This window comes from Carassius carassius, chromosome 13 (genome assembly GCF_963082965.1).
Source record: "Carassius carassius chromosome 13, fCarCar2.1, whole genome shotgun sequence".
Classification (NCBI taxonomy): domain Eukaryota; kingdom Metazoa; phylum Chordata; class Actinopteri; order Cypriniformes; family Cyprinidae; genus Carassius; species Carassius carassius.
In genome coordinates this window covers 19,097,057-19,219,049 of record NC_081767.1, presented here as the reverse complement: position 1 = coordinate 19,219,049, position 121,993 = coordinate 19,097,057, and the positions used below count along the sequence as shown (strand labels likewise).

Below are 121,993 nucleotides of genomic sequence, written 5' to 3'. Positions count from 1 at the left end.
ATAATGAAAACATAATTTACACATATTAAATGTACACTCATTGATACAACATCCCCAAAAGAAACTGAAAGATTGATCAGTTATCAATAGTTAATCGAGACATTAGAGCCACTGTTTCATGCATGAAGCTAATGGAAACAGAGACAAAAAGATGAATTACAATATCGTTTCTTTAAAAAGAAAAGGATAAAATCAGCTTTGTACAAAAGATCATGAATCAAACAAAATATAAAGTACAAACTAAAAAATACATCAACTCAGTACCCTCCAATAAATGTTACTAAATCTGTAGCCTTGTAATTTTCACTGTGAATTTGACTTTCTGTATAAAAAAAGAATAAGAAAAAGAAATCCAAATAAATAGTCAAAATATTACACATAAAAAATAAACCTTCAAATATTAAAGCTGGACTATATAATTTGCCGTGATTTAAGAATGTGCAACACAGATGCACATAGATGTTTTCACAAGTATATTACTCATATTTACCTTTTAAAAATAAAAAAACTAAAACACAATAAAAACCCCTCCACCCAACTTTCACACAAACATACAAACAGAAATCATAAGACAATCCATGGTGTAGATATGACACCCAGTAACCCAGAACTGAGTGAGACACCAAGAGTCAGCAAAACCTCCCACTTCATTAACAGAAAAACACACAGTGGGTGAACTTCTTGTAGTCACAGCAATGAGATGAGATTCTGATAAAACAGTACAAATTTAATCTGCAGAACTAAACTAAAAAGTAAATCTGAAACAGTGGGGCAAATGAGCTTATCATAATATGACCATTTGAATTTACAAGCCCAAAATAACCATGTATAAATAAAAGCTTCCATGTACTCAGTCTTTTAATCCCATTTACTCGTGCTCTTCCAAAGCTGGATGACTTGCTTTCTTCTGTGGAAATGAGAAGTATACAATAGAAGTCAATGGGAACCAAAATTGTTTAGTTGCCAACGTTCTTCAAAATAGTTTTTTTAATGTTCCATAGAAGAAATAAAGTCATACAGGATTGGAACAACATGAGGGGGAATAAATAATATTTTTAGGTGGACTATTCCTTTTTCCTCAATTTGCTGTGGGGAGAACATGTTATGCTATCTATCAGCAGTTCAAAGCTGTATAAAATCACCATATGTACAATAAATGATGTCAGGTCTTCTTTGTATCTCTCACCCCATAAATAAACAATGCTAGTTACTGTAATAGGCATGTATATAGTTGTTTTTGTGTATCTGAGCAGAGCAGAAACATTATATTTTCACTTATAGCTATGATGACAAATACAATTAAGTCAACCGACTGTTGCAGTGCTTCTGTTTTTTTTACGTGGATAGATCGGTCAGAGACGAGTAGATCAGGTCATTGAGAGGGCAGCTTACGGGTCCTGAGAGAGGAGGAGATTTTTTTTCCAGTCACATCAGGTTAAAGGGATGGAGAGAGCTGATATGAGTCACATCACTGGTCACAGCTGACCACTTTAAGGCAGACATGTAGAGTAACACAGGGTACATGATTGACCATGTTCGAGCCGGCCTGACTGTTATTCCACTTACTCTTGAAGATTTTCCAGAGCGCATAACCGAGTACTTTGCGGATCGTCTTAGTATGTAAACACGATGATCTTTCTAGAAGTTGAAAACAGCCGTCTATTGCCAACAGTCGTTTCACCTGATAAACCTGAACTAAATACAGATAGAAAAATAGAGTCTGTATGGAACACCGCTGACCAGGGTTTCTTTGCATATACATATACAGTGTCCAAATCTGACAGAACAGCCCAAGTTTACACACAGTGCTATGCCAAAACCATACATAAGAGAGCAAGTGGCATTTCCTGTCACATGGCACTGTCCATGCACAGAGGAAACGATCAAAGACTTGGATGTAACATCACAGTTTTAGTAGTGGTTGCTATCACGTCCGTGAAAGTGGTGGCGGTTCTCCATCTCTGGAGAAGTGAAGATCATTATTGCAGAATTTCAGTCGGTCGGATGATAAATCAGCTGAGATGAGGATGGTTTGAACAACTGCCACTATAAATATGAATACAATAGCGTTTAATGTACCTGCACATGATTATGCGATGTAGAATTATACTTTACAGTGACATGTGATCTGTAAACCATTCCCAGGGCACTGTACTTTTTCTCACAATTACAGTACCGTGATTTCTCGCAGCGTGTTGGGAAAGGTAGGATCTCTCGCGTGGCTCAAGTTTAGATTTTCGGTTGCTTTTTTTTGTTTTGGCTGTTGAGCTGACTGTGCAGTAAATAGGCCTCTCTGACGTCTAGCGTCTCTCAAGCTTAGTGTCGACTCGTCGAGTACAAAAATAAATCTACGAGAAAATAGTTCCGAAAGTAGTTCGATCAGATGAGGAGATAGCTTGTTTGTTTGTTTAAAAATAGACATTTGTACTTCTGTACCGGCTTTAAGTTAAAGCTTTGAAGTCTCAAGTCATCAGGCAGACCCACATCACCTCTTTCGGTTTCCCTCCGTCGCACTTTCATAAAGCTGACAGTATGGTGTGAGGTGAGGACGAGCTGGCAGACAGTGGATGTACTGGATGATAAGAGACTGGGAATTAAATTAGCTGTTGGCATTTAACATGCCATATTAGGCAAAGTGCAGGTACGTGAAGATCTCCTCTCATCTTCTCTCAAATGAAAGGGAACAGTCATTTCCTTTCGGGCATGGTGGAGGATAGGATTTTACTGAACTTGCGGAGCTGTTCACTGGCTGAGTGCGATTCCTCCTGCAGACGCTGGTTGTTCTGCCTTAGATTAGCCATCTCTGCTAACAACACTACCTTGTCCTGTTTCTCCTGAGAGCGTGGGACAGGAAGGAACAGATGAGGGAAGAGAGAAGCATAATTACAATAATGTCATCAGCTAGTCGAGTACTTGTTCTGCACCAACTAATCCACTATAAAACAATATTTAGACTTCACAAATGGACTCTATTTGGGATATAATGGATTATGATGTTGTAGGTATGTATTTCTACTGAATTCTTCACTTAAATCTCGCTTTCAAAAGTGAATTGGGTGCCACAGTGGATATGTGTGAAATCCAAATGTGCCATTATAAGTGCTGCAGGAGATATTTTCACATTTATTCCACAACCAAAGTACACCAATAATGCCCCACTTGCACCGGAGATCACTAAACTCAAGCTTTCCAATGTGTCGATTTTTAAATAAAGAGATGCTACGTTCACACGACAACGATTTAGTCAAAAACTGAAAGGTTTTTCCCTATTGTTTTTAAAAATTTTCACATATACACCACAACGTTTTCAAAATGATTCGCGTTTACACATATCCGCCAAAATGCTGTATTATGCATGTCAGGCCAGTAGTTGCCGCTGTCACCTTGTTAGTAAACAGTACCTGTAGGGAAGTGATGATTATATGATGTGTCTTCTCTGTTGGTTGTAATAGTGGTGAAGTAAATCAACACTTTGCTGAAGAAGCATTAGCAAACTCGTGAGCAGCAACAACAGTACAATGTACTCCGCCATTGTTGTGTATGTTTGTTCGCACTTGCCTTTAAAATCAACACGTACTGCACATGTCCACATACCCAACACGTACTACACACGCGCAATACATTTTGAAAGCTTCCCGTATTGGGTGTTTAACACGGTATTGACAACGGTGACAAAATATGCATTTTCAGTTCTCAAAATGCTGCTGTCATGTAAACGAACAGGCGAAACGCATTAAAAGTTTACCGTTTTTGGCTGAAAATGTTGTTGTGTAAACGACCCCTGAAACAGTCTAACTTTGGCTTTTTATTTAGGCTTCAAAATTAATAAAAGTTATGTTAATTTGTAAAAGAATCATAAACCTTATGTCACGTTGTTGTTGTTGTTTTTCTTCAACGTCGCAAAAGCCAATGGAAAAATGCTACTGGTTTTTTGTTGAAGGAACCAGTATGATGTCAACTACTGGGTTGGCCTAGAAAAACACATCATCCCTGCAGCGCTATATTGATAATTGATATGCTTGTTCACACACCCCACTGGACAAGGACTCGCTTTCATGGTGAAAAGAAAACACAAAGTGAAACCTGGTGGTACAAATGTATCACATTTCAACTTAATTTAAAATTAAATTAACATTTTCCTGTAACCAACTACATTATGTGTTTGTATACTCGGCAACAAAATGACTCAAAACCCCGTCCCTAGTGGACCTGTGCTGCACTGGTCAGGTTTATTCAGTGTAACTCACTTTTTCCAGATCACTGTTCAGCTGTTTCAGCATGACTTCCAGATGATACAGTCGCCCAGACAGGTCATTAGGAACCTCTTCACTGCAATAGGCACAAATGAAAACCAAATGAAAACCAGTATCCTAGAATATAAATGATATTCATAATTCTACTGGTTCCTGCAATTTCCGCGCTTGTAATACGGGAAATTCCAGCAAATATTTCAGCATGGAAGACGCTCAGGACAGATGACGAAATGTATCAGTTGCACTTTCTTTTGAGTCTTATGATTTAAAACATTCAGGTGCTCAAAAGTTAAATAGATTATTCAATTTCTGTGGTATTTCTGTACCTGAATATTACTGTTATGCCTACCTGAAAAACGTAAAGCAGTTAATTAAGTTGTACCTTGCTACAGTACAGGGGTATGTGTGTGCCTCTTACCTGCTGAAAGTAGGAGTGGTGCGAGGAGTCTGTGGCGTGTGGAAATGCACCGGGCTGATGACCGGTCTCAACTCACTGCCGCCCGCATGAGACTCAGACAATGAAAATAAAGAAACAGCTCTTTGCACTGAAAAAAACAGATTTAATCATTCAGATTATGATGATTTTATACTACATAGCCTTTATACTTACAGCCTTTTTATACTTATTAATGGGATTGTTCAAGAACAAAACAAAAAAAAACTTAAAGGTAAACCATACAGAGTCACAGTGTTTATACTCTTCAGTGGATTCTTCCTACAAATGTCTTACTTATAGTCAATGTATATTAAATTAGGTAAGGAGAAAGTATGAAATCCGCTTTATAAGGAAGCCCATTTCTGCTAAATGAGAAAAAGAAAATCATGCTTTGGTAAATTATAATCATGACCAAAAAGTAAAGAATTGGGAGACAAAAAGTTGCAATTATGCGATAAAAAGTCAAAATGATGACTTAAAAGGTAAAAATTATGAGACGTCGAAGTCGAAATGAAAAAATAAAAATAAAAATAAATTGTTGAAATCAGATGAAAACTTGACATTAAGATAAAGTCTGAATTATGATATAAAATGTCAAAATTGAAATTGTGAAATAAAAATACATAAGTCACGATGGAGAAAAAAAAAAGAGAATTATCGACTTCACAATTTTTATGGATGTACTTTATTATTTAATAATTATGATTAACCAAAACATTAAATGGGCTCCCATAACTTCAAGTATCTTAGTTTGACTTTAGAATCAGACGTGTCGGACAAACACTGCCTCATACCTTCATATGCTTTGGCTGCATTAACTAAGCTGGACCACTCTAGACCACAGGCAGTGTCAGGAAGCGGCATGAGTCCAGGGTCCAGTCTTCTGAGAGGTGGAACCTTATCCCTCACCTCAGTTAGAGATAATTCTGATGCAGACAACGGTACTGGAAAAACAAAAATTTGACCGTTTACCCCAAAGCTATTAGTAGATAAGAGTAAAAGCTTATCAACTGACTGTGACAAGCAAATGTCACCTACCTTTCTTACTAGGAATGAGGGCTCCATGATTGGTGTTGTGGCGGCGAGTAGGCAGCGTGCAGGTGAAGAGAAGGTCACTGGGCGGCACTTGTCCTTCAAAAAGAGGCGTGCTTGCATAACTAGAATCTCTCCGTCCACTGCACAGACTCTCATCTGAGAAAGTGCGTTGCAAGGTCCGATGAGGAGACTGTAGAGGAGCACAAACACAACGCACAAATGAGTTCGATAGATTGTCATGTGAATAAGCATTTTCTGACTAAGTTTAGGGTTGTTTGTGCATGCTGACCGCATCCCGTGATGGTGTCTCTGCCGGGTTGTCCATGATGATGAGCTTTTTCAAGTCGTCCTCAACAGTGCTCTTATGAGATCTGCGTGGTGAGCGCAGGTCCCTCAGAGAGGCACGTAACCGGGGCTGTCCGAACACATTCTTACTGTTCGTATCCACCTGCCTGAAAGCACACATAATACTCAGGACCAAGATTCAGATGTCATGCATCTATTTCATAATCCATCAGCCTTCTCATAAACGTGAAATACACAAACACACACTTGTTGCTGTTGCTGTCAGTGGAGGTGGTGCTGGTTGCTGTGATGTTCTCCTCCTGTTGCCATGTACTCTTGCTTTTACTAAATGACTTGGGGGCGGAGCTTGAGAGCTGGCCAAAGCCTGATGTGGGTGTGACCGTTGAAGATCTGAAAGGCCTGGGTTTATCGGCCACAGCAGGGGTCTTGTACCCTTGAGGGGTATAGCAGGTCCTAAATCCCAGAAACAAAAATACACACAATTAATATTCGTATGTCAGGATTATACTGAATCATCAGCACTGAAAAACACATTTATAACATGCTATAATTGCAGGCATAATAATGTCAATCAGACCTGAATTATCCCATATGTGTGTTGTGCTTCATTATGTTTATCAAGATGCACTAGTAGGGCTGTAGTACTCGAGTCCGGACTCGAGACATTTTTCTGTCGTCTCGGACTCGTTGCATTTGCACTCGGACTTGTCTCGGACTTGGCCATTGGACTCGCCAAGTCTTCTAGTTGGTCTCGACCAAGTCCAGCAAAAAAAAAAAAAAAAAAAAAAAAAAAAAAAAAAAAATCTCCTTCAAAACAAAACCACATTTGCATGATGTCACGACTGAAAACGTGTGGAAAACGCTAGGCGCGCCACTCTCCTTATTTCCAAAGCACTCTGTAATCTGCGCTTGCGCTCCAGTGGCGTCTGCTGTTGCTAGGCAACCATGACCCGCTCTCCATGAAGACGCAGAAGTTTCAGCAAAGAATACATGGATTTCCAGCACTAAAAATCCCTTGTAGTAGCTCTGCTAATAGATTCATTTAAAAAATGGCTATCCTTGTACAGCTACGATCATCTGTTTCTCCATCTTAGCTTTCAGTTTTGTTCCGGGAAAGGATGTTCATGAGCAGCGGTGCACTTACTGCGACCTGAAAAGTTCAGATGTTTCTAATTTAATTTTCTACCTGTTAGATTGTGTTATATTTACACCTACACCTAGATAGCCTTAAACGTACCCTTTACAATAATGAAATACTAATTATTGTTGTACAGTATAGGGGTTGCAAGAGATTTCTACTAGTCGATTTTTAAAATAAAAAATGCTTGAGTGCTATTGTAAATGAAAACACATTAAATAGTTTTTTTTTATCAATAAACGCTTATTAGTGTATAGCCTTATGCAACAATTACATATGTAAATTTTAAAAACTTTATAATTATGACATTACATATTTACATTTTCATGTAACAGCCAGTATTTGTATCTGTAACAATCACAACATTTTTCCTATCTGCATTCGGATACAACATCGTACAGATACTTGATAAGACCGTTATGACTTTTTATATTTTTTTTCGTAGTTATCACTGAACAAGTATGTCGTGTTAAACTAAAATAATAATTAATTTCTAAAATAATATTTATCATGCAAGCAGAGAGATGTCATGACAAACGTTTAGTGATCATTTGAACATGACTGAATCCATTCAATGCGCACATTTTCATTAAGCAGAACACTTAAAGCTAGTTTTATTGTTAATGAACTTCACTAAACAGATGTGTGTGTGCCGCGCAAACCAGCAAAAGGTAAAGATGCAAACATGTAGGACAAGTACAAGAGAGAGAACTGGTTTGGTTTTTGAGAGACTGAGACACGCAACGCTGCTGTTTGATTGGTGAGCGCGCTGTGCTTATTCCATTCATTCTTATTATATCGTAGCCTAAGCCCCTGTTAGCTTTAACAAAATAATTATACACACTTGAACCAGCTAATCAAGCTCTTACTAGACACACTAATCTTCCAGGTGTGTTAAGGCCAGTTGGAGCTAAACTTTTCAGGACATTGGCCATCCAGGATCTAGTTTTGAAACCCCTGTCCTACAGAGTTGTTACTTTGCACATGCTTTTTGATCATTACAAAAAATTATGTAAAACTATTTTCTTAGAATAGGAGATATGCTGTCTCTCGCATCACAAACATTATCAGTAGTTAAGTATATGGTCTTGAAGAGGACCCTTTTTTCTCTCATTTGGACTCGGTCTTGACTCGGTCTCGACTAGTCCTGGACTTGGACTTGACTTGGACTCGACAAAGCTGGACTTGACTACAGCTCTATGCACTAGCATTTAAAAGTTTTTATTGTAGTACTTCAACTTATTTTGTTTCATTTAGTTTCTATGGCAACATTTTTTTTTTTATGTTAAAGTTTTTTAATTATCCCATATGTTTATTGTGCTTTGCTATGTTTATAAAGTGACATTCAAAAGTTTGGGATCAGTACGATTTTTGTAATGTTTTTAAAAGTCTCTAATGTTTAAATCGAAACTGCATTTATTGGTCAAAGACACATTTTTTTTTTCCAGTTATTTTTTTCCTGTGAAGGTAAAGCCGAATTTTCAGCAGACATTACTCCAGTCTTCAGTGTCACATGATCCTTCAGAAAACATTCTGATATTCTCAATTGGTGTTCAAAAAATATTTCTTATCAATATCAGTGTTAAAACGGTTTTATGCGTAAACTGTAATATTTTTTAATTCTTTGATGAATAGAAAGTTCAAAAGAACAGCATTAATTTAAAATAGTAATCTTTTGTAACATTATAAATGTATTTACTGTCATTAATTAATGCATCCTTGCTAAATAAAACTATTTATTTCTTTAAAAAAATAATAATAATCTTACTGACCCCAAACTTTTAAACACTGATATAAATACAATACCTTGGTTTGAAGTTGTCGACATTAGCTGATCCAGGAGGGGGGAATGTGCGTGTGCGATAGTTCTTGCTTTGATTGGCTGATGCAATGACGGGTGACGACTCCCTGCGGTGACCCTCTCCTGCCGCCCACCCTCCCGCTCCGGACAGCTCCTGCAAGCCGCTGTATGTAGCAGAGCCATGCAGAGGTTTATGTGGGGTTCCTGCTAGGCTTCGGCTAGGTTTGGCTCCTTTAGTGTTAGGACTTGGTGTGTAAAGAGATGCATCGATGCCACTGTCATTGGACCCTCCCTTGCCCATGGGGTCAGGGTCGGGGTCTGAGGGGTCACTCAGGGCACCAGAAACCCCACCTCCCACGCTGTCAAACCAGCGCTCGTCGCTGTGACTGCTGGAAGCATTGCTGGAGAGCGTGTTACTGCTGGAGTGACTGGAATAGTGTGCCTCACCCTGAGAGAGAGCAGGAGGAAGAGTGATTAGTACACAAGGGCCAAATGACAATACTTCCTGGTTGCCCTAATGATGAGGATGACCTCTTACCTTAGAGTGGCGGTTTGGAGAGTCCTTCCCTGCAACGTCCTGTCGAGTCTGTCTTCTCGGAGCTGAGCCCACTGTCACACCTCGTGATGAAACAGGAAGATGCCACAGTTGCTCTGTACAACACACAAACGCATATGGGATAAAGTCCAATTCACACAGACACAAAACTGTTTTCATGCCCTTTAAAAGTTTCAAACTAAAGCAATAATTAATCTTTTAAAATGTCATATACACTTTTAAATAGGGCTGCACAATTAATCAAATTTCTAATCGAGATTAGGATTATGTATGCCACAATTATGCAATCGTTCAAAGCAGCCATTAATCGGTCAAAGTCCTTATGCGTTAAGATGCATTTTTCTTTCTACGTGTTATTTTAAGGGTTTTCCCATTATTTTAATTTTAGTATAACATTATAATACCATTCATATTTTTACTTTTTTATAATTTAAAGAAGAAACCAATCCGATTTATTGTTGAGATTTGAGACTTTATACTATAGAAAACCACTACAAGTTTTTCAGTTAGTTTTCACCTTACTTCTTTTCATATAAAAATACGGCATGCAGTTGCATCAAACAATGGTATAAACATCATTCAATGTAAATTGATGATTGTAATTAATAATCTAAATTACAAAATATTTAGGAAATATTTCTAAAAAATATTTTAAGTAAAAGTTTTTCCATGTAATATTAACATTTTTATTTATTTCAATTTAAAAGAAAAAAACAAAAACAACAACACTGATCAGACTCTATTTATGCCTGAACGATGACCAGTGATCACCAGTGAAACCCTGAGGTTTTTGTGAAGCAGTCAATGTTTTCAGTGTGTCCAGCAGAGGGCAGAGTTCACTCAGTAATGGGGCGGTACACAATACACATTTACAGTACAGTAGTTTTTGTTCTTCATAATAGTATCTGCATTATGTGTGTTTGCTTACCTGACTTGTTGCGCTCCATCGTGCTTTCTTGGCTTGTGAAGCCAGATGATGATTCTCCACTCGAGACATCGACAGTAACGTGTGGATCAAACGGCTGGAGAGGCCGCTGGACTGACCCAAACCTACACACACAACAAATATTAACATCTTATTAAATATATTCTTATTTAACTTACTATACCATGTTAACCAGCTCAATTCTGACCACTCGGTTTAGGCTGGCCGGCATTTCATTGGAGAGCAGTGTTTTAGAAGAGGGACATGTGGTTAGAGTTAGCAAAACAGTGGAAAATGCTTAGAGCAGTTCACAGATAACAAGGGATGTGATTTTAGTCATCAGAATTTACTGGATCGCGGAAAGGGTTCGTTCGTCGCTGTGATATTCTGATTAAACCTTCAAGGTCAAATAAAATGTAAAAAAAAAAAAAAAAAAAGAAACATGCATGGAGGAATTGTTGACAATAAGATACAACATCCATTTAGAAAGTAGGGTAAATTTTCATTTCCTGCTGACTTTAAAAGAAGATAATCCAAACATTTTATTTGGTATGACGCAACAAATTCTGCATCATACACAAAATGCCACATTGAATCCAGAGTCTGTTGCAACCCAGGTGTTCTGTCACTTGTCACCTTGTGGGTTTGAGCGATGATGTATGACTTCATCTGATGGGACTAATAATAGCACACATTAGCAGATCTCTCTGAATCACCATCATAAGCAGAGTCAGTGTGAAATACTAACAGACTCACACAGTACCCCAACATCTCTTTATATCGCTCTAATGCACTTTAAACTGTCGACACATTCAAGGGAAACTACTGTGTGAGCTGGAACTTGCAACTGACTTTAGTATTAAAATGTATTTCCAAGTGAAACGGAATATTGCATTATTAGAGGATGGGACTTGAATTCCTCATAATATCTAGCTGGCAGAAAGCTGAAGGTTGGGGAAGAAGGGTTAAGATTGTTCTGCCTCTTGCTGTAAAACTGATGTCAGCAGAAAATGAGCACCATTCCAGAAGGGAAGCAAATTTTCAAGTGTTGACTAAAGATTATGAAGACTAGTTATTTCTGTAGATTAACTTGATTGCACAGATTAAATGTTCGCTACAAGACTAGTAAAATATGTGCAAACAAACAGGTTCCCATATTGATTTATGGTTCAGAAGCACAATCATCTGAATTATCTTGCTAATAAAGCCCTTCGTGTGCTCTATAAATATTTGAGGTGTTTTTCATGAGGACGGTGTCGAGTCCTAATTAGATGCAGAACAACCAGGATATGCTAATCTATGACTATGACCCATTTTTTATTACATTAAATATGAATGTATGTGACTGGTAAACACTAAAAAAGGGAAAAATACAAAGATGACAACATGATTATTCTTGTTCCTTGATTTTATTGTGAAAAATTCAGTGTATGTTAACTTCAAAAACCCCCAAACATTCCCAGCAAGCTCCTCTGGTTGAACAGGGCAGCTAACCATCTATGAAGGTCTGTACATGCCATGAGCTCTGCTTTATACACACATACAATCATACACAAACACATAATAGGCTTGTGAATCAGCAGCAGTCTAGGTCTAGCTGATACATGCCTCAACCGCAGCCTCTCATTTCCCCATCAGACACACCCACTCATGACGGTAAACAGCGCCTGAAGATGTTCATTTCTAACCTCACCAGCATTTACAGCTTCTGCTGTATCAGTTCCCCGTAGTTTAACATTAAATGAAAGCAATACAGATTTGTCAATAATGTCTCTGACAGCAAACAGAGCTGGGAAGTTCATTGCATCTTGTCAGATAAGTTTTTTAAAATGCTGAAAAAAAAATAATTTAGCTCTAGTTGCCAATGATTGGCTCATCTATGATTTTTAGTACGTGAATCTCTCGCAGAATATATTCTGAACTAAAATGACAGACAAGTCAGTTAGGGGAAAGTGTTGCAATGTACTGAACCCAAACGCTTCGGAAAACAAAACAAAACAACTGACCCGTCTCGAGTGGTTTTATAGTGGACAAAGGGTCCGCTGAGTCCCGGGACCCCCAGTGCTGTGGAGCTGAACCCAGAGCCTGGACTGGAGAAACTAGCAGAGGGGTTTCTGTATGGCATCCCTCTGTCCCCGCCAAGAGGAGACACACTGTAATGGTTCTCTGGGTAACTGACAGGCCTGTGGGAAGGACAGGAGACCGAAAAAGCAAATGAGAAAAAAAACAAAGCCAAAAGACCTGCCCAATAGTGAAGTTTCCCTGAGATTTTAACTATATGTCTAAATGTCTCACCGTTTTGCAGAAATGTGTTGGGGCTCTCTGTATGGAATGGGGACCAGAGCTTTGTGTGTACGGCTGGGAACTGGTGGGGGTCCGCTGGGGGTCCAGCGCTGAGCAGAGCTGTGTGTACTAGGGGGGCTGTCCCAGCGCCACACTTGGGTTTGCTGCCCAGCACGATAGCCTGCAGCCACTGGCTCCGCTTCTCCCTTCTGCTCCATCATCTTCATCTTGTACTCCTCTGTACAGCCCCTACAAACACACAATCATTCCATACATTATTCATTTTTAAATATGTAAATAACTAAGTACTCACTACTCTCCAAATGTTTGGTTGGTCTTAAAAATATTTTCAAATAACTGTTCTATATTTTAAAATGACTCCAGTCTTCAGTGTCGCCCCGTCCTTCAGAAATCAATGTTGAAAACAGTTGTGCTGCTTAATATTTTTTAAACAGATTCTTTCAGGATTCTGATAAATAGAACGTGCAAAAAAACAGCATTTATTTGAAAATAGAAATCTTTTCTTGCATTATAGATGTCAATTCTGATCAATTTCATGCATCTTTGTTAAATGCATTATGTAATTAATGACATGTATCAATTACTTAAATATCTCACTGATTCCAAACTTTTGAACAGTAGATAATAAAAATATAAATAAATATATTAAAACCTCTGGGAACCCTTACACAACAGTGATCATAGTTGCAGCTTCCGAAACTGCCATGCCATTATTTTATTTGCAATACATCATTATTATTATTACTACACATATCCACGCTGGTTTATTAAGGTTTGCATTTTAGAAAGCAAAAGTAATTTTTGTGGCTGGTCATTTAGCAAGTCAGTCTTTTCCTGTCTAAACAGGCAAATCCCTCTGGGTCTCTCTGCTTTCTGATGATGATGAGAAAACGAAACCCACTCTGTGTCAGAGTGTCAGCACTTTCACACAAGGACTCAAGTCAAGGTAACTGTCTTTCTTCTAAACATCAACTTTATCAGACTCATCTACCCTTATTTAGTTTATCAGCAAAAGGGGTCAGCACATTTCCTGACTAAATCATTCAAAACTTCATCAGTACCGTTTCAAACGTTTAGGGTCAGTTCTTTTATTCAGCAAAGATGCATTCAACTGATCAAAAGTGACAATAAAAACATCTATAATGTAAAGAAAAACCCGACTTTTTCAAGTAAATACCATTCTTCTGAGCCATCTTTTCATCAAAGAATCTAGAGAAAAAAAATGCACCGGTTTCCAAAAAAAAAAAAAAAAAGGTCAGAAATCATGGTAGATAGCTGGAAATTCAGCTCTGGCATCACAGGAGTTAATTACATTTTAAAATACACTACAACAGAAACAGTCATATGATTTAACAATTTTAGTGTTTATTGATCAAATCAATGCATCCTTGGCTAGCATAAGAGGCTTTCTTTATAACATTAAAAAAATCTTACCAGTAGTGTATGGTTACAAGAACAGGAAGTCCATTAAAGCACTGCTATCCTAGACATCCAGCCACCAGCAAAAAATAACCAAAGCCCCACAATTCACCTGATATTCCAACCTTTACTCCAGTAGCACCTTCTGCCCATTGACATCTATATTTCATACATCATCATCTTCATTGTATGCTGCTATTATAATCTCTCCATCCACAGAGAGGGAAAAAAATACAGACAAACCGAGAGTCAGAAAGCCAAAAACAAGACAAAAGGAAGGAATGAGGAGAGTGAGAGGAGGAGGGGGAGAGTGGAAAACACAGCAGACTCCACAGCACTGCTGTCTAATACAGCAACAAACTCTCTTCTGAAGACCACGAGGACACGGAGGGTGTATAGATGTTAACTTAATACTACCTATCAACTGTACTGGTAAAACCCATGTTTATTTAAACCTGTCACCTACAAAGATGCCCTAAAGTCTGAGACCACTCTTTTTTTTTTTTGCATTTTAATTTAATGCAACATCTTTCACTACAAACTGTATTATGAGCATAGCATTTGAAATGAGAAATTAAATTCACTTTTTGTTTTTGCTTGGCTCCTTTTGTTGTGATAATAGCAGCCGTTTATGTAAAAGCCGATGATCGCGTTCTAATCATTAGATTGTGGAGTCGATTTAAGAATTGGTTCCCTTTATCTGATTAAATCATGGCCACAATTAAAAGTCACGATGAAAACAAAGTAGAGAAAGTAGTAGGGTTTTATCCATCTGTTGTTGATTGGATGGAGGAAGATCTGAATGCGAACATGTGATCGATTGTTAGAAAGGGGAGGGGTTTAAGAGGACCAAATGATTGGAGACTAAATGTCCACGATTCAGCTAAAATGAAGGAACAAATTAATAAACAAACCTATTTTTTCCTCATGTTGTGCAGGGCTGCAGAACACTGAAATAATACACCATTTACATTTTTTTTTTTAAGTACAAATCTTAAAATAAATCTTTGTAAAACTATTTTACAGTGTCCCTGTTACACATTACATGTACTTACTACAGTAATAATAGTAAAATATGCATAATTACATGCAACTAAGCCTAATCCTAACCCTATAGCAAGTACATGTTGCGAATTTATATGACTCAGTTCTTAAATGAAAAATTACACAAGGACACCCTTAAAATAAAGCGTAACCCAAATCTTACATATTTAGTTTTTCTAGGATTAAATGAATTTTTTCAATGTGGTCTTAGACTTTTGAATTCTACTGTACATTGTGATTCACTTGAGAAAATACTACATAATAAGTCCTCAGCACACATAAACGCTTCCTAAAGCCACGCTTGGACAAAGGCTAGAAAAACCCAGAGCGTGAAATACACGAGCACAGCCTCAGGTTGCTGTTCTGGAGATCTTCCTCTTCATCACTCTTCACCACTCCTCTTTTACTGCCATCCATCCATCTATCCGTCCAACACCTTCACCATGTCCAAGTATTTTCATTCCTGTGTCATTCATTGCTGTAATACACTGAGTTCCAGTGTTTCACATCCATCCTCTCTTTGTCTCCAAGCCCATCACTAACCTCCGAGTGTAGACTAGACTGTTGTATCGGATGTCCACGGCAGCGCCATGAGGCTCTGACAGACAGCTGAAGTACAAACGTGCCCTGACAACCGGACACACACAGAGATTTCTGCTCTCCACCCATCCAATCCTCTCTTTCACTATGATAACAAGAGGAATGATAAAGAGGGAGGGTGAGATGGAGAGAGAAAGAGGAGGAGGGGTGGTCCTCCCACTTTGTTTCCAAGCGAGGAGGCGCACAGACATGCCTCAGCATCTACGGTCTTTATATTCTTTCCCTGCATTCTAAACACGCCGCCCGTTCCCTGTCAGCCTCGTATTTCTTAATTAAAACCCCTTTATTTGTTTATTTTTAGCCCCTTTTTCACAGATTCCAGGCTTTAGTCTCATGCAATCTGCTCCCCTGGCACTCCTCGACAAACAGAGGCTGGACCACTGAGAAGAAAACAGATACAAACAGAGGAGGGAAAACAAAAGAGATCGAATGACGGAAAGACAAGCATGTCGAAGCATGCAATTAGCACGCTCTTTCGTTCCACGGCACGGTGTGGGTGGGAGGTGTTGGGATGCATGTGTGCGCGAGAGAGAACATCTCAAAAGGAGTTTAACCACAACGGCGAACATGTCCCGCTAACACGCTGCTGAGTAATTAGCCCCTAACAGCAGCCACTCAGAAGAAAGTTCTGAGTCATGCGACGCTAAACTGTCAAACATGCGATGTGGAACACAATGTGCATTAAGAATATAAAATATAAAAAATTGCATTTTGATTTTGAAGGCCAAAATAGGAAGTTTAGATGTGCCTGCATACATACCTTTTCGATGCAGCAAAATTGAGGCTTCACATAATCACTGTTTTCATTAGTAAACTCTTCCATCCCTCTCTCCTCTTCTCTTCTAACACTCTCTTTCTCTCTGTCCCCCTCTCTCTCTCTCTCTAACACTCCCACTCACTGTTCCCCCAAGAACTGAGGCGTCTGCCAACGTTCTCAAAATCTGGTGAGTGCCTGTGTGTGTGTGTTTGTGTGAGTGTTGCATCAGACAAAGAGGAGGTACGAGTGCGAGAAATAAAAGCTTTTTCCCTCTTGTATGAAGATACATGTAGTGTTTTTGTATCACATATAAAAACAGTGAAACTGAATCGTTGAATTATGTCAGAGGGGTTCCAGCCGACGGGCGTTTATAACAAGTAGCATTAATTCTGCAACGAGGCTCGTCATTAATCTTTCCAAAACAAGAATGGGTCTCCAGAGGGGTGCAAAGTGCAAAAAAACAACAACAACAACAGCCCTGTCAGATCTGAAATCTGCTGCTGCCCAGATTTTAAGCTTAAATCTGCGGTTTTCTGTACAGAATGACTATTGCTGAGTTGTGGTTCCTGCCTTCATCTGTCTTCAGAACGTCTAGTCTGTGAAAGTGGAAACACTGACGGGATTTATATTTGATGTTTTCTGTCTTATTCAAAGAAAAGGATTCCAGGATTTCACAAGAAATTTACCTGGGCTGCATTGTAATTGTAGATCTGTCATTTTTTAAAACAGGCCTAACAGATTTGATGCTCTCTGGAACATCTTAGGCAGCAGTACACCGAATGAAGGAAGCAGTCGACGCTCTTGTCTCTAGACTATGAGACAGGCTGGAGTCCGACAGTCTTTTATGGTGTTCTCCATTAATAATTTATCCAAGCGGAATGAATTTAATGGAGTCACAAGAGCTATCTAACATTCTGATCGAAATCTCCTCTGCAGTGGTATTCAATTAAAGTTCCAAGAGGTCCAATCTCTACATTTCCTTCCCAGCAAATGTCCAAACAATCACACCTTAAACTGATTCAGAAGTGAATTTGTAGTATATAAAATGAAAAAAAGAAAATAAATACTGCAAGAACAATAATATGGTGTTATGTATCGCTCAACAAATTTTTAAATAAACCAATTAAAACTGTTTGTCAAAGTATGTAAAGGAACAGGATATAAAAAAAGATTTACAAATGAAATACATGAGAAATGATTTGTGGTTCTGACCTGCAGGACCATGTTTTTTTTTAATGGGAAACCTCTTAACAATGCATCACCATTGTGTTTATAACGGTTTGCAACAATGCTATATGCTTGCATCAATGTTTTTATTATGATGTTGCTTCCATAATTATATTTGGTAACTCTTCACAAAGAGGTTATACAATAATGTATTAACTAACATGAATTAATGAACAATACATTTGTTACACTATTTATTCATCTTTGTTCATGTTAGTTAATGAAAATACAGTTATTCATTGTTTGTTACAGTGCATTAACTAATGTTAACAAATACAGTTTGGGATTTTTTATTTATTTTTATAATCCATTAGTAAATTTTGAATTTAACATGAACTAAAATCAATAAATGCTGTAGAAGTATTGTTCATGCCTAGTTCATGTTAACTAATAGAATACTGATAACTAATGAACCATATTGTAAAGTGTTACCTTATCTTGCTTTACATTTCATGTTATGGCTGATAACTGATAAACAGCAGATTTAAAAACTGATACTGTTTTGTGTAAATAATAAAAAAAAAAAAACAGAAATCTAAAGCCAATCGTTTTAAATGCTACCAGTAAATGTTGCCATCACAATATTAATGCGCAGTATGAAAAATGGATATTCATTTTGAGATTTGCTAAATATTAATTTATTAGCTTTAAAGATTACTTTCACGTAAATGTTAGATGAAGCCAAAGTAAAATGTAAAAATATGGGAAATAAGTATGCACAATTAAACATCCAATTTCAGCCAATACCAAAACATAAAAAAAATCTAGTATAATGATATGGTTCATATATATAGTGGATTTGTAGTTCTTAAGTTGAATTAAGACAGCTTAATTCAGTGTCAGACATGTCATTTTCTAAATCATCTTAAAGATGCTACACTAGGGTTCCTCAAATCTGACCTTGCAGAGTTTAGCTCCAACCCTTAATCAAAGATACTCGAGCAAACTAGTCAAGATCTTTATAGTTCATACACTTACCAAAAATCTGACATATGCATAAGAACCAACAGTGCAAGTTTGTAATGCTCTGCACACTGCTACTATCTTTCTATATATTCTATATAACATATGTGTCACTTCAGACGAGGCTTCTGTGATGTTCCTGTGGCTCAGTGGTAGAGCATTGCATAAGCAGAGCAAAGGATCGTGGGTTCAATTCCCAGGGAACACACATATTGGTAAAAAGAATGTAATGCACTGAATGCACTGTAAGTCGCTTTGGATAAAAGTGTCTGCTAAATGCATCAATGTAAATGTAATAAATCATGATGCAAGTTGACTAAATATGATTAAAACTAAAAATTACATTTGACACAGGACTAAAACTAAATTCAAAAAAGCTGACAGACAGCATCTGATTTCTCAAACAGCAGCCATCTAGATTTCAAAATGGTTGCAAACTCAAAGAAAATGCAATTTCCCAAAAGCCTCACCTGCGTGGCCCTCCCTCTTCAAAAGGTGGAATAATGACCACTTTTACGGTGACCGAAGTCCGCAGTAGGTCGATCATCTGCTCGTGGGAGAGCGTCACAGCGGCAACCTTGCAGATTTCTACCAACCGGCTACCCTGCCGGAGCCCTGCCTGCCAAGCGAAGCCGTATTCCTCCACTTCGGACACAGTTCCGTCCAAACGCACATGGAAACCAAGCTGGCCTAAACCATTACGTCGTAACGTCATATCAACTGTCTCACAACCTATAGTCAATGCCTTAATGGAAAAAAAAACACAGACAGGATTTTAGAGACTTTAAATGACATATCCCATAATGCAAACCAATGAACTGACTGTCCATGTATGTTGTATCAGTACCTTACCTTAAGTCTCTGCACAACCTCTCTGATATCTTGTGCACTGCCCTCGTGTACCCGTAAGGCAACGTGGTCTCCTCTACCATAGAAAATCTTCAGTGCAAGTCTCTCTGCTGTCCAACCAATCACATCAGCACAGAAACAGTTAAATATCACCTCTTTGGTGGAGCAGTCCGCCAGGACAATGTACTCGTTGGAGATGGCTAGAGCACAGGGAAGCTCGGCTCCTCCGCCACTGAAGTCCTGCGCAAGTACACGCCAAACAAGCGCCCCTAAGGCACCCATTTCCGCAGCTTCGCGTGCCCGGATGCGTTCCTTGCGTTTGGAGGCCAGAGAGATGAGATTGTTCAGCTTGCCAGCCGTGTCGAGTGGCGTAGTGGAAACGCAGTTCTCCGCCAGGTCCCGCAGGTATCCTTGGCGTGTGCGGGTTGCCATGGCATGGAACTTCTCTGATTTGTGCGCAGCATTCTCTGCATTTATGATCTTGGCCAGCAGGAAAGCGCGGAAGGCAGCTGGGTCACGGAACGTCAATCCGCTTGAAGGTAGCGGTGGACCAAATGGAGGCACGTCCTTCATGCGGGTCACTGCCACACTATAGGAAAAAAAGAGCCGATTACTTTTTTCAACCAATCCCAGCAGAGTTTTTGCTCACTGAACTACATGTTCACAACATATCTCAGTAATCAGGCCATCATGCAATGCTGTTCTCAGCAAAGGTTGCCATGGAAACAAGGCCAACCTGTAGCAGGTGTTGTCAGAGCAAGGGTTGTGCACACGGACAATGACGAACACGTGCTGGAAGTGAGAGCGAATATTCTGTGGAGTGAAGGGAAGGGCTCCCGGCTCCTGGAATATAATCGTGACTATATCATTTCCTATGTGCCTCTTCCTCAGGAGCTGTCAGAGAAATGAAAGGAAGAGCAAATCAGAATCTCGATGCAAAAAAACTAACAACAAAAAAACACTGTATATTTTTACTTTTAGAAAATGTTGAAACATTGTTGTAGATGTTTGCAGGGATGTTGCTAAGGTGTTCTGAGTTGTTGTCGATGGTTATGTGGTTGCTAGGTGTTCTAGACGGCTGCTAGGTGGATTCTTTCAGACTAGCCACATTCACTGTCTGATGCATGTTGGACAAAGAACTGAAAAGTGCTTTCTTGATCTGACAAGCTCTACTCTGATTGGCTGAATTTATGCTGGAAGTGAGGACATTTTTTTAATCTGTCCATCTGGACAGAAAGTCATATTTACAAGGTCCCGGGCTGATATAGTGAGTACTTTTGATGAAAACATGCTCACTGGATTTGCTGAAGTTGACTGTTAAAAATTATTGTACTTTTAAAGGTGAAAGACTAAAAATGCTACTATTAATTGGTAGAAAGTTCCCTTACTAAATGCGGTGATAAACAGTAATAGGTGTTTAAATATAAATTTCAGTTAACCTGATAAAACTTAAAAGGCTACTACAATATCATTTACATTAAAGGTCTGGCAACCCCTGCTGTTTTTAATAGCTTAGAACCACCTTTGAAAGAGACATGAGACTTTTATGTGATGCACTTTGTAGTGAGATAAGAATAGGTGGTCACTTACTAGTCCGAGTCCAAGAGCCCAACTAGATATGGCTCAGGTCTGTCCTTCAGTGTATGTTACTGTTTAATGCACACAATGTACCAGCAAAAGATATAAAAGCAAGACTGCAAGGGGCGAAAGAGTAGGAGAGGGAGAGAGAGTAAGTGAGTGACAGAGAGAGAAAGGATAGAGTGTTCTGCTGAAGGACACAGAAAAAAAGGAAACTGGCAGAAGTATCTTCATAGAAGCACAATGATTTCTGTGGTGAGAGACACAGAGGTGTGAAAAAGCCTGCTAACAGCACTGCAGCACCAATCTGTGAGAAAGCCACTAAAACACATGCAATAAAATGGACTAATGTTGTAAAAAGATCAAGTTGTGCTAGAATTACATTTCCTGAAGGAAATAGCAGTGTGCGCAAATGTATAGTATTTCGGTTTTAGATAATCTTAGGTTTTAGCTTCTCTGGCTTTATTAAATTAGTAAATGAAATGATGCATCTGAGCCACTTTGTCACTGTCACGACAATTAGATTCAACAAATGTGCTCTCTAAGAGTTCCAAATGGTTAGCAAGCTGTGGCGAGTGGGGCGGAGGGACGTGGGAACAAGGAGGGATATATCGAGTCCCACGTAGGAGATGGAAGGATATAAAACTGGAGCGACGACAGTGAAGGACGAGAGAGGACCAGGCCTGGGCTTTTAGTTGTGTGTTGATTTTTATTTTAGCGCACCAGTCGTCCGTGAGGGGCTGGTGCGCTGTTTTGTGTTTATTTTGTATTATTAAAATGTTGTTTGATTGTCCGCCGGTTCCCGCCTCCTTCTTCCAGATGAATACTAAGGTTAATTCATTACACAAGCATAAATATTCTGCATTCTAGATACCTCAATTTAACCAAATTCACGGCAGCTTTAAATATATCCTTAATATGGAAAGCAATCTCAGAATGTATTGCAGCAAGCTCAAAGAAAGCATATATCCAAGATCCAAAATGGCAGAAAAAGCAACAGAAATGTTGATTACGGTAACACTTTAGTTGCTTATTAGCATTCATATTACTAGAATATTAGCCATGTATTAGTGCTAATTAAAAACATATTAATGTCTTATTCTACTTGACCTTATTCTACATCCCTAATCTTACCCAATACCTAAACCTAACTATTAATAAGCAGCAAATTAAGAATTTATTGAGAAAATTGTTGTAGTTAATAGTTAACAAGTGTTACCTTGATTACAAATATACCAATTCATTCCATACCTAAAACTGCTACACAACAATCAAATTAAAAACAGTGTTACCCATTTTTTTTGTGTGTGTGCTCCTGTATTTTTATGCTTCTTAAGCTGTGCCCAGAAATGTGTCCCGCTTTGTGCCTGTTAGCTTAGCAACTAATGGTTCTTCTGGAACACTGTTGGAACCATTTGAGTGAGTTGAGTCCTTCACATACTTTATTTTAGGAGTTATATTACACTACCTTTTCGAAAGTTTGAGGTCAGATTGTTTTTTCTTTAAATAAATTAAGATTTTAGTTCAGCATGCATGCATTAAATTCAAGGAGAGTGACACTACAGACATTTACCGTATTTTTCGGACTATAAGTCGCACCTGAGTATAAGTCGCATCAGTCCAAAAATACGGCATGACGAGGGAAAAACCATATATAAGTCGCACTGGACTATAAGTCGCATTTATTTAGAACCAAGAACCAATAGAAAACATTACCGTCTCCAGTCGCGAGAGGGCGCTCTATGATTTCAGTGTAGACTACAGGAGCACTGAGCAGTACAGTATAGCGCCCTCTCGCGGCTGTAGACGGTAATGTTTTCTCTCAGTTAATTTCTCTCGGTTAATGTCAAATTAATTTGGATGAATAAGTCGCACCTGACTATAAGTCGCAGGACCAACCAAACCAAGAAAAAAAGTGTGACTTATAGTCCGGAAAATACAGTATAATGTTACAAAAGTTTTACCATTCAAAAAAAAAAATCTAATCAAACCGAGTCCAAACTTTTGAATAGTGGTGTATATTATATTTCAAATACAATGGTAATGGGAATTCTTGAATTCTTAAAGTTTTCAAATGATTAAAAAGAAAGCTAATACATGAATCACCTACACACCTACATCTGAAATGAAAGCTGAAACATAAAACATTTAAATAGAGTCTGTATGTTAATTAGTTCAGGACGAGTTAACTGCAGAAGGTTAATTCTAAGGATTAGTAGTTTAGTTCAAACCCTAACCAGATTGTCAGAGGAATATCAATGCAGTATAATGCAAAAAGACATCTGAAAACACTCCGGAGTGCCATTCTCTGCTGTTATGTATGGAGTTGAATTGTCTATTCTAAACTGTGATCAGGGCAAGATGTTCAGCGAGTTAAATTAACTCATTTGAACTGTAGGAGATCTACTAAGAGAGCTGACAGCAGAGATACTGAGAACCGATGTTTACAACTAAATTTAATCTATATTTAAAAACAGATAGTGAAATTAGGAGCATCTCTATGTCTCTATGTGAAAGACTGGCCTCCAATCTGAGTCAGAGCAATAGAGGCTGCCCACCCGTTCACAAACAGTGTGAGGGCATCAGTTATATAATCTATCTTACATTTCAACAACACTTTAAGGAAAAACCATGGAAACACTGGTCTTTCTTGAATGCTGGCATGGTCCTCCCATCCCCTATAATGAGTCCTGATGGGTACACTCTTGTAATCGATTCTGAAACGATTCTACAGCCTGAAATCCTATTCTACCTCACCTTAATCACTACATCACCCTCCCATGTGAGGGGCTGATTTTTTTGTCTGTGTGCTTTAAAAACAGAGAATTTTCTGACAGATAAAGACTGCCCTCTGCAGGTCATCTGAAAGGGGGAGAAGATCAGAATTTACTTAAAGTTGTGTAATTTCTGCATAACCAAATTGTGAAAGGAAGTTGTGGCCTAGTGGTAAGAGAGTTTGACTCTTAACCCCAGGGTTGTGGGTTTGAATTTCGGGCAGGCAATACCACCACTGAGGTGCCCTTGAGCAAGGCACTGAACCCCCAACTGCTCCACGGGTGCTGCAGCATAAATGGCTGCCTACTGCTCCGGGTGTGTCTGTGTGTGTGTGTGTGTGTTCAGGGTCTGTGTGTGTGCACTCTGGATGGGTTAAATGCAGAGCATGAATTCTGAGTATGGGTCACCATACTTGGCTGAATGTCACGTCACTTTCACAATTTCACTTTTCATTGTGCTTTAATGTGGACTGCAAGAACTGTAATGTGCCTTTATTATATTCAAAGTACTACAAAACTTTACAAAAAAAAGTAAAATAAAACATAATATGTGATAAATAAAAATAACAGCAATAATGATTAAAAATTAAAACGTTACTAAAAAGATGTTTAAAAAAAATTAATAAATAAGCCTTTCCCTACATTATTTCCATCTTAATACTCTATTTAACGAAGATGCACATCACACTATGCAAGTTAAAGGTGAAAATGCCAAGTCAAGTTGCCTTTAAGTGTGTTTTCAACAAACGTTTTCATTACAAAGTTGTTGACACATATGCATTCACATGAAACTTCCTGAGGGTAGAAGATGCCACAATACTGGAACGTAATCAACAGTATGGAAATCAGTAGAAAACCACACCCTGCTCTGATTCATACACCAGTGGATATAAAAACAGCGGGAGAACTTGACAATAACAAACTGAAAAAGAAAGAGCAAGAGCAATTCCTTCATACCCACATGTAACAAAAAAAACAAAACAAAAAATTTAACTGTAAGAGTGGACATCCAGAGGCTGTGGCCACTTGTGATGTGTGAAAAAAGAGCTGCTGAATTTCCACAGGATTTTCTTCTGCCACTCTATAAAATTTACTAGCATTCCAGATGTTTCTTTGCAGACTAAGTCTGCCACATGCAAGTGCCCACCACAAACACCCTGCTGAATATGAGCAAAGAACATGAATAGCATGTGAACAATGTGTAAGACATTCTGAGAGTCTGTCCAGGTGGGAGAGAGGGGGAGGGATGTGTCAGGATAAGTTGGGTCATGTCGGTTCTATACAGGCTCTTGGATGTACTGACGTGCATGTGTGTGTGTGTCTTACCTGTTGAGGATTATTGGGCATGTATGGAAGCATGGTGGACACGTGAAACATGATCTCGTAGTCCTGGTAGGTTGTATACAGGGAGTGTGTTCCAGTTGAGTCCGCTGTTAAACAAACACATGAATATTAATCATTATAACGCCAAAGCACAGTGACAATGTCAATGTACCGCACTGAAAATATGGTGTAAAAGTTTAAACCCAAATTTAAATTAATGTATGTGTGTGTGTGTATGTATATGTATGAAAGTATATATATATATATATATATATATATATATATATATATATATATATATATAAATAAACACACCAGAGAACATGACCATTAGGTTTAATGAAATATATTAATTTATTAATTGTATTGTGTTAATTCAACTTTTTACTTAAATAGTCATGGTTATAATTTGTCCTGTAGCTCAAGTGGTTGTGGGTTCGAATCCCCTGGAACACATGATAGGTAAAAATTGAAAGCCTGAATGCACAGTAAGTCACTTTGTATAAAAGCGTCTGCTAAATGCATAGATTTAATTTTACATTTAATTTACATTTAATATGATTTGTATGATTTGTAATATGAAGAGCTGTTATCTATTCTGATTTTAATTACACTCTCATATATATACATGTACATACATATATATATATACATATACATATATATATATATATATATATATATATATATATATATACACACACACACATTATATATATATATATATATATATATATATATATATATATATACACACATACATACATACATACACATTCATATATATATATATATATATACATATACATATATATATATATATATATATATATATATATATAGTTTGAGCCGTTCTGAGCAAGATTTTGAAATTTCACTGTGCATTCATTGAGCTACCCGATGTGATGCTTCAATTGTAATCAAGAAACCGTCAAAATGGATTTACACACTATGCTTTTGATGGTCGTGGTGGGTTAGGACTGGAACTCTGATTAACATGGAAGAGACGTGATTTATTGCTTGACACTTTATCATGCTGAGCCTTTTTAGGACATGTGTAAGAGAGACAGAAAGCCTTGCTCACTTTTGGTGTCTAGCTGGGCAGCATATTTGTTGAAACCCCTCAGACACACAGTTTCTCCCAGCAGCTTGAGGAAGGCGGTGAAGGCTGGCGTAGCCTCTTCATTGTTGTACATCTCCTCCTCAGTGCTCTGTCCTGCTCGACACAGCAGGATGCCCACTTTGTGTTTCTGACTGAGCTATAGGACACACACAGTGGCAGAGTCACACAAACAAATGAGGAACTCTGCTATTTTAATTTTTGGGGAACTATTAAAGAACTTAAAGCTAGACTTTTGACAGTTTCATCAGTCCGATGGGTCATCCTTTACTCACCCCCTGCTCGTCCAGTTTAAGAAGCTGCTCCGTGACCTTTGGTGTGCTGAGGGCCATTCGCAAACAGGACACGCTGAGTTCTGGCAGCACATACTCCAGAACCTCCTTTAAAGGCAAACCACGAAGCGTTCCGTGCTTTGCTGTGGACAGAATGGAGTCCTCCAGGATCGCTCCTCGTAGCGTGACCAGCTGCAGCAGCCACAGGAAACCATGTGGGGAGAAGCATGCACACACACACACACACCAAACATCAAATGCCATCATATGACTGCTGAAATATCCTCTGAGAGCATGTGACAAGAGCATGAGAATGATAATGAATGGTTGAAAAATGGTGTCTAGGAGTGCCCACTGTGTGGCATCCTTTCCCCACTGCTCCCTGATTCATTGCCTTGCAGCATCTCACAAACTGACACAAACTCACACAGCTGATGCTAAAGCCATTAGATATTGTAAAATGAGTACAAACAGGTGGAAATACTGGAATACTTAAAATATTTGTTTTTTTTAGGCTTGTGTTTCTGGTTTCTTGTGCTATTAGTCACACATCTTATGACGTCATATGACTGGTCACATGGACAGCCACCCATTCAATCATTCAGCTCGAACCTCTGACTAATATAACGCTCTTGAACCAGTTTACATGTTCAAGGCTATTTTGAAACGAGTTAGGAGCACATCTACAGTGAGAATAATGACGATGTGTGAATGTGAATAAACTGAGTGGGTGAGTTTGATGTGTCCAGGCAGCCATGTAATCTGACTAAACCCAGCAGAGCAGCAGTCATACCAACTCAGCACTTTGCAAACACACCATTATTAAGCAAAAATGACTGCATGGTCTTTATAGAAATGTCTTGCATGCAAGGCACAAAAATGCCCAATTTATTTGCAACTTCAGTGTAACTACTGCACATTGAAACCCCAGTGTAACATATATGAGATACTCAAAATTGTTTTGTTCATTTTTACAATGTCTCGAATTATGAGCAAACCAAGTAAAACTTGCCTCCCTACTGTGCTAATAAATAAAGCATTGGCCCAAAAGGGTCCATCAATTTAGCCCAAACCTCTCTCAAGCCACAAATTTAATCAGATTGCAAAATGCTTAAATATTATGCACAAAAAGATGGCTTAAAGTGGCCAGAGAAGCCCACGGAGACTATGTTTGTGGGTAAATGAATCGTCTTGTCATGGGTTTATGTGAGCTGAGCCCCTGTCTGATCCAGGTTTAATTCATTTCATTTTCACAAATATCTGTGTCATACACACCTCATTAGTGCGAAAGATGAAGCGGTACTGGTACTGGTCCTTTAAATCTTTGGTATCATCCAGTTTCTCTCTTCGAATGCTAAGAGCCACGGGCCCCAGCTTCTCATCGTTACCAAAGTAGTTCCAGTGCTCTGTTAGGGCAGAGAGAAAGAGAGATGGATGAATGAAAATAGAGAGGATAGATTAATGCCATTAATACAGAAAATGAGAATATAAAAGAGAAGAAAATAATTAATGAGGTGAAGACAATGGATAGGAGAAAAGTGGAAGTTGATATGAAGGATGAGAGATGGAGGGAAGGACACGGGACAAAGGAGGGATTTGTAAGGGAAGCTCTACAAATCTAGGTCATGGTGGCTATAGAACTTCCTGTGGGTACTGTGAGCATTCAAATCAAATAGAAAACCATAGACAAAGCCACTAATACAATATTGCACATGCTTTATAGAATGAAGGAAGTTATCATTCTCCTGTGTCTCCTACAGCTTTTGGCAGCGGAGGATATAGACCTCTAAGACCTGAATTTGTGAATCTTTGTAAACAATAACAACACTATTTTTTAGAACATGTTCTTAATAGAAAAATGTATTACAACAGAACTATAAAATGGGTTGTGAATTTACGGTTTATGTCAACACATTCATAAATGATATACAGAGTCAGTTAGATTTTTGAAGTTTAAATAACCTTTTTGGTTTGGGACTTTATCATTGCTTTCAAAAGATAACCATTACTATGGAATGATATCGCGGACTTTATTCAAAAGGCATTGCAAATTGTATTTGCAATTGCGTTTTCAATTTGTGGACGCATAAAATGTGACAATCCAAACGCAAATGCAAATCGCGCATTACCGTTTTCATTTTCGATCAAGTGAACGCACAGTGTCTGCCAAATTTAAAATGGAAATGCAAAGTCCTTTTGCAATTGTGTTTCCCATATCTTATGAGCTATGAGCCTGTCGTATTTTAATAGCAATATTAATTACCCCATTTGCCTTTTCACTCTCTCTGCACTGTGCATGAAAAGCTGCCAAAACTCAAATGGAATCGCAATACCTTTTGCATTTGAATTTCCAACGTCTACAAGGAAACCTGTCAATCAAGTGACAGGGGTGGGGCCATTTTATTGGGCGTGTTTGCATTGGGAAGTGACGATCGTACTAAAATGAACCATGTTTTTACTAGGGTAAATATGAGTTAACGATAGTGTTTATAATTAAGCCACAGTAGCCACAAATGTACAGTTGTCTGAGACGAAATGTTCTTTAACATCATGAACCATAAAATGTAGTCCGTGTTCTGCTATTGTTTATTTTCATAATAGGTAAACACAGGCCACAAGTTAACACTGTCACATTTCCTTGATTAAGCAGCTGCACGATGTAAAGCCGATAGTCCTGTCTTCAATCTAGAGATCTGGTGCTGATTGAGTGTAACTTGGTAGCTCAGTGGTTAGTGACTGTCATTTCTCACGCTATACCGTCTTTTAGCGCGTGTTCGAAACCCGGGCCAACACAGACTTTATTTTTTTGTTTATCCTACTAACTTCAACCGCTGATTTCGGACTTGCTTCCTCAGTAGTTCCGACTTTGTGCATTCGACTCGGGAGTGTGATGTCGCCCGTTTGGCGGCTGAAGTTAGTAGGATAAACAAAAAAATAAAGAACGTCTGTGTTGGCCCGGGTTTCGAACACGCGCTAAAAGACGGTATGCCGGGAGAGATGACAGTCACTAACCACTGAGCTACCAAGCTACACTGAATCAGCACCAGATCTCTAGATTGAAGACAGGACTATCGGCTTTACATCGTGCAGCTGCTGAATCAAGGAAATGTGACCGTGTTAACTTGTGGCCTGTGTTTACCTATTATGAAAATAAACAATAGCAGAACACTGACTACATTTTATGGTTCATGATGTTAAAGAACATTTCGTCTCAGACAACTGTACATTTGTGGCTACTGTGGCTTAATTATAAACACTATCGTTAACTAGGGATGGGACGATAACCGGTTTTATCGATAACCGTGATAAAATGTGCTGAAGGTTAGTAATATCGTTTAAAAATGAATTATCATTAAAACCGTGTTTGATTATCGCGGTTTTAATAACTCGCTATTAAATCATGTCCAGCCAGCAACAGTCTGATGCAAGCGCAGCGCACAATATTTTTTGTTTTTTTTCGAGAAGGAATGGCGAAAGTCAGTGACTTTTCTATGCTTCTACACTTTTCATTGTAAGGAAGGAAATGCCACAGAATTTAATCTTTCTTTAAATTAAGTGCATAGAGTTGCTTGTTTTATTAGTTGTTTGTTGATTATTAAATATAAAACTTGCTGAAATGTTTTCAGTGTGAGCATCAACTATTTTTGAACACTTTCATCTCGTTTCAACAAAACCGTGATAATATTGATAATCGTGATAATTTTAGTCACTATAATCGTGATATTAAATTTTCATACCATCCCATCCCTATCGTTAACTCATATTTACCCTAGTAAAAACATGGTACATTTTAGTACGATCGTCACTTCCCAATGCAAACACGCCCAATAAAATGGCCCCACCCCTGTCACTTGATTGACAGGTTTTCTTGTAGACGTTGGAAATTCAAATGCAAAAGGTATTGCGATTCCATTTGAGTTTTGGCAGTTTACATGCACAGTGCAGAGAGAGTGAAAAGGCAAATGTGGTAATTAATATTGCTATTTAAATATGACAGGCTCATAGCTCATAAGATATGGGAAACACAATTGCAAACGGACTTTGCATTTCCATTTTAAATTTGGCAGACACTGTGCGTTCACTTAATCGAAAATGAAAACGGTAATGCGCGATTTGCATTTGCGTTTGGATTATGTCACATTTTATGCGTCCACAAATTGAAAACGCAATTGCAAATACAATTTGCAATACCTTTTGAATAAAGTCCGCAATATCATTCCATACATTACACAGTAATGCTGAAAAAAGCTGAAAAGCTGAACATAGCATGTGGTTTGAACATGAAAGAGTAATCGGTGTCTAACAGAGGAAGTGATTCAAGTTCATAATCGAGGTGGTTGTCTCCTGTGGCCATTTTGGTCAGATTTGACTACAATTTTAAAAAGGACCACACTAATGCAATTCATCCACGAAATTGACTGCATGTTGCACTGTGTTTATTTATTTATTTTTTTGCATGAAAAACAACACATCTCAGCTAATCTGTTTTCCTATATTTGATAATATGATTTACTATTATATGATCTGATTATAGCAGGGTGCAAAAATACTACATTAGAATAAGCAAGTGAATGGGATATCTTAAAATTTTCCAGTCTTAATTTCCTGTTAGCATTTGGACTGATGTTTCCTTAATCTGTCATCCAGTTTTCCTCAGCACAGGATATGAGTTTGGTTATTTTGTGAGGATACTGAAAGCTCAGGAAACTTGAGTTGAGAGAATTATAAGTCTCGGGAGCATGCAGATACGGGCTTTTTAATAACACAGCAAAGATTTTGATACGATGCAGAGTGTTGCCCTTCCTGACCAAGGAATACCAAGTCAGAACCGCTGTATGGCTGGCACTCCAACACACATCCACGCACACTGCTTCAGTGGCTCACTGACAAAGCAGAGGTATTACACTATCTAAAACAAGGTGCCGCTACACTGGAAAATGAAGAAAACCGATAAACGACAATTAATTGGCGCCACAAGGAAAAATACCTTGGTGGCCTGGAATCCTTCCTCATTAACTTAAACATTTAACACTCAAATGAGAAAAACAGACCATGATGAAAAGCGTGGCTTAAAGGTGAAAAGTGTAATTTTATAAAAGTAAAATACTTTCTCTTTTCCTAGTTTACAAAAAAGTAAGTTGCAAGTAAGCCAATCATAGGTTGATTTTCACCTTCACACTTCACCTTCAAGAACTTTTATATGGGACATTTTTATGTGCACCAAAATACCCATGCTAAGATGGTTGCATTTTACACTGTTGCTTAGCTTTGGTTGTAAGTTAAGATCTAAAAATATAAAAACCAGTCTGCATGCCCTTTCTGATTTGCAGCATGGTCACCGAAAACACACTTCTAGATGACGGAGATTACTTCTGGAATGGTAACCTTTATCTCACAAACTCTACTTAATATTAATAACAACTAATTAGAGCATTCAGATAACCTCACGTCTGCAAGGATTTATCTAATGTGGCTAAGAGGTGACGAACATGCTATTTTTAGACATTGTGGGGTTTTTAGAAAGCAAAACCTTTAGCGAGATTAACATTTGGGAGGCAGATGTGTGGCAGGAAAGTAGCTTCAGCTCCATTTTGTGCTTCTATTGGCTTATAGTGAGAAGCACTGATAATTGTGGCATGCTTTGATAATCTCTTCCAAAGGACGGACTGCAGGTAGAACTTGGGTCTACAGAATTTTCTAAGAGTGTAAATCCCAAAGACCTGTCCTGTAATGAGCCTAAGTGAAGGGAAACCATTAAATACAGGAGTATAATTGAGGGTGGGGCAGGTTCATACATATGCCCCTCAATGAGGTGCTGCATTGAACATAAATGAGGTAAACCACACAAGGGAGATTGAAACTGATCCTGCAAACAATCCAATTATTATATGCTGATGCATTGCATATTCTGATATATGTAGTTGACTTGCCCAAAATAAATGACTGACAAACAGGGAACTTGTGATCTAGCAGTTTCCTTTATCTACATACATATCAGAAATGTCCTACCTTTTCCATAGAAGTGCTCATGGTAGTATCTGGCACCCAGGTCAACGTGCTCGATGCAGTGTTGCTGCAGTCTCTCTAACCTGGTGGCTTGAACCTCTGGCGGTACCTCAAGTTTGGACACACTGGCATTACTGCAACGTGGACGAAGCAGGGGCTCCACAATGCCAGCCTCTCCTCGCTCCGCCCATGAGCTCAGGAAGCTGACATTACGTTCCCTGTAGCTTCCGGTCTCATTGATGAAGTGCGGGCAGCACAGCAACAACTGTTGCTGAGAGTTGGGGTTAATGCTAGCAGAACCACCCTGCTCTGAATGTTCCAGTCCTGGGGTTGATCCTTCCGATAGGTCCCTGACACTGAGGTCATCAGTGCTGGAGAAGCTGGGCTCCACTCCCCCCAGAGCAATAGCTCTAGAAACTGCCAAAGAAACAGCAGCTGTAGAAGCAGCTGAAGCTCCGGTGGCTGTGTTTCGCCGCTGGGCAGCGTAACTCCGACGAGCTGCCGCATCGTGCAAATCAAACAGAATGCTCTGAGCGTCAAAGTGGGCAAAACTCCGCACACACACCCAGGGTTTGGAAGATAATGTTTCAGGGAGTCGTGTGTCATCCGAGTCAACTCTTGGAGTCTCTGTTTCTCCCCGGCTGGAGCTGCGGAGTTTGCGGAATAAGGAGGAGGTGCCAAGAGACGACTCCGTGCCACCACTCTTTTTGCGTACACGATTTTCTGGGCGGTCATCGGGCCGTGGTGTCGACAAGAAGGCATGTGAAGGGGGTCCTTCTAAAGAAGCACCAAGCAGCTCTTCAAGCTTGGCGGGGGCAGTGCTACGTTGGTCTGGCCGCTCCTTTTGGAACTGGTTGAGCATGTCAAAGAAGCTTTGATCAGAAACAGCCTGTACATTGATGGAAGATGTACTGCCATATTCCCGGAACAAACGGCCTTCGACCTCTGTTTCATCTTGCTCACTTAATGTAATCTCACTGTTGGAGCGCTGTCGGAGTAGAGCAAATCCAGAAGTCCGAAAGGTCGGTGGTGTGCCTGGAGCCCTCGTTTGACTTGATTCAAGGAAGTCACTGTCTCTGGTACCTCCCTGTGGTAACCTGGTCACATTTCCATGTGTAAGCCCATCCTCACTGTTGAGGTCATCCGGATGACTGCCCTGGCCATTTTCAAGGAGCGATTCTCGTGAAAGTGCCCTACGAGGAGGCCACTCTGCAATCCGAGCTCGAACTCCCATTTTAGGCACGGAGACACGGGACAGGGCTGGATCGCCCATGGAAGAGTGGCCATTATGGAGGGGTAGACGGAGGTGGGGTGGAGGAAGAGGTTGAGAGAGAGGGGTGGCACACATCCCTGTGTCTCTGTACATGTTTATGGAGCCCACTGTAGTCTCAGGGCCAAAAATGAGGGCACTGGTCGCAGGGTAGAGGGCATCCTGGATCAAGATTGCTGGTGTTCAGATAGAATAAGGAGAGATGGACTCCACACTGCTGTTGCTTCTTCCTCCCATTTTTTTTTTTTGGTAGGAAAGGACTCACCTTTCCTAATCCTTCTGGACCAACCTGGAAGCTCAAAGGCCACTTAAATCATAGACCTGCAAAAAGGCAAAAAAACAAAGAGACATTTGGTATGATTCATTTCACCCGGTTACTTATACACAACAACTGAAAAACATTCTTTTGTGATTTTTGAATTTGGGATCTTTTTGCTTTCCTTACCTGCGCCTTACTCTAAGCACTTTGGAATCACTACCACTCGTAAACCTTGTGATGCTATTTTGCTCAAGGTAATAGCAGTTTTGAGAGGAAAATGCAGAAAAAAAATTACTGAAACTAAAATAAGAAAGGAGGACTAGGATGAAAAAGAGAGACAAGAAAGAAAAAACAGGCTGGTAGGAAAGAGAGGAAGTGAGGTGAGAGGATTTCAGATGTGGATTTCTCATACTCTTTTGAGGCTAATCTCAATTCCTCTTCCTGGCAAATATTCTGTATTAAAGCCAGAAATATCACTTTGCTAAGCACCACAAATTCATTTCTCCTCTCCTCAGTGTCTATACCGATGGTATATAAAGATGAACTGTGTAAATATACAATCAAAAGAAGCATTTACCAAAACCTCTAAGCAAATAATTATAACATCTAGTTGAACATGCTACCTAGCAGTTGGCCCCTTCAATATCATTCCCTAATAGTCACTCAGTGTAATCTTGATTTGTGGATGTAAAGGAGCAAACCCAAAATCTGAAAGGTGTTAACTAGCACAGTAAATATTAGGTTAACCCCTACAGTATATGACCGCACACCTTGCTTCTCTGACAGGTGCTGACTGATTTATCAGCCATGAAAACCCTGAAAAGTATGACAGATGGAGACGTTGGGTCAACAAGGTAAAGCATCCAATTATCTGAGAGATAGCTGACTTAGAAAGTAAGATTAAGATTCTGCCCACATTCAGCTGCATACAAAAGGTTACATAAGGACTCTGCGCTGGATTACTGACGGGAGCTGCCGAGTGTATAATGAGGTAGACTGTTTTACAGGCTTAACGGAGAATGGTGAAGCATAGGATTGCAATAGACTCCAGATTTTAAACGAGACACTCAAACTTTGTGACAGAGGGAAAAGCCCCTCGAGTTCCTGGGTCTCTCCACATGCTTCATCCCTTGCTGTGAACAAAAGACAAAACGAAACTGACAGAAAGTCAAAGGACAAGACAAACTCAAAAAGACAAGATACTAGGCAGAGGCAGGAGCAGAGCAAACAGAGGAGCTGGAAGAGGGGAAATCTGACAGGCTTTGTGGTGAAGGAATCCAGGCAGGAGAGCAAGAGGGATTCTGAATCCCAGTGACTTGCTTTAATATGAAAGTCAGATTGAATCAGGCTTCACTGACTCAATGACTATGAAAAGCCACTCAGCATCGCCTGTTCCTCTGTGTAACTTCACGTTATCTCCCTTTTTATTGTCTCTCCCCATCTCTATCTCTTCAGTCACACTTTATCCATCCAAATATTAGATTATACATCCATAGATTGTCTCTTTATTTGTGAAGTACAGTAATGGCAACATATTATATGTCTGTCCGTACATCAACAGGGTTCCTTTCAATGCCATTGTTTAGAAATCCAAGTACAGGCCAAAATACAGCATGCTATACTCTTCATTTCAAGGTCTGTCTCAGCTTAAGACATGAATATCTACTGCCAGCATAGGCAGCTGCCACCTAAGGCATCATACCAGCTATTGCACAACCTCATTGACTGATTTGGAATGCACTACATGTGCCACATATAAATATCATTCTTCAAATGTACAGATGATGATGTTTTATTGATTCCAATAGATTTTAACGATTTTGTCAGTTATAATTGCAACAACGCTTCAGATCTGTAGTGTACATTATATGTTTATCCCCTTGCTATTAAATTACAATGATATATTGCTAAATCATTAAATGTATCTTACTTCAAAACAATCCCATTTAGAACTACAAACACAGTTTCATTACAAATAGTGCATGCAGTTATTCACAGTGTTTGCTCTCAGCTATGCTATTGGCAACAGTCACTGAGTTCAAATGCACTGTGGAGCGCGGCCACAGAGCTGCACTGAAGGTGGCTTTTTGTTTCAATGAATGTACTAGAACTTCAAGGCGAGTCTGTGTAGAAACTCCCCCAATGTTTGGCTGATGCCACATCCCTACACTCCGAGCGCAAGTTCACAACAACAGCTGCAGAAATAAAGCATTTCTCTCCAATTCTCTGATTTAAAGTTCTGTTTTTCCTTGCCCCCCCCCCCCCCCACCATATGAGTGAACTGGGAAAAGCAAGAATGAAAAATGTGTGAATAAGTGTGAGTATGCAGACTTTCAACTAACACACTCCTGGGAAGCAAGCCGACACCAAGTGCCAGATATGAAAGACTTCAAACTGTTTTTAATTGCTCACATGGTAATTAGCTCCGATTCTGCTACTTCAAACTGAGACCACACACACACACACACACACACACACACACACACACACACACACACACACACACACACACACACACACACACACACACGATTTCATGTAACCAGTAGTGATTTCAATTCTATAATCTTAATGAGGTTAATCTGGGTTGATGTGAAGACACCATAATGCCCTAACTAACTTGGGTCTCTTTCGAAAGACAGGGTCTAGATGGTTTGTGTGCCCTGGGGTTTTCACTCACACTCACTCCTCTCACACATAAAAACCCAGTGACTCAGCGTATACCTGCCATGGACTGCCAGGACAGCATCTGTCAATCACAACACAGCTTGCTTCCTCCATCGATTTGGTGACACATTGTTTTTGGGGTGTCAGACATGAACCCCTTGGCTACAGCAGCTGGCCAGTGTTCAAAAAGAATAGACGTGCAGTGGAGGACAGGTGCCACATGTTTGATCTGCCCTGTTAGGGTTTATTTGACTGGGTGTGAAGGACAGAAGAAAGCTTGTAACTTATGAAATGAAACCTGGGGGACATAGTGAAGACAGGAAGGATGTTACTGTTTCATGAGGTTGTGTATTTGACCTGCATTTGCTTCATGTGTGCAGTCAGGGGCTGGTCATGATCCTTTAATTCACGAAGATAAGCAGTGAAGGTCAAAGGTGCATAAAATCCATGGTGTGAGTGAAAGCGAATCAATAAAGCGGAGAGAACACATGTAAATCTGAATGATAGATTATGGATAGGTTGTGAGTGCATGCGCCACATGGTGGAAGTGAAGAACAAACAGATACACATTCTGCATGTTTACAATATTAGACTAGTCAGTGGGTTATCAAAGTTATCATTGAGTGTCAAACCAAACCGAACATATTGAATCAAACACTTTACACTGAACATTCAAAATCCCAAATCCAACTGAATGTGTTGAATCAAACATTAGGGGCTTTCACCAAGAACTACAGTAAATGTTCTCCTATCATGGCCATTTTCCTGGTTGCATTCACACTGCCAGTAGGAACTCTGAAGAGACGCAAGCTGGCCGGCAATGACATCATATAATCATGGCATTCAGCAATGCCAAGTTGCCAACAACTGGAGAAATGAGGGTGCTGTGATCTGAGTTGTGTTTTGTTGTGTGTAATGGGATTCGTGATACCGAAGATGGAATGTAGATGTAGATCTGAGAAATAAATGGCGTTAACATTATCTTTCCGTATATTTAAGTCTTGTACCACTTCAAAATTCTGTTCTGTGTTATATGGGTGCTGTTTTGTCAATTGGAATTAAATTGTCAATTGTAGTTCCTATTGTGCTGGGTTAGACAATCCTCTAAAGTAGAAGCTAATTTAGTTCTGCCCAAAACGCATTCTTAGAACTAAATTCATTCCCAGTTCCTGAGGTTTGAACACGCAAGAAAGCGGGATCTTCTAAATGTCTATTCAGTAGTCTCTATAAGAGATGACACAATTTAATTTTGTGGAGCTTATAATCAAGTGATAAAAAGCAGTTGCAAATGATGTACAAAATAAATATCACCACTACTCATTTGCATCAATAAAACATGCAACTCTTTGTTTCACTAACAAATTATATGTAATATCTAATTGTTATTCATATTAAAGGGGTCATATAATGTGATTTCAATTTTTCCTTTCTCAATTTTTTAGGTGCCGAAGAATAAACATGCTTTATTTTATTATATATATATATATATATATATATATATATATATATATATATATATTTTTTTTTTTTTATCCATCTTGTAGATAACCTGGGAACTAAGTGGGAATTAAATGTCTTTTCCAACTTGAAATATACAATCACAAATAATTGTTCATTAATTAATATCATGCACCATAAGCATTACTTGGCCAGTGAGTGTAGTTTGGGCTCCTCCTAAATGAATCCTGTAAATATTGTCATACACTCTTAAAAATAAAGGTGCTTCATAATGCCATAGAATAACCTTTTTTGTATAAATAGTTTCATAAAGCAACTTTAACCATCTGAAGAACCATAACGTTCCACAAAAGCTTATTTGGGGCAAAAGAAGGTTCTTCAGAAAACAGAAAGTAGAGAAAGAGATGGATCTTTAAAGAACCTGACAGATTGGTTCTTTGTGGAACCCAAAATTTTAAGCACTACTTTTAAGCACCTTTATTTTTAAGAGTGTATGTCTTTCACACTTTCAGTCCGTTTTTTTAGATGTTGAATCATGTAGACAACAGGTCAAATAAAAATATTAAAATGCAATAGCAAAAAATATAGCAAAAACAGGCGCTAAAGCGATTGCGTCTGCTGCATGAAAGAGCACCAAACCTGTATTTATTGTTTGTACTTGCCCAGTTTTGGGCAGTAACTAGTTACAGTAATAATATAATTTTTTGCAGTAACTAGTAGTGTAACTAATTACTATTAAGTTTTCAGTAATAATATTATAAATTACATTTTTAGAGTAACAAGTCCAACAAAGGCCCTGACCCATCTGTAATAGAAGCCGATTCTGTCATAAAAACACCAGAAAATGGTGATCTCAGGAGGCCAGCGGGTTACTAGGAAATGGCCATGTATGCCATCTGGCTGGCTTGTGATCAAATAGTGCACAGGTGTTCGGATTTGTGAATATGACAGTCAAAGCAAGAGAACATGAGTAATCTGAGTGTCTAAGCACATGGCTAAAACAATCAGGATTAGTATTTTTTTAGGACTGTTAATTTAATGCGTTAATTAGATTAATTATGGATAAAAATAACGCATTAAAAATTATTAATGCATTTAATGAACTTGCCCAACTGGCACAACTTACTGTGTGATGGAGCCTAGAAAATGTCCCTAAAATTCAAGATATGGACAAAAAAGCCCGTTTGAAATTGTGTCTCATATTTACATCACATAGTTTAGAAATATCACACAAGCTGTAGGCTAAGTGCAATATCACACGAGTGCAAATGTGATACTCATCTTATGCAACAGTTCATTAAGTGTTATTTTAGACACAATGTTGTCTGTTTTGCTAAATGTTGCCAACCAAAATATAAAGGCAAATCAGAACTGTTCATCCCCGAGCAACCCACAGCGGCATTTCATTTCGTAATCCATGTTTTGAACGAATTTGGTGAACCATTTGGTGCGTTGAACCATTGGCATATGCGTTGGCTTTAAAGTGGTGCAGCACAGACCGATCAGTCTTTGACATCAAAGTACCGCAAGAGCGATTCAAAAGCACAAGGAGTCATCGGCTCTCTAAAGCTCTTGCGGTTCTTGGATGTCACACACCGGTCGGTCTGATGGTGATGACACGCTTTAAGTCGAACAAGCCAAATGATTCAATGAACCATTCATAAAGAACCATTTACTTCACTCCTGAATGAATCAGCCATTTGAACGAATCAAATGAATGAATAAAGTTTTAATTTATTATTTAGAGTATCATTTCATTAAAGAAATAATTTAATATTTTCATAGTAATAATACTAAAATTAAGAAAATAAATTATTAAAGTTATAGTTCACCCAACCAAAAATGACAATTCTGTCATCATTTACCATATTTTTCGGACTATAAGTCGCACCTGAATATAAGTCGCATCAGTCCAAAAATACGTCATGCCGAGGAAAAAAACATATATAACTCGCACTGGACTATAAGTCGCATTTATTTAGAACGAAGAACCAAGAGAAAACATTACCGACTCCAGGCTGTAGACGGTAATGTTTTCTCTTGGTTCATTTCTCTCGGTTCATGTCAAATTAATTTTTATAAGTAAGTCGCACCTGACTATAAGTCGCAGGACCAGCCAAACTATGAAAAAATGTGACTGTGACTTATAGTCTGGAAAATACAGTACTCAGATGGTCCAAAAGAGTATATTTAATAAATGTTATCAAACAAAATATTTCTTGCTGAACCTACTTTTTGTAATCTCTGTTTGATGCTATGCACAACAGTGACTTTAAATGATCTTTTCAGAGTAATTTTTCAAAATTTGATGTGCGATTCATTTGATTAATTAATCACTACATCATGCAATTAATAAGATAAAAAATTGTATTCGCTTACCAGCCCTAGTAGTTTTATAAATAAAGGTGGCAACTATCCACATTGTACCTGATGGCGATACAATTAAATACTGACCCATTTATTCAACTATCCAAGCAATACCCACATGACCTTGTAAGCCATTTAAAACACCTGATCAAGTTTACGTCAACCTGGCAGTATACAAACTTGATTGGCCAGGAAACCAGAATCTCTGGTTTTTCGGAAGAATCCAGAAGCTGAACATGAACAAATGAGAGGAGGAGGAAGTGAATTCCGCTTAAGGACAACAAAACTCGAAACACCAGTTTGCCCTCAGGGCTCCTAAACACAGCAGTATACACAGCATAGTCACGGTTTGTTCATGTCATTGAGAGATGTGCCATTATCACACCACACTAGGAATATGCCGGAATAAAATTTTCCTGTTGCAGTTAATTGCTAATGCTTTTATCACGATATACGCATTATCACGGTTTTGAAATTTTGTTTTAAAAAGTAGTCAAAATACAGTATATAACAGGTTAAATAATTTTTTTTCTTATAACAAAAATAACTGAACATTTAAATACAATAAAGCAATACAGAAAAATATATAAAGTTAAGTTTTACACAGATTAAAGTGCAAAAGAACTATATCGGTATCACTTTACAATAAGATCTCTTTAGTTAACCATTAACATTCACAATAGCAAATAGCTACATTCGGTACAGAAATTATTAATCTTTGTTAAAAAATACAAGTCTTAGTTCATGTTACCTCATTGAATAACACAGCTGCAACTTTCGATTTTAACAACGTGTTATTAAATATTGGAATACCTAAGATTAATGAATATTTTTTTTTATTTATGAATTAATGAATGAATTTTTAATGGGCAGTTTATGTTAACTAATGAATTAACTAATGTTAACTAAGGAAGCCCTAATGTAAAGTGTGAATGAACAAAGTCTAAATATTTAAGTATTTGGCGCTGTGATGAACTCCATAGCGAATCCACAAAATCTGAATGGCTATTTAAATTATTTAAATACGTTTTAGAAAATAGCACAGCTGATTTATTTATGGGGTTTCCAGGGTAAGCGCTGGATTTTCTGCAGTTTAGCATCATCTGCTGTCAGAGAGTGAATCCGCGCTTGTTTACATCAGAGCGCACATGCTCTTTCAAGCAGCATATAGCGGTGTTGTGCATTTTGCCCAGTTGATGTGAAAAATATTCTTAAAATGCATTCCAAATTCTGATTAATTTGTAATATATAATTATTCACTGTATTTAGAAGTGCCCACGATAACAATATCATGCATATTCATTACCGTGATATATCGCATTACAGAATACCGGCACGTCTACCACACAAACACACATCACGGCAGAGAAAAAAAAGGTCAGCCCACACACCAGACAAACAAATCAATTATCGAAACAATATGAGGCTGCAGGCTGAAGATCTCCAAGGTGGGGCGTGAGAGACTTAAAGACTTAAACTACTTCAGTCTGTGTGCATTGAATTTATTTAATACACGAGTTTCACATTTTGATTTGAATTACTTAAATACTGTATTTTCCGGACTATAAGTCGCACTTTTTTTCATAGTTTGGCTGGTCCTGCGACTTATAGTCAGGTGCGACTTATCAAAATTAATTTGACATGAACCGAGAGAAATGAACCAAGAGAAAACATAACCGTCTATAGCCGCGAGAGGGCGCTCTATGCTGCTCAGTTCTCCTGTAGTCTACACTGAAAACATAGAGCGCCCTCTCGCGGCTGTAGACGGTAATGTTTTCTCTTGGTTCTTTGGTTCTTAATAAATGCGACTTATAGTCCAGTGCGACTTATACTGTATATGTTTTTCCCTTGTCATGACGTATTTTTGGACTGATGTGACTTATACTCAGGTGCGACTTACCCCTGTTTCACACCGCAAGCGAGAGCGGTGCGCGAGCAGTGCGTCCGTGCAACTACACCGTCATTGCAGCAGCAGACTCTCGCGAGTAATCACACTGGAAGCGTATAAGTACAGCGTCAGAGCAGCGGCTGCAAAGCGTGTTCGGCAGAAAATATAACCATTTCAAACAATGTGTATAATTCTTTCAACATTTGTTTTTATAACAATACACCATACTTTCACCCAAAACGATTAATTAAAAAAGTTTAAATGGGTAAATACATATTTGTTATACTTAATTTTCTTTTCTGGCATAATTGTTAAAACACTAGACATTGTCGTTGTTGTTAAAACTCTTGACATGCTTATTCTGTGCATTTTGAACAACTTTTGTGTAAAATCATATTTATTTTTCTATCAAAAGTTTGCTTTCACTTTAATTGAGCGTGAGCAGCACAGCAAAAATAGACCGGATGCCGAAACCCCTGCTGCACTGCTGTTCACGCGACGCTCCTGCTTGATGCTCACGCGCTGCTCCTGGTCCCGGTGTGAATGCACTCATTGATTAACATGGACGCCGAAAAAATACGCACTGCTTGCGCGCCGCTCACGCTTGCGGTGTGAAACAGGGGTTATAGTCCGAAAAATATGGTAAATAAACTTTTCCACAACATTCTGATTTATTGAGATGCACCTGTATGTTGAACTGAATAATTCTAACATGCCAGTGTAACAAGGTTTTGAGTCTGAAACTCAAACCCGTGTCAATTTAAACATAACATGTATATTATGTTACAATATGTTGCCTAGCTATGTAGTCAGCATACAAACATGTCAGATCATATGTTCAAAAATGTCTATGATGCTCAAAAATGGCCTCTGGGTATTGAACTCGTTATATTTTGAAGCCAAACACACTGAAACAAACACGCAGGCTACATCGTTCCAATATGTCTATGGTAATCAAAAAAAAAAAAAAACATTAAGGAAGTAGGGGTCAAATCAAACATGTTTAACTGAACAATATAATTTGCCTCATGATGCTCCAAAATGCTGTCTAGATAGTCAGCTCTCTAGCTCATGCCATCTACCTCACCGGGTTTCAAATGTCAAATCAAAAATATTGAATCAAACATTTCAAAGTGAACATCCCAAAACTGAATCAAACATGTTTTGCTGAACAATTGAACAACTCACTGACAATGTAAAAAATTCTCACTAAGTAGTTACCTCAGTGACTAATTTTCAGTGTAAAATCAAACATGGTGTATCAAACATGTTTTACTTAACATTCCAACATGCCAATGATGCTCAGAAATAGGGCTGTGTGATTAATCGAAATTGTCATAAAATCACGATTTGAGCGTGCACAATTTCTAAATCGCTTTATAGCACGATTTTCCATGGCCCCGACCTCCCACAGTATGATATCAGGTCCAATCAGAATCCACCGTGCCAAAATGTAGGGCGAGAACAGAGCAGATCTGTTTTTTCCGAGCCCATGTTAACGGATCATAACGTTCACACTACACATGGTAAAAGATGTGAACACAAAAGGTTAGAAATAGAAAGGTGCGAAAATAATTAATATCTAGCGCATGAGCACAGACAGAGTTGTAAGTGCACATGACACAGTTTGAGAGAGAGAAGAGACACGTTTAAGTGCGCGCAAGAGCAAAGGAAATCCGTGTGAGCGGATAGATTCGCGCTCGCGCATTATATTATTGTGCTTTCGCGCTACTAATGCGCTCTCTCTGATGCTTCTGCACTGCATACACATACTGTATATGCACTGCAGACAGAGTACGTGTGAACCTGGCGCAACACATAGATTTCAACAACAGAGGCACTACTACAATGAGCTCTATGACCAATGCATGGCAAAAAAAAAAAAAAAAAACCTTAGACATTTTGTCACACCTAGGGCTGGGCGATATATCTAATGATATGATCATACACATCTAGTCAGAAAATTTTGTTCCGTGATTACCGCTATATCGCCATCACCTGCTTTTAAATGGAGCAGCATTTAATAGACAGAGCTGTCCAGAGCTCCAATTATAAGCAGGTGATGGCGATTTAGCACCAATCATGGAACCAGATTTACTGACTAGATGCGCATGATCATATCGCACAGTCCTACTCAGAAATGATATCTAGGCAGTAAGCTTACTAGAACAATGTTACTAGGTTTTGAACTTGAATCTGAACATGTCAGCTAGAATGTTACCACTTGTCTACGATTCAGCATCAAAATTGTTGCCTAGGTAAGTTTTTAGGGTCAACAAATAAAAAGTTCCAGCATGCCTATGATGCTCAAACATTCCGAGATATATTTTGAGTCTGAAATGAATTATGTTTAATCATACACATCAAACTGCTCAATAATGGCATCTGAGTAGGGAGCTCACTAAGTTAAAACACAGACATTAAGATGAGGGAATTTAGAGTCTAATGCAATACTGTGAATTCCTAGTTTTAAGTCATACGTGAGTTAATATTTTACCAGAGAAAGTCCCAGCACTAAGGAAGCCATGAGTTATAGTCAGTCCGTTCCTTTTGTGGGCGTCACCAAGCTGCCAGAAGACGGAGTGATCTGTCAAAGAAAGCAGATCGAGAGTTTAAAATTTTTACTACCTGTTGCAATAGAAACAGCAGCTCACCAAAGTAACAATACGAGCTATCATTATGTGTTATATATGTGTGTCAGCGAGCCTTTTTGAGCTTCAGAAAGAGAAACACAGCAGTGAGAGAAAATAAAATGGCACATGTCAAAATAATGAGCCTGATATTATGAAATACAGTGCATGAGGTGCGATACAACTTCCATGTGTGAAATAACAGCAGATGAGGCGCGTGTATGGCACTGCCAGCCGCAGGCATCTACCCACCGTCTCCTCAGACAATAGAGTCAAAGCAAAGCTGATGGGTACGACCTGACAGCTGCTGCTCTTGCATTACTTACTACTAATACAGCTCGCTCTTCACACACACACACACACACAAATACAGAAGGCTTTAGAATGTCTCCTCGTAGTAAGGGACATCAAAGGCAGCCTAAGCCTGATTCATAGCTCATGAATTTCGGGTTTATCTATTGCACACAGACGTCGCCTGCATAGACGCATGCTGATTTGGAGGGAAAGATAGAAAGCATGTGTGTGTTCCTGACCTGTTACACACACACTGGCATTCAGAAGAGAGAGGAAGAGATGTACTCCGGCACACAAACATTTCCTGCGGGTGCAAACATTATGGCCCGACAGATTCCCACCCATCAATACTGATCAGTTCAGCTCTAGTTCCTCTCCCGACTGTTTGTGTGGAGGTGAAGTGTATGCCAGCGGATATCAGCTGACAACGCTGTGTACCTGCTCTGGATCGATTTAGTTCACACTGGGTGTCTGACGCGCTCCCGATTCCATCGGTGAGAATTTACAGCCGATTGCCACTACAGCAAATCACATTACAGTCCAGCGCTGCTTCACCATGACAACACATTACAGCATGCTCCACTTCATCCAATTAGGCCTGCCAAGACTCAAAATACAGCACACCAAGGCGGTGGGCAGAGAAAGGGTATTTTGAGGTTACAAACACAGACAGCGTTCAGTGAACAGGCCCTACAGGAAAAATATGCATGCTTGTTTATGGCATGTAAGGATGTACAAAACTAGTGTTGTCAAAAGACCTGGTACTTCGGTACCAAGTCGGTACTAAAAAAATGAAAATGTCACGGTACCAGGTTTCTTTAAGTACCGGTGGTACTGAGGACCCGGTCAACCTGGTTCTTGACGCTTATAGTGCTATGATTTCCACGAAGCAGAAAACGTGGACGGAATCTCAAAATCCAGTCATGAAAATGAAACTTAATTTAATATGGACAGTCACAGAATTTGTCAAAGTTAGCATAAATTAATCAAATCAAATCTCCATATGGGCCAGTATCTGTAAGTGTTAAGCCGCAAAAGTTGGTTGAAATATGAATCCTGCATGAATGAATGAATGGCAGAGACGTGCGGGTTTGTTTACTACATAGACTGAAGCACATGACGCTTGCAGTTATTTCAGCATCTGTCGTCTCAATGAGGACATAAATACATAAACAACATAACCAGAACTGTTCTGAGTCACTTCACAAGCATTTTACTAGAGCTGAAACAACGAATCGATTTAATCGATTAAAATCGATTATTAAAATAGTTGTCAACTAATTTAGTCATCGATTCGTTGCTAAATAACTTATTTGCCGTAAGCGGCTCATTTCGTGCATATTTCAAATCTGCGGTGACCAAAGTGTGGCAGTAATGAGCCACTGGAGGTTTTACTCAGCCAGTACAACAGGAGAAGTAGCGAATAGCCAATAGCTGGCCTCGTTTTATGTCACGTGCTTCCCGAACAGCGTCTCTGCAGCAGTCAGCGGGATGTGGGAGTACTTTACTTTGAGCCTTCAAAAAAGATTAACCTGTAAACTCTGCACTACTGAACTGTTTAAGGGGCCGTTCACATATCGCGTCTTTTGCGCGCTCAAGTTCGTTATTTCCAATCTAGGCGCGCAGTATGCGCGCTCATAATGGAAGCGACGCAGTCGCGACGCGCCCGTTTTTCCAGGCGCGTCCGCACCACATCGAGTTAAAAACATTTCAACTTTTCAGAATGCGGCAAGCGCACCGCAGGTCATGTGACAAGAACTAAATAATCAGCTTCATCCTTTCCCATAACAACGTTAAAAGCTCAGCCAAGATGAAGGAACAGCTGATCATAGCTGTATATGGATTTCCATTTTGAAATAAATTTAGTAGCAGAGCTACAAGCGATTTTTTTGAGCTGCAAATCCATTTTGCTGAAATTTCCGCGTCTTCAAGGAGAGAGCACGTCATTAGCAAATGCTTAGCAAAGGCAGACGCCTCAGGGGCGCAACTGCACGAGCGCTTTGGAAAGGAGGAGAAAGCGGTGCGCCTAGCGTTTTACACGCGTTTTTAGGCGCGATATGTGAACGGCCCCTAAGACTTTTATTTGTGCAGATTCTCCAGTACAATGTTGTTTGCAAATGTTTAGTCGTAAAAGCTGATAACATTGCTTTTTAACAGTTAACATTTAAAGCTTTACAAACATGTTCTGTGATCAGTTTGTCGTTTCCCAGTTCATAATTCAGTCATGCAGCCTAATTATGACTGAATGAGAGAGGTAAATGTCTAAAGATATTTAAAATGCACTTTTTTTTCTAAGTATTCACTGCTCTTTTTCACAAAGCAGGTTTTTTTTGTGTGTCCAATTTTTTTTTCTGGACAACCTTCTGATGGATTTTACTTTAAATTGTGAGTTCCATTCAGGTTTCAGGCCATTGGCACTTTATTCGAAGGATTGCTTACAATTTCACAGCAAAAGCTATAAAGCTGTTTCCCAGAAAATAATAAAATACAACGCACTGCAATCTTATTCTGTTTTATCCTTATTCTTTGTGAAAATATGTTCTGAAAGATTCCTTAAGCTTTGTTCGGGATGTTAAACTACTTTAGGTGCTCTAAGGACTGCCATGGTGAAAACATTATTTGAAATCTCTTTGTGAAATTTGCTAGAGTATGGGTCAGTGTTTTGATTGCAGAAGAGTTCGACAAAGGATCACTAACACATAATAAAACAACTCCAGGTATATTTTTGATGAGGATATGACAATGCAAAATGGTTAAAATCTCTTAAAAATCTATGCTGAATGATAAAGACCCGTTATTAATAATTTACTTGGGGAAAAAAAATGTAAAAAACTAAAATATAAGTACATAAACCGATTAATCGATTAATCGTAAAAAATAATCGGCAGATTAATCGATTATCAAAATAATCGTTAGTTGCAGCCCTACATTTTACCGTTTCATTTGAGCAAAACCAGTGTCAATTTAAAAGTGTTCACTGGGGATGTGCACGGATAGTCGAACATTCGAATATTCGTTCTGCTCTAATTATTCGATAAATAAAAATTATATTCGAATTTCGCAAAAAAAAAAAAAAGTTCACAATAAATCCTAATTTGGTCACTTTCTGTGATTCTCCACGGCATATTTGAAGGTGTATGCAAGCAAAAAATAATTAATGAATGATTAAGGGGCCATTCACATATGGCGCGGAAAAGGTTATGCGCGCCGCTTTCTCCTTCTTTCCAAAGCGCTCAGGCAGAAGCGCTCCTGAGGCGACGCGTTCTCTCCATGAAGACGCGGAAATTTCAGCAAAGGATAAATGGATTTGCAGCACAAAAAAAAATCGCTTTCAGTAGCTCTGCTACTAAATTTATTTCAAAATGGCAATCCATATACAGCTATGATCAGCTGTTCCTTTCATCTTTACTGAGCTTTTAACGTTGTTACAGGAAAGGATGAAGCTGAATGTTTAGTTCTTGTCACATGACCTGCGGTGCGCTTGCGGCATTCTGAAAGTTGAGATGTTTTTAACTCGATGCAGTGCGGACGCGCCTGGAAAAAACGGGACCGCGGCTCACCGCGTGCGCATCGCGACTGTGTCGCTTCCATTATGAGCGAGCATACCGCTCGCCTACATTGGAAATAACGAACTTGAGCATGCAAAAGACGCGATATGTGAATGCCCCCTAAGAACTGCGGTCTTCTACAGTGACGTTACTTCAAATATGCCGTGGAGAATCCCAGAAAAACACGATGTGTAATGTTCAAGCTTATTGTAAGCTTGTTCAAAATGACGAAAACAAATGTTGCTGAAAAATAACGTCTGACTCATTAAACTTAATTTAAATAAACGAATATTCGAATATTCGTTTTTTTGTGAGCTCAAATATTCGAATGTGATATTTGTGGAAAACGCCCATCCCTAGTATTCACGGCAACCCATCAAAATAAAAGTTCATTTTTACATAAAGGCATTGTGCTAGAAATATTACTATTATTTAGTAGAATGTATGTGATACTGCTGCTACTACTGTTAATTTTTTTTTTTAAGAAATAAATCACACAATATTTCTTCCATGTTTTAATTTTAATAGCAAATCCCCTTTACTTAGCAAAAAATAAAATGTGTTTAAATTTCATTAATTAAAAGACCAATTAAATTTGGGTGAAACTTGTTTACTGTTTTTCATAATTATATTACTTGTAGAAAAACCTAACACAATTGTAAATAAGTATAAGGCATGGCATTGGTTTTATTTTTAGTGATAAAAAGTTTTTTTTTTTATTAGCATATTTTAAACATGTTTTTGTGTTTTGCTTTGGTACTGAAATTGGTACCGAGAACGGTGGATTTTCACTGGTATCGGTACCGAATACTGAAATTTTGGTACCATGACAACACTATACAAAACTACGTTTTTAAAAACAATTGGTTGGTGGCTTCCTTCTACGAATAGTCAACTAACTGGACCTGAGGAAGTCCTGTATAATAAGGCTGGGTTTAGGTTCATCTGACCGTATGAATGTCTGTACATGAGACTCATTTTGGTGTTGGACTGTGACAGAACACAATGCAGTGACAAAAAAAGTGTGTAACTGCAAACAGCCTGAGGCTAAACAAAAATCTAAATAGCCAATATATATATATATATACACACACATATCAAAATAAATGAAATATGCAAAATATTCAAATTAAAATTCCTCATAACAGATTAAAAATTCCTGCTTTACATATATCATTAGTGGGACAGCAGCTTGGAAGACACTGCAGGCGCTGCCGCTGCAAGAAGCTTCAAAGTTTGAGATGGGAGCTGCTCTGTGATGTGCAGTCACATCTGCAATGGAGAGCTGCACATGAGGAGGATTATTCCATCTGAGCCACATGAATATAGTAAAAAGTTGCTATTAGTTTGACTATTTCAGTCTCTCTAACTTCAGAAATGTTTCTGTAAATGAGTGAGACTCTAAATGCACATACAGCAGATCCTCTCAAGGAGTTATTCTCTCAAACAGAGCCCTATCTGCCTCCAAGCACTATCTGCATGATGTAATGTCTCCTCGGCTCAACTGTTCTCCTCTTAATTAGTTCTACTGTCAGATTCCTTCTGGGTTGCTGCTCCAAAAACATTAAAATCACTCTGCGAGGCTTTTGAGGACAGTTTCCCAGTATTACTTCAAATTCAACATCTTGTAACCATCCTGACAGCTGAGAATTACAACTGTTGGAAGGGTGACAGTGGAAACACAACATCCTGACATTGAGTCGCAACTGTAACAGAATAGAGGGCCCGCTGACAACCTTCGCTGGAACAGAGAACGAGGCAGAGGGATGCATGTTACTGATAGAGAGATATTTCCATCAATTTGGACAAATAGCAGTGAGCTTACAATAGAGCCGAGGAGATCGGCTGCTAAATGAAAATTTGAAATGCTGCGTTTGGGAAGACTGCAGAGGGCTGAGAGGACTTCACTTCTTTACATGCATCCTTTAAAACCATGACAGAAAAGACAGTGCTTGTGTGTAAACATAGGTTGACATTCAAAGGAAGCACCACAAAGGGTTGGTAGGCCATGCCTCTCTCGAAGTGTAGAGGCTCCTGTGTTTCTCACACTGTGCTGGTGTGATCTTAGTGCGCTCTTCCTCCAGTATCTTCCATAGTTCGGTAACTGTAATAGGTTTCTTAGCCATAACTTTGTTGACAAGGATTTTCCAGAGATTTTCAATTGTCATTTCATTATTTCAATGCTTTCATCTTCAGGGAACTGCTTTACACATTTTGCAGTGTGACATGGGCAAAATTGCTTGCAGTTTGTATTAATTAGTGTCACTGTAAACCTGCAATATTCGAGAAATCACAACTTCTCTTGCAATGGCTGAAAGGGTCAACCCTTTGGCATTTATCTGGACAACATCCTGTCACAGGATTTCATTCACCTTAGAGTGGCCCATCATCTTGCAATCTCAGTGAAAATTGGAGGAATGCTCCTAGTTAAATAGGGTTTGTCATATAATTAAGGAAATTAGCACCAGGTGGCAGATTAACACCAGTAATTTAGAGGTACTGTATCTGTTAGTGTTCTTTAATTTTGATCAGAGTTCTTTTTAAAATATTTAATTTAAGTTTTTTAGGTTGTTCTCTATTTTTTGATATCCACTGTACTGTTATACCACTATTATGTTGGGTAAATGGGAAACTGAAATCAGTTTGCTGTTCAGGTTTGCTTCATGTTCTCAAGTGATAAAAAAAAAAAAACGGATTAACCAATTTTACATATAGCTACTTAAGCATTTTTTTTTTGGCATTTACAGATTGTAGCTTTTTCACATCGCGTGGCCAAAACAGATGTGAGAAGCACTAATTAAACATTGTTTTAGTCAGTGGTTTTGGCCCTCCAATCTACTCCGACCGGAACCAGAATGTCTGGACAAAAAATTCAGTCTATATTTACTTTTACTCAAATTCAATGCATCACTGGACAAAATGTATATAAAAAAGTGACTGTTGAACGAGAAGAGGGGCACAGTAATGCATCATGGGTTCAGAGTTTGACCTCTGCTTTCATATGGAAGGGCTTCAGCCTCGGTCAGAGTCTCTGTATGGCAACCACTGCAACAACATACACATATCAACAGCCTTTACATGCCACTGAGTCAAGATCTCATTTCATATATGATTTTAGAATAAGCACATCACTTCAAACTCACATAGACAACTAAAAGCTATTCATGGTTTTCTGAGAATCAATCTCTCAGCATTGTCTCATCTCTTGCACCCCAATCCAGACTAAGTTCACAGAGCCACGATAAAGCCCACACCGCTGCTGGAATCATACCGTATACACTCAGAAACACACACTACTGTGTCTCCATCACGGCAGTCATGTGAGGCCTCATCTGATGTTGGCATGCACATTCATTCTCGCCCATCTGATCTCACTGTAAGAGCTGTACATATCTCAATCGCATTCTCATGTTGGGGTAAACAGCTTTTTGATTCACGTGTTGATGGTGCTTCTTAAAATGCAGTGCAGTCGAAAGCCCTTGAGAAATCTGAGATTACATAAAAGCCCAACTCAGAGCACAGACCAGCCATTGGACACACATCGACTGCTTTAAAAAGATCTCTCAACGACCATCAGTAGGAGAGCTGCCAAAGAGGTAATTTCCATCTATTACGCCTGATGACTAATCACTATCCTTCAGTTCTAAGAAATTCTAGAAATGATGCAACAGTAGGAGATGTCAACCAAGTCTAAGTGAAGAGAGACACTAATAATAATTCCTGCCAGTTTCCTTGTTTTCCTCCAGATTTATGCTCAACTAGGGGTCACAGTCAAAGCTAAGGCTTAGGAAGCCATTAAAAACAGCTTCTTCGTGATAATATAAGGAATAAAACTTAAAGGTTTCATTTTTGGTAGCTTATGAACTAAAAAAAGAAACAATGACCCAGTGACCCCATCATGGTGCCCTTCAATATTAGTAAATTAAGTAGACAGTGTGTGACCACTACGGATTTTCCAACTGCCAATGCAAATATTTACAGCAGTGTTTACATTGGCTCCATTTTTAGTGGATCAGCACATTCCACAGTTAGTAGTTAATGACATTAACTATGAACATAATTGTTTTGTTAAAAGATTTTCACATTTTAATAGTCTCTTTGCATCAATTTAATGCATCCTTGCTAAATATATACATGGTTTCATTTTACTGACTCCAAACTTGTCACTTAAGTGAGGCCACTATACTATAATGATATAAAGTGAGATTATCAAGGCTTTTGATTCGGCACATACTGACTTTCTTTGAATGATCCAAGTATGATGTGCATCAACTCCACAGTGTTTTAAAAAGCAATGTACACATGCTTTCAGAAACAGACCTTTTGTTCAAAGCGATCCTCCAGGAACCGGGGATCTGGCAGGGTCTCTCAGTCTCATGTTTGACCCAAAGCAGGAATGCAGGGATTCAGGCCATTTCCTCCAGCTGTCTGCCTCCAACCCTTCTCAAGCCAGAGAACACCACTCATCTCCTCTACAATTCTACACATCCCACACTTTTATTTCCTTACAAACTTTCCCTTGTTCTTTCCATTCCCCTTATCTCTATTATTTGACATTCTTTGATATTATACAAAATATTTTTAATAGAATATAATACACAAAACTAAGTCCCTTCTCTCATTCTCTCTGTTGGCAAACTTCTATGACTATGCCAACAACCCCAGGAGTCCTGATAATGATGACAGCATACAGGACTGAATTACATCCCCACAGCTGCTAGAGCTACGTCCCTCTCCCGAGAGGGTAAATGTACACGATTGCACGCACACACAACATTCTGCTCTCTAGTTGGCACACATAACTACTGTGTAAAATACGGGTCACAGGAAGTACTGGATATTCACTTGTTTCCAATTACTGAGCTGTCAACACTAGGTACTATTCAGTATTCCTATACGATACTGTTTTTGAATGCTGTCCACCTCAAATGTACAAAAAGTTCAAACCCTCATTAATGCATTTAAACTTCAAATGAGAAATTGAAATCATAAAAAATAAATTTTTAGTAACATTTACAGTCAGATTCAGTTTGTTTTGTTCGGAACACTGAACACTTCATTAGAATGATTCAAACTGATAACTCAGAAGTCTATTGTGAGATTAGGAGAAATTCATAAAATTTGTGAAATTAATTAACCGGATCAATTAATGAATTAACCAGATCCAGACATGCATCTAGTTTAACACAGAAGGGAAATGCTGTGACTAACATTTAGCTAGGTGAGACACAGCACAGGGGTCCATGGAGGGTCATTTGGGGGACAATTCATGCTGCCCTGTGATCAAGTGTTTCATCACATGATGAATGTGTATGATGATAGCTGTGCCATGAGGGGCTGAAGACATAACCAGTAACTGTAGCACACTGCAGACAGCCTAACAAGAACCGATAGATCTAGTGACGAGGACAAACAACATCCGATGGGGGACAGATGAGGCTTTACAGGCCAGGCTAGATTGAACATTCATGAGGGAATGCTAAAGCTCCCCTTCTAGTTTTAGTTAAAAAATTAAAAATTCAAAAAGGCCTACCCTAGGATAGACACTCGCTTCGGATTACCATCGGATCGAAGATTAAAATGTCGTAATTAAAATTTAATCCCAGACCGTTTCAGCAACAACTGAAACACAACATTAGAAGTGTTAAGCAAAGCCAACAAATACTGTAATACTTATTATTAATATTAATAGCATTAATAAATATCCTCCATTTCTTTTCTCAATTATCTCAACTATCACTTGGCAGAATAATTTTTTATTTCTAGTATTATTATCATAATGTATTGTTGTTGTTATTAATAACAATTAATTATCATAGTAATAATTATTAATATTAACGAATAATAACACTAAAAAGTCAATAATTATGCTGTTTATGAACAATATTCATAAACAGCCAACAGAACAGTTATCTCATTTAGGTTAAACATTACTTTGCAGAAAAACACTTGATTCTATGTTATTATTATTATTATTATTATTATTAATATAGACACTACTAAATAATAATAACAGTAACAATAACAATCAGTTGAATCTTATTTAAATAATAATAATAAAAATTATATTGAATAAGTATTAATAACAATAATACATAGCCATTTACGAACAAAATTTTGGTAAACTATTGGCAGAATAATTGTTTATTCCTATTATTTCTATCAGTTTTTGCTTTGTTTGGTATTAAAACTGCTATATGAGTGATACAGATGTTTGTTTCTGGAGCTTAACTGCACATCATCTGTGTTTGTTTAAAAAAACAAGAACCATATGTCAGTAACCCTCAGAGGAAACGCTTTCAGATAAACTGAGATTAATAACTTAATCTAGTAACTCATGAATTGGGCTGCTATGATCGGAAGGAATGCAATAGAGCTGATTGAACAATAACTCATTTACATGAGCACAAAAGTTCTCTTTTCTCTCATATTTGTATTTGTCCACCTAGATTTTCCAAATACTTCTTGGGTCAGCTCCTTTTGCAAAAAGTTTTGCATAAAAACATGTTGAGTGATGCCACTTGACACACATGCATTACGTATAAAAGGCAAAGACACTCATGTGTTACGTGTATATGATCATTTCCATGTTAATTTTCTGGATCAGACAAAGCTAGTATGTGGTCCAAACTCATAAACTGAACTTTCTCTAACCCTAACAAACCAACATCACCAAAGACACAACAGCATGGGTCATGAGGAATCAGAGAAGAGGAGGAGGGTTACTGTAGTCGAAAACAAAAGAGTCTCTGACACAGTTTCTATTCTGTCTGCTCTTCTCCCTCTTTTCAAACAAAGATCTATGAAGCGCTGCATTTGTGAATTTAGAAAATGCGAGAGAATTCAAACGCATCTGCATGTATGAAAATGTGCAAGTCTATAGAGCTCTTTTGCTTTCACCAGCAGATCAGTCTCCAAAGATGCCCCAGATCACTTTCTCTGTTGTAGAGCTCTTAAGAGTGGCTCTTTGTGGGAAAGGGCTTTTCAGAGCTGTCATGAGAACCAGATAAAGCAGAAGCCAGAACTGAGAACGATGGAGCCCAGTGATAGCGATAATGCGGTTACTCTATTCCAAATGAAACAACGCCTTTCTCTGAGTTACACACTCTAACAATGAGATGAGAGAGAGAGAGAGAGAGAGAGAGAGAGAGAGAGAGAGAGAGAGAGAGAGAGAGAGAGAGAGAGAGAGAGAGAGAGAGAGAGAGAGAGAGAGAGAGAGAAGGGCTTTGTGATGCATGCTAACTAGAAGAGGGAATTTCTTTCTGTTCCCAGTTCAGGACCCAAGGGAGTCTGTGTCTTGTTTGGGATTGTTTCCAAACACACATTCAGCTCTAACATTTGATTTTCTTCAACACTCATAACAGAAAAGTTCAAAAGAAAACAATTACATCAGTTCGCTAAAAACATTGCAAGAAATCTGCCATGACTAGAAAAAAAAAACTGCTCCAGACAAAGGTCAGTCATGCCTCAGTAAACAAGAAATCAAGATCTAAGGGTAGAACACTTATTCTTTAACCTCAAAAGATGTCAAAAACATATTATTATTTAGACAGCTGGAGATAAAAGATAAAACATGTTGAGGAAGTGAGAAATAAGATGCTCTTCTCTTACACAAATGAATCATTACATTTCTAGTTTTCAGGCCCTTATTGTCAGTTGTGTGGCTTTTTAGGATCAGCTTGTGTTTTGAGACACAGCTAAAAGCCACCGTGAGTCGAGAGAGACAACACAGCAGAGGAAAATAATTAAGAATGTGTCAAAATATTTTGGTGGAAAGAGAATGACTTTAACACACTCAAAAATGTACAAGTTCAGAAATGTTATTTTCTTCATTTTCCCAATTTGGAGGATGTTTGCCTGTAGAAGAGGCCAACATATACAGAATGAGAGACAACAGTGTTCAGAATATCATCTACTCGTCTTCACACTATTTACTGCAGCATATAGTAAGGATACTGTGCACAGCATGCAAAGTTTCAACCCAGAATACCCACATGACCTATATTTGCCAAAATGTGCAGTATACAGCACACTGCATGGAATACAAAACCCCACAATGCAATGCACTTGACATTTCCAGAGTTAAAAATGAACCAGAAGTAACATTGCTCATGAATGATTTTCAACATCATCCTTAGCTCATTTTTTGACCAGACTTCCAATAGTCTGCCGTTTTTACATAAAATTTGATTAAAAACACATTTTTTATTTATTTCTATCTTGATGAATCCAAAGTGATGAGGTCTTGTGACAGTGAGGATATCAATGTGGCATAATACAGTTTTTATTATTATGCATGCCATAATAAAAAATATGCATGACTGCATAATCTCTTTCATGTAGACTTTTCAAATGTTTGGGGTCAGTTAGATTTTATTTTTAAAAAAAAAATACTTTTATTCTGCAAGAATGCAAATTGACAGTAAAGACATTTATCGTGTTTCAAAATCTCTATTTCAAACAATGCTTTTTTTTTTAACTTCCCATTGATCAAAGTGTCATTGATTACGGTTTCCACAAAAATATTAAGCAGTGCAACTGTTTTCAACATTGAAGGATCATTTTTACACTGAAGACTAGAGTAATGTATTTCACTTTATATGTACATATTTATCTTATTCTGACTATATCTGCATATTTAGGCTATTGCTGAACAGGATCAACAATACTGTAATAAATATTTAAGTCTAAGTACTAAAGAACTAAAATAGTCCAGACTACTACAGGAATACTATATCCCTGGTTTAAATCTCCCAATCTTTAATGAACCCTTAATCTTCCTCTTCTTTTTATTCACTCCATTAAACACACACAGGCACAAATCCAACCAAATATAACTGCTCTTTTAGCCATTTTATCAGTGTACATTGATTCTCGCTAAAGTCTACACGCTTGCAGGAACAAAAATCGACACGTGACCGCCAAACATTTCTTCATTTCATAATGTATAACAAGCGTATAGTGTTCTGGTATTCATTTGGCGTAATAAGCAAAAGGTCTTGCAGTATTCATGCGGGGTGACCGCACAGGCGTGGCGCTGCATGGCGATCAGTAACACCGCTGAACTGCAGAAACAGCAGTGGACCGCTATAATCACCGACAGTGGCTGAATTATTCATGCCCTGGGCTCCTCCCGGACTGTGTGTGTTTGTGTTGTAATCCAATGACTGTGAGTGTATCCCCACTCTCCTGTACGTCACATTCCTGAAGCCCGTTTCTGGATGTGTAATGTTTGCCCTGCAATAAAATACCAGCATGCATACATTTCCCCAGCCAAAACACACAGTCTTAACTAGAGACATTTGTCTGGTAAGTGAATGATGTGGTCTTCGATGATGTCGAGCAGAGTGTTACACCCCACCCACAATCCCGTACAAGTCTCAACATGTCTGTGCACAGGAAACCAACAACAAAAATTCAGTTTAATGGTAAATACTAAACAGTGTGTTAGCGATCCATATTAAACCAGTTCTATGGTCACAATCACAAAGGACCAATATTTTAGTCGTTCCTCAGATTAAGTGCACATTCCACAGGGACAAATGTGAGCATTCAGGCGTTTGAGTCTTTGAGCAGACCCACTCGGTCAGCAGTTAAGTTCGACAGCGTACATTTACGGGCCTCCACATCCCTTTGAGATATGTTGTAATCTAACTCCCCCTCAATCTCTTACTCCTTTTTCTGCCAGATGGACAGAGTGGGAAAAAGGGAAGCTGTAAGCCCACTGGGTGGCCTTGGCCGAAGCTGTTAGCAGTTTGCTGTTAGCACTGTAATGAACTGCAGCTCCTGCAAACAATTAAAGCCGAGGGGAGAGGTACTGGAAACCAGAACCAACGGTCTGTTTCCCCAGCAAGCCAGCCAATGCTACTGAGTTTACAAAAAAATCCTGCATATACATATATGTGAACTGATATTAAATTATAGAAAATGGAAAAAGACCTTTAGTCTATGACAAACTAGTACTTCCCATCATGCTGTTTAAATGAAGAGAGCATCTTAATCTACACTCTAATGCAAATGAACAAGAGACATAACTGAAGGAAAGCAGTTCCATTCAACTTTGGTCAGGGGGCACAAAAAAGGCCACATATGCTTTCTCAGACCATCATCTGTCCGCACATGTTCCAGATTGCTGGGGTATTTATTGCTTGAAGCCATACACTCACAAAAACAAACAATGAATGCGAGCAAGCAGAATCCCGACGGTGACGCTGTACAGAGTGTATCTGCATCTGAGCTTTTAGCGCCACAGAAACACTGACAATCTAACGCAGTCCCCGCCCTCAACACCACTCTGCTGTTTTCAGCATTTCTGGCCTAAATGCGAGAAGGTAAAAGCTTTTACAGTAGTGCTTTGTTGTGTTAATCTAAGGTGCATTATAGGTTCAGGTTGGCATCCTGTTTGTGAAGTTCAGCCACGTCATCTAGCTGTCCTCTTGTGACCTCTGGACCCTGTTTCTTATGGCTCTTTTTAAGGCTTGGAGGACAGTGGCTCATATGTAAAAGCCCAGATGGCAACCGGTCTGCCCAGCCCTGCCCTTACTGATTTGCCCAGGTCCATGCCAGGTGCTGTGTGCACCTACAAAAACGGACTCAGACAGGGCTTCAGGGTGCGCTCCTTGAGAGGGCCCCAGACCATGCCATATACACCACTGATTTATTTAGTTCTGAACAGTGCTACTTTTAATTTAAACAAAAACTTTGCGTTTGTTGAAATAAAGCTATATTACAATAAAAAATAAGATAAAAAAATAAATTAAATAAGTTTTTAAGTTGAAGTTCTTTAAAGGAATAGTTCACCCAAAGATTAAATACTGAAGATGATTTACCCTCATGCCATCTAAGACGAAGCAGATTTTGTTTCTTCATTGGAAAAGATTTGGATAAATTTACCATCAATTTAATATCACTTGCTCACCAATGGATCCTGACTGGCAGTGAATGGGTGCCGTCAACATGAAACAGATCCAACACATTTTTCTTTAAGAATTTTTTTTACATCAAACCATTGCTTCCAGCTACAATACATGTCCTCTATCCATAACATTGCTTTCTCCCATGAAAAAGTCCTCTCATCTGAATCAGGAGAGAAATATGCACATATTACTCACTGTTTACTTGTTAAAACTGTTAAGAACAGATTTAAACATTTTGGACTTGGATTTTGATGTTAAATAAAAACAGGGGAAAGACATTAGGATATATGTTTACTTGTTTTTATCAGGTGTTTGGACTCATTCTGACGGCATCCCTTCACTGCAGAGAGTCTACTGGTGGTGCAAGCTAAATTTCTCCAAATCTGTTCAGATCCGGAAACAAACTCCTCTACTTCTTGAATGGCCTGAGTAAATTTAGCTAATTTAAATTTTTAGGTAAACTATAATAATTTTTTTTTAATTACTAAAAAAAATTGTAAAAAAAAGCACAAATTTACTTGAAAATAAAAAAGCTCATTTAAAATACTATTAAATACTATATAAATTATACTAAAATAACATCGTTGTTACAAAACACGACTGCCATTTCTTTTTAAAATGTACAGAAGTGTCATGAAACTGCACAGGTACATAAAGTTTGAGGATCCAGACTAGGGATGCAACAATACCATTTTTTCAGAACCGATCCGATCCCGAAAATTCTGAGTATCTGTCGATACCAATCCAATCTGATACCAACACAGTTTTTTTATTCAATATAGAATATCTATACTTTTCTGTGTTGACCTGATCATCATTCTTTTGTGTTAATCACAATCTACATATACATAACTTCATTTTAAAGAAAAATAACAAATGAAAAAATATATAGTCATAAACGATTACAAAAATATTATTAAAAACTAGGTTGGTAGATAATTCAGCAGCAAAATATACTCTAAATTCTAGAAAAATCACGGGAGCAAAATAATTATCAAATCTACGGAGATATTTTATTTACAAATAAAAGTGATTAAGTCTCAAATCTGGTAAAATGTTACACATTGCTCTCTGTTTTGTTGTAAAATACATTATTGAAAAAACAAGTATATTTATATAAACATCTAAAAGACGTTTCTTTTAAATCTATAGCACAGTAATAAAGGCAGCAACATATCATAGATAGGACAGAACAAGAAAGACTATTAATGATCTTTGATTTCGCAGAAAATATTATAATACTGAAGGCGCCAATATAGAGTGCAACAGATCGCTTATGCGCATCCTGTGTGCAGAATGATGAGCTTGAAACAACACAGAGTCACAGTGTGCAGGCTGCGCAGCCCTCCGAGTCCACAGAGAAAGCTGCTCGGCTCGTGTTCATCTTCAGTTCTCTCTTCACAACAGTTCACTGTACTGTTTGAGTAAATGAATTACTCCGTGATATTGGTTGATTTAGACTCAGAGGGAGTGTTGGCCATGTAAAAAAATTAATGCTTACTGGAGACGTGAACCGGTTCAAACGATTCAGTCCTATTTGGTGAAGAAGAACTGGTCAAATCAAACAATTCGTTCGCGAACCAGACATCACTAGTACAAAAGGAAGAGATATCGATTAGTAGACTATTAAATCTGTGCGTTAGTTTAATTAGCCTTTTCTTTGATCAGTTATAAACCTCAGTTACTGTGCGCTCTTGAAGAGTCTCATTGTTTTGATTGTAACCGAATGCGACACGCAGTCTGAACACTGAATGGAGGATGACAGACAGCCGCAGCGGAAAGAAGAGTTTATGTGAACTGAATTTAACGACTTCAATATTAATCTGTACCTCTCATTGAACTCTGGAACAGCTTCAGAACACTTGAAATATGTTCTTGAAAACATTTTGGTGCTTTATAGTGTTTTTGTGCCTTTCGTGGAGCTCAACAATAACACAGAATAGTATACGCACAGTATCAGATTTTGATTGGTCTCGTCTGTCCAATACCCGATCCACAGAAAATGCCAGGATCGGAGCCGATACCGATCCCGAGTATTGGATCGATGCATCCTTAATCCAGACAAAGTATTTATTAAAGGAGTAATCCACAAACGTAATCCAAAAACATGCAAAGGTCATAACACAGGCAATGCAAACAACGACAGATTTCAGGGCTGAAGCAAACAGTGTAATCCAGATCAACAGACAAAACGCCAAGAACCAGGGAAACAAGACACGAGAGACCAGGATACAATGCTTAGAAATGCCGTTGTGAACACATACAAGACTATGCAATGAATGACAATGAGAACTACGATTATATAGGGTGAACTAACAATGCTAATGAGACACAGGTGCAAACAATGAGTGCTGATGAGTCCAGGCAAAGGATTATGGGAAATGAAGTCCAAAACTCAGTGACAGAAATATGAGCTGGAGTGCCCTCTGGTGGATATCAGGGGCATTTCTAGCTGGTGATCGTGCCATGAAGTTTTGAGAGGAATGTTCAGAAATGCCTGTTATTATGTTAGAAATTGTCATTACAGTCATCTGATGCTCAATCACTGTGTTCAATGTTTGACAGGTACGCTTTGTTGATTGTTACAGATCTGACAACTTTCTCAAGCACACAATAGTCATATCACGAGCAGCCACAACAAAGTGTCACCCATAACTAGAGACAAATGTGACAAAATGTAGGGTTGCAAAATTCCGGGAATTTTCAAGACTAAAAACTTTCCATGGGAATTAATGGGAATATATGGGAATTAACTGGAAATTTGCAAAACTGCTAGAACTGGGGACTTAAATATAGTTGAGAAAAAAATCTAGCAGCATAATCTTGGTTAAAACAATCTGATTTAATGCAATTTCTGTTCAATCACATGCACACTGCTTACTGCAGGGCTATTGAGGCCACCCCCCTTCATGGACTGTGCTTTCCTCCATAACATGAACAGATCATTTCTTGAATCCTGCACACAAAATATCAAAATGTAATTATCAAAATAATCAAAATCTTGGTAAGTGTTACTGTAAATTACATGAATATTACATAAAATTAGAGATCGACCGATATGGGTTTTTCTATAGCCGATGCCGATGTTTAGAGGTCAGGGTCAGCCGATGGCCGATATGTGCTGCCGATTTTTAGGGCCGATATCTTGATGTTTTCCCCTTCATTTGCATGCTAAAATGAAACACTAATAATAAGTGGATGCACAACATTTCTAAACTTATCATCATTTATTGAGCACTGACTTGAACCATCTCTCGAATCTTAATTTTGTGCACTGCACGGTATTAAAATAAAAAATGTATCCAAAGTTAACCAAACAAAATCAATAAACTATATATAAATATATATATAAAAGTCAATCATTTGCATTAAGGTTTTAGAGCATTTATCAAGTAGAATTTTTCAAGTTTGTTGGAACATAAATGTAAACTTAAATATACATTTAAATAAATACAATTTTAGAAATAAAAATCAATTAAACTGAAAAATATAAAAAAAGTAAATATATAAAAAATAAATAACAGCAGTGCTGCAAACACACTAGCAACCAGCAACATTTGTGTTTGGTATAAATGACACAGAACATCTAAAGTGCATTCTAATATCAAACTTACATCGCAGTCTGTTCATTATTAAAATAAAGTACAGTCAACCAAACATTTAAAAGGTTACACTGGTCAGTTTAAATAGACCGTACCGGTCCACTCTGCTGTTATGCCAAGGACGTTTTTGCTCATGTGAAGAAGATGATCTTTTCCGTCTAGTTTACATTAAATAAATAAAAAATATTATAGTTTAACATTCAGATACATTGCGAATATGGAAACATTTGGATATGTGCAGAACGAGACGTGAGCAATAACCTCCAAATATATCTAGTCAAACCCGCGCTCGCTCGTCCTCGTATGGATCGGATCATTTTTCGGAACAGCAAAAAAAAAAAAAAAAGGCCAAGACAAATAAACATACATTTTGTCTTTTTTTTATTAACATTAAATTATTAAATTAATATATATGAAATCAGCTTAAAGTGCACATAATATCTTCTTTTTAACATAATAGCCCGACTTCTCATCTCCCAGTCTGCTGTGATGAAGTGAGCAGTTATCGTCACAGAGCTCTCCGTCCCCCTGGACGTACACCCGTCTGTCGTGAGCGCAACAGAGGATGCTCGGGATAGTTCATCCACAACTTTTTTCTTCTCCTGTTCATAAAGATCTGGCACAATCTTTTCACTCTAACCTCTTTCCTTCATCATTATATCTGACAGGGAATCCAAAATGCGCGGGGCGTTCAAGCTCCTCTGTTCCTCCGCTCGCCATGACCACTGAGTGTGGACTGAACATGCGCAACTTTTTTTTTTTTCGTAAATCAATCCGGGGGTCACGTGTGTGCCTAACCGAAGATATTGATTAATGATGATCCGTTGCACCACTACTATAGTGTGTCATTTGAAAACATTGCAGTTGCGTTTTAAAATAAAACAACGAGCAACACGAAACCATTTAAAGAGGCGCATTCAGCGGTCTTCCTTGATGGGAAACAGTCAACAAAGTAACATGATCTCCAACGTATGGCGCGCTCTCTTCATTTTATCAAATGATCATAATCACATCTATTCATTTTACAGTCCTGCTACTAGCATTTTATTCAGACTAAAACCCCTTTAATTCGGGTGAGAAAGCTTTTTTTCCAAGTGGCTTTTGCACATAATAATAATACCGCTGCAGACGCATTTTGCAGCATTAAGGTAATTAATTGATCACAGAAATCATTTTCAACATCAATACTCCAGTCTTCAATGTCACATGATTCTTCAGAAATCATTTTAATATGCTGATTTATAATCTTACATTTTGGGAAAAGCTGTGCTGTTTTTTTTTTTTTTTATTCTTTGATAAATAGAGTTTAAAAAAAGAACAGTGTTCATTTCAAATATAAATCTGACTGTGACTAAATATGGAAAGTTCAACACAATCGAAATGTATACAGTTAAGTTTAAAGGAATAGTTCACCCAACAAATGAAATTTCTGCCATCATTTACTCAGGTTCCAAACCCATTTGATGTAGTCGTGGCCAAAAGTTTTGAGAATTACATGAATATTGGAAATTGGAAAAGTTTTTATAATAGCAATTTGCATATACTCCAGAATGTTATGAAGAGTGATCAGATGAATTGCATAGTCCTTCTTTGCCATGAAAATTAACTTAATCCAAAAAAAACCTTTCCACTGCATTTCATTGCTGTCATTAAAGGACCTGCTGAGATCATTTCAGTAATCGTCTTGTTAACTCAGGTGAGAATGTTGAGGAGCACAAGGCTGGAGATCATTATGTCAGGCTGATTGGGTTAGAATGGCAGACTTGACATGTTAAAAGGAGGGTGATGCTTGAAATCATTGTTCTTCCATTGTTAACCATGGTGACCTGCAAAGAAACGCGTGCAGCCATCATTGCGTTGCATAAAAATGGATTCATAGGCAAGGATATTGTGGCTACTAAGATTGCACCTAAATCAACAATTTATAATATCATCAAGAACTTCAAGGAAAGAGGTTCAATTCTTGTAAAGAAGGCCTCAGGGCATCCAAGAAAGTCCAGCAAGCACCAGGATCGTCTCCTAAAGAGGATTCAGCTGCGGGATCGGAGTGCCACCAGTGCAGAGCTTGCTCAGGAATGGCAGCAGGCAGATGTGAGCGCATCTGCACGCACAGTGAGGTGAAGACTTTTGGAATGGACTGCTGAGGACTGGGGCAAAGTCATATTCTCCGATGAAGCCCCTTTCCGATTGTTTGGGGCATCTGGAAAAAGGCTTGTCCGGAGAAGAAAAGGTGAGCGCTACCATCAGTCCTGTGTCATGCCAACAGTAAAGCATCCTGACACCATTCATGTGTGGGGTTGCTTCTCATCCAAGGGAGTGGGCTCACTCACAATTCTGCCCAAAAACACAGCCATGAATAAAGAATGGTACCAAAACACCCTCCAACAGCAACTTCTTCCAACAATCCAACAGCAGTTTGGTGAAGAACAATGCATTTTCCAGCACGATGGAGCACCGTGCCATAAGGCAAAAGTGAGAACTAAGTGGCTCGGGGACCAGAATGTTGAAATTTTGGGTCCATGGCCTGGAAACTCCCCAGATCTTAATCCCATTGAGAACTTGTGGTCAATCCTCAAGAGGCGGGTGGACAAACAAAAACCCACTAATTCTGACAAACTCCAAGAAGTGATTATGAAAGAATGGGTTGCTATCAGTCAGGATTTGGCCCAGAAGTTGATTGAGAGCATGCCCAGTCGAATTGCAGAGGTCCTGAAAAAGAAGGGCCAACACTGCAAATACTGACTCTTTGCATAAATGTCATGTAATTGTCGATAAAAGCCTTTGAAACGTATGAAGTGCTTGTAATTATATTTCAGTACATCACAGAAACAACTGAAACAAAGTTCTAAAAGCAGTTTAGCAGCAAACTTTTTGAAAACTAATATTTATGTAATTCCCAAAACTTTTGGCCACGACTGTACTTTTTTTTGTTTATCACAAAAAATTAGACATTTTGAATATTTTTCTTAGCACTCTCTTCCATTGAATAAAATGAATGTGTAGCTTTCTGTGAGAAAGATAACAGAATTTACACACGTATTCACTGACAATCTTTATCTTTACCTTCACGGTACTTATTGAAGCTTCATAGCTTCAGTCCTTGTTCATCACAATGGCTTGGGGAAAAAAGCAAAGTAGCGTTTTTGGATGAGTAGATGATAATTTGAATTTTTGAGTGAACAAATACTATGTTTAATATCGCTTCATCCAATAGGGAGAAAAATGGCCTTTTAAAAAAATGGCCTCTTTTAAAGCCAACAAGCTTTTTCCTTCTGATTTCTGTCTGATTCATCTGCGGTTAATTATAAATCTCTGCAGATTATTCACAGACATTTTGCCCTGGTGGTGGAGGAGAAAGAGGAAGGACGGGGAGAGAAAGGAAGAGCTACAGAGTGAGTTACTTGACCCGGTTTCTACAGCGCTGAGCCGTAAGGCAACGTGACAGAGCCCCGGCTCAGACAGAAAGCATCCAGCCTTCAGCGAGCCAAGCAGACGCAAACACGCCAGACCACTTCAAATGCAGCTCTGCCATTAAAGTTCAGATGGAACCAGATTAAAAAACACAACATTACATTAGTTCTCTTAATCATGGTTAGTCGAACACACAGTACTGTGAAGAAGAACAGTGGGAATGGTGAGCATACAAATAAGGACTTTCTTGAAAGGGTAATTTAATGGCAAAAAAAAAAAGTAAATTGAAACGCCGTTTAATGCAGGGCTGCAAATATTATGACGAATATTACTGCACTACAGTTCTATAGAGTTTCATGTTTTCAAAGAAATCTCTTTCAAAGATCCTCATGGATTTATTTGATCAAACACACAGCAAAAACAGTAATACTGTAAGGAATCAATGCAATTTAAAATAAACAAATTACCCTACATTTATTAATATATGTATTTAACAATACATTGTATTCAATTATATAAAGTGCAATGTATTATGATGATGGCGAAGCTGAATTTTCAGCAGCAATTACTGTCTTCAGTGTCACATGATACTTCACAAATCATTCTTATATGCTGATATGGGGCTCAAAAACATTTCTTATCATTAATGAACATATTACACATTAATTATAGAGATGCATAATATATCAATAACATATCAATTATATGCACAATTTTCATCCAGTTAGTTCTTTTTCAATATTTAACTGTGCATTCTCATTTCCTCTCCTTTTACATTTAGAATATTAAAATATTTGATTATTAGAATCTGCGACCCATTTTTGGGTTTCAACTCAACTCACCATAAAAACACCATCTCTATAGCGGTTTTCACTGATAAAACTGCTGTTTTTATTTTTTATGTAACCTAGCCCGCACAAGCACTTTATTACTGTGGCTAAGAATAAAATGGAAATCCCCTCAGTAGCTCCAAAACTAAAACAAAAAAGAGAAAGAGAAGTAGAGAAAATACAGGGAACATTACAGAACGAAAGCTGAGTCAGTAGCTGTCCAGTTAAACTTACAGGTCCATTTCAAATCCCATCAGGGAACCCGTCAACATGTTTTACAGCCAGTAAACAATCAATGGAGGAGGTGAACACGGTTCCCAGCTCTCTCACATCCCCTCTTCAGAAGTATACAAACACATGCACACAAACACACAAGTATGGACACTTGTTGGTAAGAAAATGGCAAGCGGAAGGGGATTAGTCGACTAAGCTACTAAATCTGGCAAGCGCCCAGTACTAAATGGGTTAAAGAACACCCTCTTCCTCCTAATTTCACACACACACACACACACACACACCTAAAGCTCTGCCCTGCCTCTGTCTGCATCAAAGACCCTTCTATAAGGCGGCTGGGGTCTGAGACATCACGGCGTATGAGATCCACACATGCTCGCTCACTTCCTTGATCCCAGGTGTTGTGGTTTTTACACACAGCTGGAATGATTCCTCTTCCCCTCTCTTTTGTTTTCTCTGGCTAAACAAAAACCTATAATCAACAATGACACAAACTCATTTATAACTAAAGGCAAAGTTTTTAAACTTTCTTCATATACGGCACCAAATTCAAAAAAAATCTAATCTTTAGGAATTACTATACACCCTATCATTTTGAAAATCAGTAGCCTATCTATTTGGTTGCCATAGTAATGACTAGTTATGAGAGGAGAGTAGCTATCATTGTGGAAAGAGATGATGGAAAACTGGACATTTTTGTGTACTGTGGCATGCTCATGACTCTGTGAGGTGCTGAACTCATGAGGGGCATGAGACATCATCCACGGCATTACTGTATATCTCAATCTTAAGCACAAATGCTGTGGCAAGATTTTTTAGTCAGACATGCAACAAATTGATTCATGTCTGAACAAAGCCTAGGATATTTATTGTATTTTTACATTTAAAATTCAGTGTCCCTACAATTGTGTCGACAGAAAAAGCATTAAACCATTTGACTGTCTCTATTGTTACAGAGAAGTCATATATTTAATTTATAAACCTAAAATAGAAAATGTATTTTAGATCGTAATAATACTTCACAATTTAACTATTCTTACTATATTTTTGATCAGATAAATGCAGCCTTGGTTAGCAAGCTGAAAGAGGTCAACATGAAATGGCATTCACAACACATTTTAATAGTAATTTGACATACACTAGTGTTTAAGAGTCTGCGTGTGGTCAGTGAGGATTTATTAATATATAAAAAAAAAATTGTTGTTAAGGACACATCAATCAAAAGCACCAGTAAAGACATTTACACACACATTATATAATTGTGTGTGTATATATACATACACACACTAAAACAGTTTTTGTATGTATATATATATATATATATATATATATATATACACACACACACTAGACTTGTGCCGGTATTCGGTAATGCGATATATTATGGTAATGAATATGCAAGATATTGTTATCGTGGGCACTTATAAATACCGCAAATAATTATATATTACAAATTATACAGAATTTGAAATGCATTTTAAGAAAACTATTCCAAACAACTGGTCAAAATGCACAACACCGCTGCATGCTGCTTGAAAGACGCATGTGTGCTCTGATGTAAACAAGCACGCATGAGAAGCACATGGAGGAACACGTGAGAGACGCGCTGAATGAAAGCACATTCACTCTCTGACAGCAGATGGCGCTAAACTGCAGAAATTGCTGTCCTTACCCTGGAAACCCCATAAATACAGCAGCTGCACTACTTTCTAAAACATATTGAAATATTTTTAAATAGCCATTCAGATTTGTGTATTTGCTATGATGTTCATCTTACCTTTTGGTCTTTATAGTTCTTTTGCACTTTAATCTGTGCAAAACTTTTATCTTTATATATATTTCTGAATTGCTGTATTTTATTTAAATGTTCAGTTATTTTTTATTAGAAAAAAGTTAATTTAACCTAATACACTATATTATACTATATTCTGATCACTTTTTAAAACTAAATTTAAATACCGTGATAATACCGTTTACAGTGATAAAAGCATGAGCAATTAATCGCAACAGGAAAATTTGATACCGGCATATCCCTAACACACACATATATATAATGTGTGTGTTTTTGAAATTATACTGTACATGCCATTAGATAGTATTTTATCCATCCATTATGCATATTGCTCTTCCATCAGGAATTAATTGGCTCATTTAATGTCGACCTTCCATACTAGGAAAAGAGCCTAGGATACGAAGGCTGAAGGTTAAGTCCTCCCTTGAGCGCACCTTGATGCATCACAAGGGTAGCAATTAGAACAAAACTCAGATTAACATGGAGTATATGTGACACTCGACACTTTGTGTGTCGCACCTAGTTAGTACACACGGTGTGAGGCCACTCCAGGCGACAAGTCTACAGAGGCGCAAAGGCCTGTCCAGAGAGTGAGCTCAACTTCCTGTGTGTGGTTCTTTTCCAATGTCCATCCTTGCTTAAAACACTATATGGTTTTCAAATCTTCTAATACAGTATTTGAGTATCTGAGTGGACACTGGACTCAATCAACAGTGCACATTAGTGTATCACAAAATAAATAGCCAGGCTAAATAGCATAAACAGTTTAATTGCTTCTGGCTGAGGTCTACAGCAAACTTCTCATAACTTCCCTTTCTCACGCTGCACAGCAGTAACATGAGAACACAGTGTTATATTGTTAGCTGCCAAGGCCGCACATTAGAAAACAGTCTGAGCGGGACAGGTAGCGCATCTGCGAGGCAAACTGACGACTAACTGTGTCTGAAGCAGAACTGCACCTGCAACTGTTTTACTTGCAGTGGTTCAGTGTTTGAATATGAACTTGATCCTAAAAGCAAAAGACCCTTGTGAGTCCCTCTTTCTCCCGGACCCAGCGTGACATAACAGGAGTTTTGTGGCAGATGTGAATGGACTCCAGTAGGTTCAGTCCTCCCAACAAAAGCAGCACTGACTGACAGATGTAAAGCAACAAGGTGTGGCTGCAGTTCTGTGTGTGATGTTTGTTTTGAAGGAGGAGAGAAGGAAGAGAGCTAGCAAAAAGTTTAACAGTACAGCTTACTATTCTTTGAAGTAGCTTGTAGCACCATCAGTCAAGTACACTACCGTTCAAAAGTTTGGGCTCTGTATGATTGTTCTTAAAGACATTGTTTTATATTCAGCAAAGCTGCATTAAGATGATCATAACGTTTTAGTATGAAGGGTAGTGATTGCAAAGGTATATTTAAAACACTTGAAATGAGCAACACTAAAAAAGGAAAACAGAAGCTAATGACGTTTATATTTTTCAGGAAGCTGCACCTAGGCAAGGAGCTTTATGACAACTGAAGACCCATGACAGTGAGCGTTTGAAGACTGAACACAGCCATCAGTGTGTGTTGCAGAGAATAGAAAACATATGGAGGAAGCTCAGTTGGAGAGGCAGTTTGTGTTTTTTTAAAGGTTGTTAGTTTTGAGTAACTGTCTTTCCATTTACCCTCTAGAATAGAGCTTTGTGACTTTAGGAGCCACGTGGGAACACACACACACACAAACACCACTTTCTGTGTCTCCCTTACTTCCTATTGCCTTCTCCTTATGTTTCTCTGTTTTACTTTCTTATTACCTTACAAAAAATATTAGGGATACACGATAAATATCACCCGATATTTACTGCGCATCTTGCCAGTAATGCCGGTTCTGTAATCGGCGGTAAATCTCTACACATATCTGATTTACTACACGGAGCCCTTGTTCATTGACAAGCTGTGCCAAAATTACAATCATATTTATATCAGTCGATATTTATCGTGCATCCCCTAAAAAATATTAAAAACGTATGGATAATATTCATTTGATGAATAGAAAGTTCAAAAGAACAGCAAATTAAATAAATCATTAAGTTACAGAAGTACTAAAAATAAATAAGTAAAAGCTTAATAGAAATATAAAAAAAAGTTACAAAAGCACATAAAATTAATTATTGAATTAAAATAATTAATAATACTTATAATAAAAATGAAATCTGAAAATATAAAAATACTATAATAAATACTATAATAGTATATAGTACAAATACTAAAATAACACTGGTAGTGTCAATTGTCAGTCATCAGGTCACACATACTGTAAGAAGTAGGGCTGCAGACGATACAACTGTAGGATTATGAAATCGTCGAAATCGTTCACGATAATAACAGCCATTTGCGTATCTTCTCAGTGAACTACGGCACTGTGTAGTAAATGCTGCCCCATCTGAGAGCATGTGAAAATACCCCATTTAATAACGTTTTTCTCCTAACTCAATCAGTCGAGTGTTTGAAATAAATCCTTCTGTATGATGATGTGGCATCTTAAACAGAATAATTAAGGCACACAATATTTAATTGTATTCTAAGCTATGGCGATTAGCATTTCATTATAGATCTACTTTATTATGATGAAAATTATCATATAATTATAATAAGAAATAATAAGATAAAATAAAATAAAACATATTGCCTTAGTCGTGTGCTTATTAGTCATGTTTATATAATGAAAGCAGGTAAATCTTCTGTTTATTCAGCTGAAGCGATTTTCCTGGATTTCTTCTTTGAGTGCCCTCTGGCCTTTTGATTAGGGCTGGGTATTGTTCAAAATCTTTTGATTCGGTGCCAATTTCGATACCTCAGTTTCGATATCAGTTCCTAATGATACTTTTTTTGATACCATGTTTTAAAATCCATTTCAACATTAACACAAATACATTAAACACAAAACATTTATTTTTCACCTTAATTACAACAAATTCTGGTAACACTTCACACTCAGGATAACATTATTAATACAACTGGTTGTGCTTTTTGGATAGGGGTGCGTCATTCAGGGCCCTGGACTTTCTTGCCCACAGCAGCTCACCACATCATAACGCAAACGCCCCTGTTTTGATGTGATTTATTAATTTAATTTAATATTTAAGTAAACAGTTTGGGGATTTTAACCAATAGTGCAACTTATCCTCCGTTGAAAAAAAAGAAAAAAAAGAACAGCAGCAGTTCATTTAACGACTCCTAGTGAGCGATACATGCTCATGAAGACACAAACATTCTTCTAGAACTCAAACTTTGCATTCAGTTAGCAGATCCATACAAATCATGCATGAGTTAGAAGTTTATAAACTCAAACGACAGCTTTATGTGCTTTACAGATGAACTATTCATTCAAGATGTTCAATAATATATTATCTTTGGCTCGGTAATACAAGTTCATGATCCGATTAGTGAACCGATGATTCTTTTGAGTCAATCTTTTAAAATAAGAATTTATTTTGTTTAACGAAACCAGTGTGAAAACCAGTGTTTCACAAACTGGATAGATCTGAGGTGCAGGGCTCGCAAAATCGTTAGCCCCACGTCCGGGGGCTATTGTGTTTTCCAGTCCGATGGGCTATCATGAATAGTGATGTAAAACTCCTAACTTGATTTGCGTTGTTCACTCGCTTGAAGGGGTGAAACGGATCATAGCTGATCGTTTGCACTTGTTTCTAAATATTGCTGATTCAAGCATTTTAAACAATTCGCGCGCGTTTGGAGCTTGCGCTCACTCATTCAAAGCACGCGCTACGAGCAGCATTTCAGACAATGTGCGTACAGAGAATGAATTCATCTTTCGCGTATCGTAACTTCTGAATGAACAAATATAAAAATAATTGTCTCTGCAAGTATTCTCGTAAACACAGTCGGTTTTAAGTGAACGTATACAGTGGCCTGGTGCTTAAAAAAATTTGCTGTACCGGATAAATCTGTCTATCTCTGTCTGTTTTTTAGACGACGTGAAAGGGGGCATGTTTCAAGATACGCAATGGAGTAGACCAAACTAAACAGGGAGGGAGGGCAAAACACTCATCCAAACAAATGCTTCATTAAATTGTTGGTATTGCCGGCTTTGGTTGCATACTCTTATCGCATATGTTGCACTTTGCTGATTCGGCATCCACTTTTATAAAGTGTAGCCACACTTTAGACCTCTTTGGCATTGTAAAACGGAAACGTTTTGAGAAAAAACAACTACACTTGTGTTGTGTGACTGCGAGTATCTTCAAAAATCCTCCCCGTCATGTCACGTGGTGGTGGACAGCCAATCACGGCGAATTTAGGTCCGTACATGCACATATGCTACAAGCTCACACAGACACAGCCGCCTGGCAAAAAAAAAACGTCCGCTTGGCTTTTGGAACCGAAATTAGGCTAGAAAGATAAATAATTTTTAGATACTAATAGGATCAAAGTTTTTCGTTCGATACCATAAAGGCTTCAAAGTTGGGAAACCAACAAGGGTGCCATAGGACAGATACTATTGAACTGCTGATAGGGGCTCCTGCATTGAAGACAATGAGGTCATAAAGTTTCTTGCCAGGAGTTTCAGTGATAAAACAGGCCTTATCTCCGTTTCAACTCATACTGCTTCTCTAATGTGTGTTTTCAAAGGGTGTGTGCTCAAAGATCCCATCTGAGCGAGCGTTTTGTCATTTCCACAGATCTCAGCACCGGGTGACAGTAAAACAGTGCTTTGTTTCTATATTTCATTCGGTAAAGATGCAAACGGATGGTGCGAATAAACTAAAGAGGAATAAAGGTAAAGAAAAGAGAACACAAAAAGACGCATCTAAATACTCACCATAGGCCTTAGTAACATTCCTGGGAGATTGAGACGTGGGAACCAGTTGAAAGGCGCACCCCTACATGAGCGTGACCGTGTGTATGTTTATACTTCTGATCTGTGCAGGAATTCATTAGGCATAGTTCAGCCCACTTTACATTCCCAGCATCGTTCTAAGCATGTGGACAGGGGAGGAAAAGTGACGATGGCTCATCCTCGTTGACTGTGGGAGAATAAAACACGGACGACGGCTGTGGCCAAAGCCTCTCTCTCTCATGCAGGCTAATTTATAACCCCGACCTCGTTCATGAGAAAGAGGCTGCTTTGTTTTAGAAAACCCCTATCAATCTCTCGCTCTCACACAGCCCACAAAGTCCTTTGAATCGCTACGAGACAATCTAGCCTCTCGGGGGAATTTCTTTATGCTAGTGTGACCAAAACGTGTAACTATGTCAGTCTGATAAAATCAACACAGGAAAAGAAAGAGATACACTAAGGAGTAGCAGACTAAAGCTGAGGAATCGGTCATCTATAAGCTACGTCATCATGGTGTGAACCAGAATCAGGACACACAAAAACCAACAGAGGTGCACCTAATTCCTTTCATTGCTTTTGGATCTTCCCTCACTTTTTCTTTTTCTCTTGCTGTCTGAGGGTCTGGCAATCTCTTATCCCTAATCGGTCCATCTCTACCTCTCCCACGATGATAAGAGCTCAACTGTTCTTCAGCGAAAACAGGCCATTTCCCTGTCTCTCTCTCGCGCGCTCTCTGCAGCGGTGTGTAGTGTAACTCTCCTGAGATCCAGGAACACAACAGTCAACACCAAACTGTCATTACTCTTTAATTTCACTCTACGTAGCGAGCATCTGTGTTTGTGTGGCAGATAATGATGGCGAGTAGCTTTCTACTCCCTACAGAAAGTGTGCTGTACAGCATAAGACACAAACCCATGGTGGGATAAACAAATAAAAAAAACAATGCCACCAGCATTTCAAATCTGCTCTCACTGACTTAAATATTTGGAGATAAATACAAGTTGCATCATTTTTCTAACCGCACACAATGCTATACAACAAAGCTTTATTGTCTAACCAGCAGCGAGCAACGGGACATTTTGTCTGTGGCTTGGTTTTAATCTCACTGGAGGAAAAATCCACTCCACATATAGTAAAGCAGCCTTTCATTTTGGAAAGTCGCTCATTTGCAACGGAGAGTACTACAGGAACTGCTGAGTTCTAATCATTTGCATATGCAGATTTTTGGATCCAATTTAAGCTTCAGGCACGTTGAAATATTTGTGGCATTTTACTTTTTTTGGCTTGACCATATGTGATGTATTCTGTGTTGATCCGATACATTCATTTTAAAATGGTGAATAGAGGAGCATAAGGGTTGCTTCACAACCACTTCGAAAGTTCTGTGCGACTGACACTAGGGGTTGATTGTTTTTTTTTTGTCACGCCAACTTCTTTGGCTATTTTGATGGTGAAAACTATACTTAAGTTACTAAAAATATTAAATAGAAACTTAATAGAATATTCAAGACCTATTTTCTGAAAATTCTACAATTAGGGGTGCACCGAAATTTCAGTCGCTGAAAATGGCATAGTTTTTTGGGCAGAATCAAAGAAATCTGCCAAAACATGGTGCGCCGCTCCGCCCAGCAGTGTTCAGCTTCCAGGTTTCAAGCTCCCTCTAGGTGTGATACCCCACTCAATAATCCACTCTGTCAATGTGCATTCCATTGAGTTCCTCACGGTTCATGCGAACGCTCAACTCGTACCGCTCATGCTCATCAAAGCAAATTTACTCAAATAATGTGCCCACAGGAAATTTCTATGTAGAATAATGCTCCTGTTTGCAACAGCGCTACTGTGCTGTAACAGGGCAACGCTAGTGAAATAACGCTACTGTCCACCCTTCACTGATCATATGCTCTGATAATAATAGCTTTGTGGGACTTTAAAATATTTGGATAATTGGTCAAAAAAATAATAAAAAAATCAGTTAAATCTGATTCAGTTGCATAAAAATAATATACTGATTTTCAGTCCAATTTTGTTGTGTTACTTTCAATAAAAGTGTGGTAATTTGAATTGGCTTGATTTTTTTTATTCTGTATCATTTAAACTATTTAGTAAAAAAAAAGAAAGAAAAAAAAAGTCTAAAATAAAACTTATTAAAAAACTTATAACTAAATTATTAAAAAGCATTTTTTCGGTTTTCGGTCAAGTGCATCCAGAATTTTCGGTTTCTGTTTTGGCTCAGAATTGTAATTTCCATGCATCACTATCTACAATTAAATTTGCATCAGCAGAATACACAATTTTCTCAAAGAAGTACAATTATTACAATCCAATGAAATATGCTCGACAGACAATGACAGTCACTTGGGCAAAATTAACAACTATTTGCAAACAGCAGAGAGAGTGGAAAAGTGGCTTGAGTTTATATTAAACATCAAACACGTTTGACCGGTATGTCATGCCTGGTTATACCAAAGATTACAATTATGATTGAAAATAATTTTAACTTGTCATTGTTGTTATAAAAACATATTTTACAAAACATCTGTACAATAAAGCTCTTCTAATAGTGGCCTAACAGGTGGATGAACACCTTCCTGATATCCTTAAGCAAATAATCAAAACCAAAAGTAACTAGCTGAGTGCAAAACTTTGTTTAGAACCTGAATTTCAGGCATTTGAATTGTGTGGAAAACTGCGGACATTCTTTGTGGGCCTGCTTATAGATGATCTGTGACACTCAGTCTGCACGCAATGACTTCTGCAACAGTACCAAATCATGAAACTCTTTGCCCTTTCACCAAATTGAATTTTGTAATGGATAAAGGCATGCGATGAAAACTTACTAAATAGCATTCTGGGAATGACTCCATGCTGAACTCAATTAGAATAAAAACAATGACTCTACAGTTGCAGGACTTTGGCAATGGAGAGTTTAAAACACACACACAATCGCACAGGCACACGTGAACGCACATACACAACTTCCTTTCAAGAAATTCCAGTCGTTAACAGTGGAGAGAGAACAAGGCCCTTGGTACTTCTGGCACGAGCGTCAGAATTAACCCCAAGCCTGGCACTCCAGCTCTTTGGAGACAATCTGCAGCTTTGTCTGAGCCACAATCCATGTGCTGACAGAAGGAGGGCAGCTCTGCTCTGCAGAAACATCTCGTTGTGAGCAACCATTTATAAGGGTTGCATGAGGCAAGGTACTGTTAAGTACGCCAACGTCACATCTTTGAAGTGGTCCTGGAAGCAGCTTTGTTCATAGCTCAGTATGAGTTATCCTTGTCAAATTTGAGAAACGCTCACCCACAGGCCATAATTCAGTTTATATGGTCACTGTGGGCATGAACACTTAAAGCTAGAGCTTAATTAGGAACTTATGAACAGGTAAATCTCTCCACAATGGCTTACAACACAATGTACTTTAACATGCAGTTATAGCAGGTTTTTGCACAGTTGGGCTACAGTCTTCTTCATCTGTCTGTCCAAGTATTTATAATAGTATAATTGAACATTTGAAGGGTTAAATGAACCCACTGAGGCAAACTGTAGTGTGATAATGAGTATACATGCTTGACGAAGCCGATCTGCAAACGCATTATCTAGGTCTGTGAGTGTGACTTCAAATTGTTCACATTTTACACAGACAAATTATTACTTCAGCTATTGTTCCAGTCATATATTAATGTACATAAAGCATTTAAAAGCGTGCAGTCAATAAGATTTCCAAAGAAAGTAACAGTTGTATTCAGCAAGGACACATTAAATTGATCAAAAGTGACAGAAAATACAATTACATTGTAGGTAGTCATCGGATCTCTGGAAACACTAAATACCTGGATAATGATACAGGACAGACTAATCAAGAAATCATTACAATATCTGACCACAATTTAACAGATAAGAGAGAAGTAACCAAATAAACGATCACTTATATGGCTATATTGTGTAACACCTCTATAAAAATGATGTCAAAATATGAAAGGTATTGCAGGCCAAAGACAGAGTGAATGCAGGAATGTGTAGGCTACTTAAACGAGTGTAGGCACATGTGTGTGGGTGTGTGCAGACTACACAGAGCGGATAAAATAGTGCGGCCCTCGATTTCTGACCACATCAGGGCTCTCGAAGGAGGCAAGTGAGAGCTTTCTGAGAAAAGAAATATTCAGAAGACAAGTGTTTAAAGAAGCTCAAAAGAATCTTACTCTAATTTAAAACTAAACCCTGGACACTTGTCAGATACAGGACACTTAAAAAAAAAAAAAAAAAAAAAAGGTACAAAAGCTGCCACTGGGGCAATATACCTTTGTACTATATTTAACTCTAAAAAGTCTATATTAGTAAATTAAATGTATATTTTAGTACGCTTTGAAAGGGTACGTGACAGCTGTTTTGTATTTTTTTTTTAAAGAGTCTACACACAACAAACCACACGGCAAAGAAATACCTATTGGTGGTAGCATGAAAAACTGAAATGCAAAAAAAATTGGTTTAAGATTTTCTTTGGAACAATTTTCACACAAACATTGCTGGTAAATTTAACAAATAATCACAAGAACATACTAAACACATTCAGAATTATAACTATAATTTTAAAGTAGAAAGACTAAAAAAGTATTGTAAAATGTAGTCGATGAAACAGTAGTTTTGGTAATTTAGTAACCTGTGTTTATAACTTTTTTTTTAAACAGTGCAGGTTTCACTTCATAAAAGCATTGAATTCTTAAAGTGGACTGAATTCTTGGCAATATATGAATGAGTCAGATTACATGGGAGTGAAAGCGTTTCCTCTGATGTTCGCTTAGGCAACATGAGGCATTTTAACACACTGTGTGTGTTTGATGTGACCCGTCTCCTCAAAGTGGGGGTGATTCATGGGCCTGTCATCTCCTTGCTTTTCCCTCATTTCCTGTCCGAGGTCCCCTCCTCTTCAACGGTGCACTAGAAAGAACCAGCATGACGCACAACCAACTACCACACTTCCCTCAATAAGAGGCAGATGGAGGAAGATGCAACAAAACTGCCCACTTGATGGGGTCTATAAAGTCTGCATCTCAGTCAGAAAGTGTGTTTGGTTTAAGACTGCTGGAAGTGTTAGAAGAAACGGCACCGGACACATTCGAGACAGTCTGCATCCATTCATCAACACTTCCTCCCTCATATCCGCTGACATGCTCTCGAGGATCCTCTGCTCGCTCTGACAGTTTCCTCTCGATGTCTCTCTTCCTCTCCGTCTCTCCAGAGAGAGAGGAATAAATTGCTCGGCCAGATCAATAGGAAATTCCTTAAGAACAGAAAGTTGTGAACAAGGAGTTCTCCTGGGACAATGAATGGCTTTCTTCCACAACTGTGTGGGTCAGAAACATCTGGTGTCATTCATTTAATGGAGATCCTCTATAAAACAAAGAGCCTTTTCCCTTTTGAGACACTTACTGGTAAAGTCAATTTCCCTCTCAGATCTCCCAAGCACTCCCACATCCAAAAATGGTTCCAGGCTAGATGTTTAAGAAATCAGAAGACATCTAAGACATTTAAAAGGTTTTCTTTACTATTACAGCACATAGAAAAACATTTTTATTAGGGATTCAGTGTTTCTCTGTGACTTTATGCACAGAATCAAATATATTTCCTCTAACTCAATAAGCGAAGCTTTTTCTTTTCTACTGTATCTGGAAATGCACCGATATGGAAATTATGGCCAATAACATATCATGTCTGATAACCAACAAATGCAGATATTATAAATCAGTACTACTCTTTAAGGGGACACCGAATGCCAAATTTACTTTTAGATGGTGTTTGCATATAAAAGTGTCTTAGCAGTGTGGATACAACCACCCTGCAATGACAAAAATCCATTCACTCCTTCTCTTTAAACAGTTTTTAAACTTTACCCTAGATTTCACTTAAGGAATGCATGACAGATTTAGGTTTCAGCTTTCTGTTATTCTGTTATGAATGTGACTTGTTTCTAAATGGGGTGGGGGGGGGGCAATATCAAAGACGTGTTTTGTTCTGCGCTCAAACTCCCTCGACTCTGTGGGATCTCTCGTCAATCAGGTCTCTCTGGTTCTGGAGTGGAGCAGGTGGAGAGGCTGAACTGAAACAGGTGTAAAAACAGCATGGCAGCCTGCTGACTTCGACTGACACGTTGTGGAAATCATTCTCACAAATGACACATTTTCAAGAAAAGACATGTCAATAAGTCATGACACAGTACCACTAGTTGCCTTTCGGTTGAGAAGCTGTACAATCACACAAATAAAACATATGCTATCTTGTACCATATCATATTACAGTGCTGTCAGTTTTAGTGCTCAATGTAAGTGAGCAAAACAAGAGGAAAGACCAGTTTTCTCTTAACGATGCAAACAGCTCCCTCGTTAATGTGTGATTACTAATGCAATATTTAACTACCTTGCACACTATTACAGCGATTAAACTCTTCAAAATAACTCTATTACCTCAGACTTGACAAATGCCGGGCAAACTATAATGATACAGTCAGACCTAATCACATTAAGCTTTTCCTGGTGATTTATTTAAGATATTATCGTGCATTTTCTGAGTGACTATTATTCGTTTTCTGTCATTTTCTATATCTCGAAGAGAAACTGTTGGGGTGAGTCTGCAGTGGCAAACAGTCCGATTCGACATCTGTGTTTATCCTCTAGCAAAAAACCAAACAGGCTATATTTACTCTGGCCAAACAGGCAGAAGGAGAGAGCAGAGAGCAGATCGAACAAGAGAGTCCGAGAAATAAGAAAATTGAGCAGCTTTAGGGATATTTCTGGCCCAGTTAATAGATGCCATGGAAGCAGGTAGTAATGTCACACTAATAACCTACCCCAGAATGTAACCCAGAGAGAATATAAAATCTGTGATGACATTAGTATGCAGTTATTACATGTCGGTTTTACACTTTTGTTGCTCAGACTGGTCATTTACAGCATGTCCAGCCCACTTAAATGACTCACATGATGACTTTCCATTTAGAAATTCTTAAAAACCATTTTGTCTAACTACACTTTTGACCAATATGAAAGGTATGTAGTGCAATGTGATAATAAAGATATAACATTCATAACTCACTCTTGCCCTACATGAAATTCAAACCATTTATGGTTTAAATTACTTGACCTCAATGTCGCTCAAAATTTTTTCTGAATGATGTATCCTTAGAGCTTTAAAAGACATGTTTCTTGGCCCACGAGTTGTTCATTTCTCTCTTCACCTGATAACAATGAGACACTTACAAACAATCAGACATGCTTGCAGAAGACAATGCAACCACAGCCTTAAAAAGACCTATAAGGACTCAAATGACAAAATGCAAATCCCTCAGACAATCCAGGCCTACTCTCAGCTGAGTTTGTCTATTCAAAACCCTCAACCTATCAATAACTTACCAGCAGACTGCAAAAGGCAGTGTTTGTGAGTTTAAGTGGCTTTTCTGGTTGGCTGATGGAAAAAGAACTTAAGAATCCCCAAGAACTCCAGCTATTCCTCCACACACAGATACGTTGCTACTTTACAAGGCACGTTACAGACAACTAAAGTTCAGCCTAACACATGAACGCAGTTACTGAGATTTACAACAGCATTCAGCTTCTTCAAAAAAACACATTTTGTCTTGCGTTATTACCTTAAAGAAGAATCAGCTCCAAGTTTAGGACTGTTTTTGTGTCAACGGCGGCAGTGACTGATGTCCACAATCTGCCCAGAAAAAAGTCCCTCACTGTTCTCTGACACACATACCATGAGAACTGAATTTGGCGAGTATGACTGGTATCAGATACGTTCATGTGATTGAATTAGCCTCAGAGAGGAAGTTACTAAAATAAAACCTCTAAATTCCAGACACGGCAGTCTGGTTCTCTAATTTTATATTGTTTAATGTGGTGGTGTGGTGTGTGCGCTGGCTATGCCGTCTGACTTCCCCTAAAACATATGCTGATTTTTAATTATACAGCTCTACATCAGTGCATGACCTGCAGTGGAGTTAATAATATTCATAACAAAGCCCTTAAAGGGACAGTTCATCCAAAAATGAAATATACTACATAAATGATATCAATTTACTCTCACCCTATTGATACAAACCTATATGACTAAGTAAAAATGTTAACCCTAGTTAACAATTAACCCTATGAAGCCTAATGAATCATATTTGATACATACATTTTAACATGATTCTTTGGGGGGGGGGGGGGGGTCACATTAAAAAGTATCAAATATGATTCAAAAAATTTTTTTTGAATGTTTATTTATACTCCGTTGTCATTTCATTGCATGACATTACATGTTTTGGCCTTCAAAGTTAAAACTACTTTGATCATAAAACTAAGCATTTAAATATGATCTTTTTACATTTTATTGGGTGATAAAGAATGACAGCTGATGTTCATATGCATTTTATGTCTGCTTTGCTGTAAATATTCTGCTGATTTACACTACAAGCTATCAGAATGTTCTAAGGCAGCCTTAGATATATATATATATATATATATATATATATATATATATATATATATATATATATATATATATATATATATATACAGTACAGACCAAAAGTTTGGAAACATTACTATTTTTGATGTTTTTGAAAGAAGTTTCTTCTGCTCATCAAGCCTGCATTTATTTGATCAAAAATACAGAAAAAACAGTAATATTGTGAAATATTATTACAACTTAAAATAATAGTTTTCTATTTGAATATACTTTAAAAAAATAATTTATTCCTGTGATGCAAAGCTGAATTTTCAGCATCATTACTCCAGCCTTCAGTGTCACATGTAACATCCAGTCTATCACATGATCATTTAGAAATCATTCTAATATTCTGATTTATTATGAGTGTTGGAAACAGTTCTGCTGTCTAATATATTTGATGAATAAACGGTTAAAAAGAACTGCATTTATTCAAAATAAAAAAAATATTTATAATAATATATATTCTAATAATATATTTTCTTTACCATCACTTTTTATCAATTTAACACATCCTTGCTGAATAAAAGTATTGATTTTATTTAAAAAGAAGAAAAAAAAAAATTACTGACCCCAAATTACAGACCAGTAGTGTATATTTTTATTAAAAAATATTTATATTTTAAAAAACATAGCTTTTTTATATTTTATTTTTTACTTTTCAGTCATCAAAGTATCCTAAAAAGTATCACATGTTCTGAAAAAATATTAAGCAGCAGAACGGTTTCCAACTTTGATAATGAATCCTCATATTAGAATGATTTCTAAAGGATCATGTGATAATGATCCTAAAAATTCAGCTTTGCATCACAGAAATAAATGATAATTTAAAGTATAATAAATTTAAAAACAATTATTTTAAATTGTAATAATATATCACAATATTATTTTTTTTCCTGTATTTTTGATCAAATAAATGCAGGCTTGATGAGCAGAAGAAACTTCTTTCAAAAACATTAAAAATAGTAATGTTTCCAAACTTTTGGTCTGTACTGTATATATATATATTGCCTAGCAGCACTTCCACTGGGTTCTCCAAGGATTCTCCATGTGCTGAAACTTTACGAGAAAGCAGCAATCTTCTATTGTGTGAAACGTGTAGTCACACTATTGCTGCAAGGCCTTAGTTCAGGTGAGTAAAAACTACATAGTGCTGACGCATGCGCGCTGACTGATCAGGAAGGACTGGAGCGTATATATTTGCTAACGTTTTTTCACTTAATGAAAATACATTACAATGAGCCCATATCCTGCGTAATGACCAGTACTTGATTCATAAATTCCACATTTTCCCACTATGTCCTCGTGTATGTTATAACGAAACATGACAAATCTGAAACCTGTCCAAAGGCTTCCGAGTTTTACTCGCCACTTCGCACTGTTGATTTAAACCTTATTGTAAAAACTAATTATCCCCGGTAAACGTCTCTTACCTTATCCGACCCGGGAACGCGTGAAGGGGAAAACTTCCCTAAATTTTCCCTAAGGAGACATGTGTAGTCCGTAAAAACGTTTCAGAAATCCTGTGGATAGTGTTGCTTCTCGCCCCAGCGCCGTTCGCCAACGAGGAATTCTTCTTGGCTCCACATTCGTTATTCCTCTTCCTCCCAGCCAACCGAAACCACGACGCCCGGCTGCTGCGCGCTCACACACACACACACACACACACACACACACACACACACACACACACACGGCACTGCGCATGCGCGCTGATGCATTCACAAGTGTCCGTGGTAATGTACTGTATGTAAGAGAGCGAATTCCGCAATGTAACGTGGAAAGCGAATACTATAGTTTTATCATTTAATTCACAGCATTACAGACGGTATAAATACAAATAAAAATCCTAAAAGCCATCACTTTTTTGTTTTATTTAATGTCACATTCATTAATATACGACACAGTCTTCCTGTTTTGTTTTGTTTTTGATAGAGATGCAAAATGAAAACGAATTTCTGAAAATATGTGAAATTGGGATTTAAACTCCTCCTCTTATAATAATATTTCCATGTTTCATAAGCATCTGTCGTCATATGGTTACAATACGATTATAGCCACTGGCATTCAAACAGCTAATACTACGCATTAACTACTGCAGTGAATATAATGTAATTTAAATGTGTAGATGACTTTACTGTGCATTGTACTGTGCAGCACAATGAGCACAATTTCCGTTCAAATAAATGTGATTTGATGTGATTGCATGACGTCAGACTGCAGTGTCACATTTTTTCAGGGATTTCAAAGCATTTTTGCAACCAGCGCAGACGTGGTACGTGCGTACGGGGGGGGGGGGGGGGGGGGGGGGGGGCACTATGGTATGTCACAAATTTAGATACCACGTCTATCTATAGCACAATTTAGTTCAGATTTTTTGAGTAGTACATAGCACACCCTTGTGGTCACTCTTGTAACAATACACATGACTTGACACCCTCTTCTATTACAATAATACTGGACCTTTATTAGAATACTTTGAAACTCCTCGTTTGTCATCTGTCATCAGCCTATTTATTTATGTACTTTTAATTGTTTTTAATTATTTTATATATTGATATTTCTTAACAGATTTTTAACAACATTTATGTAAATTCTTTGCAGCTTGTAACTAGGCAAATAATGTTTTTGATCTTTGTACATTTAGCTAGGTTGTTTAGGCTGCCCTATGTCCTTACACTGTTGTAAATGTTATCAATCAAAAAGATAGATAAAAAAACAAGACAACAAGCTAGTTTTGTGCTATAGTTTTGATAATAGTTAAAAAAACATAGGTCTCACAACAAAAAGTGTCCTGATGCTTTGAAAAGAAAGGACCTGTATTTGTGGATTCTGACACACACAAAAAGTGCATGATCAGAAACCATTTAAATGGAGATTCACGTTTAAATGTGCCAGCCTTAAAAATGTGTGTGAATTTCCATAAGCAAAAATATTTAAAATGCCCTAGTGAATTTGCATCTCCATGAAAACACAAGAGAGCAATGTGTGATGTCAATATTCACCGACATGCAACAGGTTTTAAACGTTTAAACAGGTTTTTAAGAGCAGGTAAATGTGGCTGGGATCTTCTGTGCTCTATTCTGAAAAGCTCAACCAAAATCAACTTAGTCGGATAACAGACAGAATGTGTACTAGAGAACATGACCTTATGGCATGACTACAAGAAGCCAAAAAGAAAAACTGAAGCCATTGAAGTGATCCAGAATCTCACCAGGGGGCAGTATGACCTAATGGAGCAAAGCTGTTCTCCATATTGTGCATGCAGGGTCTGCTGTTTCACTGAACTGTATTTCCATCTACCTGAATATATGACAATAAAAATTATAAAGTGTACATCTTTACCTAATGATAAATTAGAGATCCGAATGTACAGAGTTTCAAGAAGAGCAAGTGACTGAATTAAACCCATCATTCCACCATAAAATCATCATTTTATGCTTCAGGGCTAATAAAAGAGGTCGTCCAATTAATATAAATATGTAATTGTATGTAATTAAGGGTGAAAGTGAAACTGAATTTAAATTTAAGTATGATCTAGCATGGGTGTGTTTATTATTATCAATTGTGTGAGACTGAAATGATGTACATAGATATTCTGGTGACGGCTAATCTGAATTTTCAGCAGCAATTCATTTTCACACAATCCTTTAGAAATCATAAGCTGATTTGGTGAAACATTTCCATTTATTAATGTTGAAAACAGGTTTTGCTGCTCAATGTTTTGTGGAAACCATGATATACTATATACAGCAATTCTCAATACATCAAAACACTGATAATAAGAGCCATGATTTATAACTGAGTGTCAATAATAGCCTAATTGATTATAATTGAGCACCAAATCAGCTTATTACAATGATATCTGAAGGATCATGTTACACTGAAGAACGAAGTAATAATAGCTGATGAAAATTAAGCTTTGCGATTACGTTTTAAAACATTAATATAGAAAACAGTGGTGTTAAATTGTAATAATATTAAATATTATAAAGTTACTGTTTTTACTGTTGCTAGTAGGTAGGCTATACTGTAAACTACATTTCCCAGAATGCCCTACTGTCTTCCACCCCCAGTCCAGCCGGTGTATTTGGATACAAAGTCAGCCGTAGGAGTTGACAGCCTGGTCCATGGAATAGATCGTCTTTTCTCCCAGCTAAAGGAAACAGGGAAAGAACCGATTCGATTCAGATGAACGACAGGACGACTAACTGACCCAGCTGGGAGAACGATTACAAGAGCAACCTTCAGCGGAATTTGATGATGATGTGTAGCTACAACAAACGGGAATATTTCAGCATTATGATACGCCCATGCGACGAGATGTGTGGATGTTGTGATGTGCGGTGAACGATCCAGGCAACCACAAACATACATCCGAATTCAGAAACCCGGTTGTTTTGACTGGATGAACGCATGGATACTTGACCACTGATCTCTGGATTCTAAGAAATATTGTCGCAGGAATTAGGTGGATATTATTATTATTATTATTATTATTATTGTAAAGATGGTGGACACATCTTGTGTTGGCTTTTATTTGGGCAACATAAACACATTATGGAGAATTTCGTCACCTAATCGCTGCGACCTGGATAAAAGTCATCTTTATGCAAGCTATTCGCATCACTCTCGGTCTTCATAGAAACGATCTCAGTATCGCTGTTTCATAAAACCAAGCCGAAGTTGCGCTTGTCATACGTTTCAATTTATATACGCAACTCACTCCATCTTTATGAATTAACTGCTCTTTGTGACAATAAAATGTCTATTGTTAAAATGATCGAAGAAAGCACTTGCACATGCGGTTCATAGAAATAACACGAACCGACAGTCGATTTGGCTTGTGACGTGGATTAAATTGCAAACAGTAGACGTTTAGGTAGATGTGGTAACGTTTGTCGATGAAATATTAATACGTCAAATAAATGCCTTTCTTGATATGCAAAGCGATAAATATGTGGCGTACATTATATGTCGATTAATGCTATGGACAACCACGGCTCTGCCAGCTCTGTGTTTTGATTCTCGTCTTAAAATGGACGCGCGCTTTGCTTTAACTGTCTTATAGCATTCGTGATGTGCCGGGTTTATACAACACAAGAGAAACTCCGTGACTATTGCGAATGTGCAAATAATTGTGGAGGTTTTGAGATCGCGAGCTGGTGCCATCTCTGTGAGCCTATCAGAGCTGAATGTCTGAGGATGCCTTAAGCCTGCGCATGCATGTCTTTAAGTGTATGAATATTCATTAAAAACCAAATTGCAAAAAAAAAAAAAAAAAAAAAAGAGTAACATCGATCATGTACGTTTACAAATATGAGAGTTTTACATGGATCAGACTTGGATGGAATAGAGGTTAACATTCCAGTGCAAGCTATTTAGGAAGAATTTAACCCCAACTAGAAAATGACATGTGATGTAAAGCAAATTATTAGAAGACCCCTTTAGATACTGTTTTATCTTCAGTAAGATTTGTTTACTTGTGGATTCTGTTGTTAAAAAGACAAATCAAGCAAGCAGTCTCCAAGGCCTTCAGTGATTTTTCTGATGGAAAAGCCCAAGCTGCATCAAGCAACCAAAAAGATAAGATTCTCAAGGCTTGATGATCTGGATATTCTCACCTAATCTCCAGGACTTTGGTTTCTCTAGGAAAAACTTGGTTCACACTCCAAAACCCTTTTCAGTGTCATTTTCTTAGTCATATTAGAGCTGTAATCTCACATTGACTGACTGAAATGGCTCTATAAATGTTAAGACAACCACAAAGTGTGCTGTGGACAATCCAAGCGATCGTTGAGGACAGAGCAGGGGCAGCCCAGCAGAAGCTTTATTTATTGATTTCTTTCCTCATCAAGAATGCCTTTGCTCAGTAGATGGGTTCTGCGTGGATAATGTGCGCAAGTTGACAGAGGGCCTCCTCCAGCTTTTTAGACCACATCGCTGATCTGAACACTCAGTGATGGACCCATATATGAGACAGAGTGGAGCTGGAGGCAGTGCTGCCCCGCTACCTTGCACCAGCAGCGGCGGTTCCTGTGGACCCCCAGTTCCCCCTGCCCTCCCATCAAATGCAAACTCAGTACCCTGCCTGACACAGAACAGCAGCAGCCAGAACTCCTGTACATTTTCCTCCTCAGTGGGCTCCCCAGAATCCCATCTTTCTCATCATCATGAAGGCAGTAACGTGTACTGGATGGCTGTCTTTGATTATGAGGCCACAGCAGATGAGGAGCTGACCTTGCGACGTGGCGACCTACTGGAGGTGCTCTCCAAGGACTCTAAAGTGTCTGGAGATGAGGGTTGGTGGACTGGCAAGATCCTGGACAAGGTGGGCATATTCCCTAGTAATTATGTGACCAGACGGGATACGAGCTATCCAGCATTGCCTCCGGAAGGTCTGGTCGGTGGGGAGTCACCACTGGAGATTGATTTCTCAGAGCTGTGCTTGGAGGAGGTGATTGGTGCTGGAGGCTTTGGAAAGGTGTACAAGGGTGTGTGGCAAGGTGAGGAAGTAGCTGTTAAAGCAGCTCGTCAGGACCTAGACGAGGACATCAGTGCTACGGCAGAGAATGTGAGGCAGGAGGCCAGACTCTTCTGGATGCTCCGACACCGTAACATCATCTCTCTTCGAGGTGTTTGCCTGCGAGAACCAAATCTTTGCCTGGTTATGGAATATGCCCGTGGTGGGGCACTTAACCGGGCACTTGCTGGGAAGAAGGTGCCTCCTCGGGTACTGGTGAATTGGGCCGTGCAGGTTGCAATGGGAATGGACTACTTGCACAACCAGACCTTTGTGCCAATCATCCATCGAGACCTCAAATCCAACAACAGTGAGTCACGTTTCTTTATTGTTCACAGCAGAAATTGTACCTTTATGGGTACAGCAACTTGTCACTGGGTCAGTACCCTTAAAGGGACAACTTTGCACATTATGTGTGCCTGAAAGGTTGATATTAATACCTTTGAGTAGTAATTATCTACCCTTAAGGTACTGATATGAACCTTTGAGGGTACAGCCCTAATAACAAGCTGATGTACCCCTAAAGGTACAACATATGTTAATTTTTTTCTCAGAGTGTTGCACTCAACACCAACACCTGTTCATACGTATCAACATATTGATTAAGGTTACATGCCTTTGGGGGACACTTCTGGCATGTCTGATACAGTCCCATCAGAAATGCAGTGCATCAAATATATAATTTTGCATCCACAAATTTGCAATGGGAATTATGGGTTAGGCACAGGTGGGGCGACTGTAGGGATAGAATAAAATGAATAGATGTTGTGTGTGGACTTGGACACATTGTTTTTTGCTCATAGCATTGCTTCCTCTTCTTAAGTAAAGCTGCTCTGCTCTGGAAAGCGCTAGGCTATTTTTGGTCATTTGTGCCATTTGCTGCTAAGCACAGTTGGAGTTGTGGGCAGAAAGAAGAGAGTAGCTGAATGGATGAGTATGGATGCACTTGGGAAAAGGAACACTGCACACTAGACACTAGGGGTTTTGCATTTGCATTTTTTCGCAGTAGCAGATCTTGACAGACACTTAAGAAAAGATTTAGCAAAGTCTGCTAATCCCCGTCCTTGTCAAATCCATGAAAACAGTCATCCCAGTGCTGCTCCCTCTCCCAGAGATGGGATGCATGTTTATCTTCTGCCTGTAGACACAGGAGGGGTGAAAACATTAGCTGTCAGAGTTTAGAGTTTCACTGCTTCTCATTATCCAGGGGCTCTGAGCTCAGGTATCCTCTTCAAACTGTAGGCGTACTTGGAGATTGGCACAACTGCCGTGGCAACAGAGGCGGATTCCAAGCCCTCCAGCCTCTTCCCAGCTCCCCTCTATTGCACCTAGACATCCCCCTCCCCCACAGTACAGTCCCCGCTCAACAACACAATACAGTGGGATTGTGTGCATGGCATAGTAACCCTTTAAGTGCACCAATAATTGCATTCCTTTACTAGCGTCAGGATTTGTCAGAAAATGTATCTCTGGTCTTTATATTTTAGCCGTCGAAATAAAGTAGCCCCTTGGAATTGACGTAAATCAATGGGTATTTGAAAATGTATCATATTAAAAAGAATGACACAAGGAGTCAGGGACAAGCACTTTTACATTACCATACCAAAATTACTGTAATAGCTGCCTCTCCCTCATGTTGCCTGGGGGGCTAAATGATATAAATCTGAATAACTAGGATAATCTGATTACTGTGACCTCCTTTAAAGTGATGTCACTCTGTGTGTGTGAGTTGATAGGCTGAAGTCGATGGTCAGTCCATGTTGTTAACTGAGCTCACACTGGACTTAAGTTACCGTTATCAAAAATGGCCCACACGCTGGCAAAAACAAAAGAGAAATGGGGATCAACTGGCAGGGTGACGCAGCTGAAAGTAACGCTAAACCTCTGATCACCTTCCCCTGACACACTCCTCAGGCAGGTCTTTACTGGAACACAATAATGGCTGATGGCTAATGGCTAACGCACTCCTGTCTGGTGCTATCAAATTGTTGTGGCACATGTCCAGTACTTGTTTTCAACATAATGAAGCCAATTTATTGCTCTACACTCAACTTCAATATTAGGTTTATAAACTAAATACATACTAATCGTAAAGGCTGTGACAGACCGATATGAGTCAGACACATTAATCAGAAGATATTTGACAATACTGAGATTATCTACATCAGTAAATAGCTGGGGGGTTTTTTCACGTAATATTGTATTATTCTGAATAAATTATTACATTTATTCAGCAAGGATGCATTTAATTGATCAAAAGTGTCAGTGAAGATTTCTACATTGTTACAGAAAAAAAAAACCTATTTAATATAAATGCTGTTCTTTTGAACTTCCTATTAATCGAGCTATTTGAACAGTGTCACATGATCATCAAGATCATATGACACCGAAGACTGGAATAATGGCTGCTGAAAAATCACAGGAATAAATTCCATTTGAAAATATATTCAAATTGTTGAAATATAATGAAAACAGTTATTTTAAATAGTTATCATATTCAACAATATTAATAGTTTTACTATATCTTTGTTCAAATAATTGTAATATATAAGCTATTTGGGCATTATATCAGTCTATGACAAAGTCTATATCATTATTAGGCATTAAAAAAGCTCATATAGATTAACTACTAGTTAGGTTACTAGTAGCTAGTTAAGGTTACTAGTAGGGCTGTAGCTATCGAATATTTTAGTAATCGAGTATTCTACCTATCGGATAAAATGTGTTTTTGCTTAAGTAAAGTGCAATATTAATTATGCAAGAGAAAATAAGACTCCTGGGTCTCTTAAAATGAACAACTAAGTTTCCTTTTTTAGAAAAAAAATATTTTTATTTTTTAAATGCATAGAATGCAATGCATACATCAAAAATAAACAATGTGAACAATGACAATAAAGTTGACAGATGAATTAAGTGCATTTAAGTGCCATTCAGTTGGGGTTTTAAATAAAGCATTTTCTGAGATGCACATTAAACATAAAACACATAAAACATTAATTAAATTTATCTTTTAATTATTGAAAATTAAGCAAACTTAACTTTTTGGTAAACAAAGGGGATTTCCTATTAAAAATAAAACATGGAAGAAATGTTGTGTGATTAAACCTTAAAAAAATAATGTTTGATTTTTTTTTAGTAGTAGGCTATGTACATTCTTCTGAACAATAGTAATACATATCTGGCAAATACTTGTCTTTAAACTAAACAGGACTTTTATTTTGACGGGTTGACGTACCTTTACATTTTTGTGTATGTGATGTGACGCTAGTTTTACTCAAATCAAACAGTCAAATGCTCATGAAGTGACTGTCAGAGCAGTTCTGGAGATGTTGTTCATGTGTTCACGTCCTTATTTAGTGAGACAGCAGATGCAGAAATCACCGCGAGCGTCTCGCGCGCTTCAGTGTGTGTTTAAACGAAGGAGCGCTTCTGCGCCATTCATTAACAGAGACATGCAGAACATGCAGGATTCATATTTAAATAGACTGTTCCGGCTTAATATTTACAGATATTAGTCCATATCATGATTTGATGTAAGTGCAATGACCTATTTTTGATTAATTCATTCAAAATTTGGCAAATTCCATGCCATTCCGCGTTAAACTGTAAATTCCGTTTTTATGACTGGTTGTGGTATGCCAGCTCTATCTTGCAATAGACACACGCCACGACGTTCTCTTTACGTTTGCCTGCGCCCTCAAATCAAAACACTGCTGACTCCTTGCAGTATGCGATTTCGGATGCAGCGCTTGTGTCTCCTTCTGTTTTGCGGGTGACATAAATGCATTGTGTCACATTGAAAAAATCATTGCGAAAGAACCTGACATGAAATTTAAAATAAATTAAAAGAGGCTTCGAGGCAGAGGAATCTATCATTTTTTGTAATCGAGTTTCTCGAGGAATCGTTTCAGCCCTAGTTACTAGTTTACCATGCATGTTGTGACAACTGAAACTGAATTTCAATTACAGGACATGTTTAATTACTCAATAGTGGACATAAAAGTGCAGTCCAGCATTTTTAAGGCCTCAACACATCTTAACAAACCGTTTTATGTAATATGCACACCTACTAGGGTTGTGATTGTTTTGGACTTCTAGGGTGCTTTCACACTAGCACTTTTGGCGCGCTCCTAGGTTTGATTGACGTCAGAGTTCATTTCATTTGGATGATGTGAACGCTGTCTTCCGAACTCAGGTGCGCACCCGCGAACCATACCCGAGTTCACTTAAAAAGGGTGCTCTGGAGTACGGTTCATGTGTGACTGACAAGCGTGACTGACGAAGAGATACGGAGAGCTGTATATCTCATTTCTGTTCGCCTTCAGTGTTCTTCAGATCATTTGCAGTACATTCCTAAGACAGACGCAAGTGCCGTTATGTACCGAAGCTTTGTGGACAAAAAGAACGGTTCAAAAACGTAAATATATAAAAGGGCAGAGAGTAATGTTATGCACATTTGCCACCTTCTCCTGCGCTGCCATTACTAAGCAACAGGGTGAACAACTGCTGGCTTGATGATGCAAACAAACTGCGGTTCGAACCCAAATAATATAATATGAACGCAGTCCAGCGGGAGCAGGGGGAGGGGGGAGCAATCGAACTTGGGTTCGGACATGGCAAGCAAACCAAGTGTGAAAGCACCCCTAATTACCTGATATTGCTGTTCTTTAAAAATGGTTTTAGTGAGTACAGTTCAGTTATTGACTGCATGATGTCCATGCTCTCTTGCCATGAGAACTGCCTGTAAAGGTGTCAAATTAGATTTATCAAATAGTGTTTTATCAGCAGGTGTAGAGAAAATGAATTATGGAGAGATAGAGCAAGAGAGAGGCTGGGAACACAACAAGTACCCCTTTATCGTGTACCCAAAACAGAGATGGCTTGACTATGACAGGAGTCAGTCGCCTGACTGGGGGAACGTGGATACAAGAAAATAAGCATCTGGACCACAGGAGTTCAGATGGATACAGGGGACAGGGGAAAATAATAAGGGATGTGTATATATGTATGGCTACGTGTGTGTATGTCCTGGAAAAGCCCCAGGGTCTGAACTCACGCAGGGGGAGAAAAGGGCAGTGGTGGGTTATAAGCACCGGGGTCAGCAGGGTACAGGGTAAAGTGACTAATTTGTCACAAATGACAGATGAATTTCTGTAGTTATGTCTTTATTTTAAATAGCTTAATTTGTAGACTATGGTACTAACAATGGCAGTGTTAGAGAACACTCATAAAAATACACATTAAATGCCTTTTAAGTCACTTTGGAACATCTGTCAAATGGATATATGCACTTGCACATGACATTAAATCACAAACTATTCACTTATCTAACTGTGGCTGAAATGTATGTTATATTGGCATTTTAACAGTGCTTTTGTTTTTACTACCTCTTTTACACAGACTATGTATAAAACTTTTCAAAAGATGCCTGACAGTTTCACAAAGCCATTTCCTGCCTTTTAAGACAACACTCTGCATTCATGTAATGCACAAATGTCATCCACAATTTTAGGTGATCCATTAATAAGTAATAGGATGCATTGCTTTCCCACCGATTGGAATGAGTCAGACGGGGATGGTGGTAAAAGTGGGGCTATGGACTTATTGCATTGTCTGCATTCTGGTTAGTGAACATGAGTCATTTGTCTAGCCTTTTATGTGTTAATCATTATGAACCAATAATGATATGAGTTTGAGAATCGCTACATGTATTTATTTAAGCCATAATTTCTAAGTACAGTACAGCGGGACTGATAAGTTGAGGGTAGTGTGTTACTTTAAAAAAAATATTTTTTTCTGTTTTACAGAGTATTGGCTAAGAGCTCTTATTTTACTGCCCTTGGGTTATCAGGCTTTTGTCAACAAAAGAGAAGCTTTAAAGGGCTCCTTGCAGTTTTCCGCCAAAATAAAAGCTTGAATGTTTAAGGTTTGAAAATGAATCATTTAAGAGAGTTACAGCTGTACTGTAAACAATTACTATTATTATATTTTTCTTAAGTACTCAATTTTTATTATACTGTGAAATATTACAACAGTAATCTTGTTTTGTTCATATTATTATTAACAATAGTATAATTAATATTCATTTTTATTATTATTTTTTTCTAATAATAATAATAATAATAATCCCAATAAAATAATAATAATGTATATTTTTGAAGTCATATTAATGTGTAATCATCAAATTTTGAAGCCCAAGCACAGCAATACTGCAGATTTTTTTATTGCATTTTAAATCACATTATTATTATTATTATTATTATTATTATTATCAGTAAAATCCCAATTTTATGTAGAGAATTACTCTTTATTTTTCAAATAATTCAATAACAGTTTCTTTTATTTTGTTATTTGCATTAGATTTGACTTACATTCTTGTTCTGATTGCATTTAGTTGACATGTAGTAGACATCAATTTCTCCCGTGTCCTCACTAGGAAGTATGTGATCATTTTTCTTATTTTATTGAAATGTCCAGTGAAGCAACTCAGCAATCAACTGAATTTCCCAGATTTACTTGAGAGATTCTAGGAAAGTGTGCTTAATATATTTGCTCGTCTGTGGCTCTGCACACACTCACAGCACTCTACGCTCAACCGCAGCTCTATGCAGGCGTGCATATTGGTATCGAATTTATCTCATGCATTTACATCATTAATTGTGAAATATGTCCCATTTGCTGACATTTGTTCTGCTTCTGGTTTATCAGTTAGGGACAAACTTACACTCTAAGGTGTTATAGGTTAAATTAATGAAATGGCAAGTTCACCAAGGGCTGCACAATTACTCGAATTTCTAATTGCGATTACAATATGGAGGCCACAATTACGCAATCGTTAATGTTATTCTGCGTGCTTAAGATGCATTTTATTTCTTTATACGTGTTATCTTAAGGGGTTTTCCATTGTTTTAGTTTTAATTAACTACTTTTTTAATAATTTAAAGAAGAAACCAATCCGATGTATATTTGATATTTGAGGCTTAATACTATAGAAAAGCACAAAAAGTGCAGTACAACTTAGTGCATGCAGTTGCATCAAACAATGATATAAACATTATTCAGTGTAAATTGTGATAAACGTAATTAATAATCGCTATTACAATTTCAAGGGAATAATCGACAATTATGATTTTTCTAAGTTCACCCTCTCGATTTTTCAAATACGTTATTAATCTTATTGTGAACAATTCACCCATGAATGTTTAATTTTATTTTTTGTAATTTTTGATCTTGTAAAGTTTAATCAAAATGTCTCCACTCAATCTGCCAGTGAAGTTTGAGACTTCTCTTTGGTAGCCAGGCTTCTCCAATCATTTACCCCACCACTTTTTTTTTTTAAACAGTCAAATGCATGTTTACATTCAGATCTGCAAATCAACAAATGATTGACACAACCAAAACCCTAGTTTTCTAGTTCAAGGAGCCATTTCATTTGGATATACGTTACAGTAGGACAGAACCAAAACGATTGCAATTTCCTTTTCATGCCGAAATTTAAACACTGCAATCTACAGTTTATCTTTAAAGGGTGCCTTGCATGGTTTGGAAAATATATTAATATTGTTTATTTTGGGGGGAAATTATAAATGTTTTCAATTAATACATAACTTCAAACCATTTCCCATTGATTTAATTTTTGATATAGGGTATATCCAGTAAAATGAAGCTCCAGCATTGACTGTGTTACGCTGTGGCAGATCAGAGTTGTCAGAGTCCATTTTTGTGGGAACTTAGGCATCTGCAGTTCAAGTGTGTTTAGAGACCATATGTATTGGTCATATTTTTTCAAGGCACGTGTGAGTGAGACTGGTGTAGGTCAATGTCTTTCTTAGCTTAAACTTTGACACAGTTAAAATGTGAGCCAAATAGTAAATACACAAAGTATCTGCCACAAAAATCAATAAAGAGACAATAAAGAGTAGTCTGAATAAAGTGACTGAAAAGTCACTTTTTAAATTAAAATTTCCTCATAATTTACTCAACCCCATGTCATCCAAGAGGTTTACATCTGTCTTTCTTCAATCGAAAATAGATTTTAGGTTTTTGATGAAAACATTTCAGGATTATTCTCCTTATAGTGGACTTCAATGGCTACCAAACGGTTGAAGGTCAAAATTACAGTTTTAGTGCAGCTTTAAAGGGCTCTGCACGATACTAGACAAGGAATAAGGGTCTTATCTAGCGAAATGATCGGTCATTTAAAAAAATAAAATAAAAAAAGACAAATTTGTATATGCTTTATAAACAGAAATGCTCACCTTCCACTGCTCTGCGATGCGCGTCCATGACTTCACATAATACATAATCACATTGAAAAGGTCCGTCTCAGTGTTTACAAGTCGAACGTACAAAGACTAAGTCAGACGCCATTTACAAAAAAATTAATGTGTGTCATTAAACATGCATCACCTTTTGAACAGTCCTCCTTCTCCACATTTATAAACACTGACTGAGTCGGTACTTCCGCCTATGTCGAACGTGACCTTTTCAACGTAATTGCGTATTACATGAAGTCGTGGATGCGCATCGCAGAGCAAACTAATATATATATATATATAAATATATATATATATATATTAGGGGTATCCCCAACTAAGGATTTTCATAGTCTAATTGGAATTTCGAATCTTGCTGATATTCGACTAATAGTCGAATCATATGTTTGGGGGCGGGGCAAAATACATTGAGTTAAGTCAGACATTCGACAGCCATAATTACTGATGTTAATACACAGGGAAAATGTGTAACAAATGCCTCACAGATACAAACGGGGTAAATAATGTTTTCATGTTTTGATTAAAAGATAGTTAACACTAAATGTCAGTGAAACCCTAACAATTCACAATTTTTACAATAGTGCTCTCATTATAAAGTTAGCCTATATGACAGAAGTTATTAATGTTCTGCATTTGTGTTTTGAGCTGTGCACGCTGAAGATGACCAGTAGAGTGACGCATTTTTTTAATCAATGGGATTAAACTCATACTTTCATGAGGAATATGCCTTGTTATTTATACAACATAACGTTAATATTAAGACTTATAGGCTATTTGCAAAAAGAGCCCGAATGCAAATGAACGTGTCTGCGGAGCTCTAAATGCAAACTCCTTTTGTGGACACGTTCTTCACGTAACAATGTGCAGAAACACGGGAGCTAAACTCTAAAAATTCATAGCATTTTATTATAATGGTGTTCTCATTATAATGGTATGGGTGTGACAGTCCAGTCATGCTTATTAATATTCTGCATTGTAGTTTGATATATCATATAAGATATATCACCGTAGTACTACAATGAAGCGCTTGACTCAAAACCAAATGCATCTTATATCAGGTAAATAATATATCCACGATATATATGCACTGGCTGAAATGTTTTGAAATCACTTGTACCCTACCTGTTCGAAAAAATCCAGTCTCTGCCTGTGTCAGTTTGAGTCTTGGTAAAGTTTGAAATCCCTGCCGCCAAGATGCTCCTCTGTCGGTCACGGATTATGGAAAGTGCAACATAAATCTATAAGGGTGGTTGGATTTATTCACGCACTTTAAATTATTTATTTGAAGCTTCTTTCTTTTCAGATTCTTATTCATGCTTTATCATAATAGGCTGCATATTAACTTATTGGGAGAAAACGCAAGGTCTCAGAATGCAATATTTTGTGCGCAATGATAGGTACATTTTCGTGTTTCCAAACGAACATATTAAGTGGCGGAAGTCTCCGCGTTCAGCGCAAATCCCGCCCTGCAGCTGATTCTAAGGCCGGTGACACACTGGCTGCGTGGCTTGAGTGTGCGTTTCTGCTGTGTGTCAGTTGCGTGACGGCTGCTTCGCTTTTTCTGTGTCTTTACACACCAGAATCGTGCCTGACGCGGCGCTGGCATGCTGCTGCTACTGTAATGTGACATAGAAGGAGACCGTCGACAGACCAGGATATTGTCTTCACGACAACAATATCTATACTTCATGTTGAGCATAAATATAAAGCCTACCGATAAAGGACACCGTCAACAGTATTGACGACAAAATAGACTATGTTTGACAGGTGCAATATGCCAGTGTGTCACCGGCCTAAGGTGTTCAAAAGGCATCACACGAGTGTGAACATCACTACAACTAGGAAAAAAACGATTGTAATTCAAACGCAGCTCCCGCCGGCATTTAAACAGACCTTTGCTCTTAATTCCGATCGGTCCAACGCAATAACGAAATCTGAGCAGGTCTAAAAACTGAAACTGTTGATGCTGCATTTTACACTTTGGAAAAGTTATATATATTTTTTAAATATGAGCAGGCCTACAAGCTGGGATTGGTAATGCTGCACTGTAATCATAGTTATTTATTTATATTTTTCATTATATTTTAGTATTTTAGTATTTTATTTCTTATTCTTTTTTTATTTTATATATATTTTATTAAAAAGTATTTTAAAAAAGTGTAAACAAATTGTTAAAAAAAGTTTATAGTAATAAACAACCTGCAGTTTAATGTTTGCATTTCTTTCCCTTACTGTACCTAAAATAAACCGAACCGTGACTTTAAAACCGAGGTACATACCGAACCGTGATTTTTGCGTACTGTTACGCCCCTATAATATATATATATATATATATATATATATATATATAAATATATATATAATTTTTTTTATTATTTTTTTTTTATGACCGATCGTTTCGCTAGATAAGACCCTTATTCCTTGTCTAGTATCGTGTAGAGCCCTTTTAAAGATACACTGAAACTGTAATTTTGACAATTTGGTAGCCATTAAAGTCCACTATAAGGAGAATAATCCTGAAATGTTTACATCAAAAACCTTAATTTCTTTCTGAATGAAGAAAGAAAGATGTAAACATCTTGGATGAGATGGAGGTGAGTAAATTATCAGGAAATTTCAATTGGCAAGTGAACTAATCCTTCAATACATAACTAGACACTTTTTTTTTACAGGCATGATAATTTCTCCGTTGTTTTCTATTTAAAGAGTTAGAGTCCAAGGTTTGTCCCAGAGCTCACGTGATCCAAAGCAAAGAAAACACACAAAGTGCTTATCCACACCCAAACTGAGCATACACTATAATGCACCATACACACACACATTTACTATGGACTGCAGCAGCTACGAGTCAATAATCAAAGCAAGACATGCCCACACAGCTAATATACACACATTTACACTTGCAGAAGTGTTTACAGGTGTTACTATGGCACAGTAAACACAAACAGTATACTACACATCCATGTCCGTCACATTACAAATCATAGAGCATGTCAAGGATATGGCGGGAAAGACACAATGTGTAGTGTTGTAGTTCACATACCCTTGCAAAGCACACTGAACAATACATGCAAATGTGACAACACAGGCAGCCACTATAGCTCTGTACACAGAATGCACTGGCATGGTCGAGTGTCAGAGATCTTTGGCACAATGCCCATCAGTGGTGCTCGTCTATTGTTGGAGCACTGAAAACAAGGCAGAAGGGAGCAAGGCAGAGCCTTCCTACAACAGGTTTTATTAGAGTGTCCTGTAAACAGATCATTACACAGCAGCAATGTTTTCATTAACCAATCCCAATGACCAATGATGTAAAAAAGGTTTATTTTCTCAGAGAATATACTGTGAATAATGGTAAATCAGGCCACATTTGTCTACTTTTTCCAGCTCAATGATAATAAAAATTCTCAGAAATGTGATGATATTGGAATATACATATATACATATGTATTGTATACAGTATACATATAGATTGGAAAAATCAGAACCAACAAAAATGAGTGACGGCAGGGTCACACTTTAAATCTGAATCAGCCCAGAAAATTGCAGATGGTGCTGCTCTATTTTTTCTTCTCGTTTTGTGTGGGTCTTTTATGTTGGATGTTTGAAACAAATGACAGAATCTTGGAATCCGGCTGTAAAAATGGACTTTACAGTATAATACAGAAAGTCTGAGAATTTATCAAATTTTGGATGGATGCTTTAAAAGTAGCATTGTACAGTTATTTTTTAAAAAGAGGTTTGCACTTTCTGGAATCCAGAAAATTTAAACGGCAAACAGAGTTTGGAGGGGGGGGGGGGGTTAATTGTGAAAAAATAAAACTGCTTTCATAGGGCCCAAGGTTTCGTGGTTTGATTTAGGCATGCATACCTTTGCATCCATAAAAATAAAAAAATTAAATACGTTCATACGTTTTGTATTGATGCTTGTTTGAAAAGAAGATTATAAAAAAAACTCCAACTTTTCTTATAAATTAATCCTTGTTACATTTTTGTTTTGTATTTAGTATATTTTATTTTTAAATGGGCCTATATTTAAAACTGCCTATATCTCCATGTAAAGGTACATGATATAATGCACAAGAGAGAAGCATTAGAGATGAGAAGAGAAAAAACATTAACGCATTTGAAAGTAATTAGTGCAGTTATTTCTGTAAATGTTTTTTTATAAAAATAAGTATCAGTTGGCTGATTAGATAAGTTAGTATTTATTTATTTTATTTTATGTGTACATGCATTAAAATGCATGTCTCGGGGTCAGTGGGAGTATATGATGGTCTGGGAAGGAATTTCCTTGGAGGGTCGCACAAAACCCCACATGCAAGCCAACAGGACCCTCACTGCTGTTAGGTACCGGGATGATATCCTCACAGCTATTGTCTAACTTCATACTGGTGAAGTGGGCCCTGGGTTCCACCTGGTGAACGACAATGTCTGGCCTTGTGTGGCCAGAGTGTATAGGCAGCTTCTGGATGACGAAGACATTAATGCCATTGACTGGCCCTCATGTTCCCCAAACCTGAATCTCTGGGACATTCTATATTGGAGCATCCAAATCAGCCAAGTAGAACCACAGACTGTCCAGGAGCTCACTAATGCCCTGATTAAGGTCTGTCAGGAGATCCTCGCTCGATCAGCCTGTAATTTTAGTCTTTGATTTTTGTTGTGATTTTGAATCCAGCCCTCAGTTGGTTAATGAATTTGGTTTCCATTGACTATTGTCAAATAGTCTTGCGTAGCCAGACCTTCAGACTGACGGCAGAAGGTCTGGGAACCTTGGCCGCTTTGAATGGCCAAGGACCACCCAAGAGGCCATATAACTGACAGGTAAACAACCAATCATGTCTTGCTTTGTGCCGCGTCATGTATAGGGGCATGGAAATATCCCTACAACAACAGACGGTGTTTAAAACTCTTGAACTTATTTTAAAGAGTCTATACCCCGAACTTGACATATTTGCCATACTTTGGAAAATCCAGAATATAGTTGATCCTGATAAACTCTCATTGTCACAGTTGTAAAAACAACGGCTTTCTTCTTCCCTGGTTTCCAGGTGGAATGTTAAAGGGGATATCGGATGCCCATTTTCTACAAGTTGATATGATTCTTTAGGGTCTTAATGAAAATCTGTAACATAGTCTGGTTAAAATCATGAAAACTTGCTAATTAGCACATTATTAGGAAAGACGATTTGCAAAGATTCACTAAAAAACCTTATACTAATTTTTCTGTTGGTGAAGCTGCACCATGAATAATTTGCACAAAGATAGACACATTTAGGTAGATTGGGGCCACATCCCTTCAAAAAAAAAGAAGAAAAAAAAAGTAATGACTGAACAAATGGAGTTTGTTTTGGGCGTGGCTGTCGGGGAGTGTTTGGGAAACCTGTTTGAAAACAGACATTATTTTTGTGATTTAGTTTAATGTGTAGTGCAGCAACTACTTAACCTTTAAGGTAAATATGGTTGTTATATATATAAAAGAAAAGTTGTTAACATGTAAAGCTGTCAGATGGTGTGTTCAGTTTGACTTCAACACAATGCTTTAATTATTTAAGAACAGCCAAGAAACAACAAGTGTGCCTTGCAAGTGTGACAACATACAGATAAGTTGTGTAGCTCTGGCAGGCAGGTGCTTTGCTGACTGTCAGGTGCTCCTTTTGTCATGGAGTGTCTCTTTGCATGTGCCTCAGGTGACATTTACCTCAAAGAAGCCTGACAGCAGCACAGCTGACACAGGAAAAGCTGGCATCTGCAGGTACATTTAACCCTATGGGAGAGGGAGGCTGTGCAGTTACCACCACTTGTGTCTTATCACTACAACTCATTAAACACTACATCAACTGAAGAGAATGTCAGTAACAATTCAAACTCCTTATGTGTTACTTGAAATAAACTATTCATATGTGAAAATATAATAAAGTTGAATGCTAGTGTTTGGAGAGGAATAAACATTGAAATGGAAGGAATGACCCTGTTGTAGAGTTCGACTGCAGTTCTCTTGTCCCTATTCAGGCAAATTTTCATGCAGTTCCTGGTTGGTGGTTTGCATTCCAAATGTCCCTAAATTCAATGCATGTCTAGCACAGGTTCTAATTACACTGTTATCTATAGACATTACAGCCAGTCTAATATTGACATTCGAATAGAGGCAGAAATTTGACTCTAATCAAGAATGCAGAACCTCAAGGACTTTTTAAAAGCACAGGCAACAAAGCAGCAGCATCTAATGACTGAAAGTCACCTTGCAGAAGATCGTATGGGTACAAAGCCATAATAATATCTCTCCTGGAGGGCAACATTGTGTTGTGCTGGAACTGATTAAAGCTCACTGAGCCGTTGGTGTTGCTTCTGCAGCCAACCAAAGGTATCGGTGACATGAGGTCTTTGTAAAACCAAGCACACTATGCTAGACAGAAACCCTGCGCACATTTAAATGGATGGTTTTTTTCTTTCTGGTGTGTTAGTGAGCACTTTGCTAGGGATGGGAATGGGGAAGTAATGCAATTGCTCTGATCGATTCTGATTCTTTAACAACTCCATTAACAAAGCGCCATAGACAGATGTTTTAATGACAGCTTTATAGAAGTGGCATACAGTCTACAAACTTTAACTACATATTAAACAATACAAAAAAAGAAAAGAAAATGAGCCAACATTTAATTTACTTTTATATCAAATTGTTTGATTCACTTAAAATTGATTCCCAAAAAATAACAACTCATTGGAGTCATTTGTTGTGAATCAGTTATCGATTCAGCATACACTGGTTATATTATGTATTTACGATCTCTAATTTTAAGATTTAATTCAGGAGATTTTCATGTCAGACTTAAGTCTTGTAGTGTATGTTAGAGACAAAATAACCACATACAATACACTGAAGCCACTGCAAAAGTGCACTTGTTAAATGAATGGGACCATCAGTATGATGAGTGTCTTATTAGACACCATCAAGCCCAAACTGACTTCTATATATAGCTCCTCTTTAGTCCTTCTTTCATGTTTATATATATCCCCCTCTCTTATTTTCTTTCTTCTGTTGCCTTTTTCTGATGCTTGCTGTCGGAAATATCCACGTCACTCCCTATGTTTAGCACTCCCACATATAAAGCACACAAAGCCACAAGAATACAAATACATACTTATGCAAACAAACACACACACACACACACACACACAAACACACTGATGATATGCCCCAATTGCTCTTGTCCTTGTCTCTTTCCTTTATTCTCTGTTCGCCCATTCCCATCATCATCCCTCTCTCTTTCTCTTTCCCCCTATGGTTGAGAGTAAGAATGGATGCCTCGGCAGGCGACAGCTGGAATCTGATTCATACAGGAATGAAGGGAGGTAGGCAGGGTGAGAGAGAGAGAGAGAGAGAGAAGGAGAGAAGGAGAGAGAGAGGGGGATGAGAGGGATTGTCTGCAGGGCACAGTGATAAAGAGGAAATGCAGTCTCCCAGAGACTGCTGAGGATAGAGAGGAGAAGGGGGCCACACTCAGTGATTGGTCAAAACAAGCCCCGCCCAGCTTAGTCATGACTCTGCTGATTGGTCCACAGTCATGCTTGCCACCAGCATTCTTAGTCAATAACCTTTTCAGTGAAATTCTGCTTTGATGGCTTTGCAGGTTACTATGCTAAAATCAACTATAAGAATGCTAGTCCAGGAATATGTACATATGTTTTTTTAGGTAATATATTTTGAAAGCTGAGTATTTAGACCTTCTGTTTTGGGTAGGGTGACATTGCAAAAAAATATCTCAACATTTTTATTCCTTTTAATGATACTTGATGTCTTATTTATTTTCTCTTAAATGGTGTGGAATGATGTTTTTATTTTTATCATAAAAACTATCATTGTAACCAAACAGCCATTGTAGGCAGATGAAATGTACAAGTTGAATGTAAAACACTGAATCTAGTTAATGATCAATATTTTCTACAGTTTTCACATAATAAACAAAAGGAAGAATATTTATTCATTTTCATTTTTATGTAGCAATATAACAACATGATAAAAATGCACTTGCATATGTTTTACGGAAAAATAAAAAATGCCTTGGTGAACATTTTTGAGTGATGATGCAAATGAATCCTTAAATCAGTTGTGAATTTATTTATTTTTTACGGTCTGAAATGATTGACAGAAATGAATCACAGCATGTTTTAATTAAAGATCTAAAAATTAGCCTTCAGGAAAATTAATGGCCAAATAAAAGAGCACAATAATGCCGGACTGTAATATTCACAATGTTGCTGTGTTTTATATCACCAGCAAAATCATTGCAAATATCTGATACATTGCCTACCCCATTTTTCTATAGATGCATGCCTGAAAATAGGAACACCATGAGAAATACAAAACGAAGGATTCAAACTGCTATGTCAGCATGTGGGACTGTAAAAAATCTCTCTCTCAGCAGTGTAATGTAGTGTACCTGGGCTGAAGCAGCAGGTAGGATTGGGGGATAGGAGATTCCTGATTTCAGTCACAGTACCAGCTGTTCCTGCCTTCAGGGGACCGTTTCATTTCACCCTTTATGCTCCCTACTTAGTGTGCACTATATATGGCACTGAGGGGAGAATTCATGCCTTCAGATTAGAAGATATGAAAGAGAGTGCGATTCAGCGATTAATAGGGAACACAGACCATTTCAGTGAGCTTTAGGGAGACAAAGAGGACTGCACTGTGTCTGTGATAAAACGTGTTTCAGAGATAGTTGTCTCTTTCTTGGACTGTATGCCTGACAAATCAGGCGAAGTTTAGGACTGTGCCAAGCTTGTGTGATTTACCAAATATTATAAAATGCTTATTTCTGTAGTAAACACACACACACACACACACACACACACACACTATAATAAAAAATCAATAAGCACAATAATTTCTTTATTGGTTAATTATAAATCGGTGACTGTTCAAATATTTTTATCACCCTCTTGACTCTTGACTAAACTGCTTTGTAAAGTCGATCTCATGGATTGCTGAAGAGACAAATGGTCTAGTCTACAATCGGATCATGAAGGGTCAAGGGTCAAATTGCTTGTTGTAATGACAAACAGTTAAACAAGGGTTGCAGCGTGACAGATGTGTGTGCCCTGACACCATGCTGCACTTAATCATCATCAGGCTTAGCTTAAAGTAGCTGCAGGTCGAGATATATATTAAGGAAATGCTAATTAGGTTGTAGTTAATGCCAGTTGGGGGTCCAGAGTGTGTAATTCTGTGGAAGACAGACGGAAGACGGTAGGGAAGTTGAAGCAAATAACTGGCTACATAACAAGTAAACAAACAAATTATATAAATATATATATATATATATATATATATATATATATATATATATATATATATATATATATATATATATATATATATATATATATATACACACACATACTGTGGGATGTAGCGATTGACCAATCAGAATCAATCTTGGAGTGTTGGTTCATCTGATACACCAGATTGTGAATAAAGTGTAAATATGTTAATATAAATATGTTCTGAATGGGAGTTATGGTTAATGTCCTGTGAATACAGTGGTTGATTTGCGAGTGTTTGATGTTAGATAGTTGCTAGTTGTAAAACCTGTATGACTGTCCTCTCATATATTATCCCAACACATAAACACACACTTCCATGCATGCCCTGAATGGCCGGCAGTAGCCTTTAGTGAAGAGATGCAACAGAAGTTAATTGGATCTAACGTGCACATATATGAAGTGCGCATGCACACACACACACACACACACACACACACACACACACACACACACACACACACACACACACACACACACACACACACACACACACACACACACACACACACACAGACATTTAACATCACTGACACACCCCTCGGTTGTTCAACCAGGTTCAGCGAATGTTGTGCTTCATTATTCACTCTCATGAACACCCTCTCTCTCCACACATATATTCACACAATTCACACTATATATTCTTTCTCTGTGACATGCACACACACACACACACACACAGACACACACAATCACCCTCTCATAACCCTCAACTGTTCCTCGGGGTGTCATGGCCATATAACAAAGCCTTATTAACATTGTGAGCAGCCATCTCCTATTCTCCTAATCTTCCGTCACACCAGAGGCAGAAACATATGCACGCACACACACACACTTACACAGTTAGAGATGAGGCAGGGAAATATCAAATCATAGCTTAACAAGTTCAGTAAAAAATATTGGTAATACTTTACAATAAGATCCCATTAGTTACAGTTGGTTGGCGCATTAATTAACAGCTATTCTTTTTCTATTCTATCTACTTGTGTTAACTAACACTAGCTGTCTCTTTTCTTTTACCTTTTTTTATCTACATGTTTTCTTTTTATTCATTAATTTTGTGTACAGTTCATAGATCTGAACATCCGTTAAAACAATTAAATTTAGCTAAGAAGCAAAACTGTCAATACTAGCTTGTACAATAATAGCAGCCGTGCCTTGAATATGTTATGTATATTTTTTTCTTGTTCCACTGAAAGGTTTTTCATTTGTCTTTTGCAGTAAGGTTTGCCTCGTTTTGTGTTCATTTACATCCAGTGTTTTAGCTATATTTTGTCATCTTTTCATCTGATATTCCTTGAGTTTATCAGTTAAGGCATCTTTCATAATGTGAGCTAATTGCTTTCACTTTTAGTTTTTCAATTTTTCTATTAAAAGGGAGTTTGGTTTTATTGACATTTTCTGTGTTATCTTCCCCCACATTCTGTCATCTATATATTGTAAATACATATAGACAAAACTAAATTAAATCTTTGTTATTTAATAAAAAAGTAAGTAGAAACAATTACAAAAATAATCATAGTTTATTTTCATTGACAAAACTTTGCAAAATAACATTCATCTAGTTCTTAAGTTATATTTAAATAATATAAAATTCTGTATATCATATTCTATAATATGATTATATTATATTAATAAGTGACAGAACATTTTGAATGTATTAGTTTGTCTAATGGATGTGAAAGAGAAAGGTTCCACCTGTTCAACCTGAGCTTGTGATGTGCTGGTCAAACAGAAACTCAGCTGTGTTCTCTTCCTGTCTCTCTCTCTCTCTCTGTTCCCTTTTGCATATGTGTGGTGATAATGGAATAGCAGGCTTCACTCCACCCGTCCCCACCCCACTCAAACCAGTCCAGCTGACTATTGACACTCCAAACATTTCCATAGCCTGCCCGCATACGGAAACACAGGAGGAAATACAGGGAGGAGGGAAAGAACAGGGCACCACAGACTAGCATCACTCTCTCATACAGTACACCTCACATACAATATTTATACATAAATGTAATACACACACACACACACACACACATATGAGGTATACTGTAAAGAAAGCTATAGTTCACATTGAATTATTTGTGAGTTTCTTCCATCCAGTGTGATGTTTGTAAATATGAGCTAGACAGAAAGTCTAGTTGAGCTCTTTTAAAGGGGTCATATGATTGGATTTCAAGTTTTCCTTTCTCTTTGGGTTGTACAAGCTGTTGGTGCATAAAGAAGATGTGTAAAGTTGCAAAATCTAAGGTCTCAAATCCAAAAAGATATTCTTTATAAAAGTAAAAAAATCCACCACAGCTACCTAAAATGGCTCGTTCTAATACGGCCCCACATGTCTACGTCACGATGTGGGAAGATTTGCATAACACCGCCCAAATTTTCACCCAAAGAAAGAAGGCGTACTTTTATTCTCGCTGTTGCTGTTGCTGCTGCAACCATGTTGTGGAGATGCTGTGTGTTTCGTTGGGAAAGCGAAACTACTTTGTTTGGCCTTCCAAAAGAGGACACAACTAGAAATCAGTGGTTAAGTTGTAATAGCGGAGCAAAAATATTGTACATTATGTGGTTAATAATGTGCTTTTTTAACCTTGAACATAATGCATTACACCTAGACTTGTGCCGGTATTCGGTAATGAAATATATCACGGTAATGAATATGCACAATATTGTTATCGTGGGCACTTCTAAATACCGTGAATAATTATATATTACAAATTATTCAGTCCTTACCCTTGAAACACCACAAATAAACCAGCTGGACTACTTTCTGAAACATATTTAATAATTCTAAATAGCCAATCAGATTTGTGTATTTGCTATGATGTTTATCACAGTGCCAAATACTGTATTAAGTCTTAATAGGCTATTTTAATCTGGACTACAACATGACATAGAAATTGTTTGAAAGTGTTTTGATTTTTTTATTGTTCATTTTACATTAGGGCTTCATTTTTAACATTAGTTAATTCATTGGTTAACATACAATGAACAATGAAAAATTCTTCTGAACATTCATTCATCTTAGGTATTCCAATATTTAATAACATGTTGATAAAATCTAAAGTTGGAACTGTATTATTTAATGAGCTAACATGAACTAAAACTTTTATTTTTTTAAACAAAGATTAATAACTTCTGTAGCAAATGTAGCTATTGCTCATTGTGAATGTTAATGGTGAACTAAAGAGAAACTTATTGCAATACTTTTAACTTTATATATTTTTCTTTATTGTATATAAATGTTCAGTTATTTTTGTTATAAGAAAAAAAGTTTTTTAATCTGTTATTATGAGCACTTTTTTTAAACTAAATTTCAATACCGTGATAATACCGTTTACCGTGATAAAAGCCTAAGCAATTAATTGCTACAGGAAAATTTGATACCGGCATATCCCTAGTTACACCAAATACACAACATAATGTTCTTTTTAGCAACATCAGATGACCCCTTTAAGTCTTAATGGCAGCAGTGTAATCTCATGTGACGTGACAGTATGGCTTAGACCAGTGTTTCCCAACATTTTTTTTGTCTTATGTACTTATTGACTTCTATAATTGTTGGTCTTATAAACTGTGTGGATCTTGGTAGTTTCAGTGAACACAGATCTGAATTCAGGATCGGTGTGTCGTCTAATGCCACTTCTGTGAAATATTGACATTGTTCTCCCCATGCAGCTATCTGGCACCTATTATGTGTATGTGTGTATAGTTAAAGCTTGTCATGTGTTGTGATGTCACTTGTGATGAACAGCTGTTTGTGTTGTGTATAGATTAGCGTATAGATGAGTGTGCATTCAGTTAGGAGAAAGTCAAAGTTACTTTTTGGGGCTCTGTTGCCTACACACATGATACTGGCAGGTAAATATTTTATAGAGTTGAGAGCTTCAACTCCCTGTAAGAATCAAGAAGTCCATTAAATTAAAATTTGACCTGGTTTACTTTCTTAATACATGGTCTTATTGTGAATGATTTACATTGTTCCATTCATTGCATTCATTCCATCATATACAGTATCGATTCAAAAAAGTGGGGTCAGTTAGATTTATTTTTGTTATTGGAAAGAATTTCATACTTTCGTTCAGAGGTTTTTAGGACAAGCAACCTATGTTGGCATAATTTGACTAGTTTCTTCTGTGTTATTAATATGTATTGAATAGAGTTGGAATGGACGCATGTCCTTTATAGGGTTATTCTACCTAAAAATGAAAATACACTTATTATTTACTGACTCTCATGCTGTCCAAAATATGTATGCTTTCTTTCTTTAGATGAAAATTCTAACATTTTAGAAAAATAATCTATCTCTTTAAATCCATATAATGCCCCAGAAATGCTTACATGAATTACTGTTACATGAATCGACATGTTCTGATGTGAAATGATTGGTTATTATTATAAAGTCTAAAAAATGTATTTGATATTCTGATCTAATATGATCTGTAGATGCAGTTTTGTGTAGTTTACTTCACTGGTTCTCACGTGTATCACTGTCATGTGACTCATTGTGTTACCTATGTTTGTGCTTCGGCTTTATCTGAAGTGGAAATCAAGGATATTGTTTGCCATCTTTGTGTAAAGCTTCTGTGTGCCAAATAATCTGGTTTGACTTCTGATGAGCACCACTGAGACTAATTACTAGATATTACATGCAGAAGTTGTTATTGTTTCCACTATTCATTATTCAGAAATATCAACAAAGAGACAAGATTCACTCCATTTGTCTCCAACATGCTTTGGCTTCTTATTTCTCTGTTCTTCGTTTCACCTCCCCCTCAGTTCTGATTCTGGAGCCTGTGGAGAGAGACGACCTGAGCGGGAAGACTCTGAAGATCACAGACTTCGGCCTTGCTCGGGAATGGCATCGCACCACAAAGATGAGCGCAGCGGGCACGTATGCCTGGATGGCTCCAGAGGTCATCAAGCTGTCTCTGTTCTCCAAAAGCAGCGACGTGTGGAGGTGAGCTTCCGTCCTCCTCTGGACTATCTTTTGCGGCCAAACGTGAGGTTTTATGGCTGATTATGGTCTTTTTCATAGTTTTGGAGTGTTACTCTGGGAGCTGCTAACTGGTGAGGTGCCATACCGTGAAATCGATGCTTTGGCTGTGGCCTATGGAGTTGCTATGAACAAGCTGACCCTTCCCGTCCCCTCCACCTGCCCTGAGGCCTTTGCACAGCTGCTGGAAGGCAAGAACAGTTACGGTTGAGCCACATGAAACATTGACCTGTGAGATATTACATCATCTCTCTCTCTCTCTCTCTCTCTCTCTCTCTCTCTCTCTCTCTCTGTGTGTGTGTAGAGTGTTGGTGTCCTAACCCACATGGACGTCCTTCTTTTGGGAGTATTTTGAAAAGGCTGGTGGACATTGAGCAATCAGCCATGTTCCAGATGCCCCTCGAGTCTTTCCATTCCCTGCAGGAAGACTGGAGGCTGGAGATCCAGCAGATGTTTGATGAACTACGAGCAAAAGAGAAGGTTAGGACCATAAATTGATGTTTGTTTAATATTTAACACATCTCAAGGAGAAAATACGAGAGGCATGTGGCGAACTTCTGAAAAATTGTCACATTTATATACCGTATTTTTCGGACTATAAGTCGCACCTGAGTATAAGTCGCATCAGTCCAAAAATACGGCATGATGAGGAAAAAAAACATATATAGGTCGCACTGGACTATAAGTCGCATTTATTTAGAACCAAGAACCAATAGAAAACATTACCGTCTCCAGCCGCGAGAGGGCGCTCTATGTCTTCAGTGTAGACTACAGAAGCACTGAGCAGTATAGAGCGCCCTCTCGTGGCTATAGACAGTAATGTTTTCTCTTGGTTCATTTCTCAAATTAATTTTGATAAATAAGTCGCACCTGACTATAAGTTGCAGGACCAGCCAAACTATGAAAAAAAGTGCGACTTATAGTCCGGAAAATACGGTATATTCTGTTTAAATTAAAAACCATTTGCACAATGAATATGGATCACCATTTACCCTATACTGTCAACCAGTACAATACCATATATTTTACACATTTAACCATATGAATAATATTATAATTGATATTATTATACTATAAACTCAAAAACATTGAAGTCTTGTAAATTTCGTTTTAAAAATTTTTTTTAAATGTAATAACTTCAATAATACAGTAACTTAAAAAAAAATGCTTTATTTCTGTACTGTCAAATCAGCAACCAATACCAAATTATCTTTTTAAATTATATATTTTTTTATAATTGAAAAAGAATAATAAAATGTATATATTTATAAAAAATTACTGTATTAGCTGTTTTATGAAGTATACTTGATTTGAAAAGTTTGGGGATTGTAGAATTTTTGTAGGTTTTCTCTTATGCTTGCCAGAGGCTGCATTTATTTGGTCAAAATACAGTAAAAACTGTAATAAAAAATAAAAAAAACCTTGAAAGTAATATTTTAAAATGACATCATCTTTGGGAAATCTTTCTGAAATGGTTATTTGATGCTCAAGAACATTTCTTATTATTATCAATGTTTGTTTTTCTCAGTATTCTGTTTACTTTTTTAAACAGTGTAAAAGTTTTGACTGTCACCTTTGATCAATCGAATACGTCCTTCCTGAATGAAATAAAATAAAAAAAAATCTTACTGACCCGGTACTGTACATTTACTGATAAATATTTTATAATTTAAGGATGTAATAAAGTTAGAGTACAGATTAGATGATTAAGACTACAGTGTATGTTTACACAAGTATTGTGAACCAATATACAAATAGCACCAAAGAGAGCATAATGTGTGGGAAAATCTAATCAACTACGCTTAGGGAAATTATACTAGCTGCAATATTATAAGCAATTACTTGTAGGCTCAGTGGTTTAATGGTCTAAATAATGGCCTGTTCATTAGGAGTTGCGGTCTTGGGAGGAAGCTCTGGCGCGGGCAGCTGAGGAGCAGAGGGAGCAAGAGGAGCACCTGAGGAGGCGTGAGCAGGAGCTAGCCGAGAGAGAGATCGACATCGTGGAGAGAGAGCTCAACATCATCATCCATCAGATGTATCAAGAGAAACCACATGTGAAAAAACGCAAAGGCCACTTCAAAAAGAGCAGACTGCTCAAACTTGGCAGGGACAGCAACTGCATCAGTCTGCCATCCGGTGGGTGGAATAGGAACATACACTGCCACACAAAAGTCTGGAATAATTATGATTCTTTAATGTTGTTCTTCTTTATATATATATATATATATATATATATATATATATATGTGGTGTAGTTTGAATACAGTTTTAAACAGTAATATTGTAAAATTCAATTTAAAATGACTTTTAGCTATTTTAACATATTTCATCATTTATTCCTGTGATTGCAAAGCCGAGTTTTCAGCGGTCTTCTGTGTCACATGATCCTTCAGAAGTCTTTCTGATAAGCTGATTTGCAGCTCAAGAAACATTTTTATAATATCTGCTGCTTCATATTTTGTGGAAACTAATCAATCAATGCTTCAGTTCAGCAGGGATGCATTTCATTGATCAAAAGTGACAGTAAAGACGTTTCATTTAAAAAAAAGATTTTATTTTAAATAAATGCTGCTTTTTATTTTCTGCTTATCAAAGAATCCAAAGAATATCAAGCGGCATTTAGAATTGTTCAACATTGATAATAATAAGAACCTTTATTAATAATTGAGAAGTGATAATAATCGAGCGCCAAATCAGCATATTAGAATCATTTCTGAAGGATCGTGTGACACTGAAGACGAATATTGCAATAGAAAGTACTTATTTTAAATTGTAATTCAACTTCACAATATTACTGTTTTTACTGTATTAAATCACAACAACAATAATATTTCACAATATTGCTGTACATTTATATTCAAAGGACCCCCCCCCCCCTCCAATAAAATCAGTGTTATAGTCCATCCAGTAAAATGTTTTTATCATATAATGGGAATGAAAACTGTCTGTTTTAGGTTTTGAGCATAAGATCACAGTGCAAGCGTCCCCCAGTGTGGACAAGAGGAAAGGGCAGGGTAGTGAAAGCACCACTCCTCCAGCCAGCCCAGGGGTCATCCCTCGCCTCAGAGCCATACGCTGTAAGTCAATGCCTGAATGTTTTGGTTTTATATAGGAGAATAAACGAGGACCAGAGTGCACTGCTGAAGTAGTTCACACTGATGTGTGCCTGCACTGCCACGTGCCAACAATCAATACCACTTAAAGAGTTGAATGTGTCTGTGAAGTGCATTGAGACCGTCTTAGCTTACATACTTGTCTTTCTAAGTAATCCATACTTTATTTTGAGTTAGGTAGTAGTATGTAGTATGCTAAAGCTAAAGATAATATTGAATATTTTCTGAAATGTGTTTGTATTGCTGTGTGGTCCAGTGACGCCCAGTGATGGAAGGAGGACGTGGGGCCGGACGGCAGTGTGTAAGAAAGAGGATCTAGGGACCAAGAAGAAGGGCCGAACATGGGGGCCCAGCTCCACACATCAGCGTGAGAGAGTCGGTGGAGAGGACAGGTACACCAAAATATACACATTTAAAAGAGTTCTATATCTTTTTTATTTATTTAGCAAATTTTTTTTGTATTGCATTTTTAATTTTTTTAAATATTTCTTTGGAAGTCCACTTATGTTTTTTAATGTTTTATTATTGATTTATTATTATTATTTTTAAGTATACAAAATTTTCACATGACGTGGGCCTAGTTTCTAAACACTGAAGACAATTATAAGCAATTATAAAGTTAAATCTATCTATCTATCTATCTATCTATCTATCTATATATATATATATATATATATATTTATATGTATATACACACACACACACACACATACATATATATTTATATATATATACTGTATATATATGTATGTGTGTATGTGTGTGTGTGAAATATATATAATTAAATAGATTTTAAATTGAAATGTAATCAAAGCTGATCCAGCCCCCCTTTCTAAATAGGTTAAAGTCACTCGGGGAGGGTAAGGTGTGGTCGTCCAGCGCTCCAAATCTTGGGAAGTCCCCAAAACATGCTCCGATGTCAGCTGGATTCTCAAGCCTAAATGAAATGGGTGAGTCTAAATCACATGCTCCTAGACATGCAGTATAATGAAACAGATTAATCCTGATATCAACTGATCTGTTTCTCTTCATTTCTACTTTTGTTTTCTGTGTAGAGGAGCACAGTGAGTGTGATGACGGTTCCCCAGGATGCCTGGCTCCTGACCTGGGCAGTAATGGAGCGATGGAGGAGCTGGGTTCAGGGCCGGGAATAGGCTCACAGGATTCAGTTCGGCGCAGCAGCCAGAGGAAAAAGAGTGACCTGCTGCTGCTGGGCTGTGCCTCTGTACTGGCCGCTGTGGGCCTGGGCTCCGACATATTCCAGCTGGGACGACAACAGGTACACATCATGAGAGACTGAGAAAGTGGAAAAGAAAGTAAGAAACAGAAGAAAAGAGGATTTTAATAGTAGTGTTTTTTCAGTCCATTTTTAATGAATGTATTTTCATAAACAAGACCACAAATAATGATTATTACTATGTAATTATTATACATGTAACAATTCATTGTATTACTTATGTGAATTAATATTTGTAATTGAATATTGAAATAGTTTCACAATAAATATAATCATTATATATTAAGTAATTATTAAATCATTTGAATTATTTGGGCTACCATATGTGAGTAGCTACATTTTCATATGCTACTACTCCTACTTTAATATTTTCTTTCTTTAAAATGAGTGAATGTTACAAAATAAAAGTGAATGTTATAAAAACATGTTCAGCACCAGAAATTAAAATAGAATATTTATTTTGCATTTATTTTTTCTCATTAGATTTATTGCTATATAATTATATTGTATGACCTTATTGTTGAACTAATGTGACATTATTCATTCATATGTGTTCAGATGAGTCAAGACGAGCAGGACCCACGAGAGGAGCAGAGAAAGAAGAAGGAGGGTTTGTTCCAGCGCACGGGTCGATTTAGACGCAGCACCTCTCCACCCAGCCGCACACTGTCACTCTCCCTGTCCCACAACCGCCATCCCGACTCCATCCTGCCCAGCATGGACCCGTCTCCTTCTGTTACCCTCCTCTCTTTGTCCTCTCTCTCTGACTGCAACTCCACCAAGTCCCTGTTGCCCTCTGATTCTGATGACTTTGCCCCGACCCCTAGTAGTGCTCCCCCGGTGGTCTCTCTTGCACCGTCATTAAACCCTCTGTTGGACCTGAGGGCCGAGAGTTTCAAACGAGAGCCCAATCAGTCCCTCACACCCACCCACGTCTCTGCAACTATGGCATTAAACCGTGGGCACCGCCGCACACCCTCTGATGGGGCCATCCGTCCTCGAGCACAGACGGTCGTGGGGCATCGACGCACCCCCTCTGATGGGAGCATGCCCTTCATCCCCACACCAGCCCCGACCATTACACCATATACAGGTACAACATTTTACTGTAAATACTGTTTGCTATTGGATGAATTTCTGTCAAAACATTTACATGAACATTTAAAAATTACGTGTTTTATTTTGCATAAAATGTATCAGTTACTTCTATGATGTGTTAGTACTTTGAAAAAATGATAAAATATTATATAAAATATTTACTTCATTTTTGCTTTAGAGGAATGCATACATAAAGACAATATTTAAGAACCAATAAGATTTATTTAAACTTCTTTTGTAATTCCCATTAATCTATAATATTATATATATATAATATTAATGGGAATTACAAAAGAAGTTTAAATTAATCTATATTCTATATGTTATAATATATGTAATATATTTTTACTATATTATATGTTGCTTAAAATATTTAAACAGTTATGTCATTTGTTTCATTTTACAGTAATGAGAATTATTTTTTGCAGTCGTTTCTGTAATATTTTTCATAAAGGCATTAATTAAAATGACTAATATTTGTCTTAACTTTTTTGTAATTCCCATTATGCTCAGTAGTAATTTCTCATTACTGTAAAACAATATTTTATTGATGTACTACAGTATATATAACATTTAATACAATATATATATATATTTAAATATTTATTAAATATAATATAGATGTTTAAACTATTTAAAATAATACATGATTTGTTTCATACTACAGCAATGAGAATGAATTTATTTAGCATTTCCCATTATTCTCAGTAGTGATTATTAATACTTTTTTTTTCTTTTTTCTTTTTGCTGTATTTTAGTATATGTAATATTTAATTCTGTATAATATATATACCGTATTTTACGGACTATAAGTCACACTTTTTTCATATTTTGGCTGGTCCTGCGACTTATAGTCGGGTGCGACTTATTTATCAAAATTAATTTGAGAATTGAACCAAGAGAAAACATTACCGTCTCCAGCCGCGAGAGGGCGCTCTAATGCTGCTCAGTTCTCCTGTAGTCTACACTGAAGACATAGAGCGCCCTCTCGAGGCTGTAGACGGTAATGTTTTCTCTTGGTTCTTGGTTCTAAATAAATGCGACTTTTTTTCCTCGTCATGACGTATTTTTGGACTGGTGCGACTTATACTTAGGTGCGACTTATAGTCCGAAAAATACGGTGTGTGTGTGTGTGTATATATATATATATATATATATATAAAGAGCCGGATTATCCATAAGGGCACTTGGGCCAGTGTCCAGTGGCACCAACCATTCACAACCACTAGGGGGGCAGCACATGACACAAGCTTTAAAAATATTTTTCTGAAATTGTTTAATTATTAACTTGAAATTCTTCAAAGACCATACATAACTCGTTTATGAACACTAACTTAACAACAACAATAATAATAATAAATAATAAATAAATAAAGATTACATGACCACTATCAGTCCCCCCCTTCCGTCCCCAATCTGTCAGAGTTGAGTTGGTCCACAACAAGTACGCGCAAATGTGTCATTTTTTTTAACGGCTACAGAAAATGAATCAAAATGGACAGACGTCAATTGAGTGGTTTTGCAAAAAGAAAGTTAAAGAAATACAAGGATGCTAGATGTTTAGCTACAATTCAAAATGTTCCAGGGATCGAAAGCTCAGGACGACAATGACACAGAAGCGATTGACTGCACTCTCCCTGCTTACCATTGATGCACCGGTTGACCGGCCATAAATCGGAACCGGTTTTTGGTCTTTTTCCGGCCTATTTTTCCGGAAGTGCGCCCGCGTGCGCAGACTACATTGTAATCATTCACTATGTCATTGCAAGTATTTCGAAATCTCTGCGCAGGACACGGACAGCTGTACAGCACTGGAAGTGCAGAGCTACACGTCTGAGGCACAGATAGCAGGAAGCGAACAGCCGTGGTGTACTGACGCACAAATAAGAGTCTTTCCTGCGTGCACTGAAGCTGCGCAAGCGTACTGTATATGTCCGCGCCCTGCACACGCGGAGACAGTGAAGAGATGTTCAGATCAACTTCTCGCGTGTTGGATGAGAAACCAAACGGACTAAACCATTGCAAAACTGAATTGTTTTTTTTTTTTTTGTGAAGTAGAACTTGCAAACACGTTTGAAAAGCCAGAAGTAAACGTCATTTCTGTATAAGATGATTATTTTTATTTTACCTTAAAATTACATTGACTTAATTTGATTTAAAAATCACCTGCTGTAGCACACTGAAAAAAAGTGTTTCATCCATCCAAATTAAAACATTTTAGGGTAATAATTCACATCTATATTTTTTAACTTGAGACAATAGTTATTTATATTTCATTGGACGAATTAAACCCTTTGCATCTTTGTTTTATTCGCACCAACATTATTTGATTTTAACATTTTGGAATAATTTATTTATAAAGCATACTTTTTTTATTTTCACTGGTAAAGCTTTTTTTTTTTAACCAAATGTAAAAACTAAAACAAATACTGAATGCTGATTAAGAAACATCTTGTTGATTGTTGATTGTGTTGTTTGGACTGTAGAACTATGCAGTTGTTGACTTTAATTTCACATGGTTACAGTTAATCTTTTCATTTAAGGCCAGTTCTATGTAGTTTCAACCCAATTCAAAAACAAAAGCTAAATGCTGATGTCTGTACCATCTATGTTTGTATTGAATGTAGGCTACTTACTGTGCAGTTACTCCCGTTAATTTCAGATTGTTATGGTTATTATTTTCAATGGACAAATGCCGGCTTGGCTTATTAAATACCAAATAAACATCTGGTTTATGAACACTTTCCTTCTTTCTTGTTTGTTGCTTAAAAAAAAAAAATCGGAAATCGGTATCGGAATCGACCAGTTTGCTTGTAAAAAATCGGTATCGGCCATGAAAAATCATGATCGTGTATCCCTAGAATCGGTCTTGGTAAAGGAAATGAACTTTTCGGATGTAGTTGACACATTTGCTTGTGCAAAATCAAGGAAGAAGCAGTTCTGCTAAAGGTAAAAAACCTGATAGATTTATTATTATTTTTGGGCAAACGTGAATTGACGCTGTCAATGAATTGATGTACATTTTGAATTGAGACATTTGAATATAGTGCTCACTGCTCATATGCGTACATGTATGTAGTTGGGCAAGTTAATAAATTACATTTGAGAAAACACCTTAATTATGTCTGATGGGTGTGGGGGGTTTGGGGAGGGGGCTTTTGAGGTGTAGTGCCCAGGGGCACCACACTGTCTTAATACGGCCCTGTGTATGTATGTATACATATATATATATATATATATATATATATGAAAATAAAACATGAATCATGTTTTATTTTCATATTAAAGTATATATATATATATTTTTTTTAACATGTCTCAAAATACAGTCTCTCATATCTCTTGAAAACATGATTTAATCATTTATTAAAAATTTCTTTCATTTGGATTATAATGTCACTTCATGTCGTTCATGTGTTCTCCTGCAGGTTCCCGTGAAGCTCTTGACATTCCACGTCTGCCTGACCCGTCTCTGGTCTACCCTTCAGCCCATCGCCGCAAGCCTCCTCCTCCCATCCCCGTACCAGAGCCAGACAGCCATACGGGCACACTCGAGCGTCCCAAAACCCTCGAGTTTGCTCCTCGCCCTCGACCAACCCCGGCTCGGGCACGTCCGGACCCCTGGAAACTATCATCTCTGTCCCAGACGCTCAGTTCGTCTCCAGGTAGCAGCTGTGACAGTCCGCTGGGCTCGGGTGACAGCGGAGTGAGCGCTGGAGTGGGAGTCGTCCATAAAAGCCTTCTCGACATGGACATGGAAGGCCAGACCCAGGACAACACCACCCCCCTGTGCGGACAACACCCACAGGCCACTCTATGTGGTCAACATTACTCATAGAAAGACAGACACCCCACCGTCTGGTGCACCCTAAACAGCACTCTGTGGCTGTCGTAAGAGGTTTCCCCCACAGTTTGCCCCGTGATCCCATCAGACCACGTTCTCTGGCAGCTCTAATGGAAAAGCTGTCCTCTGCAGTAGCTAGACAGACGCCTCGTCGACCGGTTAAGAGATAAATGACCTTGATTTTGTGTTGTGTATCTCAGCCTGTCCGCAATGACTCATTCTCTGGGAGTTTAATGGGCCTTATAACAGCTGCGATCGGTTGGTTAAACAGTGGCCTATTAGTGAGCAGGAGAGGGCAGTCTAACTACTGTAGGTCTGTGACATTCCTTGTTTGTCCATATCCATATTATCATAGGGCAAGTCTCTCTCGCCTCTTCTTCTTCATCATGGTCTCCATCGGTATAACCAGTTTT

At 37.8% G+C, this 121,993-nt stretch overlaps 2 protein-coding genes across 2 annotated transcripts in view; one reads left to right on the top strand and one right to left on the bottom strand.

The window, feature by feature from the left end:
* Positions 1–2,566: 2,566 nt before the first annotated feature.
* On the bottom strand, positions 2,567–84,833 carry sipa1l3 (signal-induced proliferation-associated 1 like 3). The gene is made up of 23 exons (XM_059564856.1): positions 84,606–84,833; positions 45,093–45,182; positions 34,222–34,277; positions 32,690–34,118; positions 27,956–28,086; positions 26,684–26,872; positions 26,373–26,547; positions 25,292–25,395; positions 20,350–20,507; positions 19,617–20,202; positions 19,235–19,509; positions 12,746–12,982; positions 12,457–12,633; positions 10,454–10,575; positions 9,508–9,620; positions 8,975–9,417; positions 6,277–6,483; positions 6,014–6,176; positions 5,728–5,914; positions 5,484–5,633; positions 4,672–4,798; positions 4,248–4,329; positions 2,567–2,834 (listed from the first exon to the last, which is right to left on the bottom strand). The coding sequence occupies exons 4-23, from the start codon at positions 34,050–34,052 to the stop codon at positions 2,688–2,690; spliced, it is 5,136 nt and encodes a 1,711-aa protein (XP_059420839.1). The 5' UTR covers positions 34,053–34,118; positions 34,222–34,277; positions 45,093–45,182; positions 84,606–84,833; the 3' UTR covers positions 2,567–2,687.
* Positions 84,834–87,954: 3,121 nt separating this feature from the next.
* LOC132156036 (mitogen-activated protein kinase kinase kinase 10-like) overlaps positions 87,955–121,993 on the top strand; it is a 34,518-nt gene continuing 479 nt past the window's right edge. The window contains exons 1-11 of the mRNA XM_059564855.1: positions 87,955–90,005; positions 112,072–112,252; positions 112,331–112,479; positions 112,593–112,768; positions 114,178–114,424; positions 115,243–115,365; positions 115,658–115,793; positions 116,242–116,351; positions 116,457–116,680; positions 117,197–117,731; positions 121,165–121,993. The exon at positions 121,165–121,993 is cut by the window's right edge and continues 479 nt beyond it. Of these exons, the coding sequence (XP_059420838.1) occupies positions 89,135–90,005; positions 112,072–112,252; positions 112,331–112,479; positions 112,593–112,768; positions 114,178–114,424; positions 115,243–115,365; positions 115,658–115,793; positions 116,242–116,351; positions 116,457–116,680; positions 117,197–117,731; positions 121,165–121,574 (3,162 nt within the window). The 5' untranslated portion in view covers positions 87,955–89,134 and the 3' untranslated portion in view covers positions 121,575–121,993. The remainder of the gene's footprint in view (positions 90,006–112,071; positions 112,253–112,330; positions 112,480–112,592; positions 112,769–114,177; positions 114,425–115,242; positions 115,366–115,657; positions 115,794–116,241; positions 116,352–116,456; positions 116,681–117,196; positions 117,732–121,164) is intronic.

Bases quoted from the DNA above. Each gene is read 5' to 3' on its own strand.
- sipa1l3 (XM_059564856.1), bottom strand. From the start codon at position 34,052: ATGTACAGAGACACAGGGATGTGTGCCACCCCTCTCTCTCAACCTCTT. The intron at 25,396-26,372 runs GTGAGCAAGGCT...TTTGTTTAACAG, and splicing joins TGCCCAGCTAGACACCAAAA to CGGACTCAACTGGAACACAC. The intron at 9,418-9,507 runs GTAAGAGGTCAT...GCTCTCTCTCAG, and splicing joins CTCCAAACCGCCACTCTAAG to GGTGAGGCACACTATTCCAG.